This window comes from Gobio gobio, assembly GCF_949357685.1.
Source record: "Gobio gobio genome assembly, chromosome: 6".
NCBI classification, from domain to species: Eukaryota; Metazoa; Chordata; class Actinopteri; order Cypriniformes; family Gobionidae; genus Gobio; species Gobio gobio.
This window is the reverse complement of record NC_137102.1, coordinates 58,241,974-58,386,152: the sequence shown is the minus strand read 5'-3', so window position 1 is coordinate 58,386,152 and position 144,179 is coordinate 58,241,974. Positions and strand designations below refer to the sequence as shown.

Genomic DNA, 144,179 nt, shown 5'->3' with positions numbered 1-144,179 from the left:
ATAGGCGTAATGGTTTTTATACCGTACAAACCGTATTTTCTATCCCCTTACACTGCCCCTGCCCCTAAACCTAGCCCTCACACACACACACACACACACACACACACACACACTGCCCCTAAACCTAGCCCTCACAGGAGACTGTGCAGTTCAGTTTCTGTGAAAAAAAACTTGTTCTGTGTGATTTATAAGCATTTTGAAAAGTGAGGACATGGGGAACGTCCTCATATTTCACCCTCTTTTTGTATTACCCATGTCATTATACACATTTGTGTCCTGATATTTCACAAAAACATGCCCACACACACACACACACACACTGCCCCTGCCCCTAAACCTACCCATCACACACACACACACACACACACACACACACACACACACACACACACACACACACACACACACACACACACACACACACACACACACACACACACACACACACACACTGCCCCTGCCCCTAAACCTACCCACACACACACACACACACACACACTGCCCCTAAACCTACCCATCACACACACACACACACACACACACACACACACACACACACACACACACACACACACACACACACACACACACACACACACACACACACACTGCCCCTAAACCTACCCATCACAGGAAACTGCACAGTTTACTTTCTGTGAAAAAACCTCATTCTGTGATTTATAAGTATTTTGAAAAGTGAGGACATGGGGAACGTCCTCATATTTCACCCTCTCCCTGTGTCATACCCATGTCATTATACACATTTGTGTCCTGATATTTCACAAAAAAAAACATGCCCACGTACACACACACACACACACACACACACACACACACACACACACACACACACACACACACACACACACACACACACAGTATAATAATGTGAGAATATTGAGGGGAAAAGAACTAAGAGGCTCAAACTGAGCAAAAATATACAATTTGGTGCAGATGCTGATGTCCAAAATGTAAGATGTAGATTGTGATCAGTCGTCACTCTATATCTGCCAATAATGTCTTGGTAATATGATATTTAATGCTCTGTAGTTTTAAAACATACAGCGATCAGGCATAACATTATGAAGTGAATAACACTGATGATCTCTTCATCACCTGTTAGTGGGTGGGATATATTAGGCAGCAAGTGAACATTTCGTCCTCAGAGTTGTTGTGTTAGAAGCAGGAAAAATGGGCAAGCGTAAGGATTTGAGTGAGTTTGGGCCAGATTGTGACGGGTCAGAGCATCTCCAAAACTGCAGCTCTTGTGGGGTGTTCCCGGTCTGCAGTGGTCAGTCTCTATCAAAAATGCTCCAAGGAATTCTAATGTTGATATTTATAGTGTCCATTTTGTGCTAATGTTTTGAGAGCATTATTAAAGACCTGATAACTTTGAATGAGCGTCCTATAATTATTTCTTGACTTTTCTTTCCTAAGCAGGCTCATCTAAAATCACACTGTCTCACTGTTGACTGCCCTATGGCGTGTGAGCAACTCCACCGCTGTACAGTATGTGTGTTCAGATATGATGGATATGTGTCTTGCATGCTTATTTTACCCCTCTATGTGCACACACACACACACACACACACACACACACACACGTCTATATTACTAACTGGGGACTATCGCTCTACACTGACAAGGAGGGGCAGTGTTTCTGGTCATCACGAGGAAACAAAAATTACATACAAAAATTTATTTTACGGTCTTTTTTCATAATATAACTTCAAATATGCATTTATTTTTATTTTTAAAACATGCCAAGAGGGGACCTGCAACTCTGACTGATGTCTACCCAACAGGAGACCTCCATAGCAATGGAGATGTGTGTGTTATAAACACAAAGTTAACTGGCAGTATAGTCTTTTTCCATGATATGTAATATCAAAACTCATGTTGACCTGCTGCATTGAAAAAAAATTTCAGTTGGTTCACTTTAATTATGTGAACTGAATGTCTTTTAACATTGACACTTTAGATGTTGAACCAACCGAAGATTTTCAACTCAACAAACAACACACAACCTCCAAAATCATTATACATGTCATGTATTTTTTATGGCAATAACTGATGTTGTATGTTTTAAATCAAGCAGAAATTGCTCTTTAAGGAAACTATTGCAGGTCACCACTTTATACAGTGAACAGTGATTTCCTTATATTGACTTTAGTCCCCTGTTGGATGGTGAAACACTACGCATGTTTGTTTGTTTCACAATTTCTTCTCATCACTCACTTGACTCAATGAAGTTCTGTGTGTATTTACTCTAGTGCAGAGGTGGACAAAGTACACAACTCCATTACTCGAGTGAAAGTAAAAGTACTACTGGTCAAATATTACTCTGTTACAAGTGAAAGTTGTTAAAAACAATTTTTACTTAAGTAAAAGTACAGAAGTACTTGCTTTTAAAAGTACTTAAGTATCAAAAGTAAATTTCCTTTTTTATGTCAATGCATTATTTTATTATTGTTGTATCAATGCACGCTATGCCATGGTGGTTTAAGCCAGTCAGTGATGCTCCATCCGACATGCTAGCATACGACCACCTTGAACTAATTTACATACTTAAAAGTTACAAAGCTTTTTACAAAGCTGCTGTCACTTTAAGGCAGAATGCACAAATCCTACACACTGATACACATCTGATATTACCCCAACTGTTTATGTTCACTTAAGACATAATCAACTTTGTTTACATGAATACGTTCCAAAATGAACATTGACATTTTTTGTGTATTGGTCTGTTTAAGTGCGAAAAAAGGCTAAAGAAAGCTCTATTCAGTACTCGTGCTCTGGCATCTGAGAGGCACACACAAAAAAACAGACTGAACTGAGCTCTTTCATCAGGCTTTTTCAGATTCATGCCTACGTCTATGCTTCTCTTTCTCCAAGACATTTACATTTTGCACACAAAAAAAAAAAGTTTAAAGAAGAGAAAAAATCATCCACTGACTTGCAAAGCTGCTACAGAAATGACTTTTGACTTTAAGGACGTTGATAGAAATGTAGTGGAGTAAAAAGTACGATATTTGTCTTTCAAATGTAGTGAAGTTAAAGTAAAAGTTTCCCTAAAAATAATACTTCAGTAAAGTACAGATACTCAAAAAGTGTACTTAAGTACAGTACTCAAGTAAATGTACTTAGTTACTGTCCACCTCTGCTCTAGTGTGGGTTAGTTAGCTTACACAACCCCACAGGTCATTTACATGCCAATACAGGAAGCCCTTAAAGCCAGGGTCACAGGTGAAGTACAGGCCAAAAGAGCTCACAGACTGCCAATACTGAGAACACCATGTCAAAGAATCAGTCCAACTTCTCATCAAAACTAGAGAAGACGCTGGGGTTTACCTGGGAAAATGAAAGCACAATCACTAGGACACATTTCTCAAGCTCGCTTACTTCAAAACGTTTAACACAGTTCTTCTAACCAAATTTCAGCTTGGCACAGCAGTTTATTTCATGTTCGAAATGCACTAAAACTACCACAAAGGATTCTGAGGATTCAAAGGAACACTTTGTCAATCATAAAACACAGACCTAAAACACACTAACAACATTGAACGCATTTTGAGCCAAAGCAATGATAAATGATCCACAACTGATGTTGCATCACCGAGTGAAGAGTTTTGAAAAAGTGATGAGTATTGAGAAATGTGCCCTAGCGATTGTATTAAAGGGATAGTTCACCCAAAAATGAAAATTAGCCCTTGATTTACTCACCCTCAAGTCATCGTGTATATGACATTCTTCTTTCAGACTAATAAAATCTGAGTTGCATTAAAAATGTTCAGGCTAATCCAAGCATTATAACAGCAGTAATAGTTGCTCTGTTTTGTTTTTGAAGTCCATAAAAAATAGATCTGTCCATCAAATAACTGCTCCACACAGCTCTGGGGGTTAATAAAGGCCTTCTGAAGCGAATCGATGCGTTTGTGTAAGAAAAATATCCATATTTAAAAATGTATTTCATTTTTTTCTATGGCTCTGCATCAGCCGTCCCCGCGCCATCACCTCCGGCGAATAAGGTCAAAAAACATGCAAAATACCGGCGCGATCATATATATATACAGAGATTCCTCATTAGTGCCTGCGCGGATCGGTCGCTTGAGGCATCTACGTATATATATCTTTGATCGCGCTGGTATTTTGACCTTATTCGACGGAAGTTATGGCCCTGGGAAAACTAGATGACATTCGTCTGATAAGAGATAAAAAAATAACATAAATACTGTTGGGTTTCTCGCAGAAACCGATCGTTTCGTGTCTTAAGACATCAATGTGTCACCACGAGCCGCAGGGTTTAATGAGGATTCGTATGTTTTTACTCTCATACTCTAAAATATCTCCATTGACATCATTATACGACTATCACACTGCAGCGGTTGGAGTTAAAAATCTTTTTTTTTTTAATTTGTGTTCTACTGAAGAAACAAAGACACCTACATCTGGGATGCCCTGGGGGTAAGCAGATAAACATAAACATCTCGTTTTTGGGTGAACTATCCCTTTAAAAGAAAAAACTGTAAACATGTTTTAAATTGTTTTAAAATTTTAATTAAATATATTTTGTCAACTTATTAGAAGTGATATTTTCTTGGTATTTAGCCCCACAGCTTTCTGCATATCGCTTTACAGTTTATTTTTATTACAGTTTTTCTCAATTGCTTAAACACTAAACCCTATTGTCTGAACCAAATGCTCAGTTGCCTGAACCCACTGATTGAATCAATCACTCTTTTGGCAAAACCATAAGCACTTTTCACCTGTTTAGACACAACTTGCCAACACATTTTCATTGTGATGCACCCGTGCTGCAAAATGGTGAGCACAGGTGACAAAAGTCAAACACAATGAAAGCACAGATGTCACCACTTGAACACAACAACTCAAAATTGATCACACTTGTGGCTAATGATGTGAGGGAACATACAGTAAGCCAGTTCAGAGAGCACTGGTTTGTGAGGCCCTACAATGGATATAAATCTGAGAGGAAGAGTTCGTGTGAGAGGAGGTCAAGGTGGTCGAGGTGATCAGTGAAGACAAAGAACAGTAATTCCTGATGAAATCAGAGCTACTGTGATTGACCATGTTCTTGTCCATGGTATGAGCATGAGGGAGGCTGGACAAAAGGTACAACCAAACATCAGTAGATTCACTGTGTCCACCATAATCCGAAGATTTAGAGAAGAGAACAGGTAATTACCTTTTTTTGACATTATAGTACAGTATGTAAATGTTGACAGCAATTATTGTATGACATACTATATACTGTACCACAGTATACTGTAAGTAAATATATGTTTCAGTACATCACTGTACCATATACTGTAGTATTGTATTGGAGGGTTGGTCTAACTGTTCGTAGGCCAAGTATTCCATGTATATTTTTGTACTTTATTTACTTACTGTACACAAGTGGCAAACGCATAAGATTTCTGTTTTGTCTTTTTGTACAAGTGCTAAATGAACAGGTTTTTTTTTGTTTTGCAACATGCATTTAGCCTACAGTGAACAATAAACATTTATTTCTCCAGCTTCATGTCCTGAGCATTGGGTTTTCTATTTTTCTACGTAGTGTTTTTAATTTTGATTGACGCGGGGCACGATTTGACCACATAGTTCAGTTTTGAGCACAGATTGAACTGTTTTGAGGTGAAAGTTTGGTTTTGAAAGAAGAGTCTGAGGTTTTGTGAATGTAGCTTGAAAATGTGGTTTTGTGTTCACAGTTTAGAGAAAAGGAGAGCAGCTTTCAAGAAATGTGTCTTAGCAATCGAGAAAAACTGTAATACGCTTTCATTTAGAGTTGTCTTTGTTCTTTGGCCTTACTTTATTTTTATGCTGAAAATACAGAAATGCAATACTGTATTACTTACAGTACTTACAGTATGCAATATATTTGCTGTACTGAGTTGTGAATGATTTACTTTTATTTATGGCTAAATTACTTTCTATATGCAATAAAAAAAATTCTCTGTAACTACATGCCCTAGACGCTGTGTTCTCAATTTTTTGATGTCGTGTCTAATGAATGCTAATGAGTGTTTATATATTGACTGGCTGTGTTTATGTTTTGAAAGTATTGTTTGATTTTGAGCACCGATCAAAAAGGTTTTGAGGCAAGTGTTTGATTTTGCCAGAAGAGTCAGGGGTTTTGTGAATGTAGTTTAAAGACTGGGTTTTGTGTTTAAAGTTTTTAGAATATGGGTGAAGGTTTCAAGAAATGTGTTTTAGCAATTGAGAAATACTGTAATTGCCACTATAACCAATAGATGAGGGCATGCAACTACACTCTAAAAAATGCTGGGTTAAAAATAACCCAAGTTGGGTTGAAAATGGACTAACCCAGGAATTTGGTTGTTTTAACTCAGCATTTTTTAGAGTGTAACCAAACCCTACATGTAGTTAATATTACTCAGTACTGTATAATTACAATAACAAAGACACCTTAAAATAAAGGGTTACACACCATTGTTGGTGAAGTTATGTTTTTAACTAATATTCAAGTCAAGTCAAGTCAAGTCAACTTTATTTATATAGCGTTTTTAACAATGTAGATTGTTTCAAAGCAGCTTTACAGTGTTAAACAGGAAAATAATGCAGCATAATTTTATTCAACTGTATAGCCATTCTGGAAAAAACGCTGATGTCATCAGTTCATTTCAATTATCATACAGTGACAGTGTGGGCTTTAGATCAATAATTCGATCAGTAATTTAGTTGAAATGGTATTGATTAACTACATGTTATATAGGTTATGGTAGGATTAGGGGTTGGTTTATGGTTAGTTGCACGTAATTATGCATAATCTACTGTTATTACTATATAGTACCATGTAACATAATATTAATATTATGTAACATATGATTAAAAATAGAACATAAAACAATTATATTGTGAAATATTTTTACAATTTAAAATAATTGTTTCTTATGTGAATATATAGTGAAATGTAATTTATTCCTGTGATCAAAGCTGAATTTATCATCATTCCTCCAGTCTTCAGTGCCACATGATCCTTCAGAAATCATTCTTGATTTGATGCTCAAGACACATTTATGATTATTATCAATATTTCTCTCTATTACCAATGATTCTTTGATGAACAGAAAGTTCAAAACAACCACATATATTTGAAATAGAATCTTTTGTAACGTTATAAATGTGTTTACGGTCACTTTTGATCAATTTAATGCATCCTTGCTGAATAAATTATTAATTTCTTTAATAAAAAAAATCGTACTGACCCCAAACCTTTGTACGGTAGTGTATAATGTTGCAAACGCTTTATATTTCAGATAAATGCTGTTATTTTGCACTTTCTATTCATTAAAGAATCCTGAAAAAAAAATTTCAACATAAATAATAATCATAAATCGATAATAAATCATCATATCAGATTTCTGAAGGGTCATGTGACACTGAAGCCTAATGAGTAATAATGATGATGAATTCAGCTTTGACAGGAATATATTACATTTTAAAATATATTCACATAGAAAACAGTTATTTTAAATAACCATTTTTGCATTTTTAATCAAATAAATGCAGTATTGGTGAGCAGAAGAGACTTTTTAAAAAAAAAACATTAAAACTCTTAACGGTAGTGTATGGGCTGGATATGTATAAAGCCATCCTTTTTTAATTATTTAGGCTCTATCACAGAAAAAAGGGACGTGAGAAAGTGTATCAAAAACTATTTGAGCGTTTAGCATCACAATATTTAAATCTTCACGCTGAACACAAAGACTGAAGCAGTTGTTTACGTTCCGCCTGTGATTGACAGATGGGTGAATGTAAATCTCACACATTTGATTCGTGTTGGCCACGCCCCCCGCTCACTTTCACCCAATAGGCGAAGAGCACGAAAAACACACGCATTGTTTGCTATAAATGCCTCGCGCAGCTGCAGGTTCACAGTTAAATAACACGCGGACGTCCGTTGGCTCTCAGACTGACATCTATAACTTTATTTATTTGTACTGTACTGCGAAATTGAAATTATATATTGATTCTGTACTATGGGAAAAGAAACTTTCTGGCTGCTGGTATTGGGATTTTCTCTTATTGCGAGCGAACCAATTTCCAACTCCACTGAAGAAGTGTTTGCTAGTAAGTTTTTGACTTTCAAGAGACTATTTACATGCGTGTTTAATTTTCAGTTTTCATTTGTATTGTACATTTGTGCAAAATAATATATGTATGTATATATATATGTAATATATATGTATATTGCTGATTTTCTGCATAACTTGTACATACAAACACACACACTCTCTCTCTCACACACTCTCACACACTCACACACTCACACACACACACACACACACACACACACACACACACACACACACACACACACACACACACACACACACACACACACACACACACACACACACACACACACACACACACACAATTTGTCTTTATTAGCTTGACTGTGTATCGCATCAACATATGATATTAACAACATGTATTCTTATTTCTGTGCCATAGTTATTATATTGATTAATAATAGATAGTTAGCTAATCTGTGTGCTTTGTATATATGGATTTCTGAAATGCATAACATGTACAAATCAATTTAAATTGTAATGTAGATGCATTTTCTGTGAAGCTGCTTTGAAACGATATGTATCGTGAAAAGCGCTATACAAATAAATTTGAATTTAATTTAATTTAATTATATATAAATAATACAAAAAAACATATAAAATGTATATATGTACAGATCATGTCACATGTAGCATATTAAATAAATAAATCAAGTCCATCTAAACAAGTGAATAAATTAAGCAGTTAACTAGTTAACTAAGTTAATTACCTCTAACATTGTGAATGGTTAACACATATTTTGCTGCTAGTGCAGCTGCTCTCACACACACACACACACACACACACACGTTTGTTTTTGTGAAATGTGAGGACATTCCATAGGCGTAATGGTTTTTATACCGTACAAACCGTATTTTTCTATCCCCTTACACTGCCCCTGCCCCTAAACCTACCCATCACACACACACACACACACACACACACACACACACACACACACACACACACACACACACACACACACACACACACACACACACACACACACACACACACACACACACACACACACACACATTTCTTATGGTCTGCTTCATCTGGTCATTGCATATCCCCTGATTCTGGATCAGCAACTTCAGTTGTATTTGATTTCCACAATACACATTGTTCCTAAGCAGCTGCACAGAGAATAATGGCTAACAAGCAACAGTGAGCCCGGAAAAGCCAAGGGAAAACGACACCGTTTTGGTAGGATGAGGAAAAAAACCCTTTGGAGAGACCCATCCTCCTCTGCAGATATAAAGCCTATAATAAAGGCCAGCATAAACGGCAGAAGATGAATAACTGGAGGAGGATGATGATGATGATGTGCTGTTAGTTTCAGGGAACTCCACTGAGCAGACAGTGGACTACAGTGACATCCAGTCCAAGTTCTCCATCAGGACTGCAGAATTCCCGGACGAGGATCTTTGCTACCTTGTCCCGGGCCAAAGGGACTCCGTTTCCGACTGCAACTTCAAAAATGACTCCCAAACCTTCCTTATTATCCACGGATGGTCGGTGAGTCGCTGATGCCGTTTTATCATTATTTAAAGGATTAGTTCACTTTTAAATAAACTTTTGCTGATCATTTACTCACCCCCATGTCATCCAAGATGTCCATGTCTTTCTTTCTAAAGTCGAAAAGAAATTAAGTTTTTTGATGAAAACATTCCAGGTTTTTTCTCTATATAATGGACTTCAATGGGCTCCAAACGGTTCAAGGTCCAAATGACAGTTTCAGTGCAGCTTCAAAGGGCTTTAAACGACACCAGACGATGAATAAGGGTCTTATCTAGCCAAACCATCAGCTTCTGCGAGAAACCCAGCAGTATTTATGCTATTATTTTACTTCTTATCAGACGAACAGGATCATCTCTGAGCTCCGCCATAACTTCCGGCAAGTGAGGTCAAAATAGATCGTGTTTATAGATATCGATCGTAGATTTCTCATTTTACTGATCCGTGCAAGCGCTAATGAGGAATCTACGTATACATCTATGACCACGATCTATTTTGACCTCACTTGCCGGAAGTTATGGCGGAGCTCAGAGATGATCCTGTTCGTCTGATAAGAGGTAAAATAATAGCATAAATACTGCTGGGTTTCTAGCAGAAGCTGATGGTTTGGCTAGATAAGACCCTTATTCATCGTCTGGTGTCGTTTAAAGCCCTTTGAAGCTGCACTGAAACTGTCATTTGGACCTTGAACCGTTTGGAGCCCATTGAAGTCCATTATATGGAGAAAAACCCTGGACTGTTTTCATCCAAAACCTTAATTTCTTTTCGACTGCAGAAAGAAAGACATGGACATCTTGGATCACATGGGGGTGAGTAAATTATCAGCAAAAGTTGATTTAAAAATGAACTAATCCTTTAAGAACGAAATGTCCTTTTTTCCCTTTGAGTTCCATGAATTCTCACTCTCACACACACACACTCACACTCGTGTGTTGAATGCAGGTTGCAGGTCTGTTTGAGAGCTGGGTCTATAAGCTTGTGACGGCTCTGTTTGATCGTGAACCCAGTGCCAATGTCATTGTTGTAGACTGGCTGGATCGGGCCAATGAACACTACCCTAAATCAGCAGAAAACACCCGGCTGGTGGGGGCGGACGTGGCCCAGTTCATCAACTGGCTGGAGGTATGAGAGGAACACATGCTTGGCATTGCAGACAGTCAGATCAACTTTACCCCACATCACGAATGCTCTGTGGTGTTTGAGCAACTCTTACACAAAACATTCAGTTTCAAAAAAACTTAAGTGACAGATAATTAAGTCTGTCTGCCCATCCATCTGTCCATCAAATTTTCCATATGTCCATCCGTCCATCAATTTATCCATCCATCCATCCATCCATCCATATGTCCATCAAGTTATCCATCCATATGTCCATCAAGTTATCCATCCATATGTCCCTCCGTCCATCAAGTTATCCATCCATCCATATGTCCATCCGTCCATCAATTTATCCATATGTCCATCCGTCCATCAATTTATCCATATGTCCATCCGTCCATCAATTTATCCATATGTCCAGCCATCATCCATCCATCCATCCATCCATATGTCCATCAAGTTATCCATCCATCCATCCATCCATATGTCCATCAATTTATCCATCCATCCATATGTCCATCCGTCCATCAATTTATCCATCCATCCATATGTCCATCCGTCCATCTAATTTTCCATATGTCCATCGGTCCGTCAATTTATCCATATGTCCATCCGTCCATCAATTCATCCATTTGTCCAGCCATCATCCATCCATTCATATGTCCATCAAGTTATCCATCCATCCATCCATATGTCCAACAAGTTATCCATCCATATGTCCATCCATCAATCAATTTATCATATATCCATCCGTCCATCAATTTATCCATATGTCCAGCCATCATCCATCCATTCATATGTCCATCAAGTTATCCATCCATCCATCCATATGTCCAACAAGTTATCCATCCATATGTCCATCCATCAATCAATTTATCATATATCCATCCGTCCATCAATTTATCCATATGTCCATCGGTCCATCAATTTATCCATCCATCCATCCATCCATCCATCCATCCATCCATCCATATGTCCATCAAGTTATCCATCCATATGTCCATCCATCAATCAATTTATCATATATCCATCCGTCCATCAATTTATCCATATGTCCATCCGTCCATCAATTTATCCATCCATATGTCCATCCATCAATCAATTTATCATATATCCATCCGTCCATCAATTTATCCATATGTCCATCCGTCCATCAATTTATCCATCCATATGTCCATCCATCAATCAATTTATCATATATCCATCCGTCCATCAATTTATCCATATGTCCATCCATCAATCAATTTATCATATATCCATCCGTCCATCAATTTATCCATATGTCCATCGGTCCATCAATTTATCCATCCATTCATATGTCCATCAAGTTATCCATCCATCCATCCATATGTCCAACAAGTTATCCATCCATATGTCCATCCATCAATCAATTTATCATATATCCATCCGTCCATCAATTTATCCATATGTCCATCGGTCCATCAATTTATCCATCCATCCATCCATCCATCCATCCATCCATCCATCCATCCATATGTCCATCAAGTTATCCATCCATATGTCCATCCATCAATCAATTTATCATATATCCATCCGTCCATCAATTTATCCATATGTCCATCCGTCCATCAATTTATCCATCCATATGTCCATCCATCAATCAATTTATCATATATCCATCCGTCCATCAATTTATCCATATGTCCATCCGTCCATCAATTTATCCATCCATATGTCCATCCATCAATCAATTTATCATATATCCATCCGTCCATCAATTTATCCATATGTCCATCCATCAATCAATTTATCATATATCCATCCGTCCATCAATTTATCCATATGTCCATCGGTCCATCAATTTATCCATCCATCCATCCATCCATCCATCCATCCATCCATATGTCCATCAAGTTATCCTTCCATATGTCCATCCATCAATCAATTTATCATATATCCATCCGTCCATCAATATATCCATCCATCAATTTATCCATCCATCCATATGTCCATCCATCAATCAATTTATCATATATCCATCCGTCCATCAATTTATCAATATGTCCATCCATCCATCAATTTATCCATCCATCCATCCATATGTCCATCCATCCATCCATCAATTTATCCATATGTCCATCAAGTTATCCATCCATCCATATGTCCATCAATTTATCCATTCATCCATATGTCCATCCAACCATCAATTTATCCATCCATCCATATGTCCATCCGTCCATCAATTTATCAATATGTCCATCCATCCATCAATTTATCCATATGTCCATCCAACCATCAATTTATCCATCCATCCATATGTCCATCCGTCCATCAATTTATCAATATGTCCATCCATCCATCAATTTATCCATATGTCCATCCATCCATCAATTTATCAATATGTCCATCCGTCCATCAATTTATCCATATGTCCATCCATCAGTCCATCAATTCATCCATATGTCCATCAAGTTATCCATCCATCCATATGCCCATCCAACCATCAATTTATCCATCCATATGTCCATCCATTTTATCCATCCATCCATATGTCTGTCCATCCATCCTTTATCTATCCATTTTGTGAGCCACAGGTGTTGTTTACAAGCTTCATGGGATGAAATCTGATGTTTGTGTGTCGTTGTAAAGGAGCTGGACTATCCGCTGGAGAAAGTGCATCTTCTAGGCTACAGTCTCGGTGCACATGTGGCAGGCGTCGCAGGAAACCTCACCAACAACAAAGTCAACAGAATTACAGGTGGGAAGCCCTTCATTTATCACTGCATCATCTTCTGTTCCAGAAGGAGCTGTGTCAGATGTGGGTTAGGGTTAGCTTTAGGTTAAAACTAAAGCATTAAGGTGCCGTTTGGTCTCAGGTCTCGACCCAGCGGGCCCCAGCTTTGAGAATGCAGAGAGTCTGAGGCGTCTGTCGCCGGATGATGCCACCTTTGTGGACGTCCTGCACACAAACACCAGAGGCTCGCCGGACCTCAGCATCGGCATCCAGAGACCCGTGGGTCACGTCGACATCTACCCCAATGGAGGAACTTTCCAGCCCGGCTGCAGCATTCAGCACACCATGAAGCTCATCGCCACCTACGGCATATACAGTATGTTTGAGTACTGCAGTGTTCGCTTGGTATATTTATTATATATATATATATATATATATATAGAGTGAGTCATTGAATCATTTATTCTGGAGATTTGTTCAAAATGCTGATTTATCCATGAATGAAACCAGTCGTTATGAGTGAGTCATTGAATCATTCATTCAAGAGATTTGTTCAAAAATGCTGATTCATCCGTTAATGAAACAAGTCGTTATGAGTGAGTCATTGAATCATTCATTCAACCCGATAAAAAAAAACAAAATTCAAGTTCATAAGATTTTTTTTTTTTTAAACGCAGCAATTAATATTTTGTCAGAACCTCTAGTAAATTAAATTTTATTTTGTTTAATTGTCTGTCTGTTCAGAATCATGATCTTAATTTTAATAAAAAAATCGTGCACGTTCTAGTATTAATATTATAATATAAAACTAAAATATTAATTTTAGTTTACGTTTTAGTAATTTTGTAACGTGCTTTAGTTTTTTTTTATTTCGCTTCAATTTATATTTATTTCCTTTAGTTGAAAAGGCCACATTAGTTAGTTTTGTTTTTAAATTTAAGTTTTTCCATCTAATATTTACATTTTATTATAGCTTTGTTGTTATTGTTACTAAAACTATTAAAAATAATTTTCATTCATTTAAACACTGTTAGTAAAATACTAACTCACTCTATTCAAATCAGTTTCATTTGTGTAATTTTATATATATATTATATATATATATATATATAAATATATAATGTATAGCTTTGATTTGATCTAAATTTAAATGTGATTTTTTTTTCTTCCGTTTTTTATTTCTGTTTAGCTTTAATTTAGATTTATTTTAGTTTGAACATTATTTATTATTTCAACTTATTTCAGGCAACATTTCAAATTTGTGTGTAAGTTTTTCATCAAATATTTATATTTTATATTATTTCAACATTGTTTCAATTTCCGAAAATGATTTTAATAGTTTTTGTTAACATTAACAACACTTTTAGTAAAATGCTAACTCTGTGCCGATATACGTTTCTTAAATATATATTTGTTTTTAGCTTTGATTTTTATATTTATTTCAGTTTTAGTCATTTTATTTAAACTTAAACTTATTTCAGGTAGTTGCCAAAGCATTATTTCTAATTTTCATTTAAGTTTTCTAAGTTAAGTTTTTTTCATCCGATATTATATTTTATTTCATTTCATTAACGAAAATTATTTCGAATATCTTTAGTTTTAGTTAACAACACAGTTAGTAACATACTAAGTCTATTAAAATCAGTTTTATATTTCTGTATAGCTTTAATTGATATTTATATCAGTTTTAGTAATTTTACACTGTTAGTAAAAGGTCAGCCGAAAAATACCCCCTTTTTCGGCGCTAATTCTTCACTGCGTGTCTTTAGTAAATCCTGACAGCAGTTTTTTAACACCAAAAGAGGGTTTGCACTGGCGCAAGCTGATAGTAAATCTAGCCCTTAGTTTTAGTTAACAATAACAGCACTGTTAGTAAAAGGCTTACTCTAAAATCAATGCCTACAGTAAACACTGAGCCGTTAAGTAGCATCAGCCAATGTGTTTCCTCTAATCATGTGACCTGTCACCTTCCCTTTGACCTCTGTCAGACATGGACCAGATTGTCAAATGCTCCCATGAGCGCTCCATTCACCTGTTCATCGACTCGCTGGTGAACCTGGCGTACCAGAGCTGGGCGTTTCGCTGCAGCTCCAGAGACGCCTTCAACAAGGGCCTGTGTCTGAGCTGCCGCAAGAACCGCTGCAACAAACTCGGCTACAGCGTCAACAAGATCCGCAGCAGCAGGAGCGCCAAGATGTACCTCAGAACCCGCGAGATGATGCCGTTTAAGGGTGAGCAACCACCCACAACACCACAGCCATCACAATATCACTAATCTACAGCTCAAAAGTCATGTCCGGCCTAGGAAAATTTACATCTTCACCCTTTATTCAAATATTACTTTTTTTTAGATCTTATAAGCATAGTTGTGCTTAGAGTCAATTGTTATATTTGTGATAATGCAATGACAAATGCCAATTTGTGCTATTTTGGCCGGGCTGTCATACAAAGAAATTATAAATGCATGCAAAAGCAAGAGAGAACCAATGAAATATTAATAGTGGATTATGTTGTAGTCAGTGTATGCTTTTTTTCCCCCCTATGCTTTTTTTTTTTTTTTTGCATAGTAAAATAAAACCTGTAACTGTATTTTGCCTTTTTGGACAAATAATGTTGTCAGATAAACACCTTAAATGGGTCATGGACAGCATTGTTTTATAATGTTTCCTGTGGTGCACTCGATTTTTACATTAAAGGTGAACTATGTAGGATTTTTGCAGTAAAATATCCAGAAACCACTAGGCCAGTGTTATATATTTTGTTCAGTTGAGTACTTAGAATATCCCAAATGTTTCCAACTATTTGTAAATCGTGAGAAATTGCTATTTTAACCGAGGAACCGGGACGTGTGAGCTATGCGTGTGAGGGAGTCGCCTGTCGATTGCGTCATATCTGCGTCACCCTCGGTTTCCGGTTTTATTCAGTGAAACACTTTACTCTCACTGCAGTGTGAACAAGTGTCATAGCAGCCGCCGAGCGAACGTCATAACTTCATTCTCAACACACTCAGATATATCTAATACGATAAACAGAGTTGCGTTACATCATACTCATGACTGGAAAAGAGGAAGTGGCGCCGGCAACCGTGTCATAATAAAAGTCCCGCCGGCGACTATGCCATAATAACAGTCCCGCTCTTCAATCGCTTCTGCGGCCTTGCTCAGCTCCACAACACTCGGTCCTGCTCTGCTTCACAACAGTAACGTTAATAATCGCATCCATCAACATGATTTCTGCCCGAGTCCTATCCTGACTGTTTTCAACCGGCTGTGAGGAGAAGATCACATGTCCCAAGATTCTGCGCTCAAACGTGGCGTCATCAAACTACGCCTTTGTTTTGAACAGGCGACCTCTAGTGGACGGAAAAGTTACAAAGTGTAGCTTTAAAAATGGTCATAATTTAGAAATTTAGCCTCTGATCTGAACGCTCTGTTTGAAGGGGCGTGTCTGCTGTGAGACTTCAGTGTAAACGCCCACTGCTGTGATTGGCCGCAGTGAGACTTCAGTGTAAACGCCCACTGCTGTGATTGGCTGCTGTGAGACTTCAGTGTAAACGGCCACTGCTGTGATTGGCCACTGTGAGACTTCAGTGTAAACGCCCACTGCTGTGATTGGCCGCAGTGAGACTTCAGTGTAAACGCCCACTGCTGTGATTGGCCGCAGTGAGACTTCAGTGTAAACGCCCACTGCTGTGATTGGCCACTGTGAGACTTCAGTGTAAACGCCACTGCTGTGATTGGCCGCAGTGAGACTTCAGTGTAAACGCCCACTGCTGTGATTGGCCGCAGTGAGACTTCAGTGTAAACGCCCACTGCTGTGATTGGCCACTGTGAGACTTCAGTGTAAACGCCCACTGCTGTGATTGGCCGCAGTGAGACTTCAGTGTAAACGCCCACTGCTGTGATTGGCCACTGTGAGACTTCAGTGTAAACGCCCACTGCTGTGATTGGCCACTGTGAGACTTCAGTGTAAACGCCCACTGCTGTGATTGGCCACTGTGAGACTTCAGTGTAAACGCCCACTGCTGTGATTGGCCACTGTGAGACTTCAGTGTAAACGCCCACTGCTGTGATTGGCCACTGTGAGACTTCAGTGTAAACGCCCACTGCTTTATAAAGGGAGCGTTCTTTGATCGCTTTCTATATATAATTTAATCACAGTTTAAATAACAGATTATTTTCATCCTACTTATGTGGCGTTCACACCGGACGCGATTCGCGCGAAGGTGGACGCGTGTACATTTTGACGCGTGTACATCATTTACTCGCGCGAATCGCGTATGACATTCACTGCACAACAGACGCGAATTCGCGTCATGGGCGGGGCTTCCGCCAGCAGCTCGTCTCGTTGAGAAATGGCTGACATGGGCTGTGTTTACATGTCTTTTTTTTTGTTAAAATCTACTGTTAATCTGTGACAAAACGTAGTTTTAAGACTTTTTCAGTCGATAATGTAGTTGTTTAAAGCTCAAATCTGTGGTTTATTTATATAAAGAGTGCCTATTTGAACATTTTATCTGGCGTTTTCGGAGTTGTGAGCTCCAGCAGACAGCGGCGCTCAGCGCTCGTCAAAGCCGGCGAGAGCAGCCTTTCCTCGGCCAGTCCTTCTGCCGTCTACCGCTGGCTCTGATGTCTCTGTGGTGTCTCGAGCTATAATTCGTCTTGTAACGGCCGATCTTTGGTCTCATGGATCTATAATTTGTTCCCTGGCAAATCGTTTAGGCTGAGGGCAAAGATAAGTTTCATTACTTTATATTTTTAGGCTATAACTGTACGTTGCAGTGCTGTAACGTTAGCCTATTAGCACTGACTTTGAATGTTTGAATGACTGCATTGTTTGCTTTATTTCATGTATAGCTTATTATACCTTTTACTTATACTTTTGTATTATTGATCATACATAAACTTGCATTTAACAAAAAGAGACTGGGTTGTGTTTCATGTCATTTAATGTTATCACAGTGATAATCATATTGTCTGAACCAGATATCAATATACAGATTTTCTCCTCATTGTTGTCACTACTAGAGCAAGCTCCTGATTGGTTTACGCGGCGCGAAATATCCGCCAAAGTTCCGATTTTTCAACTTGAGCGAATCGCGCGTTCAAAACGCTCAATTCGCGTCCTTCGCGCTGCCTCAATCGCGCGAATCTCGCCGCCTCATTCGTGCGAATCGCGCCGCAGAATGCCATTTCATGTAAATGTAAATCACTTGCGCGAATCGCGTCCGGTGTGAACGCACCATAAGAGACACAAAATGAAGTTGAGTGTTTAGTCACTGGTTTGATTTACTGACACATAGATAAAGAACATCTGACTGTACATGAATCATATCAGAAGCCACTGGTCTCAGATCAGGCATGAGAATGAACACGGTTACTCACATGTTGTGGCATTACTGTCGAGTCCATATCGTAAAAGTCTCTTTGCAAAGCCTGAAATTGTGACTGATTTACCAAAGAATCCACAGTGAAATGCTCCGAACACAAATAAATAATGCTCAACTGAGACATTCACATTGTTGAGAATAAATGAGCACATTCCTAGCATTAGGATCCTTTGGAAGGGAATGTTGTTTTTAGTCCGTTCGTCTCTCCTCGTCATCTCACTAACACTCCAGTGGGCGGGGCCAATGATGAAGTAGGCGTTGATCTTCTTCTGCAGAGGCGGTCTTTCACCAATGAGTCGTTCTCTGGGATTGGTTACAATAAAAGCTGATTTTGGACTAACAAGGAAGTTTTCAGTTCTGGATCTTCTGGATCTTCTTATACAGTCAAAAGCTCAAGGAAAATTAGATTTCTCAGTTCATGACCCCTTTAACCAATTTTAGTAGTTTGTTCTTCCCTCATATTTCAGGGTCATTAAAACCACTACCTGTCTTTACAAGCACAGCTGCACATAATGAAATATATAAAAGCGTATGAGTCATGTGACTTGTTATATTCCTCTCTCTCGTTCTCTTGCAGTGTTTCATTACCAGATCAAGCTGCATCTTTTCAGCGACAGAAACATGAATTTGCTGGAGCAGCCAATGAAAGTGTCTCTGTTCGGGACGACCGATGAAAGGGATGAAATCTCTGTCACTGTGTGAGTTACCTTATTTAAAAATAAATTTGACTAATTCATTGGCCCCATAATTATTTGGACACTTACGCCACACATAAAAATTATCTTAAGCGATCTAAAGTGTTTGAAAGACATTTAAACGCGGCTGCTAACCAGAGACACTAAAATACGAACCCATGTGGTGTGTTTTGCACGCAGGCCCAGCCTGAGCACCAACAGCACCATCTCCTTCCTGGTGACGTCTGACAGAGACATCGGAGAGCTGCTGATGCTGAGCCTCCACTGGGAGAAGGACTCATACCTCTATGGCTTCTTCAGCACCAATCAGTTCATGATCCGCAGAATGAGGATTAAATCTGGAGAAACACAGTCCAAGTGAGTCATTTCAGCTTCGTGTGTGTGTGTGTGTGTGTGTGTGTGTGTGTCTGTTTGTTTATATGTGTGTATGTTTATGTGTGTGTGTGTGTTTATATGTGTGTGTGTTTATGTGTGTGGGCATGTTTTTGTGAAATATCAGGACACAAATGTGTATAATGACACGGGTATTACAAAAAGAGGTGAAATATGAGGACGTTCCCCATGTCCTCACTTTTCAAAATGCTTATAAATCACACAGAACAAGTTTTTTTTCACAGAAGGTAAACTGCACAGTCTCCTGTGATGGGTAGGTTTAGGGGCAGGGGCAGTGTGTGTGTGTGTGTGTGTGTGTGTGTGTGTGTGTGTGTGTGTGTGTGATGGGTAGGTTTAGGGGCAGGTGCAGTGTAAGGGGATAGAAAATATGGTTTGTACGGTATAATAACCATTAAGGTTTATGGAATGTCCCCACATTTCACAAAAACAAACGTGTGTGTGTTTGTATATGTGTGTGTGTGTGTATGTAATGTATGTGTGTGTGTGTGTGTATATGTATATGTGTGTGTGTATGTATGTGTATGTAATGTATGTGTGTAATGTATGTATGTGTGTGTGTGTGTGTGTATGTATGTATGTGTGTGTGTATGTAATGTACACTCTAAAAAATGCTGGGTTAAAAATAACCCAACTTGGGTTGAAAATGGACTAACCCAGCATTTGGGTTGTTTTAACCCAGCGGTTGGGTTAAATGTTTGCTTAAAACAAACCAATCGCTGGGTTAAAACAACCCAATTTCTGGGTTAGTCCATTTTCAACCCAACTTGGGTTATTTTTAACCCAGCATTTTTTAGAGTGTATGGATGTGTGTGTGTGTATGTATGTGTGTGTGTGTGTGTGTGTATGTATGTGTATATCTTTATGACCAATCGCTTTGTGTACCCCCAAGTTGTAAGTCGCTTTGGATAAAAGCGTCTGCTAAATGCATATATGTAAATGTGTGTATGTATGTAAACCATTACGCCTATGGAAAGTCCCCATAAAACATGAAAACCCAACGTGTGTGTGTGTGTGTGTGTGTGTGTGTATGTGTGTATGTATGGGCATGTTTTTGTGAAATATCAGGACACAAATGTGTATAATGACATGGGTATTACAAAAAGAGGGTGAAATATGAGGACGTTCCCCATGTCCTCACTTTTCAAAATGCTTATAAATCACACAGAACAAGTTTTTTTTCACAGAAAGTGAACTGCACAGTCTCCTGTGAGGGCTAGGTTTAGGGGCAGGGGCAGTGTGTGTGTGTGTGTGTGTGTGTGTGAGATGGGTAGGTTTAGGGGCAGGGGCAGTGTAAGGGGATAGAAAATACGGTTTGTACAGTATAAAAACCATTACGCCTATGGAATGTCCTCACATTTCACAAAAACAAACGTGTGTGCATGTGTGTGTGTGTGTGTATGTGTGTATGTATGTATGTGTGTATGTATGCATGTGTGTGTGTGTGTGTGTGTGTATGTATATGTATGTGTGTGAAGATGCAAAACAAACAGGGGTTACTTTAGTGAAAATATGATGACAACCTGATGATTCATAAATAAAATTAAAGCAAAAATAAAATTTGTTTTGAAGGGTAATATTCACACCCAAAGAAGGAGAGTATGGTTCCCTCATTCAGGGCGGAGATCCTGTGGTGTTCGTGAAGTCCAGGGAGACGCCGCAGAGCAGGAGAGAGGGGAGGTAAAGCGGCTGTTTTCACTGAAAATCAATAGATATCAGGCCTTCATATACACAACTGTCTGTCTCTCTCCATTTCGGGATTTCCAGGAAGCACAGACTGAAACATCACGGAAGCTTCTTCAAACAGGGCATCAATGAAGCAACCGCAGAACCAGAGTCACTTCATGACGAATCAACAGAGGTCATGACAAAACCACCACAAAACTAAACTTCACAAGGTCAACGGCGAGAGCTTAAAGTCCCCATGTAATCAAAATTGGTGTTTTTTTGTCTTTTAGTGTGAATGTTAGCCTTACTGTTATCTATAAGCTATAGTGTGCTCCAAAACAATGACAATTTCATATTTAGAAGATACAAGCATTCAAACTATATAGGGGATAGGGAACGATCAGACTGTGCACTATATAGGGGATAGGGGACGATCAGACAGTGCACTATATAGGGGATAGGGGACGATCAGACAGTGCTCTATATAGGGGATAGGGGACGATCAGACAGTGCACTATATAGGGGATAGGGGACGATCAGACAGTGCACTATATAGGGGATAGGGGACGATCAGACAGTGCACTATATAGGGGATAGGGGACGATCAGACAGTGCACTATATAGGGGATAGGGGACGATCAGACGGTGCTCTATATAGGGGATAGGGGACGATCAGACAGTGCACTATATAGGGGATAGGGGACGATCAGACAGTGCACTATATAGGGAATAGGGGACGATCAGACAGTGCACTATATAGGGAATAGGGGACGATCAGACTGTGCTCTATATAGGGGATAGGGGACGATCAGACGGTGCTCTATATAGGGGATAGGGGACGATCAGACTGTGCTCTATATAGGGTATAGGGGACGATCAGACGGTGCTCTATATAGGGGATAGGGGACGATCAGACAGTGCAATATATAGGGGATAGGGGACGATCAGACGGTGCTCTATATAGGGGATAGGGGACGATCAGACAGTGCACTATATAGGGGATAGGGGACGATCAGACAGTGCACTATATAGGGAATAGGGGACGATCAGACTGTGCTCTATATAGGGGATAGGGGACGATCAGACAGTGCACTATATAGGGGATAGGGAACGATCAGATTGTGCACTATATAGGGGATAGGGGACGATCAGACTGTGCTCTATATAGGGGATAGGGGACGATCAGACTGTGCTCTATATAGGGGATAGGGGACGATCAGACTGTCCTCTATATAGGGGATAGGGGACGATCAGACTGTGCTCTATATAGGGGATAGGGAACGATCAGACTGCACTATATAGGGGATAGAGGACGATCAGACTGTGCTCTATATAGGGGATGGGGACGATCAGACTGTGCTCTATATAGGGGATAGGGGATGATCAGACAGTGCACTATATAGGGGATGATCAGACAGTGCACTATATAGGGGATAGGGGATGATCAGACTGTGCTCTATATAGGGGATGATCAGACAGTGCACTATATAGGGGATAGGGGATGATCAGACAGTGCACTATATAGGGGATAGGGGATGATCAGACAGTGCACTATATAGGGGATAGGGGATGATCAGACAGTGCACTATATAGGGGATAGGGGATGATCAGACTGTGCTCTATATAGGGGATAGGGGATGATCAGACAGTGCACTATATAGGGGATAGGGAATGATCAGACAGTGCACTATATAGGGGACGATCAGACTGTGCTCTATATAGGGGACGATCAGACTGCACTATATAGGGGATAGGGAACGATCAGACTGTGCTCTATATAGGGGATAGGGAACGATCAGACTGTGCTCTATATAGGGGATAGGGAACGATCAGACTGTGCACTATATAGGGGATAGGGGATGATCAGACTGTGCTCTATATAGGGGATAGGGAACGATCAGACAGTGCGCTATATAAGGGATAGGGAGCGATCAGTCAGTGCACTATATAGGGGATAGGGAACGATCAGACAGTGCACTATATAGGGGATAGGGAACGATCAGACAGTGCACTATATAGGGGATAGGGAACGATCAGACAGTGCACTATATAGGGGATAGGGAACGATCAGACAGTGCACTATATAGGGGATAGGGGCCGATCAGACAGTGCACTATATAGGGGATAGGGGCCGATCAGACAGTGTACTATATAGGGGATAGGGGACGATCAGACAGTGCACTATATAGGGGATAGGGAACGATCAGACAGTGCACTATATAGGGGATAGGGAACGATCAGACAGTGCACTATATAGGGGATAGGGAACGATCAGACAGTGCACTATATAGGGGATAGGGGCCGATCAGACAGTGCACTATATAGGGGATAGGGAACGATCAGACTGTGCACTATATAGGGGATAGGGGCCGATCAGACAGTGCACTATATAGGGGATAGGGAACGATCAGACTGTGCTCTATATAGGGGATAGGGAACGATCAGACAGTGCACTATATAGGGGATAGGGAACGATCAGACTGTGCTCTATATAGGGGATAGGGAACGATCAGACTGTGCTCTATATAGGGGATAGGGAACGATCAGACAGTGCACTATATAGGGGATAGGGAACGATCAGACAGTGCACTATATAGGGGATAGGGGCCGATCAGACAGTGCACTATATAGGGGATAGGGGCCGATCAGACAGTGCACTATATAGGGGATAGGGGACGATCAGACAGTGCACTATATAGGGGATAGGGAACGATCAGACAGTGCACTATATAGGGGATAGGGAACGATCAGACAGTGCTCTATATAGGGGATAGGGAACGATCAGACAGTGCGCTATATAGGGGATAGGGAACGATCAGACTGTGCACTATATAGGGGATAGGGAACGATCAGACTGTGCACTATATAGGGGATAGGGAACGATCAGACAGTGCTCTATTTAGGGGATAGGGAATGATCAGACAGTGCACTATATAGGGGATAGGGAACGATCAGACAGTGCACTATATAGGGGATAGGGAACGATCAGACAGTGCACTATATAGGGGATAGGGAACGATCAGACAGTGCACTATATAAATCATCTGATCATAGCGATGTGGTGTCATGACGACAGATGAGGTAATTAAAATTATACTTTTATGATAGTTTGATTATAAAGTATATTTGAGACCGACTATATTTGGCTCTGTGAGACTATAGTTTGAGTTTATCCCTTTTCTTTGGATGATACATTGACATTATAGTACAAAATGGCTCTTTCGGCATTATCCTGAACATTGATTTCATGTGTCATTGAAGGGAAGAGAGGCTTTCGGGAGCGCGTAACCATCACATACTTTTGATTTTTCCAGCAAAAACGTCCCTAGGACGTCGAGGAAGGTCTCTTTTTTATGTTTTGTTACAAACTGTTCACACATTGGCAATAAAAGTGATTTTAACACATTCAAATTCTTAAATATAGCCTCTTTAAAATGTTTCGTGGTTTTATTTATGCTATTTGCACCAGATTTGATCTGAGCGTTTTAATTTGAGGAGAATGTAGGTTTCACAAATCAAGCTTCATCCCAAAATCAAAAAAGAAAATTATATGATAAAGAAAATGCTCATGACTGTAATGCATTCAGAAATGGTACTTTACCCTTAGTGATGATTCACATTACTGTTATAGAGTCCTTTTACTTTATTATCAACACAAATGAAGGAGGAAAAAATGAGAATTAAGAATTAAAAAATCCCAATGCTCTTTAGTGCAAAATACAATATCTTTTTTCTATTGATTTTGGGGGAAATTAAGATCATGTTCTTGACAGGTTTTTGTGAAATTCACCCAAACATATATGATGTTTAATTTCCGGTCTGTAGACATATTGTGTGTTAAAGAATATTTATCTTTAGAGTAAAGAATAGATTTTGTAAACCTAAAACACAAGTCAAGATAGTAATGAAGTGAAGTTGGAACACAAGGCTTGTGTATATATATATATTAACCATTAATCATCGGCTGTATATTAACAATATTAACTGTGATCAGCTACCTCGCTTTGATGAAACTCAATGAAATCAATAGAATTTAACATTCCAATCAGGTTTATCCAATTGCTGTCATCAACAAATCAATGCAATTTGTATTTTTGCTGCATTTCAGGTGAAAACCTTTGGCTATTTTTATATATTCTTTTAGTTTTGTTTCCTTTTTTTTGCTGTGCACGAATTGAACTGAAATGTCTGGGAATGTTAGTAACACACAGGTCTGTGTTTGTTCATTGGTCTACTAACAAATGACTTGCTTTAAGCATCTAGTGTATTATGTATGTCATGATCATGCCAGGCTCTCCCGTACTGAACATGGACTACATTTCCCATCATCCTCTCTGGCACGCACTCACACACACCTGACATTCGTCATGTATCACCACCACTATAAATAGAGCACACACACCATCAGTCATCGTCTGGCCTTGTCTGAAGCGACAGACCTCTTACCTGATTGATGGTCCTGTTTACCACAATTTCTAACCCACTTACCACTTCCAAGTCAACTACAAACCCGCTGTTCACCAGTCAGTGTGTGTGTGTGTGTGTGTGTGTGTGTGTGTGTGTGTGTGTGTGTGTGTGTGTGTACAATATGTGTGTGCGCTCCACCAGATCTGTATGCAAAAGACTCAAAATGTGCAATAATGTCTTTGCTTATGCTCAACGATCTGCAATATTATACCTTGTCATCGATTGTGTTCCTGTTAATAAACACCTTGTTTGAACTTGACCTTGTTTCCTGGTCATTTTAGTCATGCGATGAGTCTTCTGAAATCTGTAGGGGTGGATTATTATAAGCACTGTATCTGATTAAATTCATATTACTCTATGAAGCTCATATAAATATTCATTTTAGAACTACTAAAGCCTTTCTATAACCAGCACTGAATATTCTGTATACAATAAAACACATTTATTGTGATCTATTTTACTAAAATTCAGTTTTGCTGTTGACCTCGATAAGTATTTTGAACCGCACAAGAAACTGTAATGTTCATGTGATATAGGGCCCTATCATACACCCGGCGCTAGTGTTTTTTGCTAGTTTCAGCCCAACGCAGTTTTCATTTTCACTTTCAGTCAATCCGCCATGGTGCGAGCGCTACTGGCTTTTAAAGGGAAAGGGAGATGAGACTCTGATTGGTTTATTGCACGTTACGCCCAAAACACACCCATGACTCATTAAAGGTGTCATGAAATGGCTTTTTAAATTGTTTTATACTGTTGTCTGAGGTCAACTTATGAAGTTTGTGTGGTTTTTACATTCAGAAAGATCATAATGAATAAGTAAGAGACTATTTTCTGCCTTGGTTTTGAGGGGCGTGCCGCACTGAAGACTTGGAAGTGTGGGATTACAAATTTATACATTGTTATATATAGGTTCCAATGTAATAGAATATAACTGAAAACATTATCTATATTTGTGTTTTAAATTTTTAAGTAAACTTGAGGAAATTCTAAGGAGATTACGTCAGGTCGTGTAAGTGTTTGAGACATTAAGTCTTTTGTCTTTATGCACTTCCTGACTATTTACCATGACAAGTTTAGAGCAATACTGCCTGAGTGATTGGATTAGCATCTATGCATTTGAATGACACTGTTATGCTGATTGAATTACGGCTGATGAGACAGGAATGTTTGGGGTGTGTCCCTATTTTCTTATGTCTCCTCCCCTGCTGTTTAATCCCTCCCCCTGAAATGTAGATAAATTGCATTATTTTGTACCGTTAAATTAGACTGTTTTCGGACGACCTGCAGCACAGAGAGTTCTCATTAAAAGAACAACTTCTGTTTGATCCCGAAGTCTCCTGGTCTTCATCTTCTGAGTTTCCTACACTTTAGAAGATAAAAGTTCACAACAGAAGTAAACGCCCACGGCTAGGATTGGATAAGATTTGCATATTTAATGAGCTTCAGCTACTGTCAGTCCATATGGGTATTGTCTGGGGAAATGCTCAGAGGACTCGCAAAATATCAAACAAACACAATGATTAAAATCACACACACACACACACACACACACACACTCTCGCGGACACACACACTCACTCACTCGCGGACACACACACTCACTCACTCACTCACTCGCGGACACACACACACTCACTCACTCACTCGCGGACACACACACTCACTCACTCACTCACTCACTCACTCACTCACTCACTCACTCACTCACTCACTCACTCACTCACTCACTCACTCACTCGCGGACACACACACACACTCACTCGCTCACTCACTCACTCACTCGCGGACACACACACTCACTCACTCACTCGCGGACACACACACTCACTCACTCACTCACTCACTCACTCACTCACTCGTGGACACACACACACTCACTCACTCACTCACTCGCAGACACACACACTCACTCACTCGCGGACACACACACTCACTCACTCACTCGCGGACACACACACTCACTCACTCACTCACTCGTGGACACACACTCACTCACTCACTCACTCACTCGCAGACACACACACTCACTCACTCGCGGACACACACACTCACTCACTCACTCACTCGCGGACACACACACACACACACACACACTCACGGACACACACACACACACACACACACACTCACTCACGGACACACACACTCACTCACTCACTCGCGGACACACACACACACTCACTCACTCACTCACTCGCGGACACACATTCACGGACACACACACACACTCACTCACTAACTCACTCACTCACTCGCGGACACACACACTCACTCACACACACTCACTCACTCGCGGACACACACACACACTCACTCACTCACTCACTCGCTCACTCACTCACTCGCGGACACACACACTCTCACTCACTCGCGGATACACACACTCACTCACTCGCGGACACACACTCACTCACTCGCGGACACACACACACACACACACTCGCGGACACACACACACACACACACACACACACACACTCGCGGACACACACACACTCACTCACTCACTCGCAGACACACACACTCACTCACTCACTCGCGGACACACACACTCACTCACTCACTCGCAGACACACACACTCACTCACTCACTCGCGGACACACACACACACACTCACTCACTCGCAGACACACACACTCACTCACTCACTCGCGGACACACACACTCACTCGCGGACACACACACACACTCACTCACTCGCGGACACACACACTCACTCAATGGGTGAAATGCCAATGGGTGAGTGAAGGGAGACAGGAGAGGGGGAGACATTTTACTACACTGTTTACATGGGAATCACAGTTTTGTCTTTAAGTGTTCACCTTCTGTTACAATCAAATTTACAAGTCAAGCTTAAACTGGTTCGTAGTGTCAAAGATACTTTCCCTCAAGGAAATGGCCAAAGAGGAAATGAAGCCATTACAATACCTTTACAATTTGATTTGCTGTCGTTATTGGGGTTACATTGACAAAAGACAAATGGTAAAATAAAGCCAAAAATAGTAAAACAAAGCAATTAATTTATTCATGCCGCAATGGAAGTACACTTCCTCAGATCACAGATAGAATTGAGTTGACAAAACTTAAACGGTTTAAGTAAGAACAACTCGAGGCAACGAGTTTGCACAATTGAATGAAGTAAACTAAAACACACAAAAAAAGAAAATTGTATATACCTTTTATTTGATATAATAAATTAAAAAATAAAACAATTGATATAAACTTAACTTACTTAGTAATTTGAACTTAAATATACTATGTATAATAACTACAAAGTAATTGATATTACAAATTATTTTAAGTTAAATTAACTCAAATTTTAAAGTTCACATTACTTACACATTACCTCTTTTCTGGACAACCAGTTTCCTCAAATTTTTTAGGTAAATTCAACTGATCCGGGTTAACAGTGTACAAGATTTTTACAGTGTGGATTTTTGCTGAACCAACACAACAAAATCAGTCTTTTCAACTTTTTTCAAGTTTCAACCGCTGATCCGGTCTGAGGAAACTCATGGTCTCTGTGTGTGTGTGTGTGTGTGTGTGTGCCTGCAGAGCCTCAGGAGTTCAGTGTCTGAGGCATGAGCTGCTTCACTGAGAGTTGCCATACAGCGCCATACATGATAATGTAGGGTTTACCGGGACACGGACACACACACACATGTTTGTTTTTGTGAAATGTGAGGACATTCCATAGGCGTAATGGTCTTTATACCGTACAAACCATATTTTACACACACACACACACACACACACACACAACTTATTCTGTGTGATTTATAAGCATTTTGAAAAGTGAGGACATGGGGAACGTCCTCATATTTCACCCTCTTTTTGTCATACCCATGTCATAATACACATTTGTGTCCTGATATTTCACAAAAACCATGCCCACACACACACACACACACACACACACAAACGCTCACTCAAACAAACAAACACACACACGTTGGGTTTTCATGTTTTATGGGGACTTTCCATAGGCGTAATGGTTTTTATACCGTACATACTGTATATTCTATCCCCCTACACTGTTCCTGCCCCTAAACCTACCCATCACACACACACACACACACTGCCCCTGCCCCTAAACCTAACCCTCACAGGAGACATTCTGCATTTTTACATTTTAAAAAAACATCACTTAGTCTGATTTATAAGATGTTTTCCTCATGGGGACCTAAAAATGTCCCCACAAGGACGAGGATTTCGGATATTGCCATGTTTGTGGGGACATTTTGGACCCATAACGTGGGATTACCAGTACACACACACACACACACACACACACACACACACACACACACACACACACACACACACACACACACACACACACACACACACACACACACACACACACACACACACACACACACACACACACACACACACACACACACACACACACACACACACACACACACACACACACACACACACACACACACACACACACACACACACACACACACACACACACACACGTTCTTCCAAGTACCTTGAAGTATCATTGCGATATTTGAATATGACAATCATTCAGATTCAAAAAATTATAACCAAAGACCAAATAAGTCTTGACTACTATTTCAGAATAACATCTGTAAGCAAACTGACTGTGTGTGTGTGTGTGTGTGTGTGTGTGTGTGTGTGTGTGTACTATAATAACGCCCCTGTTACAGCAGATCTAAGTTAAAGCGCTTCTCTTCTGTGACTCCTGAGGGTTTGAGTCCTGCAGTGAAGAGTGTCGCCGCTAGAGGGCAGCTGTCAATCATCATTCCTTACCAGTTACCAAAATATGACTGAAAATGACTGTGCTATAGAGTTTCACATATTGTGTGAAGTGTCTTTTTTGAATGTAAACACTAAGAATGTAATATTTTTTGTTAGTTCATTGATAATCAAATTGTATTATTTAAACATTATAGGTTAATAAAATTAAAATGACAACAGTAGACTAAATCAAAATATTACTAAAAACTAGTAAAATTGCATCTCTATTATACTTCAATATTATGTGTATTTGCTTTATTTAAAATATGTGTATATTGCATAACTAAATTCTATAATATCACAGAATATAAAACTAGAATTAAATAGACATTTTAACATAGTTCATCCAAAAATAAAGGTCCTGTCCTCATTTACTGACCCTTAAGTTGTTTCAAAACAATCATAAGCTTTTTCTGGAGCACAAAAGAAAGTTTGGGGAGGCGTTTCTGTTAAAATTTTAAAGAGAAAAGTGAGCATGTCCTGTCCTTTTAAGAGTGTGAACTAATGCACTCATGATGCAGTTTTTAATGGTCAAATGTTCTTGATGCCAGAATTTGTATGCCGTAATATGTGGAATATGATGAAATATGGCACGGAGGAATGTCGTTTTGTTGTCCTTCAGGTCTTGTTAGGAGATTGACATTTCATCTGCCTCACATTAATAAATGCAGACTGAAACTCTATTATCTCCATTTCTTTGGCTCATTATTTAAAGAGAAGATGATCATGATATATATTTACTCACTATAATAATGTACTGTTAAATGTGTCATTTATTTGTTATTTCAATCTAATTTGAGTGTGTGAAAAAGAAATAAGTGATTAAATGTTAAATTAGCACATCATATAAAAAGTACAATTAAAATAAATTAGATTAAAATAAATTATAAAAAATATGATTAAAATACAATTTTATGAATTTAATAGATCAATTCAAACATTTTAATCAATTGTTTATTTTAAACTTTTTTATTATGCTAATTTAACATTTCATCACTGCTTTATTTAAATCTAATTTATTGATGTACTTTAATGTATGCATATATACATATATACATATACACATTATATATATTTTAATATTATCATTATTATATTCATATTTTTACAGTTTTACTTTAGGCTTTCACATTTATTTTAATCTGATTTATTTTTTAATTTTTAAAAATGTATCATATCTTAATTTAACATTCAATCATTTATTTATTTGTTTAATTAAATTGTTTTATTTAATATTTGAATTTTAATTTAATTCTCCAGACTTAAGCTAATTTTATAGTAAATTAAGCACATTTATTTATTTAAATTGTATTATTTATTTTGTATACTTCTCATCATATGTTAATTTAATATTGAATAACTTTATTTTAATCTTATTCATTTATCATTTTATTTACATTTTTACATGTTTTTCTCTAGCGGCCCCCAGTTTGAAAACCCCTGCACTAGAAGAGCTTGACCAATCACAACACACTGCTCCAGCCGACCAATCAGAGCACAGTGTGCGTTTCAGAAGGCGGGGCTTCATAGAGACAGGAACTAAACAGAGCGTTACTGACAGACTGGGAAGAGAGGAGCCGCAACAATGGAGAATATGAGGAAATAATCAACATTCAAGCCGGAAAACCTGCTCTAGTAGAGCCTGAAAACAACACCAAGACTGTAAAAGAGCATAAAGAGGTCCTCTTTAAAGTTCTGCTCTTTAAAATGATAAAGAAATTAATACAGGAGAGTAAATTTCCCCAAAAATTGGTATTTAACCCTCTGGGGGTCTTTTTTTAAAGCTACACTGTGTAACTTTTTTAGTCTATTCTTAGCTAAAAACACTTAGTTCTTTCAAAAATATATGTGCTCATTAATGTATAATTACTTCTTTCAAGTAATAAAGTATTCTCGTAAGTTTATAATATGCCATTGAAAATACATAAGGTAATGGGATCTAACGGTGGTCGCCATGTTGCCCCTCCATCTTGAAAGTACATTAGCCAAAGAGGGACATACCCGTAAATTCAAGCTTCGCCTTTCGCGTTTTAACCGGTTTTAATACTCGATGGCACTGTACAAAATTCCCTGCCTCGCGCATGTGCGCGTCAACTTGTTCAGACCAAGCCTGTAGTGCTTCAGTCAGAAATTGAAGCTTTCGCGCCTCGATCGCCCCCCGGTGGCCGGTCCCAGTATAGCTCCTAAACCCCGCCTCTCCATGTATTAGAATGGGCGCGAGACACACTAAACAATTTAATTACACTTCAAATAATTGTTTCCTAAAGATGTTTTCTGTCATTTTAGGCAGTTTTTATTACAATAATTTCATTTCAAGTGTTCGTTTTTTAAATAAGTTTAGTTTTAGTGAGTTATTTGATGCTATAAAAACGGGGGTGTGACGTCATGATTGACAGCTGAGATTGACGGGTTCTCTGAATGAACTTGTCACTGAGGCACTAACGGACTTTTTTCTGGATTTTTGGGAGGAGATTGGAGCTTTAGCTTTAATTTCTACACTTCCATAACTGTTTATTTCACACCAACATAATGAATTGTTCTGCATCTGCGAGAGTGTGGGCGGGCTTTTGATAATCGCGCCTCTACTTCCTGTTCTCTACTGCGCAACTCCGGTCCCGAGATCGCTACTGCGCAGACTCGGTCCCAAGATGTCAGCGCCGTGAGCGGGCCTATGAAAGCTTCAACTTTGGTCAGCGGAAGTCAATGAAGTCGCGTCGTCCATATTTTTTTACGGTCTATGGTTCAGACTTGTCTGGTGCATGTGCAGAGTTTTCATCTCAGCAGCTCCAGCCAGTAACAGAGTTATAGGGAGTTTTCCTGGCTTGTTTATTCCTCAAAAGTCTGTTTTTCCTTGTGTGGTATTTCTGTGCGTTAATAACTCCGTAAGTAATAATAGTTATTGTCATTGTAGATGTGTTTCAGAGTGTGTCATCGCGTAATTCAGTTGATGTCACCTCAGAAGTATTTTTGTGTCAACTTACAATAGCGTAATGCTCACCTATTTGAATAATCATTCAGTTATTTTGTTATCAACAATGTTTATTCGTTTATAGAAAAGATTTGCTTGTAATGTATGTTGATGGAAATATGTATCAGGTCTGATCGGCATATTAACAATTGTTATACAGAGCACACTGCAGTGCTAACGTTAAAGTGGCGCACACACTTTTGTAATCCGACACCGCTTGTTAGCAGCGGCAGCTCCGCTCCTTTTAATGCAGCTGCTTTTAGCGCCTATATATGGTACAATAAGCTCTGGTTTACGGTTACATTATACAAATGTAACTTATAAGTATAGTTATACAGTTCTTAACTGTGTATGTATATTTACCATCCTTATTTGTTCTCTCACAGAAACCACATTTATGTACATATCCACGCAAACCTGTTTATGCCTTGCAATTGGATGACTGAATAAACATTACTATCATCAAAGTTCACTCTGGATTAGCTGCAGTTCTTTCTAGCCGAATAATTAGGCCAGTTGAGTTCCAACCATCCCACTGCGCACAGAATATCCCACAGGCACCGTGTCGAATGTGGACGAGGTCGAACTGGAAGCCATGTTAATCTTGGACTAAATCGGCCACCGTAGGAGTTGAAACGAAATCGGAATTGAGAGGAATAGAAACTAAAATTCACTGGATGGTCATATACCTTTTCACCACTAGATGGGGGGAAATATCACACAGTGTAGCTTTAATGTTAAAAATCGTATCTTCATCGGAATGGTACGGAAAAAATTACAACCATAGGAAAGGAATGAGAAATTGCCCAAAATATGAAAATACAGAGTTTTTTTGTGCATACAATCTACAAATCAGCCAGGATGCAGAAAAAGGATTCAACAGTGAAGGGGTGAATCTCTAAAACATCAAGAGTGCAAAACAGACAAAAAAACTCTCTCTCTCACACACACACACAAAAACACAATTAGCTTTTGGAATGGCATGCGTTAATTTGTGTCTGCGTGTGTTTTTGTGTTTATAAGTGTGTGTGTGTGAGTTTTTTTGTCTGTTTTGCACTCTTGATGTTTTAGAGATTCACCCCTTCACTGTTGAGTCCTTTTTTCTGCATCCTGGCTGATTTGTAGATTGTATGCACACAAAAAACGAATTTCCCATTCATTTCCTATAGGGGTCATTTTTGACCCGAAGGTCCTGAGTGTGACCCATAAGTGAAGAACCCCAGAGGGTTAAGGCTTAAAATTGTAACACAATTGCTTCATTTTCTTATAATAACATCTCCGTCTCATACTGGTATTGTGAAACACATTCAGTTCTTTGTGCAGTGTGTGTGAGGCGTGATGTGTTTGGCTGAAGACAGGCTTCATCTGCTGCATTACTATCATATCTCATGACTTACACGGTCCAGCTCATGTAATATGAACTCATGCGCCGTTCTGAAGGAGTGACTTCATGGTCTACAATGCTCACGCTGACCTCCACTACCTCCAAAACCCCTTACAAGGGCAATGAAACACCTTTAGGTCATGACCTCTGTAAGTCATGTGAAGCAGAAGGAAGAATACAGGATTCAGATGTTCCTGGAGGAGATTTCCTCCCTGAGGTCTCGCTATAACCCTCATAAAACGGCTTGATTTAATGCCGTCTGTCTGATTTACTCTGTAGAAACTCTCAAAAACATGACCGAAGTGTCTCGAAACACCAGAGTTACTGCAGTTGCATCATAAAGATTTCTAAATCTGTCTGTCATTTTGTTACGAACAGCTCAGAGACTTTAAAAGGTTGGAGATCCAAACGCAGCTTTTATTAGGACAATCCAGACACGTAAACCAAAGTAGAGGCAATAGGTCAATAACCAGGCACGGGAGACCAAGGCTGCGTCCCAATTCGCCTACTTATACTACGTCCTAAAAGTATGTACTCTTTTTGTGAAGAAAAAGAACATACTTTTGAGTGTGTAGCAGAAGAGTATGCAAGCTTTGGGACATACTACTTCGTCATCTTTAACGGACTCTGTTACGTGCGTCCCATCACCGTTTAAACTGCCCTGTCAATCATCGTCACAGTTCAAATCCCCCACTTTCAATTAAATTTCCTACCGTATCGGAGAGAAATGTAGTCGCTCGTTGATCTGCCTTTCGTGGGTCTTTAATGCAGAGACTCCTCTCATGTGTTTGCAAAGTTAATGGCCAAACGTATCATTACAAAAGTCAGCGAGTCGAATCAGCGGTTTGAATCGCCAAATTTCAGCAGTTTGGCGGTTTGACACGCGATCCGAATCATGATTCGACTCACTGATTCATAACGCTTTGAAGCTTCATGAGGCCGTGTTTTGAAATCGTCATCACTATACAAGTCGTTATTTAGGGGTTTTTTGCGCACAAAAACTATTCTCACCGATTCATAAAGTTATTGTAGAACCACTGTAGTGAGATGGACTTTGTAACGACGTCTTTAGTACCTTTTAAGGGTCTTGAGAGTGTAAAGTGCATTGAGCCAATGGAGGCCTTTCAAAGCCATCAGATTTCAACTAAAATATCTTCATTTGTGTCTGAAGATGAACGGAGGTCTGACGGGTGTCGAACGACATGAGGGTCAGTAATTAATGACAGAATTTTCATTTTTGGGTGAACTAACCCTTTAATGACCTCTTTATTAAAACAATACATAACTACCAAGAGCAGCGCTGCTTGCATCTCCTTGTTATTGTTGCAGACAGTGTCGCGCTAAAATTATAACTGTCCGTCGCTGACTGGGAGGAGCAGTTGCGCGCAGTCCTACATCACCAGACTAATTTGCCTAATCTTCCCGGTACTTTAGACCAAGCAGATCTGGGGGGAAAAAAGTTCCTGTAAAAAACGTTCCTGGTACAAATTGTTCCGGGTAATTTCGGTGGAAACGCGGCTATTTACTCAACGCAGAACGAAAGACTTTTGAAAATGCCGGTTGAAATAAAATGCTGTGTGAGTTCAGCCAATCAGCATGTTCAGCGCACAAGCCCCACCCCCGAAAGTTCCCGAACTTTGAAAAAGTACTACCTCGCGAGCAGGGCCTTTTGGAGGGGGAAATATTTACCCCGAACTTCATTTAGACCCTGTGGTCGAAACACAACGAGTACCACCCCAAAGTTCCTATAGTTCCTGGGGAAAGTTCCTGCGGTGGAAAGAGCAGCTTAAAGGGTTAGTTCACCCAAAAATGAAAATTCTGTCATTAATTACTCACCCTCATGTCGTTGGACACCCGTCAGACCTCCGTTCATCTTCGGAACACAAATGAAGATATTTTAGTGTAAAGCTGATGCTGAGAAAGGCTTCAGATAGGCCTCCATTGGCATTCAGTACATTTACACTCACAAGACCCATAAAAGGCACTTAAAACATTGTTACAAAGTCCATCTCACCACAGTGACTCTACAATAATTTTACGACAATAGTTTTTGTGCGCAAAAATAAATAAAAATAACGACTTTATTCAACCTCTTCTTGTCTTCCGTGTGCCTCCACGACGCATGCGCGAGAATATGACGTAGCGCCGCCGATCGGGAATCCATGAAATGCACACTTTAGCCCGATTCTGAGCACTACGCCGAGACCTAAAGCACGATCAATGTAGAATTCAACAGCTTAGACACGCGCGTCTTCCTCTGCCTGTAAACAAATCGCTTCTGGAGGCCTATCTGAAGCCTTTCTCAGCCATCAGCTTTCAACAAAAATATCTTCATTTGTGTTCTGAAGATGAACGGAGGTCTGACGGGTGTCGAACGACATGAGGGGAAGTAATTAATGACAATTTTCATTTTTGGGTGAACTAACCCTTTAAGAACCGGTTTGCCTTTCCACGGGCAGGACAGTCTTATGTCACAGAATTCGTCTCATCTTTCTCAGCAACGCTAGCGAGGCAGCGGGAAACACAAACACACCAGGCTTGTTCGAGATGCATCGGCGCTGTGCAGACCGATCATTTGCACTGCGCCGATGCATCTCGAACAAGCCTTCCATAAACGATGGCGAACATTACATTACTATTGATGCAAATGGCTTTACGATCCTACATCGGCATCAAAACACAGCGAATCCAATGCATTTGTGCAGCTCGCAGTGATTTGTATAGACAGAGATTACAATCGAGCAGTTATTAGCTCAATTAGCTGGCATATAAGAGAATGGCGGTCACAAGTTTGTGTTGGTCTTGTTGGTCACGGTAACCCCAGCCCCTGACGCAGGCGGTTCTTACTTCTAGACCGGGTGAACTATCCCTTTAAGAACCACTTTTCCTGGTTCGGAGCTGGTGCTTTGGGTGTGGAAAGACAAAGAACTGATTTGAACTAGGCTCTGGCTCCGAACCAGCACCAGCACTGCCTTGGTAGCCTGACAATCATCAAGATGTTGGGTCTGGGAACTCAACATTGGCAGGGCTCAATCCGAGGGGCGGGATAAACGGTTGTCTTTCAGATTCCCTCTGCACGCGATAGGCACGCCCTGTAGTCTCAAATTAGATTTGCTGCCGCTAGGGTGCGTCTAGATTTCTAGGCTACTGCGTTGGTGGAAAAGGGGTACAAAAGAGACCAAGAGACAGGGATGGCTGACGCGAAACTTATGTTTCGGCGCTTTGTCTAGATCCCGAAGCGCAGATGTTTCGAAACACTGCTCCGAACTGTGATTCGAAACACCCATGTCCTGACTACAGCTAAATTAAGTTTCAAGTGTTTCATCAGGTGGCACCTGTCAAAACTGCATTTGATTGAAAGGGGCAGGAACTGTAACAAGGACTCCATGTGCAGTTTAATAAAATAATACAAACTCACAGTACAAGCAGGCGTGGGTCGATAAACCAGGGTAAACAGGAATATCAGAGGCAGGGCATCAATCATGGTCATAACAGGCAAATGGTCAGGGCAGGCAGCAAACAGGCGAGAATCAGAGTCCAGGCAAACACAGGGAATAACGCTCAGAAATGTAGCCGGGGCAAACAAGACTTCGCAATGAATGTGTGTGAGAGCAGAGTTTATGTAGGCATGATGATGAGGAACAGGTGTGCAGTAATCAGTCCAAGAGTGAGGGTGTATGGGAAATGAAGTCCAAAATGGAGGTTTGTACTCTGGTGAGTTCGACCTCGAGTGACAGGAACAAACCACACAAGATGAAGTTAATGCATCTTCACCTCGTGGGTTTTTGTGAGAGGAGAGAGATTAGCAGTGATTTTCCCTCGTTTGTATGTACTTGCTAAAATATATTTGTCCATGCCAGCAACAAGTGTCCCTTGTGAGAGGATTTTTTCAAAGGCTGGAGAAAGAAGTCGGCTAAGTCCTTCAACAGCAGAGTAAATCATATTTTTGATTAAAAATGTTATGTAACAAATGTGACACATTGTGGCTTTATTTATTTTTATTAAAGGGCACTTCAGGGCTGGGAAGATGAATGTGTATTTAAACTGTCATTTATGCAGTAGAAATGTGAAATTATTTTTGAATTTGGTGCCTTCTAGACTGAGAAAAGACAGTAAATGTATTTTTGTCTCATGAGGATGAAAGACAACAACTCCCAGAATGCACTTGCTTCGCTGCTCTACGAGGCCACTCCCTACACCGTCCCCAGTGTCGTTTTGATATTCATAGTAATAAAATCATTTCGTTCAGTTAGAGAATAGACACTACAATTAAAAACTGAATGCGTCTTTTCAATAAAGTGCCGAACGAAAGTCACGTCACAGTCGCAGCAGGAGTCAGATCTCATTCAGCACGAGAGAAGAGCTGCGGTAAGCGCGGCTGTCTTTCTGGCACGTTATCAGATCATGCCTATAGAAGCTAAACTTTCATAGGAATTAATTGAAAAGTTGAAACACTCACTTTGCTCCGCACCGCTCTGTTATGCTCATTTACATTCTGTGTGTGAGATCTCTCCCCTGTGGGTGGGTTGATAACATGCGGAACAGCTCCATCTAGTGGCTGTAGTCTATAGCCTCTGGCCAAAAATCCTCCGATGATGCAAAATGACAATATTTGCGTCATTCTGAGTATTTTTTCCAGAAATAAAATGCATAATTCTCTCGTCTCAGGGTGATATGAGGGGGGAAAGTACCATAATTAAAATATACTACCGGTTTCTACACTCTAAAAAAAAAGGCTCGTAATCATAGGGGAACCTTTTTTAGTGCTATATAGCACCAATTTTGGTGCTTCAGTGGTTCTTCAGCGGTTCTTCAGAGGTGCTATATAGCACCTTAGTCAAAGAACCGGTGAAGAACCGCTGAAGAACCACTGAAGCACCAAAATTGGTGCTATATAGCACTAAAAAAGGTTCCCCTATGATTACGAGCCAAGAACCATTTTTGGTGCAATATAGAACCTTTTTTTTTTTAGAGTGTACTGATACAAAGCTTAATGCTAAACCACTGAAGTTACCCTTTAATGTTCATTTTTCATGACCAAAAAAAACTATAGTTATTCACAATTAGTAGGCTACAGGTTACCAAACCAAGATCATGTAGTTGTCATTTACATTCACATTTAGTCATTAAGCAGACGCTTTTATCCAAAGCGACTTACAAATGAGGGCAATAGAAGCAACTAGAGCAGTCAAGGGCAAGAATATGCAAGTGCTGTAACAAGTCTCAGTTAATCTAGCACAGAACAGATTTTTTTTTAAATTTTTTAAAATAAATTAGACAGACACACAATGAATAGAATGGAATAGAATTTACATTTATGTGTTTGGCAGACGCTTTTATCCAAAGCGACTTACATTGCATTCAAGGTACACATTTTACATTTTGTCAGTTCTTGCTTTCCCTGGGAATCGAACCCATGACCTTTGCGTTGATAGCGCCACACTCTACTATTTGAGCTACAGGAAATCTGTCAGACAGATGTTAAAAACTATTTTTTTACATGGATCATTGTCAAGGTTATTTCAGATCAACACATGCAAGTGACCACTAGGTGTCGCTGTGAGAGACATTTGTAAACAATAAGCCTGATGAGTTCGGGAAAAGGATTATGGGTAATGTAGTCATTGATGGACAGTCCGGGGTGGAGCGCCCTCTGGTGGTAATCACGGGCACTCTCACTGGTGATTTTTATATGACAGCACTGGCCAGTACCAAATTAACAATATATTTTGGTGGAAACTACACTCAAAAAAGTGTATGCAATTGAATTAATAGCAAAATTCCATCAAATTGAATTGAATAATATATTTTAATTGAATAACGGAACAATCGATTATTCAATTAAAATACGTAAGGATTATTCAATTCAATTTGATGGAATTTTACTATTTATTCAATTGCATAAATCTTTAAAAAAAACTTTTTTTTTTGAGTGTACGGTGATCGTGCATTTTGCCTTTTTGTTGGAGGTAAATAATACAAATATATTTTCAGTCAAAAGTTTGGGGTCTTGAAAGAAGCTTTGAAAGAAGTCTCTTTAGCTCACCAAAGCTGCATTTATTATTTGATTAAAAATAAAATAAATTCACTAATATTGTGAGATATTTATACCATTTAAAATAGCTGTTTTCTATGTGAATATATTGTAAAATATAATTTATTCCTGTGATTCAAAGCTGAATTTTACGCATCAGTCTTCAGTGTCGCATGATCCTTCAGAAATCATTCTAATATGACGATTTGCTGCTCAAGAAACATTTATGATTATTATCAATGTTAAAAACAGTTGTGCTGATACATATTTTTTTCAAGATTCTTTGATGAATATAACGTTCAAAAGAACAGCATTTATGGGAAATAGAATCTTTTGTAACTTCATAAGTGTCTTTAATGTCACTTTTGATTAGTTTAATGCATCTTTACTCAATAAAACTTTCAATTTCTTTAATATATATATAATATTTATATTAAAGAAATTGAAAGTTTATTATATATATATATATATATATATATATATATATATATATATATATATATACCTCAAACTTAAAGCTTAGAAACGAGCTTCTTAATGAGCATGGAGTCTCCAGAATGCATTCTGAATATGTTGCACAAAGTAAAGGACAGTCATAAGTTGTTCCACGGCCTTGAAGCAGCGACGGAGAAGCACAACCCCTGAACTTTAAACGTGATTGTGAATGAAGGATGTTTGACGGGTCCGAGGCTCCTCTGGGTACGATGGAAGCTTGTGAGCTCAGAGATATAATAAGATGCTGTTGCATGAGCTTTAACACATTCATCTACAGTTCATACTGAGATCTTCTAGCTCAACTAATAGAGCTGGTCAAGTTTACAGCTTAAATGGATTGTAAGTTCATTTGCATTCAAGTGTCGGATGAATGAACTTGCTGTCATTGAGGTCCTAACTTATGGAGCTGATGATTCTGTTATGTGTTTTATATTATAAGTGACAGAAGTTATGTTAAGGAAAATTATTATTTGAACCGAAGCAACAGATAAATATACTGTATGTGAAAAAATTGCTGCCTTAGTACAATCAACTTGGATGTAGAAGTCATATAAACTTAACTACAATAACCCACCTTGAATAGGTATAAATGGGTTTTATTATTTTTTATTTCAGTTATAGTTATTTTAGTGAACTAAATGAAAATTATATATATATATATATATAATAATTGTGTTTAAAAACCTTGTAATATACACTATATTGCCAAAAGTATTGTGACGCCGACCTTTACATGGACATGAACTTTAAAGCCATCCCATTCTTAATCCCTAGGGTTTAATATGGATTCGGCCCACCCTTTGCAGCTCTAACAGCTTCAGCTCTTCTGGGAAGGCTTTCCTCAAGGTTTAGGAGTGTGTTTATGGGAATTTTTGACCAGAAGCACATTTGTGAGGTCAGGCACTGATGTTGGCCTGGCTCGCAGTCGCCGCTCTAATTCATCCCAAAGCTGTTCTATCGGGTTGAGGTCAGGACTCAGTCCAGTTCCTCCAAATCAAACTCGCTCATCCGTCTCTTTATGGAGCGACGCTTTGGCCACTGGTCAGTCATGCTGGGACAGGAAGGGGCCGTCCCCAAACTGTAATGGACATGAAATTGTCCAAAATGTCTTGGAGAAGCTTTAAGAGTTCATTTCACTGGAACTAAGAGGCCAAGCCCAACCCCTGAAAAACAACCCCCACACCACAATCCCCCCTCCACCAAACTTTACACTTGGCACCATGCAGTCAAACAAGTCCCGTTCTCCTGGCAACCGCCAAACCCAGACTCGTCCATGGGATTGCCAGACAGAGAAGCGTGATTGGTCACTCCAGAGAACACGTCTCACTGCTCTAGAGTCCCGTGGCGGCATGCTTTACCCCACTGCATCCCACACTTTGCATTGCACTTGGTGATGTAATGCTGCGTTCACACCAAATGTGAATAGAGCATCAAAATCTACCGTGTGTAGTTGGACGCTTGAACATTTTGAATCGATTTGCGCGTCCACAGCGAATTGGACACGCATATAAATCGAGCGTTTGAAGCGAAATAGACGCGCATTCAAGGCGCTCCGGGAGAAATATGTCATAAAACACCACTCTGCCTTTTCATTTTCATCAAAAATATATATTAAATATTAATAGCCACACAAATGTGGTCCAGTAACGCACTACCTACATTATCTTCACTGCATGTATATTTAAATATCGTAAAGAAATAAAGTTATGAAACTTCTCTTTGCCCTCAGTCAAAACGATTTGGCAGACAACAAATTATAGATTCATTATCGGCCGTTAGATCTACACAAGACAAATTCTATCTCATGTTTAACCACTACAGGACATCAGAGCCAGCGGCAGATGGCAGAAGGACTGGCCGAGGAAAGGCTGCTCTCGCCGGGGTTAATGAGCGCTGAGCGCCGCTGATCCACTGGAGCTCACAACTCTAAAAACGCAAGATAATTTGCGCTCTCTTTATAAATAAACCACAGATTTGAGCTTTAAACAACTACATTCTCACCTGAAAAAGTCTTAAAACTACATTTTGTGACACAATAGTTTTTTTTAATGATGCAGGGTTTCTCATCACGTCACTTTACCACGTGACCGCAGCGAGCAGGCTCCTGATTGGTTAACGTGGCGCAAATTGACGGCAAAGTTTGAATTTTTCAACTCTGGCGTCAGACGCGAATTTGCTTCAAACGCGTGAATGCACAAAAAGCACCGCTCGCGCGTATCGCGCAAGACGCTAAATTTGGCCAAATTCGCGTCATTCGCGCGAACTGTAACGCGCCGCAGGACCTCCAGACGCGCGTCAACGCCCCTTTCCATTGACTTGACATTGAAACATTCTCATAACATTCTTCTAGTGTCTATACGGTAATTTCTCTACTGCGCGCCGGTTGTTGCGTGGTTATGACGCAATCGTTAGCCTATTTTTTACAAAAAACACTTCTACGGGGCGATAGTGTAAGATACAAGGTAATGGAGCCTTTTATACATTGTCGTGTTTCTTTAGAAATAAACAATGGACAAATGGAGTCTTTAAACGCCTCAGATGTAAAGTTATTCGCTGTCAAAGTGACGTCAAAATGAATGGGAGTCAATGGGATGCTAACAGCAGGTGATGGCTTGATTAGCAATGGCCGCCCCTATGGAAGGTACGCTTTCCGGGTGCTGGATTACCCCCTTGTGCTTGATTTATACACCTGTGGCCATGAAGTGATTGAACACCTGAATTCAGTGATTTGGAGGGGCGTCCCAATACTTTTGGCAATATAGTGTATGCATATTATTTCAGTCAATATATATTTTATTTCAAGTAATACATTTTTTTATGGTTTTAGTTTTGTTGTTGTAAACCACAATAACCCTGAGTGTGTGCGTGTCTGTGAGTGAATGTGTGTGTGTGTGTCTCAAGAGCTGTTTACAGTCGTGGAGTGTTTGCCGTCTGTCTCAGGCTTCATTCTCAGGACCTCAGCTATGCTCTTGACTCACAGTATCAAATCGGTCTATTCCCAAGGTGCCCACATGCTTTTTGGGGTGTTTTTACCATACAAAGGCATGAGGAGAGTGGATGCACTTCCTGTGGGAGGATCTTTTTCCCTCTCTCTCTAATGCACTTTTAACACTTCTTCCTCTGAAATCAAGAAAACCTTCTGAACATGTGACCAGTTGACAATAATAGCAGGCAATAAAATATATCCTCTTCAAACTGCATGGAAGAAAATAAAGATGAAGTTAAAACTCACCTCTCCTTACCAATCAAAGGGGGTTGGTACAACGAAATGTTTTGAAGCCTCTTCTGCTCATCAAGGCTGCATTCATTTGATCAAAAATACTGTAAAAACAGTGAAATATTATTACAATTTAAAAAAGCTGTTTTATATTTAAATATGTAATTTATTCCTGTGATCAAAGCTGAATTTTCAGCATCATTACTCCAGTCTTCAGTGTCATCATTCGGAATCTTTTGTAACATTATAAATGTCTTTACTGTCACTTCTGATCTGTGTCCTTGCTGAATAAAAGTATGCATTTCTTTAAAAACAAATCGCATTGACCCAAAACTTATATTTATGAAATAGTGTATATGTTATTTATTCATGCACTGAGCTACTGATCCTCTATAGCAATACATATCCATCACTCATTCCCGCAGGATTACCACAGTTGTTGTATTTTGTGTTGCACCAGGCTTTTAAAAATGTTAGCGTTTCATTATGGGCTGTATTTTAAGCCTCAGCAGCTGTTACATCTCCTCAGACCGTCCCCTGTCTGAGCGGAGCATCTCCAGACCATCATCTTCACGAGCTGCTGAATATCACATCCCCTCGTGTGTGTTTCAAATGGATGAGATTATGACCAGCCAGTCATTATTTCTAAATAAACCCTGACAGGGTGATTGGGATTAAATGCGTCTTGTATCATTATTTTGTGATGGGAATTATATGGCGACTTACAATGTAAATAGATAGACAGACAGACAGACAGACAGACAGACAGACAGACAGACAGGATAGATAGACAGACAGACAGACAGACAGACAGACAGACAGACAGACAGGATAGATAGATAGATAGATAGATAGATAGATAGATAGATAGATAGATAGATAGATAGATAGATAGATAGATAGATAGATAGATAGATAGATAGATAGATAGATAGATAGATAGATAGATAGATAGATAGATAGATAGATAGATAGATAGATAGATAGATAGATAGATAGATAGATAGATAGATAGATAGATAGATAGATAGATAGATGACATAGAATATTGATTTGAGTTGATTATGAGAGATTTAATAATGAAAACAGCCCGTAATTTACCCTCAAGTCATCCTAGGTGTATTTGACTTTCTTCTTTCAGACAAATACAATCAGAGTTATATTAAAAATGTCCTGGCTCTTCAGAGCTTTATAATGGCAGTGAATTGTTGGGTCATTTTTGAAGTCCATAAAAGTGCATCTATCCATCATATAACTGCTCCACACGGCTCCGGGGGTTAATAAAGGCCTTCTGAAGCGAAGTGGTGTGTTTGTGTAAGAAAAATATCCATATTTAAAACTTTATAGTTGAAAATAGCTAACTTCCGGCGGTCAGCAAGATGCTTGCACTAAAAGAGTTACCCCCGATGCTATGGTTTTTTTTGTTCCTCTATCCTCTGCGCTTCTGCGTTTGTCAATACGCATGCGTCAAGGGTTCAAGGGTCAGTTAAGGGTTACTATTTCGTCGTAAATCGCTGTGTACATACGCCAATCCGCCGGAAGTTATAAAGTTTTAAATATGGATACACAAACGCATCGCTTTTAAAATATTTCTTACACAGACGCACCGCTTCGCTTCAGAAGGCCTTTATTAACCCCCGGAGCCGTGTGGAGCAGTTATATGATGGATAGATGCACTTTTATGGACTTCAAAAACAACCCATCGAGTCAAGGCCATTATAAAGCTCTGAAGAGCCAGGACATTTTTAATATAACTCTGATTGTATTTGTCTGAAAGAAGAATGTCATATACACCTAGGATGACTTGAGGGTGAGTAAATCATGGTTTTAGGGTGAACTAACCCTTTAATTCGCAACTTTGCATGTAAACATAGCTAATGTGATGGTTAGTTACCTGTATTCCAGAAGTGGTGAAATAGGGGATCTCAAACTTCACACTGATCGGGGGTTTTCCCTCCTTGTCTTCCGCCTCCACACTGGGCAGCCCGAAATGAGCCCTCATCAGGTACTCCTTCCCTCCCTAAGACAGAGACACACTCATGAGTTTCTGCTGATAATATCACTTTCACTCTTTAGCAGGTAGTAGTTATCATTAATGTATAATAGCACGACAGACTGCATGCATTTTCTTACAGGGAAAGACTTGATGGACCAAACGATCTCGCTGTTTTCGGGCACCCCACTTATATATATATAATTTTTTATAAATTAGATCATGAAAATATGGGTGTTTTTATACACACATACATATATAATTTCCATATTAAAATCACCTCATAAATTTAAGATCAGATTTTTGAGCAAATTGTATGGTTTATTATTACATAAATGATATAAATAAATAAATATATTAATAATATATAATTTACTACTAAATAAATAATACATTATATATATATATTATTTATTTATGTAATTGTGTGTGTGTGCATACAGTATAGGCCTATATACAGTATGCACACACACACACACACACACACACACACACAGATTTTAGTGCAACATTTTTGAATGAAACAGGACATGTATGTATTTCAATAATGTAAAATCCCATCAAATTGAGTAGAATAATCCTTGACATATTATCATTTTGAATTAATTAATTTTTGTATAACTCTTTAATGGAACAATTGGTATTCATGAATACATAAAATCATCAGTGTAAACATATTTCCATTGTTTTTTTTTTTATGAATGTGAATCACATTTACAAAATGTTTTATTACACTCTAGTTTTTTTTACTCATTTAAAATTATATGGGAATAATATGTAAGGATTAATCAATTCAATTTGATACAATTGAAATTCATAAATCTTAAAACAGGCTTCAATTTTTTGGGTGTGATTGGCTAAATAATGAAATTTGACTATTTATTATATTGATTAAATCATGCGTGTTAAATACCAGACTTCATGTCATCTGAAGAAGTAAGTCAGTGTGTTCTGATAGGACGAGAAGCTCTTTTGGAGCAAGCATTATTAGATGATAAGAGTGTGTTTTAAAGTTTGAGTTGTTGAATGAAGCATGAGGAGCCAGTAAACCCTCATCCAGAAGATCACGTCTCACTCCTAATATGGGAATCGGCTGACTTTGAGACGTTCTGTGGGTAAAAGGTTTGGTTGAGGAGGGTGTGTGTGTGTGTGTGTGTGTGTGTGTGTGTGTTGAGGCCACCAGGGACCTGTCTCTCAAACTCAGGTTTAAACCGTCGGCTCAGTGTTAGATTTCAGTGAGACTCTCCTCGCTCTCCGCCTCACTCCACCTCCTCATCCGCTGTGATTCCTCTCTCTTTCTCCAGCAGCTCTCAGTTTCTTCTTCCTTCTCTCTCTGGTAAGACTCCCCAAGAGCAAACGCAGCAAAATGGAGGCGATTAAGAAGAAGATGCAGATGCTGAAGCTGGATAAGGAGAACGCCATCGACCGGGCGGAGCAGTCTGAGTCTGATAAGAAATCAGCGGAGGACAAATGCAAACAGGTGAGAGGAGGACATCAGATTGAGGACCTGAGGTTTGAGTGAAGGAAGCCCCTGTGGTCCCGTTGAGCAGGAACTGTCAGGAGATTATGCTGCACTTTACTCTGATATACAACTTATTTAAAAGTTTGGAAACACGTCAATGAGATTGTGTTTTCATGATCTTAAAAACTTACGAAACTAAATATTGTATAGTGCCTTTACCTCAAGGTCGTTATTCTGTCTATCTATCTATCTATCTATCTATCTATCTATCTATCTATCTATCTATCTATCTATCTATCTATCTATCTATCTATCTATCTATCTATCTATCTATCTATCTATCTGTCTGTCTGTCTGTCTGTCTGTCTGTCTGTCTGTCTGTCTGTCTGTCTGTCTGTCTGTCTGTCTGTCCATCTATCAATATATGCATCATTCTATCTATCTATCTATCTATCTATCTATCTATCTATCTATCTATCTATCTATCTATCTATCTATCTATCTATCTATCTATCTATCTATCTATCTATCTATCTGTCTGTCTGTCTGTCTGTCTGTCTGTCTGTCTGTCTGTCCATCTATCAATATATGCATCATTCTATCTATCTATCTATCTATCTATCTGTCTGTCTGTCTGTCTGTCTGTCTGTCTGTCTGTCTGTCTGTCCATCTATCAATATATGCATCATTCTATCTATCTATCTATCTATCTATCTATCTATCTATCTATCTATCTATCTATCTATCTATGCATTGTCCTATCTTTCTATCATTCTAACTATCTATCGTTCTATCTATATATGCAACGTTCTATCTATCTATCCATCTATCATCTATCAATCTATGCATTGTTCTATCTTTCTATCATTATATCTATCCATCTGTCTGTCTGTCTGTCTGTCTGTCTGTCTATCTATCTATCTATCTATCTATCTATCTATCTATCTATCTATCTATCTATCTATCTATCTATCTATCTATCTATCTATCTATCTGTCTGTCTGTCTGTCTGTCTGTCTGTCTGTCTGTCTGTCTGTCTATCTATCTATCTATCTATCTATCTATCTATCTATCAATATATGCATCATTCTATCTATCTATGCATTGTTCTATCTATCTATGCATTGTTCTATCTATCTATCTATCTATCTATCTATCTATCTATCTATCTATCTATCTATCTATCTATCTATCTATCTATCTATCCATCTATCTATCTATCTATCTATGCATTGTTCTATCATTCTATCTATCTATCTATCTATGCATTGTTCTATCTTTCTATCATTATATCTATCTATCTATCTATCTATCTATCTATCTATCTATCTATCTATCTATCTATCTATCTATCTATCTATCTATCTATCTATCTATCTATCTATGCATTGTTCTATCTATCTATGCATTGTTCTATCTATCTATCTATCTATCTATCTATCTATCTATCTATCTATCTATCTATCTATCTATCTATCTATGCATTGTTCTATCATTCTATCTATCTATCTATGCATTGTTCTATCTTTCTATCATTATATCTATCTATCTATCTATCTATCTATCTATCTATCTATCTATCTATCTATCTATCTATCTATCTATATCTGAATTCAGCCTATGTAAAATGGATAAATGAGATATATCAGCCAAAGAAATCTCTAATTCTGAATATTTTTTCTCAATATGCTGCTTGAATAGTTTAAGGTCTGATAGTTTGGGAACTCTGGCTTCATTCCCAGACATTCCAGGCTTTCTCAGAACCCAGCGAGGGATGGTACAGGGCTATAGGGAGCAGGAGGAATAATCCATAAGCGTGCCAGCTGTTTCTCTGGGCCCGAATGTGTGTTTGGGGTTGTTTACATGTCTCTGGAGTGCAGCATCCCACAAACCTCCCGACATTCCCAAACACTCCGGAGCTATGCCTCTACTCTAAACATTCTCAGTTCACTCAAGGCCATTTTAAAGGGGCTATATATCAGTAGTAGTAGGCTATTAGTATTAGTATTACCAATGTGTGAACAGCTTTTAATGAAACATAAAAAACGAGACCTTAGTTTAAAGCCTGTAGACCTATTTTTAAGTGAAGGGCCCGGGAAAATCAAAATATGACGGTTATGCGCGCTCCCGAGACCCTCTCATAACGTCAATTACACGTTAAATGAATGTTCAGGATAATGCAAAAAGAGCCATTCTTACTGTAATGTCAATCGATGTATCATGCACAGAAAGGGGATTCATTCAAACTATAGTCTCACATATCCAGAGCTATACAGACTATAGTCTCAATATACTTTATAATCAAACAGCGTAATTTTAATTACCTCATCTGTCGACATGATGCCGGTGAACCGCAGAGCTGGTGTAAACATATCCATATCGCTATGATCAGATGATTTATTAACCGCTGTTTCTCACTGCTGTCATTTTTGTTGGTGTTTATATCGTTATTTAGAGGAAAGGCCGCAGGCGCGGCACATATTTACATATTCATAAACCTCGTGTGTTTGGGGTCTGGATGTGTGCATATCACTGCAAATGTTTTTCCAACTTATTTTACTTCTAAGTGAAGATGTACAAAAACTTCGCCGTGAGTATATCAGGGCATTGAGTCTCTTGTGCGATATGTGTGCGCGACTCGCGGGTGCGAGCATCCGAGCACGAGCAGTGAGTTTCCGGTGGCAGTTCACTTAACGGCCACAGATGTCGCTAATAACGAGGATTTCTCAATTCTACATAGATACTTTAAAGAGATTTTCTAATAGAACATTCAAATCATGGCTGACATTTTATGAATTTGCCATATCAAGCCAAAAACGTCTTAACTATTTTAATTTACTTTTATAAGCGTTTTTTTTCTTCTCCAAAATGGATGAATGTATAATGCAGGTGACAGGTCTACAACCAGGGGCCGGATTCATGAAACATTTTTAAAAATGAAATTATTCTTAACTGCCAATTACTTCTTATTTTCCAAACTTAAGAAAAAATATAAGAATATTTTGTATTCCCAAAAACTTTTCTTAAGAATGTTCTTATCTTTTTTCTTATGATTGTTCTTGAGATAAAATGTAAGAAGTATTCATATTCACCAAAAGAAGGTTCTTAAAAATCATCGTAAATACCTTCTTAAAGTTAGGATAACCTCCAACCTATCTAAAATACCAATTCTACTGTTAAAGTGTCACCAATTGTAGTTTTAAGACTTTTCAGGTGAGAATGTACTTGTTTAAAGATGAAATCTGTGATTTATTTACTAAGAGAGCGCCTATTTGACAATTTTATCTGCTGTTTTCGGAGTTGTGAGCTCCAGTGGATCAGCGGGTGTTCAGCGCTCATTAACCCGGCGAGAGCAGCCTTTCCTCGGCCAGTCCTTCTGCCGCTGGCTCTGATGTCTCTGAGATATGATTCGTCTTGTGTAGATCTAACGGACGATCTTTGGTACCCGAGCAGCGTTCTTGATAAACGGCTAGGCTCTTATAAAATAACGATTTTACCGACACGCACATTAAAAACACGTCATTGAGCGATTTACTCCCGTCAAGCCAGTCACGACGAAAATAGTCTGCACACTTATTATGATATCGCCGGTAATCTGCAGGAAGCGCAAAAGACAGGCTTTGAGGTGTTTTTCATTCAGCGAGTCTTCAGTAATACCTTTCAATAAAATAACACCAAATAACACCTTTTATTTTCATCTTAAGTAAAAACTAAAAGACGTTCTTAAGAAAATATTTGAGAACTTCTTAAGAATTTTTCAAGAATTGCACTTAGGAACACTCTTACGAACTTCTAAGAATTTATCTTAAGAATTTTCTTAACTTCTTTCTTAAGAAGATTTTCGTGAATCCGGCCCCGAAGAAAGAAGTTAAAATTATATTGCCAGATTTGCAACATTAATTTTTGCTAAAACACTGCTGGTCACTGTTGTAGGCTACCGATGCTTTCTTTTCCCAGAAAGAATGTGAAACACATACAGTAAATGGTATCATTCTCAGTTTTTAAATATTTTTTTAAATATCATTTAAATAGATTTTACACACTTAAAGCAATATCGTATCGCATATCGAATATCGCATTATTTAACAAGGTATTGCATACCGCATTATTCTTCAATATCGCACAGCCCTAATAACGGGAGTTAATCACTCAATGTCGTGTTTTTAATGTGCGTGTCTGTAAAATCTTTATTTTATGCGAGCCTAGCCGTTTATCAAGAACGCTGCTCGGATACCAAAGATCGGCTGTTAGATCTACACAAGACGAATCATATCTCAGAGATGATCCACTGGAGCTCACAACTCCGAAAACAGCAGATAAAATTGTCAAATAGGCGCTCTCTTAGTAAATAAACCACAGATTTAATCTTTAAACAAGTACATTCTCACCTGAAAAGTCTTAAAACTACAATTTGTGACATTAATAGTAGTATTTTTAAATTACGCTGGGCAGGGCCGGCCCGTGGCATAGGCGGAATAGGCAAATGCTAGGGGCGCCACTCATCCATAGGGGCGCCAAAATGTATTACTGATACTATTTTATTAATATTAATTTGAAATATTACCAAATAAAGCGCAAAAAAAACTTAACTAAGTCCCCCGCCTCTTCCCGGTCCGCCTCATCAATCTCCCCCCGCCGATCTACTTGAAGTGCGTCAGAAATACAACGCGCGATCAGTTTAACGTTGGAAATTTGTTGTGTCGCGTCGCCTCTCGCCGCATCCAACGCAGACAGGATTGCTTTCATTTTTTAGGGTGCTTGGCCGTTCGCTCCAGGTGTTGACACGGTGTAAGTTGCCTGATTATTTATGACGGATGGCCGAATTGTAGTGTCAAAAAAGACAGAAGTCCTCTGATGCAGGGAAGATAAGGGATACACTGCTCTTCTTACATAGTATTTTTGTTTTGTTTATCTAAAAATTATTAAATCAAGGTGCATTTACTAGATAAGTAAAATGACAAGATATTTTTCTTGTTTACTTGAAAATAAAAAAAGAGTTTTTGCTTAAAACAAGCAAAATTATCTGCCAATGGAGTGAGAGAAATAATCTTGTTCCTGATTGAAATCTTGTTTCTGTCCCAAACAGAAATAAGATTATTTTTCTCACCCCATTGGCAGATAATTTTGCTTGTTTTAAGCAAAAACTCACTTCATTTTGATTTTATTTTCAAGTAAACTGTCTTATGTCATTTTACTTATCTATAAAAGCACCTTGATTTAAGAATTTGTAGATATTTGGACTGTAAACAAGAAAAATATTTGTGTTTAAATAAGAAGAGCATTTTTTGCAGTGTAAAGACAGAAGTAAAGTGATGTAGGCAAATTAATGAACAGTTTATTTAATTGCATAGTAGTAAAATACTAATGTTTGCTAATTAATTCAGTTATTTTTACCTTAAACTTTATGCAAGCAGCTGTTCTGGGTTCTCCAGAGGCCACAGCCAGTGTGATTTTGTACAAAATAAATAATATTAAAATATTTTACGGATGTAATATCACTTTTTTAATAGCCTAATGTTTTAACTCTGCAGTTGTGCAGTTTTAAGGGAGTTTTAGGGGGGTGTATCAATTTTAAAATGTATTTGCCCAAATTAGTAATGATATTTATATGCAGATTTATTTAAAATAGCAACATTTTATGTAAAATTCACATTAAATATCTAAATTTCTGTTTAATTCCTGGTGAAAACATGAATGCTCATAGCTTAGTGGAATATTGCTGCCATCTACTGGAAAACAAACACTTTTGCTAGTTCTCAATGAATAGTTTGTGCATGAATGCTGAGATGGTGGAACTGACACACAGAAGGTTGCTGGTTTGATCCCAGCGGTCACCACCAGTGTGTCCTTGAGCAAGGCACTTTACTCCATGTTGCTCCAGGGGGATTGTCCCTGTAATAAGTGCACTGTAAGTCGCTTTGGATAAAAGCGTCTGTCAAATGCATAAATATAAATGAATGCTAGATGAACTCCTGCTCTTTGTGTTTAGGCTGTAATGTGGCATAGGTGCAGTTTTTGTATAGTTTGACTATCATCAGCCTTTAAAAAATAAATAGTAATAATAATAATAATATCATGAACATAATGACGGGGTAGAATGGACTGGACATCATATAAAACAACAACAATAAATATAAAAATAAAACATCAATGCATTACAAAAATAAAACAGTACGAGTGTTTCCAAAGACTGATAACGTGTAGTACTAAACCTTGACACAAGGGGCACCAAGTAAAATCTTGCCTAGGGCAGCAAATTGGTCAGGGCCGGCCCTGACGCTGGGTTTCTCATCCGCTATTGACTCTTGCTGGTTGCTGGTTTTATACTCGTCCATATGGTACTATTAGTTATAAATATTATATTTAGCTAGCTACTGTTATGTTGTAATGCTTAATATTTGAAACAACCCAATAAATTAGTTAAACATCTTACATTTGGGTATTTAAGGTTGGAGATTATCCTAACTTTAAGAAGTTATTTACTATGATTTTTAAGAACATTCTTTTCGTGAATATGAATACTTCTTACATTTTATCTTACGAACAATCATAAGAAAAAAAGATAAGAACATTCTTAAGAAAAGTTTTTGGGAATACAAAATATTCTTATATTTTTTCTTAAGTTAGAAAATAAGAAGAAATTGTCAGTTGAGAATAATTTCATTCTTAAGAATGTTTCGTGAATCCGGCCCCTGATCTGTAATAGCCTACATGTTATATATATATATATATATATATATATATATATATATATATATATATATATATATATATATATATATATATATATATATATATATATATATATATATATATATATATATATATATATATATATATATATATATATATATATATATATATATATATATATATATATATATATATATATATATATATATATATATAGCTGTTTACTGGAGGTGTTAATGGAATGTAAGTGATGATCCAGATTCCAGAATTAGAATTACACAAACAGAATTCCAGCACAGATCCGCTCTGCATACATGTGTCAGATATAATGAATCCCCTCTCAGTATGACAGCACATTAACCCAGGCGGACATCACTGGTGTTTGACTCAGCTGTGCAAACGGGAATATCAGCGTCTCTGAGGACCTGATCACAGGTTAATAATGCTGAGCTGTGTGCTTCATATTCATGGCCTGCAGAGAGTCGTGTAGTTGCATGATCTGAAAATACACTCAGCTATCAACACATATGAACTTTCTGGAAAGGGCAATGAAGGTTAAACAATGATATACGATATCACTTTCATATGCTGTCTACAGTGGTGGTCAGAATTATTGGCACCCCTGGTAATTATGATCAAAGACGGCTGTAAAAATAAATCTGCATCATTTATCCTTTTGATCAATCATTCAAAAAAAATCTTAAAAACCTACCCTTTCATTGAAGTAAAAGAATGGAAAGTCAGGGGGAAATCACATTATGAAATAAATGTTTTTCTCCGAAACACGTTGGCCACAATTATTGGCACCCAAGAATTTTTTATGTGTAACATATCTCTAAAGTACATTTTTTTAGCACACCAGGGTGACTAGGAGCATGAAATTGTCTAGCTATGACTTCTTGTTTTACAGGAGAATGAATATGAGGAAACACAAATGCCAAATTTGCAGAACAAAATAGAAAGTGGCTGTAAGAAAATAGCTAAAGCATTGAAAATTCCCATTTCCACCATCAGGGCAATACTTAAGAAGTTCCAATCAACTAAAGATGTTACGAATCTGCCTGGAAAAGGACGTGTGTCTATTTCGTCCTAATGCATGGCGAGGAGGAGAAAGGATTCTCCAATGATCACAGATGGATAATTGCAGAGATTAGTTGAGTCTTGGGGACAGAAAACCTTAAAAAAAAAAAAATCAAACAGCCCCTATATCACCCCATGTTGTTTGGGAGGGATTCAAGAAAAATCCTTCTTGCTCATCCAGACTCAAACTCCACCAAATTCAGTGTCAGACACGACTGGAAATTCAAAAGGGACCTAGTTCCGTGGTCAGATGAAACAAAGAGCTTTGTATTTAAAAGTACCCCATGTCCACGGTTAAATATTCTGCTGGATCTTTAATGTTGTGGGCCTATTTTTTTGCTGGAGGTCCTGGACATCTTGTTCAGATACATGGTATCATGGATTCTAGCAAATACCAATAGACAAAAAATAAAAACCTGATGGCCTCTGCTAGAGATCTTATAATGGGCCATGGTTGGATCTTCCATCAGGACAATGAGTCAAAACAAACATCAAAATCAACACACAAATGTGTCACTGAGCACAAAATGAAGCTTCGGCCATAGTTGTCCCAGTCCCCTGACCTGAACCCTATAGAAAATGAGTGGGGATGAGCTGGGAATCTGAAGGATCTGGAGAGATTCTGTATGGAGGAATGGTCTCTGATCTCTTGTCAGGTGTTCTCCAAAATCATCAGGCATTATAGGAGAAGACTCAGAGCTTTTATCCTGGCAAAAGGAGGTAGCAAATAGTATTTAATAAAAGGGTGCCAATAATTATGGCCAACGTGTTTTGGAGAAAAGTCTATCATCTATCACCTGTGCAATAAGTCCATTTCCTCACTACTGTTAGTGGTGTTATAACAAAGTGGAAGCAATTCACCCTTCGCCGCAAGTTTGATTGTCAGGCGATCTGACCAATCACATCACCACATCTGCCGTTTTGTCCGACAAAGCAGTCAGGACAGTTCGTAGATTAACTTTGTGGACTTGAACTTGGAAAAACGGTGTGTGCTGACGTCTTTCCGCGGTTGAAGCAACATTTCTTTTAATGTTCATTCAAGTTTATTTTGTGCTTATCAATGAACTACAAGGAATAGATAATCGGTTCACGAGCAGCTTTAACTGAGGCGCTACAGCAATCACGACACATTAAAGAGCCACAAAATGCTATTTATTGTTTACATTTCTTTAAAAAAATGACAATTTCAAAGTTGAGACTTTGTTTCATATTAAAAGTAACTTGCTCTGTCCTGTCTGTCTGCGTGTTGTCAGTGTCCTCTTTGCTCCGCGATGTGAGAACGTGTGTGGTGTGAGAGCTCCATGGCTTGTCGGACATAGCAACAGTAACTAAAGGGGGCAGGTCTTTACGAAGGGTCAATTGGGAACAACAGCAATTTAGCCAGGAAGTGGTAGGCCACATAAAATCACAGAGCGGGGTCAGCGCATGCTGAGGGTCACAGTGCGCAGAAGTCGTCAAATTTCTGCAGAGCCAACAGCTACAGACCTCTAAACTTCATGTGGCCTTCAGATGAGCTCAAGAACAGTGTGTAGAGCTTCATGGAATGGGTTTCCATGGCCGAGTAGCTCATCCAAGCCTTACATCACCAAGTGTCACAAAGCGTGGGATGCAGTGGGGTAAAGCGCGCCGCCACTGGACTCTAGAGCAGTGGAGACGTGTTCTCTGGAGTGATCAATCACGCTTCTCTGTCTGGCAATCCCATGGACGAGTCTGGGTTTGGCGGTTGACAGGAGAACGGTACTTGCCTGACTGCATTGTGCCAAGTGTAAAGTTTGGTGGTGGGGGGTTATGGTGTGGGGTTGTTTTTGAGGGGTTGGGCTTGGCCCCTTAGTTCCAGTGGAAGGAACTCTTAATGCTTCAGCATGCCAAGACATTTTGGACAATTTCATGCTCCCAATTTTGTGGGAAAAGTTTGGGGACGGCCCCTTCCTGTCCCAACATGACTGCGCACTAAAGACCAACATCAGTGCCTGACCTCACAAATGCGTTTCTATTAGAATGGTCAAGAATTCCCATAAACACACTCCTAAAAGCCTTCCCAGAAGAGCTGAAGCTGTTAGAGCTGCAAAGGGTGGGCCAACTCCATATTAAACCCTAGGGATTAAGAATGGGATGGCATTAAAGTTCATGTACATGTAAAGGCAGGCGTCCCAAAACTTTTGGCAATATAGTGTATCTATCTAACCGCCCATGTTAATCGTATGTTCTGTTGTTGGTTTTGTTTCATTAGCTCGAGGACGAGTTGCTGGGTCTACAGAAGAAACTGAAAGGAACTGAAGATGAACTGGATAAATATTCAGAGGCTCTCAAAGAGGCTGAGGAGAAGCTGGGGCTGTCCGAGAAAAAGGCGTCAGACGTGAGTATTCAAGTGTTAGGCGCCGTTTAGTTTCCTTCAATGAAATGATAATTTTCGGCTAATCATCAAAATCAAAAACACGTGATCACAATAATGATCCCTCATAGCTTTCATATGCATGTGGCAAATCTTTGCACTTGGTTGGAATGGGAAGGTTCAGACAGATTGTTCTCATTCCAGCGACAAAGGTGCTTTAATCATAGTGGGAGCTTGTCAGCAGCTCCATGTGGAAAAAACGGGAAGAAAAAGTTTCCCCACATTCCTTTTCGGCTACCGCTGACAGCCTTGGATAAATGTCTATCCCACTCATTCTGTTACCGGACGCCCCACAGACGTCAAACGTCTTCAGTGTGCAATTTTCTAGCAAGGCTTACTTGAACTCATCAGCCTTTTTTTTAACATAACAACCTCGGAATGCTGTGGAATCCGGGCTCACATGCAGAGGAAATGGATATTTAGGGCGAGAGCCACCTCTGAAATCCACAGGGAGAAAATCCAGACCGCGAAGCATGAGAGCCAGAGCTGTAAAAAACTGTCTGGACGTGACGTCCACCGTCCCAGAGCTGCATTCTTTTAAAGCACTGGGAGAGAATGTGCTACAGATGTTTTAAAGGGATAGTATAAATAATAAGCTTAACTGATACAATCAAACTACGTCAAGCTTCAAAAAGACCATAAGAGGATCATTAAGGTAGTCCTTATGACAATATTTTTTTTGCATTTACATTATGCATTTACACTCTCAGAAAAAAAGGTACAGTGGAGGTACAGTTACAACAAAGCGTATAACTGTACCTTTAAAGGTACACAATTGGTCCTTAGGGTACAATTAAACCATTGTTTTCTTAGAGCAGGGGTAGGCAAGTACGGTCCTAGTGAGCCGCTGTCCTCCAGAGTTTAGCTCCAACCCTGAAAGATATCTATAGAAGCTCATATTGAGAATTAACAGAGGTTTAGATGATGTTTTACTGAAAATGTTTGGTCGCCGTTATGGTGATCAGTGTTTCCTTTAGTTGGGCAGTTTGACGCTTGGCTTTTTATGTGAGTTTGTGGTTTTTGTGACAGTGTTAACAAAACACATAATCTGTTCAAATTAAAAGAAGCCATAAACAAAAATGATAATGAACAAAAATGTTTGACTTAACTCATCATTGACTAAAAATGTTAATACATATAATATTCACCAACGATACTTTCTTGCCACAGGTCAGATATTCTGAATTTTGATTTTTAAATACATTCTAAGGGAAAAAAAGTATAGACGCGCACAGATATCAACAATCAGCATATGAATCTCAACAATGGTGACATGCTTAATGCTGCAATGCATGCTGGGAGCCATGAGTTTTATACTGTGGTGGCTTAGTAGGGTTGGAGCTAAACTCTGCAGGACATCAGCTCTCTAGGACCGAACTTGCCGACCCCTGACTTAGAGGTACAAAAATGTACCCTTAAGGGTCCCACCCCAGTGACGGCCACTTGTACCATAAAAGGTACAATTTTGTACTTTTTTTTTGTTTTGAGAGTGTAGCAGACACTTTCATCCAAACCGACTTATTGCATTGCATGCCTTTTTTTTGGTCAGCAATCCCTGGGAATGCATAAACTTATGTTTATAGAAAATCTCAAATGCTTAATTTTTTATTAAGTGTGAATTATATTATCATCCTCTATTAAATGTGATTGTAAAGCATGAAGATATTAAGCAAATAGAAGATATAAAGCTGCTTTGAAATGACGTGTATTGTCAAAATCACTATATAAATACATTTGACGGCTTGATGCATGAATTGATATTAAATATTTTAGTCTCCTAAAGTCATAGCTTGAATGCATCGCTGTATGTTTTCATTGTGTGGAAAATGAAGAAATAAACTCTGTTCCCAAAGTTAATGATGTGAAGGAAGCAAATTCTAAGGTACCTTCTTTTAATCCCAGGATGCATTGCTTTAGATACTCTACACAGAAATACAAAACAAGTTTTGCTCAGAAATTTCTTTGGAAAGACTGAAATATCTAAGACTAATAAATATAAAGGTCCAATAATTTTTGTATCATTTACACAAAAAAAACAAAACAGTAACACTTTCTATGAAGCCTGTATTTATAATGCATTATAAGGGTTTTATTAATGCATTATAATACATGCATAATGCCTAATAGACAACAATATAATATGTTGTATCATCTGATAGATAATCATAACAACAATTACAAGACATTATAATACTTACCTATTTGTGGTTATAACTTTAAAGAGTGCAATGCATTATAACACCAGATAAATCCTGCCTTTATAATGCATCATATTCTTAATGCATTATAATGTATGCACAATACCTCATAAACAAACTGAAAAATAATAACAACACTAATTAAGAATTCCCTTATGATGCATTATAAATGCAGGCTTCATCTGATGTAATAATGCATTGCACTCTTTAAAGTTATAACCACAAATAGGAAAGTATTATAATGTATTGTTATGATTATTTATCAGATGACATATATAATAATGTTGTTTATAAGGCATTATGCATGTGTTATAATGCATTTATAAATACAGGCTTAATAGAAAATGTTACCAAAAACATTTTTACAGTGTATAAATATTATATTAAATATATATTCTATGCAAATGTATTTATAAAACAGTTGTTGTCCTACATATTTGTGTTTTTTATGCTAATTAGAATATGACATGATAAGCGTTGCATCATACTAACACACCAAACGTTTATCCACATTAATTGAAATTGAAAGTTTGGATGTTGTCTTAGAAGGAAGCTCCCTATGTAGGCAGTAGACAGAAAGGCAGCTCACTAGGTTTTGGAACTATTTCTTTTAAATGTTTCTGTTTCATTATATTGACAAATTAGATTTAACAATCCAGATGTTCCTAAATTAGATCATTGTGGCATTGTCTACAAGGCACACACACACACACACACACACACACACACACACACACACACACACACACACACACACACACACACACACACACACACACACACACACACACACACACACACACACACACACACACACACACACACACACACACACACACACACACACACACACACACACACACACACACACACACACACACTACCCCCAAACCTACCCATCACAGGAAACATTCTGCATTTTTTCATTTTTAATAAAACATTGTTTAGTATGTTTTTAAAGCTATTTTAAATGTGATATTTCATGTCTATATCGTAATACCAGTGTAATACCTGTGTCATTATACAAATTTGTGTCCTCATCACAAAAACAAACACACACACACACACACATTGTGTGTTTCATGTTTTATGGGGACTTTCCATAGGCATAATGATTTTTATACTGTACAAACTGTATATTCTCTCCCCTTACACTAACCCTTTGTCCTCACTCCGATGGTATAAAACTCAAACCGGTCCTCACAAAGATAGTGGTACAAGTACACACACACACACACACACACACACACACACACACACACACACACACACACACACACACACACACACACACACACACACAAACACACACACACACACACACACACACACACACACACACACACACACACACACACACACACACACACACACACACACACACACACACACACACACACACACACACAGAGCAGGAATGTGAGGAATTCAACTAAAGCAAACAATGAATCTTTAGCCCTTGAATCTAATGAATCCAACTCTTCTGTTGGGGGGAGAAACACACACACACACACACACACACACACTCCAGCCGTCTGCAGCTCACTAAACCATTTGCAAAAATACTCCCACACATGCTGGAATTCCCTGAATGGAATACAAATACTATTGCAATAGAGTCATGCGGTTTATTAGACAGTGAATTCTCACTCACAGGGAATTTATTTATCACTCTCTTTGATTAAGGCCATAAGCCATTCAAGACATTAAACTGATTTTACCAAACATTCTTAACCGTGGTAAAATCACCTTGGCTTATTGCTTATATAACAGTGGGTGAAGCATTCGTGTAACACATCATAGTTTAATAAATAATGGCATATATTAATAATAATTGGATTCTGGCAAGTAATGCAATGGAGCATTCATATAAAATGTGCACATGTGTATCGCATTTTACAATCTCTTCCAATGAGGCTCATGCGATCACAATGTCAGAACTACCCGTGTTATATATATCTAACTGAGTCAGACAATGGATCTATTTCTGTCTGGACTTTGTGAGAACGTGTTTCCGAGCGCATGCAGCATGTGAAATTCATCAGCAGTTCGATGGGGAGCAAGTTGTCTGATCCGCCCCATAGCGGCTGTAAGAGGGCCAATCATCACAACAGCACTTCCTGCTGAGGATACGTGTTCTGGATAACATATGGAGCTCCTTTCAGTGTGTATGAGCGACCCAGCAGAAGTATTTGAGCTGTATGTAGGCTACATGTGGATTTTCACATGTGTATTCTTGTAAATAACACATGCATGCGATTTAAAGGGGTGGTTGATTATGACTTTTTTTACTTTAGTGAGTGTGCAGTGTCGCTGTTTGAGCATAAACAACATCTGCAAAGTTACAGCGCTCAAAGTTCAAAGCAAAGGGAGATATTTTCTTTTACAGAAATCGCTTTTTTAGGACTACAACAAACGGCTGGTAGGGACTACAACGAGCTTCTTTAGTGACATCACTAACCCTAAAATGTACATAAACCCGCCCCCGGGAACACACAATAATGGCTGAGAAGAGGAAGAGTTGTTGTAGTCGAGCACATTTGGGAGGCGCTCAAGCCTTTCACATTTTTTGCAATACAGTACGAACACAAATGCAATAGCCATAAAAGCAAGATGACAACATACGGTAAGTTATAACCGTAAATTAAAATAAACTATACCTGTTCTATCTTCATGCATATTTTCTGGTTTTGTGAAAAGCTCTTTCAGCAGATAATGCGCAGCCACAAAGCACAAATGCTTCAGGAATGGTTTGAGGAGCACAACAACGAGTTTGAGTTCCAAATTCCCCAGATCTTCATCCAATCGAGCATCTGTGGGATGTGCGGAACAAACAAGTCCGATCCATGGAGGCCCCACCTCGCAACTTACAGGACTTAAAGGATCTGCTGCTAACATCTTGGTGCCAGATACCACAGCACACCTTCAGGGGTCGAGTGGAGTCCATGCCTCGACGGGTCAGGGCTGTTTTAGCAGCAAAAGGGGCACCAACACAATATTAGGTCATAATGTTATGCCTGATCGGTGTATATTTCCAACTCATCAAGCATGTTAACTTATAGTTAACTTATTTAATTTTGTTACACTCTAAAAAATGCTGGGTTAAAAATAACCCAAGTTGGGTTGAAAATGGACTAACCCAGCAATTGGGTAGTTTTAACCCAGCAGTTGGGTTAAATGTTTGTCTAAAACAAAACCCAATTGCTGGGTTAAAACAACCCAACCGCTGGGTTAAAACAATCTATTCACTGGGTTAAAACAACCCAATTACTGGGTTAGTCCATTTGCAACCCAACCTGGGTTATTTTTAACCCAGCATTTTTTAGAGAGTAATTATACAACCGTAAACAAAGCTGCTGCCTTACATTATTAAGTAATTTCAACTTAAAATTACATTAAACTGACTTTAAAAAAAACGAGTTGAATCTCATATTAACATATTTTGAGTTAAAGCAATGTAAAACATGTCATAACTTATTGATCATACACTCTAAAAAAATGCTGGGTTAAAAATAACCCAAGTTGGGTTGAAAATGGACTAACCCAGCAATTGGGTTGTTTTAACCCAGTGATTGGGTTGTTTTAAGCAAACATTTAACCCAACCTCTCGGTTAAAACAACATATTCACTGGGTTAAAACAACCCAATTGCCGGGTTAGTCCATTTTCAACCCAACTTGGGTTGTTTTAACCCAGCATTTGTTAGAGTGTATAGTTTAAATCGTTTATTCATTTACAATGTCTTTTTTTTAAGTCTTGCACGTGTTATATTGAGTTAATGTGGTGGAAATCCCAAAAATTAAAATATATGGCTCAATTGTACAATACACTCTAAAAAATGCTGGGTTAAAAATAACCCAAGTTGGGTTAAAAATAGACTAACCCAGCAATTGGGTTGTTTTAACCTAGTGATTGGGTTATTTTAAGCAAACATTTAACCCAACCGCTGGGTTAAAACAACCTATTCACTGGGTTAAAACAACCCAATTACGGGGTTAGTCCATTTTCAACCCAAATTGGGTTGTTTTTAACCCAAGTGTAGTGTGGGGGGGGGGGGGGAAATCAGCGCATTTAATATTTTACTGATGTAATCACACGTCGTCATTCATAAGAAACACCAAATATGTCCAGAAGTCAGCACATAATAGTATCAGAAGTCAAACAGGAACACCACCCCCAATGTCATCCGAAACCCGCATCTTCTTCCTGGGATTGGACTCTTTTTTTTTGGGCGCATTCCTGCCCTTTTTTCCAGGATTCCTCATTCTGCAGCGCCGCGCGCCGATGGAAAGTTTGGATCCGCATCTGCGCTCTTTATATATGAAGTTCTTCACCTAGACGTTTTGCGCTTGACGTTCGCGGATCGCTCGGCGGTTTGTATGCCGGTTTGGGGATGTCTGTGAAGTCTTTAGACGCCGTGAAGAGGAAGATCCAGAGTCTGCAGCTGCAGGCGGACGAGGCGCAGGACAGAGCGCAGTTCCTGCAGGCGCAGCTGGACGAGGAGCGGGACCTGCGGGAGAAAGTGAGGGATCCGTCATCTTACCTCCTCTTTCTGTCTCTGCTGCTGCTGCTGTCTGGGGCTTTCCAGCGCTCGCGGAGTAAATATAGCGGAGACCGGGGCTAGTTGTCACACTTCAGTGAACGTTTCTCAGGGTGTGTGTTGCTGCAGCGGGGCATGTTGTCACGGGATATTTGAACAAATTACCAGTGTTGTGGAAAGTTACTTTGAAAAGTAATGCATTACATTATTGCGTTACTCCCTTAAAAAGTAACTAATTGAGTTACTTAGTTACTTTTTAAGAAAAGTAATGCGTTACGTTACTTTTGCGTTACTTTTTCTCACCTGGGCTGGGCTTGTTTTAGTTTTAGTTTTGTTTTATAACAAATAAGTTATATTTTCGTGCAACGGTAAAGACCTCTTCACACCAAAATTGAAATAATAAGCCGCAGGCTGAGGTAAAAATGCAAATTCCCGCATGAACAGTAGAGGGCGCAGCTCTGGATAATGGGAGAATAGGACGCAGGAGAAAAAAGTTTTACCAATAAAAACAAAAAATCTAGTAATTTTCATCATCAAAGGTCAGCAGCAAGACATTGGTAAATTAAATATAAAGGTAGATTATGCATAAAAATAGTTGTTTTATTTAACATTTAATTATTGGAGGTTTGCATAGTACTCTGATTTTGCATTTGACTGATTTTATTCATTTTGAGGAGAACAGAATCTTTATTGTGCAAGTGAGACAGGGCCGGCCCTGACCAATTTGCTGCCCTAGGCAAGATTTTACTTGGTGCCCCTTGTATCAAGGTTTAGCACCACATGTTTTCATTCTAAGTTGCGGAAACACTGGTACTGTTTTATTTTTTTAATGCATTGATGTTTTTTAATTTTTATTGTTGTTGTTTTATATGATGTCCAGTCCATTCTACCCCGTCATTATGTTCATGATATTATTATTATTTAATTTCTTTAAAAGGCTGATGATAGTTAAACTATACAAAAATAGCACCTACGCCACATTACAGCCTAAACACAAATAACAAGTAATTGCATCTAGCATTCATGCACAGACTATTGAGAACTAGCAAAAGTGTTTGTTTTCCGGTAGATGGCAGCAAACTTCCACTAATATGCACATTCATGTTTTCACCATGAATTAAACTGAGAAATTTAGATATTTAATGTGAAATTTACATAAAATTTTGCTATTTTAAATACACCTGTATATAAATATCATTACTAATTTCGGCAAAAACATTTTAAAATGTCCATATGTCCCCTTAAAACTGCAGAACTGTAGAGTAAAAAAATTAAAGAAACAAAAATTATATTATATTCATAGTACATATCCACCTGTAAATTCTGTTTATAGTAATAACCATCTGTATATTATTCACTGTACATTCACCTGTAAATTCTGTTTATAGGAATAACCATCTTTCTATTTATAGATATATTTAAATATATTCAGTACATATCCATGTCCTGCACTTATGCAAACGTTGTATATCCTGCACTTGCTGCTATTGCACTTCTGGTTAGACCTAAACTGCATTTCGTTGCCTTGTACTTGTTCTTGTGTAATGACAATAAAGTTGAATCAAATCTAATCTAATCTAAAAACATTAGGTTATTAAAAAAGTGATATTACATGCGTTGAAAAAAAACAGATATGATTGTTTTTTTTTGACAAAATACACTATCTGTGGCCACTGGAGAACCCAGAATAGCTGCTTGCATATAGTTTAAGGTAAAACTGGAATTAATTAGCGTACATTCGTATTTCACTACTATGCAGTTAAATAAACTCATTCATTACATCACTTTACCTCTGTCTTAACACTGCAAAAAATGCTCTTCTTATTTACTAATTTTTTCTTGTGTCCAGTCCAAACATCAAAAAATTCTTAAATCAAGATGTATTTACTAGTAAAATGACATTAGATAATTTTTTTTCTTGTTTTCTGGGGAAAAAAAATCTAAATTAAGTGAGTTTTAGCTTAAAACTAGCACAATTATCTGCCAAATGGGGTGAGAAAAATGATCTTATTTCTGTTTGGGACAGAAACAATTAACAAGATTTCAATCAGAAACAAGATTATTTTTCTCACCCCATTGGCAGATAATTTAGCTTGTTTTAAGCATATATTCACTTAAGAAAAAATATAATTTTACTTATCTAGTAAATGCATCTTGTTTTAAGAATTTTTAGATATTTAGACTAGAAAGACAAATAAGAAGAGCATTTTTGCAGTGTTTCCCTTATCTTGCCTGCATCAGAGGGCTTCTGTTTTTTATGACACTACATTTCGGCCATCCGTCATAAATTATCAGGCAACTTTCACCGTGTCTACACCAGGAGCGAGCCAAGCACCCTAAAAAATGAAAGCAATCCTGTCTACATTAGATGCGGCGAGAGGCGACGCGACACAACAAATTCCATAACTGATCAGAAATATAAACTGATCGCGCGTTATATTTCTGACGCACTTCATGTAGCTCGGCGGGGGAGATTGATGAGGCGGACCGGGAAGATGCGGGGGACTTGGTTAAGTTTGTTTGCGCTTTATTTGGTAATATTTCAAATTAATATGAATAAAATAGTATCAGTAATACATTTTGGCGCCCCTATGGATGAGTGGCGCCCCTAGCATTTGCCTATTCCGTCTATGCCACGGGCCGGCCCTGAAGTGAGATAAATAAATGCTCACATTTAGTCTTGAACTACAATAACCATCATGTTCACACACACACCTCTGCACTTATTCTTCTCAACATGGGGGCAGGAGAGCTGTCAGTCAGATTAATGTGAAAAAGTAACTCAGATATTTTGTTATAAATTTGAAAATTAGCATTACTTTACTAGTTACTTGGAAAAAGTAATATTATTACGTAACTCAAGTTACTTGTAATGCGTTACCCCCAACACTGCAAATTACCACGTCTCTGCATCGCTTCTTTTTACTGTCGTTTCAATCTGAGCATGTCATTTTTGTACATTTTATCCTCAAAAATCCCAATAGGGGCTAGTTGTCACATTGTTTAGTCCTGTCAATATTAGGCTATTCAGCTTAGCTTGGCACTAGCGGGGCATGTTGTCACACTCTGTGGAATAGGCCTACATATACTACGACTTTTGCCCTAATAAACTCCTAATTACTGCTTATTAATAGTTAGTAAGGTAGTTGTTAAGTTTAGGTATTGGGTGATTAATATGATCATGCAGAATAAGGAATTAATATGTGCTTTATAAGTACTAATAAACAGACAATATCCTAATATGCATGATAATAATAAGCAACTAGTTAATAGTGAGAATTGGACCCTAAAATAAAGTGTTACCGTGTAAATACATTTCAGTGAAAATCTGTATTTTAATAGTTTTTATTATCATACAAGGTTACACTTCATTTTAAGGTGTCATTGTTACAGTGTAATTATAAATTTAAGTACTGCATTATTATTAATAATTAACAACATGTACTTACTATAGGGTTAGGGTTTGGTTTAGTTGCATGTAATTATGCATTGTATGGTAACATATGTAACAAGGACATTGTACACTGTAATTATACACTAAAGTAATATTAAGTAACTACATGTATTTGATATAGGGTTAGGATTAGGATTAGCACTTGTGTAATGAGGGCTAAATGTCACGTGTGTTTTAAATTGTGTAATTTTATCCTCTTCTTCTTCAGTTACTTTTGGCCACAACGATTGTTTTGTTTTATAGTTGCTTTATTGTTCATCAGTGCCAATAAACAGCAGGTTTCCACTGTGACAACTTGCCCCATCATGTGACCACATGCCCATATACAGTCAACTTGGGCAATAATGGTGAAAAAGTTCAATAGCTTAGCTTTTTTTGTAGTCAAGACTTTAAGGTTTGTGTCTCTGCAGAAATGGACTTTCTTTAAATGAACATTTCTTGAGAAAGAGCATCAGTAGCATTGCATCCTGGAGTGATTTAAAAGGCTTAACTTGATGGGTTTTAAATCAGCTTTAAATCAGGTTAAAGTCCCCATGAAATCAAAATGGAAGTTTTTTTGTTGTTTAGTATGAATATGTTAGTCTTACTGTTATCTATAAGCTATAGTGTGCTCCAAAACAATGACAAAATTCACATTTAGAAGATATAAGCGTTCAAAACTCTCACTTCTGCCAATAAGATGACATCACTCTGCACTTCAGATTTTCTGTCCAATCAAATGCTCTGTAGAATCTGAAGCCCCGCCCCCTACATTATAAACAGAGGCTGATGCTGGGGCTCACTTTTAACAAATTTACCATTTTCTCCATGGTGAATGGCACATAGTGCACTATATAGGGGATAGGGAATGATCAGACAGTGCACTATATAGGGTATAGGGAACGATCAGACAGTGCACTATATAGGGGATAGGGAACGATTCAGACAGTGCACTATATAGGGGATAGGGAACGATCAGACAGTGCACTACATAAGGGATACGGAATGATCAGACAGTGCACTATATAGGGTATAGGGAACGATCAGACAGTGCACTATATAGGGTATAGGGAACGATTCAGACAGTGCACTATATAGGGTATAGGGAACGATCAGACAGTGCGCTATATAGGGGATAGGGAACGATCAGACAATGTGCTATATAGGGGATAGGGAACGATCAGACAGTGCACTTTATAGGGGATAGGGAACGATCAGACAGTGCACTATATAGGGGATAGGGAACGATCAGACAGTGCGCTATATAGGGGATAGGGAACGATCTGACTGTCTGCTATATAGGGGATAGGGGGTGATCAGACAGTGCACTTTATAGGGGATAGGGAACGATCAGACAGTGCACTATATAGGGGATAGGGAACGATCAGACAGTGCTCTATATAGGGGATAGGGAACGATCAGACAGTGCTCTATATAGGGGATAGGGAACGATCAGGCAGTGCACTATATAGGGGATAGGGAATGATCAGACAGTGCACTATATAGGGGATAGGGAATGATCAGACAGTGCACTATATAGGGGATAGGGAACGATCAGACAGTGCTCTATATAAGGGATAGGGGATGATCAGACAGTGCACTATATAGGGGATAGGGAACGATCAGACAGTGCACTATATAGGGGATAGGGAATGATCAGACAGTGCTCTATATAGGGGATAGGGAACGATCAGACAGTGCTCTATATAAGGGATAGGGGATGATCAGACAGTGCACTATATAGGGGATAGGGAATGATCAGACAGTGCACTATATAGGGGATAGGGAATGATCAGACAGTGCTCTATATAGGGGATAGGGAACGATCAGACAGTGCTCTATATAAGGGATAGGGGATGATCAGACAGTGCACTATATAGGGGATAGGGAACGATCAGACAGTGCACTATATAGGGGATAGAGAACGATCAGACAGTGTGCAGACCAGAAAACTTATCGGACTGTTTGTATTCTGTATTTTAAAGTGATATGGAGGAGATCAGGAGGAGAAACGGTTAGAGATTAGGAGGAAACTGCGGCTTTTCCGAGATCAATGGCTCTGGCCGAGCTGTGATATAAACTAAACGCTATTGGCTATTTATAAAGGGGAGGAGCTGATCGATATGCCCCGCCCTGTCTTCCTGTTTCAGTGGAAATTACATCAACTCATTGAATAATGCTGCCTCAGTGGGCCTTTATAATGTTATTTTTGAAGTAGGCATGGATGACTGAATCTGGAATAAACTCCAAACCGTTTTCCACATCAAACATCAAACCTGTTACCTCATCAGCATTTCTGCTCGCTTAGACTCGTTTTATAGGGTTTTACATTAAACCCATAACAGAAACTTATGATGGGAACCCCTAAAAGGCTCTGAAGCGCCTGACGGAACCCTTTAAGGTTCCATTTAGAATCTTTTCTTCTAAGAGTGGAACTCAGCAGTTCTTTACATCCTCACTTCTTGTCTTTATTTGCAGCTTGCTTTGAAAATCTTGACTCAATGTCTTTTCGTCACTTACTAAATACATGCAGCAGATGCAATGGTCTGAAATGATTTATACGGCATGATCTGAATGATTTATGCTCTCCAGTGGAGCATCAGCACTAGATGATTTACTTTTGAATGGTTTAGTGGACCAACCTCCTTCTGTCTCAAATGACCTGAGCTGTTGTCTACATTCATTTTATAGTTTTACACTCTTACTGTATGACAACATTTGAGCCATTTGTGTCTAGGAGAAACATCTGAGACAAAGTTAACCCTGTATAAAGCCTGGATATTAATCAGAATAAAAACAAAATGGAATAGTTTATTGAACCCTTTGATGAAATATAAATAAAGTTTGCCTGTGTTTTATGTATTGTATCATATTTGACCCATCAGGCTTTTATGCCTTATATATAGTGAGAATCAGTAAATAATTCACAGCAATTGAGATATTTGTGCATTGAAGACCAAAAGCATTTGAGATTTTCCTTGTAGCTGTTTTGCTTTGTGACTTTTAAGGAGGCATAATGGTATGATAATGAGATGCGTGTTTAAGCACCTTATAAGGCGTGAGGCCCGCTGTGATCTGTGCAGGAGGAAGGGGGCGTGGCCAGAGGACAAACTCTCATTCAAACTCAAAGAATGAGCTTTCACTCTTTTAACTGGGTTAAAACGACTGATTTATCAGGGTTTAACGGTTAGTTCATCATAAGAAGTAATGTTGTTAACCCCATTGGAAGCATTCATGTTTTGCAACATTTAGCCACAGAGGAATTAATTAGTGTGTTTTTTGGACACTGATTTACAGTTAAATAATCTTTCATGTCAGCACACATTGCACATCTGTTCGCAGGTTAACATGGAGATTGTGTGTGAATAGCATTTTCTAAGTTCGCTTCCCCTCTCTGGAAGTAATGATGGGTGGAGCTTGACTCCCAGCTCCACTTCTCTGGTCGTAATGGGTGGAGCGTGACTCCCAGCTCCACCTCTCTGGTCATAATGGGTGGAGCTTGACTCCCAGCTCCACTTCTCTGGTCGTAATGGGTGGAGCGTGACTCCCAGCTCCACCTCTCTGGTCATAATGGGTGGAGCTTGACTCCCAGCTCCACTTCTCTGGTCGTAATGGGTGGAGCTTGACTCCCAGCTCCACTTCTCTGGTCGTAATGGGTGGAGCTTGACTCCCAGCTCCACCTCTCTGGTCATAATGGGTGGAGCTTGACTCCCAGCTCCACCTCTCTGGTCGTAATGGGTGGAGCTTGACTCCCAGCTCCACTTCTCTGGTAGTAATGGGTGGAGCTTGACTCCCAGCTCCACCTCTCTGGATGTAATAATGGGTGGCGCTTGACTCCCAGCTACACCTCTCTGGATGTAATAATGGGTGGCGCTTGACTCCCAGCCCCATCTCCCTGGATGTAATAAGGGGTGGAGCTTGACCTCCAGCCCCCTCTCTCTGGTCGTAATGTGTGGAGCTTGACTCCCAGCTCCATCTCTCTGGATGTAATAATGGGTGGAGCTTGACCTCCAGCCCCACCTCTCTGGTCATAATGGGTGGAGCTTGACCTCCAGCCTCCTCTCTCTGGTCGTAATGTGTGGAGCTTGACTCCCAGCTCCATCTCTCTGGATGTAATAATGGGTGGAGCTTGACTCCCAGCTCCACCTCTCTGGTCTTAATGGGTGGAGCGTGACTCCCAGCTCCACCTCTCTGGTCGTAATGCGTGGAGCGTGACTCCCAGCTCCACCTCTCTGGTCGTAATGGGTGGAGCTTGACTCCCAGCTCCACCTCTCTGGTCGTAATGGGTGGAGCTTGACTCCCAGCTCCACCTCTCTGGTCGTAATGGGTGGAGCGTGACTCCCAGCTACACCTCTCTGGATGTAATAATGGGTGGCGCTTGACTCCCAGCTCCATCTCTCTGGATGTAATAAGGGGTGGAGCTTGACTCCCAGCCCCACCTCTCTGGTCATAATGGGTGGAGCTTGACCTCCAGCCCCCTCTCTCTGGTCGTAATGTGTGGAGCTTGACTCCCAGCTCCATCTCTCTGGATGTAATAATGGGTGGAGCTTGACCTCCAGCCCCACCTCTCTGGTCATAATGGGTGGAGCTTGACCTCCTGCCCCCTCTCTCTGGTCATAATGGGTGGAGCTTGACCTCCTGCCCCCTCTCTCTGGTCGTAATGTGTGGAGCTTGACCTCCAGCCCCACCTCTCTGGTCGTAATGTGTGGAGCTTGACTCCCAGCTCCATCTCTCTGGATGTAATAATGGGTGGAGCTTGACCTCCAGCCCCACCTCTCTGGTCATAATGGGTGGAGCTTGACCTCAAGCCCCCTCTCTCTGGATGTAATAATGGGTGGAGCTTGACCTCCAGCTTCCAATCTCTGATTGCAATGGGTGGAGCTTGAAGATCCAGCCACACCCTAACCCTACCAATAACCCCTAAAACCTAAATAAGGTGAAGCTCCATCCTTCCATTAGGTCAACAAAGCTGGAGCTGGATTATTTGGCTCTGCAGCGAGCACCACTTGTTCCTTTAGGGTCTTTGATCCTGCCTCATATCGACTGCTTCTCTGTGTGTGCAGGCGGAAGGTGATGTAGCCGCTCTGAACCGCAGGATCCAGCTGGTGGAAGAGGAACTGGACCGGGCTCAGGAGAGACTGGCCACTGCGCTCCAGAAACTAGAGGAGGCAGAGAAGGCGGTGGATGAGAGCGAGAGGTCAGTATACAAACACACACTCGTGCATCTGTGCACACAGGGTCAGGTAAAGTCACCTTTATACAGTACAGGAGGTTTCAAAACAGCTTTACAGGGATGAACAGGAAAATAATGGTGCAATAATTCAATGGTGCAAACAGAATTCAGTTCTGCTGTAAAGCAGCTCTAAAAAGACTATAGTAAACAGTCATTATTCAGCTGAATTCAACTCAGTGTTGATACAGTTTGGTTCAATAACTGCGATATATATTAAGTAAGTCATAACATCAATCAAATGCATAACAAAACATGTGTGTGATCTGTGTATCTGTGTGTTTTGCATCCAGAGGCATAAAGGTGATTGAAAACCGTGCGATGAAAGACGAGGAGAAAATGGAAATTCAGGAAATACAGCTCAAAGAAGCCAAACAAATCGCTGAGGAGGCCGACCGCAAATACGAGGAGGTCAGACACACACACACTTATAATACAGTTTACAGATACTTAATTTGAGTCAGGACTGCTTCTGTAAATATCCTGTGTTAAAGAGAGATATGTGTGTGTGTGTGTTTGCAGGTCGCTCGTAAGCTGGTGATTTTGGAGGGTGAATTGGAAAGGGCAGAAGAGAGAGCAGAGATTGCAGAACTGTTAGTACACATCTTTAACTGAGCCACGAAGTTCAACGCAGATTTTATGCTTTTTTACGTGTTCATCTCTCTTTAGTGTGTGATGTTGCTGTTTGAGTTCTTCTCTATATCAGTGTCATAATCGTCCCGGAGTGAACTAACCTTAAGGTGGCTTCTCATTGAAGTGTGTTTCTGCTATAAAATGTGACTTTTTATTCCTGAGAATTGAGAATTCTGAGTTTATATCTTGCAATTCAGACTTTAACTTGTAGTTGCACGTTTATTTCTCACAATTCTGAGTTTTTTTGCTCTAAATTCTATAAAATCAAAATTGAGAGATATAAATTTAGAATTGCGAGAAACAAATTCTGAATTGTGAGATAAAAATTTTGTATTCCGTGGCAAAAAACAGCTTTTATAGTGTCCTGCTGATCCAAGCTGCTTCAAAAACGTAATACAGTACATATTTGAAAGTTTATGGATTATCACATAATGATTAATATGCGGAAAACTAGCTGCAAGCGAACTCTTGATATTATTAAAATACTTGTTCAGGAACTCCCGTTCAAGCTGTGAGAAGGTGAAGAATACTAACATTTTGTATTCATTTTTACAGTAAAGGTGGAGATCTGGAGGAAGAACTGAAAAATGTAACCAACACCCTCAAGTCCTTAGAAGCTCAATCAGATAAGGCAAGTCAGCTGAATAATGACCCACAATTCCATGGGGCAGAACGGATTTCTGTGTAAATTCTTCATAAATGCATTCTGATATAAGTTGATACATTAGGCCCATAGTATTGAACAATAATCAAATGCTCTCATAGAATGGACTTCTGGGAAATCTGATTCATCTTATAGTGAATTGGTACATTTCGGATGGTTTGTTGAGTCATTTCTCAACAGTGTTCCCAGAAGCCCTTGTGCATCTTCTTCTTTGGTTTGCTAAATACTATTGTTAATTCAATTATATATATTAAGGTGTTTTAGGATGATTTTAAAACAAATTCCCAGTAGTTTGAATGACTTCCCAACTAAAAGAACATTTCCATTAAGTTATAAAAACATTATTTCTGAATGTTCAAAATGCCCACAAACACAATGCAACGTTACTTTTAAATGTTCTCTGAACATACAAGTAACTATTTAATCATGCATAATTATGACAATGGACTAAATTATCTAATAAACTTTTCAAAGTAAGAATAAAGTGCATCTCATATTTGTTGTTGAAGATCCAATCAAACTGCAAAAAATCTTTCCGCCACTGTATTATGGCTAATGCTAAATCAATATTTCAATAATGAGTTTGTTCAATGGTCACACTTGTGCTATTGTTTATTTATGTACAAAATTGTGAATGTTCGTATTCGGTTTATGTCATGGTAGTAATTTTTATATATTGTCGGGCCTATGCATTTCATGATATCGATACGTTTAATTTACATTATATACATTTTTGCGACTTGCCAGAGGAGAACAAAGCAATTCATCAGCGAGTCATTTTTATTTCTTGTCAATTGAATTAACCTTTGCACAATAAACATGTCTGGTATAATGTTGCTCTAAATCTAAGGTCTAAATAACCCTTTGCTTGTTTTCTCTCGTAGTATTCGGAGAAAGAGGACAAGTATGAAGACGAGGTCAAAGTTCTCACTGATAAACTGAAAGAGGTGGGAAAGTTTAACCTAAATCAACTGTTTATTCTAATAGTTTTGCATGCCAGTCTTTCTTTCTTATTCCAGGAGCATGCTTTACACAAGTACACAATGTAGAATCCACTGCCAACCCACAGCAAGCGTGCAATCTCATTATAAATACTCAACATGTGTTTTTGTGTTACTGTGGCATACTGTCATACTCAAGTGGGCGATAGAGTTTCCTTCAAATGCAAATTGCATTACACCAGATGTGTCATTATACAGGTCCAACTTAAACGGTGCAGTAAGCGATTTCTGATAAACGCTGTTGATATTTGAAAGCCTCCGCCCCCCATTCACGTACAGGCTATGCGAGGAACAAACACATCTACTCCATTAGCCCTCTTAACCGGAAGTCACACGCTATGCAACACAGGCAACGACTATGGCCAAATCTGCTGTGCCTGCCGCCCAAGGGTATTATGACATCAATAAGTGAAAGCAATTTGTGTTACTATGATAATTCAGGTCGAATGTCTAGTTGTTATTTAGCTCCTGTACTCCTTCGATGGCAAAGTCATCCCTTCCATCACAAAAAAAACAATGAAGAGTTTTCATGAACAGCTCCCTACATAACACGATAGTCCAAGTAACTAATATATTATAAATGTGACCAGATTAAGAGGTTATAGTGATCACTAAAAGGGACACGCCTCTTCCTGCTGATTGGCTCACTCTCTCTTCTCCCCCATCATGAATGGACACGCCTCTTCCTGCTGATTGGCTCACTCTCACTCCTCCCCCATCACGCCCCCTCTGCTGATTGGCTCACTCTCTCCTCCCCCATCATGCCCCCTCTGCTGATTGGCTCACTCTCTCTCCTCCCCCATCATTAGTGGATACGCCTCTTCCTGCTGATTGGCTCACTCTCTCTTCTCCCCCATCATGAGTGGACACGCCTCTTCCTGCTGATTGGCTCACTCTCACTCCTCCCCCATCACGCCCCCTCTGCTGATTGGCTCACTCTCTCCTCCCCCATCATGCCCCCTCTGCTGATTGGCTCACTCTTTCTTCTCCCCCATCACGCCCCCTCTGCTGATTGTCTCACTCTCTCTCCTCCCCCTCATGAGTGGACACGCCCCTACTGCTGATTGGCTCACTCTCTCTTCTTCCCCATCATGAGTGGACACGCCTCTTCCTGCTGATTGGCTCACTCTCTCTCCTCCCCCATCACACCCCCTCTGCTGATTGGCTCACTCTCTCTTCTCCCCCATCACGCCCCCTCTGCTGATTGGCTCACTCTCTCTCCTCCCCCATCATGAGTGGACACGCCCCTACTGCTGATTGGCTCACTCTCTCTTCTTCCCCATCATGAGTGGACACACAACTACAACAGCAGAAGACCCCACCGGGTACCACTCATCTCCACTACAAATAGGAAAAAGAGGCTACAATTTGCACAAGCTCACCAAAATTGGACAGTTGAAGACTGGAAAAATGTTGCCTGGTCTGATGAGTCTCGATTTCTGTTGAGACATTCAGATGGTAGAGTCAGAATTTGGCGTAAACAAAATGAGAACATGGATCCGTCATGCCTTGTTACCACTGTGCAGGCTGGTGGTGGTGGTGTAATGGTGTGGGGGATGTTTTCTTGGCACACTTTAGGCCCCTTAGTGCAAATTGGGCATCGTTTAAATGCCACGGCCTACCTGAGCATTGTTTCTGACCATGTCCATCCCTTTATGACCACCATGTCCCCATCCTCTGATGGCTACTTCCAGCAGGATAATGCACCGTCACAAAGCTCCAATCATTTCAAATTGGTTTCTTGAACATGACAATGAGTTCACTGAACTAAAATGGCCCCCACAGTCACCAGATCTCAACCCAATAGAGCATCTTTGGGATGTGGTGGAACGGGAGCTTCGTGCCCTGGATGTGCATCCCACAAATCTCCATCAACTGCAAGATGCTCTCCTATCAATATGGGCCAACATTTCTAAAGAATGCTTTCAGCACCTTGTTGAATCAATGCCACGTAGAATTAAGGCAGTTCTGAAGGCGAAAGGGGGTCAAACACAGTATTAGTATGTGTTCCTAATAATCCTTTAGGTGAGTGTATATATATGAGTGCAACGGCTTCTGGAACAAGAACAAATGTAGGGTGTGGCTTGATTTTGTCTGTGGGGAATTAATTGGATGGTTGTGTTTTGCTATTGGTCGATCTCATGTGAGTGACAGGTTGCCCCGCCCTCTTCATCAGAGAACAGAAAGTCGTTGCAAGAGGGAGGGGAAGTTATTCTGATCAACGATTAAAAGGCACATGAATAAAAATAAAAAAATCATGTGCACGGATATTTATAATATGCAATATTCCATAAAAAAAATTGTCTTCTCAAGAAGATTCTTTTTAAAATAAATGAAATGTATAATGGATTTACATGCATTCGCATTTTGTGTAGAGTATATTTCAGACCATCACTCTCCCCCTCATTCTGTGCCTCTGTGTTTCCCCCACAGGTCGAGACTCGTGCAGAGTTTGCTGAAAGGTCGGTGGCCAAACTGGAAAAGGCCATCGATGACCTGGAGGGTAAGTTCTGTGGCTGTGATTCCCCGTTCCTCCCTCAGCGAATAACGTCACTAATACCGTCAGCTGGAATGTAACCTTTGTCCCCTTTGACTGCGTGCGGCAGCCAGTCGAGCTTTATTTGTCTGTTCATTGTAGTAAAAGAAAGAAGAGCGGTAATAGTGCTAGCATGTTTGACCTGTTTAACTTAACTTTTTAAAGTCCCCCCAATAATTGTATCCATTTAAACTCATCTTTGATCACCAAAATTACATATTTAAAAAAGATTGCCTGTGAAAATAATTTCACATTTTAATGCGTTAAAGGTGCACTATGTAAAACATTTTCAGTAAAATATCCAAAAGCCACTAGGCCAGTGTTATATATTTTGTTCAGTTGAGTACTTACAATATCCCAAATGTTTCCAACTCTTTGTAAATCGTGAGATATTGCTATTTTAACCAATGAACCATGACTGTGAGGGCGTGGCCTGTCGATGACATCATATCTGAACACACAGAGTAACGTCATAACATCATCAACACACTCAGATGTGTGTAATATGATCATCAGAGCTGCGTTTCCTCACACTCATGAGCGGAAATGGCGCTGGCGACTGTGTCATAATAAAAGTCCCGCTGCTCGTGAGGCGTGTGTTGCGTTCATCTTATTAACAATCGCTCCAGCGGTTCCTCAGCTCCTCAACACTCGCTCCTGCTCTGCTTCAGACTACAGTAACGTTAATAATCACATCCATCAACATGATTTCTGCCCGAGTCCTGTCCAGATTCTGTCCCACTGTCTGTGGGGTGAAGACCACATGTCCCGAGATTCTGCGCTCAAACATGGCGTCATCAAACTACGCCTTTGTTTTGAACAGGTTACATAGTGCACCTTTAAAAGTATACGTGGATCCATGAATATGTAAATTAGCCCCGCCTTTATTCACTCACACCAGCTCAGAAACTCACTCACTCAACTTTACTGTAGTAAACGCTGCACAATGGCAAGTGGAAATACTGGTGTTGACTGATGAATTTGCTCATGGTTTGTCTTTAAAGCAAATTCAAAAACACCACATAGACATATACAACATTAAACACTTGATTTTCACCATAGGCGGTCTTTAAATAGTTTTAGCAAACAACTAGAGAAGATGTTCAAATTAAAATTGACCATTAGCCTCACATAATGAGCTGGATAATGTCACGATTGTCTTCTGTGGAGCTGCTTTACAGCTCTTTCTGAACTCCCTGAAACGCCTCCATTGTAGTCTTGAGTTTTCTTCCGGGAACAAACACGTCACAATATTCCTCATTTAAATAATTAATACGCTGAATAAAGGGGGCGGGGCCTGATTGAGTTAATTAGTAGTGTGTTGAAACTGGCGGTTATTGTAGGGGGCGGGGCTTTCCCCAAACATGCTGGAAGCGCTTGACCAATCTCAACACACTGCTCCAGCCGACCAATCAGAGCACAGTGTGCTTTTCAGAAGGCGGTGCTTCATAGAGACAGGAACTAAACAGAGCGTTACTGACAGACTGGGAAGAGAGGAGCCAAAACAATGGACATTATGGGGAAAATAATGTGTTTTTTTAACGTTCAAGCAAGAAAACAAAATCCAGGCTTCATACGAAATTGCTTACTTCCCTACTATATAGTAGGCGAAAAACAGTATGTGACAGAAGACTATGTCTGAATATAATAAAGTATAGGCAAAAAGTAAGCCACTGGAGAGGATTTATGAATGACAGTGAAGTAGGGGTGTAACGATTCGTTTTAACAACGATTCGATTCGTATCACGATTTGAGGTTGTCGATACGATTCAAGGACGATATTGGTTCATTTAGAACGATACGATCCGAAACGATTCAGTGACTTGAAATCGATTCAGTAACTTTTTAGCCAAAAATTGTGTGACTGAAATAAATATCTGGATACTGCTCAATGCAGGTGAAGTTTCCTAGATTCCTGTTGTTTCTTGTAAGGGAATCAGGTATCAATTAATTATGGATATAAACAAACAAGTAAACAACAATTAATGGCAAATGCATTCAAATTTTATTTGAATAAAGTGCAACCAACAGTTTAGGTTGAATTAAAAGGAAGTTAACCTTTTCTGCTCTCATTTTCAATTTTCAATACATTTTCAATAAAAGCACAGTAAGTGCAACCAACATTTCAACAGTAGGTTAACCTGCTACTTCTGCTTTTGTTTTCCAACATAAAAATATTACAATATTAGTATAAAAAATAAAGTGCAACTAACTACTCTTCAGGTTTAATTAATAGTAGGTTTACCTGCTATTTTTGCTGTTGTTTTACAACATTAAAATAATACAAATACAATATTAATATCAAAAATAAAGTGCAACCAACATTTCTTCAGGTTGAATAAACTGGCTGAACCTGCTACTACTCTCCGTTTAATAAACAAACAATATTTAACAAAGATAAAATGTAACCAACTACTCTTCAATGACTCTACAGATTTCTTTTTCAAAAATATCAACATGATCTGACCGCAGAACACTTCTCTGTGCGTTCACGATGTCGCCAGCAGTACTAAAAACTCGGTCTGCTGGCACACTGGTGTCAGGAATGCACAGGTAACATTTAGCAAGGGTTGAAAGTACAGGTAAAACGTTACTAACTTAGCTCTTTCTCCTGGTGGCTTGATAATTTCTCGCCCGTTGGCTTCTCTGTCATCCGCCATCCTATGTTTTGTTTTCTTAGCGCTGCTGCTGGTGCGTGCGTTGCGATGATGTCACAGATAGGCAGACTTAATCGAGTAACGTTTAACGGCTTTATCATTAAAAGTGCTAAGAAAAAATATCCATTTAAAGTCTGACGTGCTTAAATCCAATGCGTTATTTCCCATGATCGATACAATCGATTGATTACCTTTTAAAACGATGTTAGATCGATATATGTCGTCCGGAAGGCCATCTTGCCGAGCACAGATCGATGTAGTTAGATCATAGGAAAATAAATCGATACATCGATGTAGTAGATGAATCGTTACACCCCTACAGTGAAGCGATGTCGCTTATAGGTCACATGGTGAATGTAGTATGTCCAGATTACATCTAAAGTATGTACTTTAAGTCGTGATGTAATTACTTATTCAAAATAAGTACCTGTGATTTCAAACTCTCTCTCAAAGACTTGATGCACTGTGTCTTGTGAACTTATTGTTTCCTTTCTTTTTCTTTCTATAATTTCCTGCTCCTGTTTCCTGCTTCCTCCATCCTCGGCCAAAACGCCTCTCCTTTCTGCTCTTGACCTTTGACCTCCAGATGAAGTCTATACTCAGAAGCAGAATTACAAGGCCATTAGTGAAGAGCTGGATCTTGCCCTCAATGATATGACCTCCTTATAGAAGGTGTTATGTGTCAGCAGTGCTTGAGCTGAATATCATAAGATGGATGCACCATTATTCTGTGATTGACAGCCTTCTCGTTCAATCAAGCAGTGCTGCTCTGCATAAATTACCCTGTGGCTTCCTGATTGGCTGTGCCTCTTTCTCTGTTTCTCTGCTCACCCTGTGCCTTACATATTTCCAGTCTTTTAAAGTTTGGTTATTCCTCTAAAATGTAATAAACCTTTTCTGCTCTTTCTTGTTTCATTTTCTTGCTTTTACAAATATAACACATTTCCTGCCTCTCTGATCCTGAGTCGTCTTAATCTTTCTCCTTTCAGTCATCTTTGTAGCTCTTTCATAATAAAATCATAATAAATAATGCAATAAATTTATACTATACAAGGTTTATGAGACACCTAGATTAGGTAGCAGGATAAAGAAGACGAGATATAATATTGCATACTGTAGTACTGCTGTCTAATATTTAGTAAGAATTCAGGAGACTTTCTAAATATTTTTTAGATATTTCTAAAAATGTTTTACTGCCAAATATTCGGATATGTGCAATATATTAGTGGTTTAAGGTTGACTGGGAGACTTGGTTACGTAATTTCTGCTTTTGTTTCCATTTTCATGAGAACAAATTTTATTAAAAATAGCTCCTAAAGAAGCATATAGTATAATTTATCTCAGAGCACATTGTATTACTGTAATTAAAGGGGTAATGAACTGCATTGTTTTATTGTTTGATGTTTCCTGTGATGCACTTATAATGTTAGTATGATTTTACATAAAAAATTATTTAAAAACGCCCAGAATTTAGCCCTCTGAACGCTCTGTTTGAAGGGGCGTGTCTGCCGTGAGACTTCAGTGTAAACGCCCACTGCTGTGATTGGCCACTGTGAGACTTCAGTGTAAACGCCCACTGCTGTGATTGGCTAACATCTTTGCATTTGAAATAGCTAGTATTACATGTGGGACTCTAGAAAACGTTTAGCATGTTTTTAATAAAAAACAAAATTGCGACTGATTTACCAAAGAATCCACAGTGAAATGTTCCAAACACAAATAAATAATGCTCAACTGAGACATTGACATTGTTGAGAATAAATGAGCACATTCCTAGCATTAGGATCCTTTGGAAGGTAATGTTATTTTTAGTCCGTTCGTCTCTCCTCGTCATCTCACTAACACTCCAGTGGGCGGGGCCAAAGTTGCAATGATGAAGTTGATCTTCTGCAGAGGCGGTCTTTCACCAATGAGTCGTTCTCTGGGATTGGTTACAATAAAAGCTGTTTTTGGACTAACAAGGAAGTTTTCAGTTCTGAAACTTACAGAATATTCTTATGGTATGATGACCTCTTATACAGTCAAAATCTCAGTTATATATAAAATCTCTTATACAGTATGTCAATGAATTCTCAGTTCATGACCCCTTTAAAAAAGGTTTGTGCGTTCAATTTCAATCAATTTCTCTGTGGAGACTAAATGAATGGGATTTAACTTCCGTAACCCAGCTGTGGGTTAAAGTGTAATGGTATGGAAGGACGTTTGTTATGAAATCAACACTTTTAAGAGTTGTGTTTACAAAAATTGCACAGATATTTGCAATCAGTGATGTTTACTGTATATGTGCTAATGAATCGGTAAATTCTTGTCAGTCATGTCTTGTAATGCTGGTTTGTTTCAGAGAGTCTGGCTGAGGCAAAACAGCAGAACCTGGAGATGCATCAAGTCCTGGATCAAACGCTCCAAGAGCTCAACAGCTTGTGAGCAAACCAGAGAAGAAATCCATGAAGAATCCACATTCCAGACTGTCGGCTGTCAACAGTTCCCGCAGTGTTTTATTTGTTTTTTGGTTTTGTATGTTGTAAGTTATGTTATTTCCATCCATTATTTTATGTATTTTGTTCAGGGGCCTCATTTATAACCGATGCGTATGCACAAAACAGACCCTGGAAGAGGCGTACGCCACTTCCTACGCATAAGTTGTCAAAACTCGACAGGAAAATGTGCGCATCCGTATGCAAACTCGAACATTTTGGAGACAGAGCAGTTTGGCGACACCGATGGTGAGCAGAGAGACTGACAGAGATGAAGGAAATCCACTTTAAATCCTCATTATGTATATCCTTAGTATATGAGTCCTAATTATAAATACAGTGCATGTTCACAAACCGATTAATCGCGATTAATCGCATCCAAAATAAACATTTGTGTGTACATAATATATGTTTGTGTACTGTATATAATTATTATGCATATATATATATATATATATATATATATATATATATATATATATATATATATATATATATATATATATATATATATATATATATATATATATATATATATATATATATATACTCAGACACACATGTATTATTTACACACAAACTTTTATTTTGGATGCGATTAATCACAATTAATCGGTTTGACAGCAATAGTATTTAAACTCTGTTTTACATCTGATATGCACATTCAAATTAAATATGCAATTCTCATTAATGGAGTTAAATTACATGAAATGGTTATCCTAACGATTAGTTAAACCTTTTTTATATTCTAATAAATAGAAATATTTGTAGTGGATGCGATGCTTTTGAACACTTTTCCCGCGGCATGCAGATTTTTTATGTTTTAATACACATGATAATAACAGAGCTCATGGTCTGAGAAAATATTTTCATGCGAATTATGATCAATAATGCCTATCTGTTTCCATTCCAAATATAAAGCAATTAAAAATGCTATTTGGCCAGTGGAAAATATTGAGAAAAACTTTATCTTAAATGTTTTTTTATACTATTTTGATTTATTTATTCAATGATCATTTAATGTGTAATGCGACAGCACATCCATATCTCATATTTTCCTAATGTCTTGTACCGTTATACATGGTATCACGTGGATGAATATGCATATGCAAATGACATGCAAATGAGGACATGTATAGTAAAACTAGGTGTTGGAAGCTCCATATATGGATATTTCGGGGCGGAGACGCATGTACACACAATCTTCAGATGACTGGGTTTTATAAAGGGAATTTTTCGAGTTTCTGCCGTAAAATCTAGCTTTTGTGTGTACGCACGCTTTTAGGATGAAATCTACGGAAAGGTTTATAAATGAGGCCCCTCATTAATGCACCTATAGTCCATTAAAAAATAATAACTAATGTCTTGCTGCCATTTGTGCAGATTAAATGCAACTGTCTAAACCCCCAAAAATGCCAGTTTAACAGTACTTTATGTTTTTTGGATTTAAAGATAACGACCCATTATTGCATGTGAGGTTTCCCATTTTTATAATTATTTTTCCATATTTTTCTAACCTGGCTTAAGGTCAGTACTGTTTTATTTATTTCTTTTGAATGAACATAAAGAGGGATATTATACTTAAAACAGTAAAATTAATAAATCACTTGTTAGGGAAATGTATGGGAATGTAATAAAAAAGTATAATTGGACAATACTTGGACTGTTTTTTGGCAATAACAAGTAGTAAATAGACATTTAGTGGGACCATTTTTGATACAAGGTTTATTTTCATTGTGGTTTGAAGATTTGTTTTTATATGATAAACTAAATAAATGTTTACTTCTTTGCACACCGTTTTCCAGAGAAGTACATTGAATTATTTCAATCAATATTTTGCAAAGAAAAATTTAGGATCAAAAATATTTTTTGTATCATGGGCTGTCAAACGATTAATCGCGATTAATCACTTCCAAAATAAAAGTTTGTGTTTACGTGTGTGTGTACTGTGTATACTTATTATGTGTGTAGGCCTATATAAATACACACATGCATGTATATATTTAAGATTTTTTTATATTTATATATAAAATATTCATATTTACAAATAATATATGCAAAATTTCTTAAATTTATACATGTGTGTGTATTCAAATATACATAATAATTATATAGTACACACACATATATTATATAAACACCAACTTTTATTGTCGTTGCGATTAATCAGTTGACAGCACTAATTTTTACATAATTTTCATGACATTTTTGCTTTTTGGGGAATAACAAGTCTTAGTTTGTTATTTAGTGGGACCATTTTTGAAACAAGGTTTATTTTCACTGTGGTTCGATGTTAAACTAAATAAATGTTTACTTATTTGCACACCATTTTCGAGTCTATGAGAAGTACACTGAATTAATTAATATTTTGCAAAGGAAAATTAAGCCTGTTTAAGATCAATAAGATAATGTTTGGCCATTTTTACATTATTTTCATGACATTTACCCTCAAATTCTCTTTATTGCAATGCAAAATATATGTATGATTTATATTATGTGCAGGGCTATATTAATTTTTACATTAATACAATGGGAGAGAGAGAGAGCTTGGTTGTAAGGAAATTTAATCCAGGCCCGAAGCCAAATCATATAAAGGAATTTGACCTGCCACACACACTAATTAATGACCTTGAGGCACAGACTTATGCAAGTAATTGCTGTGAAGGTATGAGGTCTTGTATTAGTTCAGGAAGCACATTTTAAGAATCATACTATGGCGAAGCCTTATCTTATAAATATTAACTTTGTACTCTGACGTTTGACGTGGCCGGGCGAATGAACAAAATGCTACTATGACAAAGGCGTACCTTATGAATATTAATGAGGAGACGTGCCCGCACGCTCATGCAAGCCTTTGAAGTACGTCCGTTCAACCTCATGAATATTTAAATTCGACGCCTTCGGCATAGTATGATTGGTCAGTTCCTCGCCGCTTTGCGGATTCTGCGCTGTCTGCTAAAGTACCGGGCGGGATTTCCGCAATACATTCAGTATGGCGAAGACCTACGATTATTTGTTTAAACTGCTGTTAATCGGGGATTCCGGTGTCGGGAAGACCTGTGTGCTGTTCAGATTCTCGGAGGATGCCTTTAACTCGACGTTTATTTCGACGATAGGTATTTCTATCATATGTTTATATCGGATTGTTTATGAAACGTCAGGCTGTGCTAGCGGCTAAGCTAATGGACTAGAAACTGTGTTAGCTCTTCCTGAGTTTGTGTCTTGTTTTGTTTCTAAACTTCGCTGGTGGTTTGTAATTAATTATTTTGTGTGGTGATATAGTGTGTATTTAATGAGTATTTCTTCAGCTTTGTTAGTTAGCATCTAGCTTCTCTGACAGAGTGACTCGTCATAGGTTTACATTCGTTTTAACTCTAATTTTAGAAACTTTTAAATATCAAATAGATATAGGATTATATAAACGGTTGGATATCTAATTAATTATACATGTGGTTAGAATCAGTTAGCCAACTGTCACCTGTTTCACATTCACCATAAGACGTATAAGACTCAATATTGTGTATAGTAATATAATATTTCTGTCCATGTTCAGTTAAATAGTGTTTCAGAAAACTTTACTGTGACTGTGGTAACTTACTACTTTGATATACAGTATAGATACCACGATACTGAATTATTATTGTACACTTTTAATACTAATTATGGGAATGCAATTTACTTTATAGAATGGTATTACCAAAACAGTGGTATTGACATCTACTTGTTCAACAATGTATAATGTTATGTCAGAAAAAACAAGGCTTCTATTATCATGTCTTGTTTTAGTGTAATGATCTAAATGGGACATTGTATTAATATTATTTTTGCCATGTTAAAATTAAAGGGTTAAGAATATTAAAGGGATAGTTCACCCAAAAATTCTGTCATTAATTACTCACCCTCATGTCGTTCCAAACCCGTAAGACATCCTCGGAACACAAATTAAGATCCTTTTAATGAAATCGGAGTGTTTTCTATCGCTCAATTTACTCTACGCAACTGACAATTTAACGCTTTAAAAATGTCATAAACCGATTGTGATGCGTAACACCAGAATGAACCTCATTGGCTCTTGCTGAAGCTCAAACATGACGCGTAACACCAGAATGAACCTCATTGGCTCTTGCTGAAGCTCAAACGTGATGCGTAACACCAGAATGAACCTCATTGGTTCTTGCTGAAGCTCAAACGTGATGCGTAACACCAGAATGAACCTCATTGGCTCTTGCTGAAGCTCAAACGTGATGCGTAACACCAGAATGAACCTCATTGGTTCTTGCTGAAGCTCAAACGTGATGCGTAACACCAGAATGAACCTCATTGGTTCTTGAGAAGCTCAAACTAGGGGTTGCACTTTAATGCTCTGCCATGACGCTTTAAGCTTGACGTCGACTAGTCGCCTGGCCTATAGAGGGCGCGACAGGATAAGCCATCAGGATAAGCCAACATGGGCATCTTAATTGTTAAGAAAATTAAACGAAATAAGTGAATAAATCAAGCCTTTATTACATAACACTAGGCTATATTATACAGCATTCAGAAAAAGAACAGTTTGCGCTCCTAAGGGCTTTCACACTTTTCCAAAAGTGGGTCTTCTCTCAGTTGACCTGCTGATGAATTCTTCAAGCAGGGTCGAAACATAAACATCGCGTTCATCAATAATATGCATCTAGACAGCTGAAATGGAAAATGATGGGCCGCCTCAAGAACTGCCTGCTTTCGCCGCTGCACCTCTGAGCACACCACGCCAGGGCCTGAAACATTTTCTCATACCCCTTTTCCACCAAGGCAGTGCTAGAGCTAATTCAGAGCCAGAGCTAGTCCGAGTTCATAGTTGGTTCGACTAAGGAGCCTTCTAAGAACCGTTTGCTTTTCCACATGCTGAGAGCCACAACAGAGCCAGGTCTTACGTCACTGTATACGTCTCATCTTTTCTCAGCAACGCTAGCGAGGCAGCGGCAGTGTTGCCAAGTCCGTGGTTTTTCCGCGGGCTGTTTTTTCATGTTTTTTTACGGACATGAATGAAGTTTACATGAATGAAGTTAGTCCGTAAATGCGCGCTCTGTGAGGCCATGAATGAAGTTCATCCGTAAATGCGCGCTCTGTGAGGCCATGACTGAAGTTAGTCCGTAAATGCGCGCTCTGTGAGGCCATGAATGAAGTTCGTCCGTAAATGCGCGCTCTGTGAGGCCATGACTGAAGTTCGTCCGTAAATGCGCGCTCTGTGAGGCCATGAATGAAGTTCGTCCGTAAATGCGCGCTCTGTGAGGCCATGACTGAAGTTCGTCCGTAAATGCGCGCTCTGTGAGGCCATGAATGAAGTCCGTCCGTAAATGCGCGCTCTGTGAGGCCATGAATGAAGTTCGTCCGTAAATGCGCGCTCTGTGAGGCCATGAATGAAGTTCGTCCGTAAATGCGCGCTCTGTGAGGCCATGAATGAAGTTCATCCGTAAATGCGCGCTCTGTGAGGCCATGAAAGAAGTTCGTCCGTAAATGCGCGCTCTGTGAGGCCATGAATGAAGTTCATTCGTAAATGCGCGCTCTGTGAGGCCATGAATGAAGTTCATCCGTAAATGCGCGCTCTGTGAGGCCATGAATGAAGTTCATCCGTAAATGCGCGCTCTGTGAGGCCATGAAAGAAGTTCGTCCGTAAATGCGCGCTCTGTGAGGCCATGAATGAAGTTCATCCGTAAATGCGCGCTCTGTGAGGCCATGAATGAAGTTCATCCGTAAATGCGCGCTCTGTGAGGCCATGAATGAAGTTCATCCGTAAATGCGCGCTCTGTGAGGCCATGGGTGCGTCTCAACAGTTCCCTAGTAGTCAGGGCACTGATCAGGCATTGATCGGTCTATGTGTGAGACGCACGCCATGAATGAATGACAATTCGTCCGTGAACACTTGTTTATACTTGACGCGTCCGCACCATGGTCCGAACAAACGAGCGCGAGGGTGCGCGCGGCAAAAATTGCGTCATCTCAGAGTGTCGGACTCAAAGGAAACAATGCACGCTCTGTGCGGCCGTGCACATTTTACTTTCGGTTTTGAATTAGCGCCAATTTAGTGGCGGGTTGCTTGAATTGTGGGTTCATTAGCCTATTATTTTATATGAAAAACACAACAACAAAACAAATGACAAACTCCCTTAAATAGGCGCTTTTACGTTTCGCTTAAAAACCAAATCTTCCGCGGTAATCTCAGTCAGCTCCTCACTCTATGATGAATGAAATCTGATGAATGACTCCTGCCGAGACTCACGGTCGGGTCATGCTTTATTAAGCAGACACGTTCAGTTTTAATTTGTATTGTCTGTTCTCTAACTGAACTAAATTATTATATTAGGATAAAAAAAAAAAAAAAAACGACGGTGGGGCGGTGCCATGGTGGGCAAGTGATGTAAGCGGTGTTGAGTCTGAACACCGGTAACACCGGCAACACCGACTATCGTAGCAAGCCTACTATACAATCTCTTTATGAACTTTTTGAAGCGTCAAAGTGTCAGTTGCGTAGCTGTTAATGGAGGTACAGAAATCGCTCAGATTTCATCAAAATGATATTCATTTGTGTTCCGAAGATGAACGAAAGTCTCACTGGTTTGAAACGACATGAGAGTGAGTTTAATATATCTTCACCAGTCATAACTCATGTTTTTATTAATTTGCGTAATGAAATGGTGATGAATGAAGTGTCTAGGTGGTTTGATGCCTGGCTTTGTCATGCACCATATGTTCATAGATCATGTGTTCTATGCATCCTATGGACATCTGTTATGTGCGTTGCTTTTAACACCTAAAAATAGTCTTGTTTGACTTTTTTGAAAGAGACACTGTGTTGGGTTTGTTTGTCAGCCGATGATGACAGTTGTGCTGTTACGTCTTTTCTCTTCCAGGTATCGATTTCAAGATCAGGACAATAGAACTAGATGGCAAGAAGATAAAGTTACAGATATGGTGAGTTTCTAGTCGTCTTTCCTTCTAGTCAATGCTAGTTGAAGTTTAGCAGATTGCTGCCATAGTGACTTTGTGTTTGGAAGTACATGAGTTTTCTGAAGGAGCTGCTGTTCGACTAGTGAAACCATGATTCATTTCTCCTTTATACTGAGGGTGTCTTTTGTCATTGCCCTGGTGAGGAGGAAGTCATCTTCCACCAGACCTGCAAACCCCCTTTCAACAGGGCCACAGTTATAATACTAATATTGTGTGATGTTTACAGGGACACGGCAGGACAGGAACGATTCCGAACGATCACAACGGCATATTACAGAGGTGCAATGGTAAGATGATGCTAAAGTATGATGAGCTTCAGGAATTTCCACAGTCTTGTCTGTTCATGCTATAATTATACTAATAGTGTTGCAAAGAGGCGGAAAATCTCTGGTAAAATTGGGTAATTTTGAAACTTAATAGGAATTTATTGGAAAATTGATATAAACTGTATCATATACAAACATAAATATAAACATTTGATTGGTCATAAGCGGACATGCATGCAAAACAATATTAATATATATACTTTTTTTGAACCTGTGATACTTTTTTCAGGATTCATTGATGAATAAAAAGTTTTAAAGTATTTTTTTTCTAATAATATAAGTCTTTATGGTCACTTTTTTATCAATTTAAAGGGTTAGTTCACCCATTAATGAAAATTCTGTCATTAATTACTCACCCTCATGTCGTTGGACACCCGTCAGACCTCCGTTCATCTTCGGAACAGAAATGAAGATATTTTAGTTGAAATCTGATGGCTCTGAAAGGCCTCCATTGGCACAATGGCACTTTACACTCTCAAGACCCTTAAAAGGTACTAAAGACGTCGTTACAAAGTCCATCTCACTACAGTGGTTCTAAAATAACTTTATGAATCGGTGAGAATAGTTTTTGTGCGCAAAAAAACCCCTAAATAACAACTAATAGTGATGACGATTTCAAAACACGGCCTCATGAAGCTTCGAAGCGTTATGAATCAGCGAGTCGATTCAGCAGTTTGAATCGCCAAATTTCAGCAGTTTGGTGGTTTGACACGCGATCCGAATCATCATTCGACTCACTGATTCATAACGCTTCGAAGCTTCATGAGGCCGTGTTTTGAAATCGTCATCACTATAAGTCGTTATTTAGGGTTTTTTTGCGCACAAAAACTATTCTCGCCGATTCATAAAGTTATTGTAGAACCACTGTAGTGAGATGGACTTTGTAACGACGTCTTTAGTGCCTTTTAAGGGTCTTGAGAGTGTAACGTGCCATTGAGCCAATGGAGGCCTTTCAGAGCCATCAGATTTACACTAAAATATCTTCATTTGTGTTCTGAAGATGAACGGAGGTCTGACGGGTGTCGAACGACATGAGGGTAAGTAATTAATGACATAATTTCATTTTTGGGTGAACTAACCCTTTAACACATCCTTGCTGAATGAAAGTATTCATTTCTTTCAAAAAAAGAAAGAAAAAATGACTGACCCCAAACTTTTAGTGTATATGTTACGAAAGATTTCTATTTGGAATAAATGCTGTTCTTTTTACAACTTTATATTCATCAATGAATCCTGAAAAAAGTATCACAGGTTATAAAAAATATTAAGCAGCACAACTGTATCCAACATTGATAATAAATCATCATAATATTAACAATCATCAAAATAAAAATCATCATAATAATCATCATATTAGAATGATTTCTGAAGGATCATGTAACATTGAAGACTGGGGTTGGGAACTGAAACCCGGTGCCATACCTATATAACTGGTACGTAATCGGACAGAATCAGAACGCAGATTTCGGTGCCACTTAAATTGAAACGTGCTTTAACGACGGACGGACGCCCTCAGCGCTCGTCACATATCACAACTATTCAATGTTTTCAACCACATCATGTTTATTTTAGGTTACAGATATTTAAATCCACATATGTACTAGCAAAAAATACACACTTATGTCTATGGAAGCGCCAATAACAATCCTTTCAGTTATAATAATTTGACTACGTGTTTTCTTTATATCAGATACACAGTATATAGTAGCTATACAGTTTACTCTATTCTTCTCCCAGCTCAGCGGTCACTTACTTTTATGTATTTTTCATGAGACTTAGATTAATTTACGTGTTGTAAATCCGACAGATCCGATTCTCTGAGGTGCAAACTGATATAGTGGCGCCCATCGCGCATTATAGATCCACTAACACACATATTTGAAAATCTGAATATCAGATAGTTCATGACTAGGCATGTGCCGGTATCAAATTTTCGTGTTGCAATTAATTGCCGAAGCTTTTATCGTGGTATACGGTATTATCACGATATTTAAATTCATTGCAAAAAAAAGTGTTGTCATACTATAACAGGTTTAATAACTTTATTATAACAAAAATAACCAAACATTTAAATACATTAAAGCAATACACAAAAATGTATAAAGTAAACAAATATTTAAAAGAGCTAAAGAATTATAAAGAACAATAGGTAACACTTAACAATAAGGTCTCACTAGTTAATGCATTAACATCAACAAATAGCTACATTTTTACAGTTATTATTCTTTGATAATGTTAGTTTAAATAGCAGCTGTTAGTTAGTTAACTCAGGTCCATTAAATAATACAGTTACAACTTTTGATATTAATAATGTGTTATTAAATGCTGAAATTTACATTTAACTAAGATTAATACACATTTAATACATATTTTAGAAGTATTTTTCATTGTCAGTTTGTTAATGAATGAACTAATGTTAAATAATGGAGCCTTACTGTAAAGTGTGCGACTGAATAACAATCAGAACATATTCAAACAATATCTAGGGCATGTAATTTAGTCCAGATTAAAATAAAAAATGTTTAAGTTTGAAAATTAATAGCCTTAAGTTTTTAAGTATTTGGTTATGTGATGAGATTTGTTTGCGAGAATTACCGGGGAAACGCTGCTGTTGATGGGTAAAGTATTCTTAAAATGCATTCTAAAAATCTAAATAATTCGTAAGAAATAATTATTCACTGTATTTTGTAGTGCCCAAGATAACATTATTGTGCATGTTCATTATTGCGGTATATCGTATTACCGTTAACCGGCACATGTCTAGATTTCACATTTATCGTGATAATTATCGATATCGACTGATATGGAAAATGATATTGTGATAATTTTTTTGGGCCATATCGCCTAGCCCTACCAGAGAATATGGTCATATTTCAAAATAAAGCTGAACCTTGAAGCTGGTTTGTAGCAGACCAAGAATACAGACGACTGCTGGTATTAGTCCTGCAACTGTTATTTAATGTTAAATTAGGCCTATTGTAGTTGGGTTAGGTGGCTTAGGTTTTACTGTGAATTTAAGTAAATTGTGCTTTGTATTTATATATTTAAGTATACTTTAAACTTTTAATAAATTGTTCAATTTAAATAATAATAATAAAAAAATCAATAAAAAAACATTCTTTAATCTCATCCACCGTCGCATTTGGCTCTTTTTTTTTTTTTTTAAGTATCGGGTCAGGCACCATTTAGGCACCGGTACCGTTTTAAAAGTATCGGTTTGGCACCGGTATCGTAAAAAAACAAAACGATACCCAACCCTACTGAAGACTGGAGTAATGATGCTGAAAATTCAACTTTGATCACATAAATAAATTATATTTTAAGGTTTATTTCATTATTTTAAATTGTATTTCACACTATTAGTTTTCTGTATTTGTGATCAAATAAAAACAGGCTTGATGAGCATAAGAGACATTTCAAAAATATAAAAAATAGTAATGTGTCCAAACTTTTGACTGGTGCTGTAATTCTGTACAATAACAGAAATGCACTGCATTCATCCATAACATGCACAGATCATTTCTTGAATCCTGCACACAAAATGTCTGTCTTGGCGAGTATTCACGTAAATTACATACATTTATGTTTAAAACTTCCTTGTGCTGTGTTAATGATTATTTAACACACAAATTATACCATTGTGTAAACAAATACACTGACTGGGCAAACATTTAGGTGAGATAATTCAAAAAATCATGTCTAAAAATGACCCTCCCCAACACACACAAGTCTAAATCTGTTTTTTTTTTTTACCAAGATTATTTTTCCCCTATATGAGGCTAACCTGCAATTTTGCAAATGCCCAGTTTACTCATATGAATTCCCATATATTCCCTTTCATTTCCATGGAAATTCCCAGAATTTTGCAACCCTAAATACTAATGCTCATTTGCTGTCATCTTTATAATTGCAGCGTTTTGCACAGTAGTAATTTGTCTTGTGCTCTGATCGCAGGGTATCATGCTGGTTTATGATATTACCAATGAGAAATCATTTGACAACATCAAAAACTGGATCCGAAACATAGAGGAGGTGAGTGTCTCAACAGTATACTTCAGATGATGTGCAATGTTTCCATAATATGCACTATCTGCAGGTTTTTATTTTATATTCAAACAGTAACTCCATGGGTTCAATTCCCGTGAGAATGCATGAACTGATAAAAGTTTAAATGCATTGCAATTTGCTTAGGATCAAAAGTGTCTGCTAATTGCATTAATGAAAATTGTACATATTTCACCTATTTGTTAAATATGCACATTGAAGTATGCCATCTTTAGTCATTGCACCTCACTTCTCTCTTGCATCTTGTGCCCTTAGCGTAATGCTTTTAATAAGACTTGTATTAGATATATGTATTATTTTGCTTATTGTTGTCTGGTGGACATGACCCTAAACTACCGGTGGCCTAATTACTAGTCATTCAATTGTGAAAAATGTAGCATATCCTGTTTGTATATTTACAGCTAATGATTTCAGTGCATGTTCTTGTATGTGTTCAACCCAGCATGCATCGGCAGATGTAGAAAAAATGATTTTGGGGAACAAATGTGACATTAATGAGAAGAGGCAGGTGTCCAAAGACAGAGGCGAGAAGGTGAGCAGACCATGCTCTTTTTTTCCACTTACACCATTAAAAAAAACTGCTTGTATAATATTATTAAACTTTTGTTGTATAAGACGCTACAGCAATGATGGAAGCACCTGTATTTAATGATCCTCCTGCATCATCCAGCTAAATCATACTAGTATTTTGAATCAAATCTGCCTGTACCCGTTTAGCTGGCGTTAGAGTACGGCATCAAGTTCATGGAGACGAGTGCGAAGGCTAATATCAACGTTGAGAACGTAAGTGTAAATGGGTTTTATGATGAATCCTCATTTCATTTCCTGATCATATCTGAGCATTTAAACATTTTAATGTTGTTTTCTGCTCTACTCACAGGCATTCTTAACGCTTGCCAGAGACATAAAATCAAAGATGGACACGAAATTGGTAAGATTTTCCCTTTCTGTGCTTTAGGTTTATGCACAAATGAATTTAGATCAGGCATCATTACTTAACAAGAGCAATAGTTCTACAGCATTTATTAAAGGTGCAGTAAGCGATTTCTGAGAAACACTATTAATACTTGAAATCACACACCTCCCTTCATTGCGCCGCCCCTAAAAGGCATGAACATGCAATGCAAGAGTAGATATCTCAGCTAAAGCAAAGCAAAATAATGGTTAATAATGGATAACGGACAAACCACAAGGAAGAACAAAAAAAGAACATACAGCACACAAGAGTATATACAAGCAAGAGTTGATTGTTAGACGCCAGCAGGTCCAGACAAACAATGACACTCAACTGTCCTGTTACTACAGCTAACATTACAGCAACAGCATATCTTGGTTCTGTAGAACATAGAAAAACCAATGTTACTCCCCCATCATGAGTGGACACGCCCCCTGCTGCTGATTGACTCTCTCTCCTCCATCATGAGTGGACACGCCCCCTACTGCTGATGGACTCTCTCTCCTCCATCATGAGTGGACACGCCCCCTGCTGCTCATTGACTCTCTCTCCCATCATGAGTGGACACGCCCCCTGCTGCTCATTGACTCTCTCTCCCATCATGAGTGGACACGCCCCCTACTGCTGATTGACTCTCTCTCCTCCATCATGAGTGGACACGCCCCCTACTGCTGATTGACTCTCTCTCCTCCATCATGAGTGGACACGCCCCCTACTGCTGATGGACTCTCTCTCCTCCATCATGAGTGGACACGCCCCCTACTGCTGATGGACTCTCTCTCCTCCATCATGAGTGGACACGCCCCCTGCTGCTCATTGACTCTCTCCTCCATCATGAGTGGACACGCCCCCTGCTGCTGATTGACTCTCTCCTCCATCATGAGTGGACACGCCCCCTGCTGCTGATTGACTCTCTCTCCTCCATCATGAGTGGACACGCCCCCTGCTGCTCATTGACTCTCTCCTCCATCATGAGTGGACACGCCCCCTGCTGCTGATTGACTCTCTCCTCCATCATGAGTGGACACGCCCCCTGCTGCTGATTGACTCTCTCCTCCATCATGAGTGGACACGCCCCCTGCTGCTGATTGACTCTCTCCTCCATCATGAGTGGACACGCCCCCTACTGCTGATGGACTCTCTCTCCTCCATCATGAGTGGACACGCCCCCTGCTGCTCATTGACTCTCTCCTCCATCATGAGTGGACACGCCCCCTGCTGCTGATTGACTCTCTCTCCTCCATCATGAGTGGACACGCCCCCTGCTGCTCATTGACTCTCTCCTCCATCATGAGTGGACACGCCCCCTGCTGCTGATTGACTCTCTCCTCCATCATGAGTGGACACGCCCCCTGCTGCTGATTGGCTCTCTCTCCTCCATCATGAGTGGACACGCCCCCTGCTGCTGATTGACTCTCTCCCCCATCATGAGTGGACACGCCCCCTGCTGCTGATTGACTCTCTCCTCCATCATGAGTGGACACGCCCCCTGCTGCTGATTGACTCTCTCCTCCATCATGAGTGGACACGCCCCCTGCTGCTGATTGACTCTCTCCCCCATCATGAGTGGACACGCCCCCTGCTGCTGATTGACTCTCTCTCCCCCATCATGAGTGGACACGCCCCCTGCTGCTGATTGACTCTCTCTCCCCCATCATGAGTGGACACGCCCCCTGCTGCTGATTGACTCTCTCTCCCCCATCATGAGTGGACACGCCCCCTGCTGCTGATTGACTCTCTCTCCTCCATCATGAGTGGACACGCCCCCTGCTGCTGATTGACTCTCTCTCCCCCATCATGAGTGGACACGCCCCCTGCTGCTGATTGACTCTCTCTCCCCCATCATGAGTGGACACGCCCCCTGCTGCTGATTGACTCTCTCTCCTCCATCATGAGTGGACACGCCCCCTGCTGCTGATTGACTCTCTCTCCCCCATCATGAGTGGACACGCCCCCTGCTGCTGATTGACTCTCTCTCCCCCATCATGAGTGGACACGCCCCTGCTGCTGATTTGCTCTCTCCCCCATCATGAGTTGACACGCCCCCTGCTGCTGATTTGCTCTCTCCCCCATCATGAGTGGACACGCCCCCTGCTGCTGATTGACTCTCTCTCCCCCATCATGAGTGGACACGCCCCCTGCTGCTGATTGACTCTCTCTCCCCCATCATGAGTGAACACGCCCCCTGCTGCTGATTGACTCTCTCTCCCCCATCATGAGTGAACACGCCCCCTGCTGCTGATTGGCTGTCTCCCCCATCATGAGTGGATACGCCCCCTACTGCTGATTGGCTGTCTCTCCCCCATCATGAGTGGACACGCCCCCTGCTGCTGATTTGCTCTCTCCCCCATCATGAGTGGACACGCCCCTGCTGCTGATTTGCTCTCTCCCCATCATGAGTTGACACGCCCCTGCTGCTGATTGGCTCTCTCTCACCCATTATGAGTTGACACGCCCCCTGCTGCTGATTTGCTCTCTCCCCCATCATGAGTGGACACGCCCCTGCTGCTGATTGGCTCTCTCTCACCCATTATGAGTTGACACGCCCCCTGCTGCTGATTTGCTCTCTCCCCATCATGAGTTGACACGCCCCCTACTGCTGATTTGCTCTCTCCCCCATCATGAGTGGACACGCCCCCTACTGCTGATTGGCTCTCTCACCCATTATGAGTTGACACGCCCCCTGCTGCTGATTGGCTCTATCTCCCCCATCATGAGTGGACACGCCCCCTACAGCTGATTGACTCTCTCACCCATTATGAGTTGACACGCCCCCTGCTGCTGATTTGCTCTCTCCCCCATCATGAGTGGACACGCCCCCTACTGCTGATTGGCTCTCTCACCCATTATGAGTTGACACGCCCCCTACTGCTGATTGACTCTCTCTCCCCCATCATGAGTGGACACGCCCCCTACTGCTGATTGGCTCTCTCACCTATCATGAGTGGACACGCCCCCTACTGCTGATTGGCTCTCTCACCTATCATGAGTGGACACGCCCCCTGCTGCTGATTAGCTAAAAGTTTTGCGCTGCTTGGCCTGATCCACTTTACAGTGTTTTTCAGAAATCGCTTACTGCACCTTTAATCTTAGCTAATGCTAATCTCAGCATTTAATAATACATTTCTAAGATGAAAACATTAGTAAATGCACTGTGAACTTACACAATTTTTTTTATTAAAGATTATGTTCATACATTAACTTCTGAAAAACAGTAATATTGTGAATTGTTCCATTTTATTTTGTAATGTTTTCAAAATATAATTTGATGATAACTGAGCTTGACATTGACACTGAAGCTGAAAATTCAGCTTTGATCACAGAAATAAATCACATTTTAAGATAATATTTCACAATATTACTGCAAATCAAATAAATGCAGCCTTGGTGAGCAGAAGAGATTCTTTCAAAAACATTAAAGGGTTAGTTCACCCAAAAATGAAAATTCTGTCATTAATGACTTCCCCTCATGTCGTTCGACACCCGTCAGACCTCCGTTCATCTTCAGAACACAAATGAAGATATTTTAGTTGAAATCTGATGGCTCAGAAAGGCCTCCATTGGCTCAATGGCACGGTTCACTCTCAAGACCCTTAAAAGCTACTAAAGACGTCGTTACAAAGTCCATCTCACTACAGTGGCTCTACAATAACTTTATGAATCGGCGAGAATAGTTTTTGTGCGCAAAAACCCCTAAATAACGACTTGTATAGTGATGACGATTTCAAAACACGACATCATGAAGCTTCGAAGCGTTATGAATCAGTGAGTCGAATCAGCGGTTTGAATCGCCAAATTTCAGCAGTTTGGCGGTTTGACACGCGATCCGAATCATGAATCGACTCACTGATTCATAACGCTTCGAAGCTTCATGATGTCGTGTTTTGAAATCGTCATCACTATACAAGTCGTTATTTAGGGGTTTTTGCGCACAAAAACTATTCTCGTCACTCCATAAAGTTATTGTAGAGCCACTGTAGTGAGATGGACTTTGTAACGACGTCTTTAGTACCTTTTAAGGGTCTTGAGAGTGAACCGTGCCATTGAGCCAATGGAGGCCTTTCAGAGCCATCAGATTTCAACTAAAATATCTTCATTTCTGTTCTGAAGATGAACGGAGGTCTGACGGGTGTCGAACGACATGAGGGTCAGTAATTAATGACAGAATTTCATTTTTGGGTGAACTAACCCTTTAAACTTTAAATGCTTTCCTATAGCTCAAACAGTAGAGCATGGCGCTAGCAACGCCAAGGTCATGGGTTCGATTCCCAGGGAAAGCAAGAATTGACAAAAATGTAAAATGTGTACCTTGAATGCAATGTAAGTCGCTTTGGATAAAAGCGTCTGCCAAATGCATAAATGTAAATGTAAATGTAAACTTGACCACTGTAGGTACATAATTGGTAAATAATAGGGACATGATACCATTTTCCCTTTCGGGTGAATGAATCCTTCAGTATCTCTGTCTAGCTTAAGTTCTTGAGTGTAAAGGAGTTTGTTTCTTTGCTCACACAGGAGGGCAACAATCCTCAGGGCAGCAACCACGGAGTGAAAATTACCCCTGAACAGCAGAAAAAGAGCAGCTTCTTTCGCTGTGTGCTACTGTGAAGACCAAGGCCTTACTGTCCGCCGCCAATGGGCTGGACATGACTGGACTATGCTCTCCCTCTTAGCACTCCTCCTCCTTCCTCTTTACCCCATCTCTCCTTCTCTGTCGCGCTCTTCTTCCAGTCAGCGTTCCTGGCTCTTATCTTCTTCCATTGACAGATTAGCGATGCCGCTCATGACCCTTCCCTGCCGAAGGCCTGCATTGGTTCAACAAGCCAAGGTGAAGAGCTGGTTGCTGATGCATCGCCGTAAACGTGCACCTAAAGAAGAATCCCGTACCTCCATCTTTGTTTCAAACGCTCGTTTTGAGCGCTCAACTGCCAAAATCGATCCATTCCTTCACGCCGACCTGGAAGTAGTTGTGTTTCAGGGTCAGGCCGCAGAGCGTGATCTAACATTGAGCCAATTTGAGAGTACAGTGGGGCGTAAATCGTAATCATTCCATTTTATTTTCGGCGCATTCTTCGACAATCACATGACCTTATTATAAGTAGAGGACTATTATAACCCGCCTCTTATATGCTTTTTTTCCTCTCCCCTCGTTCATTTTTTTAACCTTCGACCTTGAGTCAAGGCTTCACAGACATGGCTAAAAGATATTTTCATATTAAACAAATGAAGATCCTGCGTTTTATTCATCAAGACTCCTTTTTTTTAAACATGCACATGAAGCTATTTCCAAATAGTTCAGCCTTTTATGCAGTAGCGCTACCTTTTTTTTTTTTTTATCCTTTGCATACATCCAAAACTCAGGTCTTTTGCTTTTATTACGACCTGAAAACGCCCCCCCCCCCCAAGCGTTCTTTGATTTAAGAACACTTGAATTGAATCTACTAGAGTATGATCGAATGAAACTGACTGATGAGGAAATCCTGAGTTTGTAGTATTAATTATGCGTAACCAAAAGCAATTAGAAAGGGTGACTATGAAACCTGAAAAAAGCAGAGCTATACTTGAGAAAAGCAGACGTCCATGCACTTTATCAGTATCCTTTGTGTTGTGTGTAGTTTGTGCCAAGTGATAGTTTTGCGGCATAAAGACCCGTGAGCCGAATTCATGCTAGTTTTAAGAGCAAGGCGTTTTCATTTCCCCCAGTCATCCATTTCTACACCAGTTAGCCGAAGCTAGTGTTATCCATTGGCTTCTATTGATGCAGTTTGTTCAGCTTTGAATAACTAGTCTTCTGTTGATTTGTTCACATGTCTGATGTATTATGAATGGACTGGACCCTACAGCATATTAGTTAGCGTGGCACGTGCATGAGCTGTACAGCCCTTCAAAGACAAACTGCACTTGTTTTCAATTGGTTTGATACGAGTTCTCACCGTTTTCTCTCAATCCGATCGTCTTTCATTTTGACACGTCGTGCAGTTTTGCCTTTGTACTGCAGTATACTCAAATGTGTGTTTTGTGGGTTAATGTACACCAGCAATAGGTCAGGAATCTTTAACGCGCGTTAGCTTTGAGTGAAAGAACAAACTCTCCGTCGATTATATCCACAAGTGTCAATCTCTCAAGAACATTCACGTCAAATTTCATCCCAAAAATGACGTTATTAATGACGAGCACATTCTCATTAATGCAATGCACATGAATCTTATGATGATTACTGTATTGCAAAAATGTATTCAATTCTTATATATAATACATAGATATTAATCATTTACATATCATGGTACCTTCTTAGTCAGAGTAAAATATGGATGCATTGCAGGAATTTGCAGAGAATTTTGTGAATTGCCATGTTATTTATGCAATATATATATTTCCCATTGGATTTGGGGTGTAATGTAAAGAAGCTTGTCTCCGCCACAGAATAAAACTTTGTAATATTTGCGACTTTTTTATCTCACAACTGCGATTTTACATAAACTCTCAATTGCTTGAAATTAACTCAACAATTCTGACTTTTTCTTGCAATTGAGTTTCTCATAATTCAGACATTTTATCTCAGAATTGAGATATAAACTCACAATTGCTTGAAAAACTCAAACGCAACAATTTTGACTTTTTGTCCCAGAAATGCAAGTTTATATCTCACAATTCTGACTTCATAACACGCAATTGCAACTTTATATCATGCAATTCAGACTTTTTTTCTCAGAATTGTGAGATACAAACTCACAATTGCTTGAAATAAACTCAACAATTCTGACTTTCTCGGAAATCGTGAGTTTTTCACGATTCAGACTTTTTTTAAATCTCAGAATGGCAAGTTAAAAAGTCCAATTCTGAGGAAAAAGACATGTCAGAATTGTGTTTATATCTCCCAATTCTGACTTTATAACACGCAATTGCAACTTTATATCATGCGATTTTGACTTTATTTCAGAATTGCATAATTTAAAGTCACAATTTCATGTTATAAAGTTGCAATTGCTTGAAATAAACTCAAACTCAACAATTCTGACTTTTTATCTCACAATTGTGATCTAAAGTTGCAACTGCAAGTTAGTCCAATTCTGAGGGAAAAAATACTTTTATCTCAGAATTGCGAGTTTATATCTCACAATTAACACGCAATTACAACTTTATATCATGCAATTCAGACTTTGTACCTCAGAATTGCGTGATTTTAAAGTCACAATTGCGTGTTATAAAGTCAGAATTGGGAGATATAAACCCACAATTTCTTGAAATAATCTCAAACTCAACAATTCTGACTTTTTATCTCACAATTGTGTGATTTATAAAGTTACAACTGCAAGTTATAAAGTCAAATTCTGAGGAAAAAGACTTAAAGTCAGAATTCTGAGATATAACACGACATTGCAACTTTTATATCATGCAATTCAGATTTTTTACCTTAGAATTGTGAGATATAAACCCACAATTGCTTGAAATAAACTCAAACGCAACAATTTTGACCTTTTATCTCAGAATTGCTTGATATAAAGTTGCAATTGTGTGTGATAAAACATATGTATACTTGCAATTGCAATTCTGAGGGAAAAAAGACATCTCAGAATTGCGAGTTTATATCTCACAATTAACACGCAATTACAACTTTATCATGCAATTCAGACTTTTTTTCTCAGAATTGCGAGATCTAAACCCACAATAGCTTGAAATAAACTCAAACTCAACAATTCTGACATTTTATCTCACAAAGTCTGACCTTTTACCTCATAATTGAGTGATTTTAAAGTCACAATTGCAAGATATAAACTCCCAATTGCTTGAAATAAACTCAAACGCAACAATTTTGACTTTTTATCTCAGAAATGTGATATAAAGTGGCAAAGTTATAAAGTCCAACTCTGAGGAAAAAGACTTGTATGTCAGAATTGCATTTATATCTCCCAATTCTGACTCTATAACACGCAATTGCAACTTTATATCATGCAATTCAGACTTTTTTTCTCAGAATTGCGAGATCTATACCCACAATAGCTTGAAATAAACTCAAACTCAACAATTCTGATATTTTATCTCACAAAGTCTGACCTTTTACCTCCAGAATTGCTTGATTTTTTAAAGTCACAATTGTGAGATATAACCCCACAATTGCTTGAAATAAACTCAAACGCAACAATTTTGACTTTTTATCTCAGAAATGTGATATAAAGTTGCAAAGTTATAAAGTCCAACTCTGAGCAAAAAATACTTCTCACAATTCTGACTTTAAATCACGCAATTCTGAGGTAAAGAGTCAAAATTGTGATCTAAAATGTCAGAAGAGTTTGAGTTTATTTCAAGCAATTGTGAGATAAAAAGTCGCAATTACCTTTTTTATTTTTTTGTGGCGGAAACGAGCTTCCATAAGTCATGTGACCTGGATGAGTTGTAAAGAGATTAGGAAAGCACAATGTTTGACTGTTTTTCCTGCGAGGCAGAGTGTATGAAATTCTCTTCTTGCTGCAATAAGGCACATTTACTTTTCCTTTTTCCCAGCTTAAATATTGACCAACTTGAAATGACTTCCTGTTTGCACCTTGTTCTGTTTCCACCTCAAGGCGATGATGTTTTGGGCTCATATATTAGGAGAGGTCCGCACCCATGGCTTCTCTCGTCTCTCCCTGTCCAATAATGTCCCCCAACTTGCCGTTTGTCTTAATAACTAATACTTGATCTTTCATTTTGGATCTATGCATCATGAAGGTGATACTGTTGACCTCCTGTATGTTTTGTCTGTGTGTGTATATTTTTTCTATAGATGTTCTGCACATTGAAGCGTCTGTCTGCAGTTAGAGGACAGTCTACTGTTTAAAATGTGTAATAATGGACCTTTTTGGGGTGTTTTAAAGAGATAAAATAAAATGCAAAAACAACTAGAAACAGAAAAAAAAGCATTTTTATTCGATTTGCAGACAAACCAAGTGGAAAAGAGCATTAGCAAACAGGTACCGCTTTCTGTCTTAAACGCTTTGCAGTCGTGTAGTGTTTATTGAGCAGTGATGCGTATGTCTGTCAATCTGCGGTGTAGTTTTGTCTTCTCTTGTACTTCTCGATCCATATCATTTACAGATTCTTTTATATGACCATGTTTTCATTTGTCCATTGTGAGGTAACTGGGGAGATTGGTTAATTACATTTTGGTAAGAAAAAAACAATTGTAAATAACTAAAAAAAAAAAAAAAGAGAGAGAGATCTACTTAAATTGTACTGTACTTTCTAAAACATTGAAAAAAAAAACTGATCTACAGTTTTTGTAGATATCTGTACTTTTGATTTATTAAAACAAGATTCTTTTAAGAGATGGCTCTATGTGTGTCTATGTTGACAGTAGCTGTATTCAGGCACATTATTGGCTTGTTTTTATGTTCAAGATAAGAATTACTATCGTATTAAAGTGTAACCTGTTAAGTGTCACCGGTGGGCCCACATCCATTACATTTTTAAAACGCTAATATCCTATACTAAACCTAAACTAATCTTGACAAACTATGTATCATTTGAAAGCTTACAATCTGTCGTCTTCATATTTGGTGACTGTTTTTCAAACTATATTAGAGGGGAGTAGTAATTTATCAATTTGCAACAAGAATATATACTCATAAGGCATGTTCAGACCTTTATTTTGAAATGGCGATGACCAGGGGCCTGTACCATGATGCTAGTTTAACAAACTCAGGGTTACAGGATTAGTTTCGAGTTGACAAAACCAAACCAATCTTTTCAGGTTTTGTTGGTCCCATGATGCTGATCATCAGCTTTCTTTGTCAACTCAGGCTTTGATCCTGAGTTTAGCTGTGACATCAGTCGTGAACAGCCAATCACACGCTGTGAAACTGAGATTCACTTCCCTCTTCTGCAGAATATTACATGAGTGAAACATGTTAAGAATTTAAACAAATTTACACAGCAAGAAGAAAAGAGCTGTCTATGAAAGTGGACAACTTTAAGAAAAATCGTATACGTCAACGCAAGTAAAAGTTCTGAAGTTAGTTTAGTTGATATATAGAGAGAATTAAACATTTAAGCTCACATGTAGTCATTTTTATAGCTTTATTCATTTTAAAGCTTATTTGTATGACCTTTATATAGGTTATTTATATTAATTTTAACTAAGCGCCTTAATTGATTAACTAAAATGATACATGTGTAATTGATTAAGGGTATAATTATTACATAAATGATATCTAACTCATTCAAAATTATTATTGTTATAAATAAGCATAACTAAAAGCCAGACGCTTTAGTCTTTAATAGCCATTTGCTATGTCGTGACCTTTAATTTGGAGTAGAAAAAGGGGGAGTGACTTCATTGCATTAGAGGTGTGTCACTTTGCTCGCAGCTGATTGGTCCAATTTCAGTTTGAGGTCTCTTATCCAGAACATAACCTGCCCTGGGGCCTGTACCATGATGGTAGTTTAACAAACTCAGGGTAACAGGATTAGTTTAGAGTTGACAAAACCAAACCAATCTATTCAGGCTTTGTTGGTCCCATGATGCTGATCATCAGCTTTCTCTGTCAACTCAGGCTTTGATCCTGAGTTTAGGAGTTTAGCTGTGACATCAGTAGTGAACAGCCAATCACACGCTGTGGATCAGTAAAACTGAGATTAACTTCTCGCGAGAGAAGCAGCGAGATTCATTTCTCTCTTCTGCAGAATATACATGATTGAAAAATATTAAGAATTTAAACAAATTTACACAGCAAGAAGAAAAGCGCTGTCTATAAAAGAGTACAACTTAAAGAAAATATTCACTACGTCAATGCAAGTAAAAGTTATGAAGTTAGTTTAGTTGATATATAGAGAATTGAACATTTAAGCTCACATGTAGTCATTTGTATAGCTTTATTTATTGATTTTAAAGCTTATTTGTAAGACCTTTGTATAGGCTATATGAATTTCAACTAAGTGCCTATTAATGATTGATTAACTAAAATTATACATATGTAGTTGATTAAGGGTATAGTAATTACATAAATGATATCTAAATCATTCAAAATTATTATTATTATAAATAAGCATTGTTAAAAGCCAGACACTTTAGTCTTTAATAGCCATTTGCTATGTCGTGACCTTTAATTTGGAGTAGAAACAGGGGGAGTGACTTCATTGCATCAGAGATGTGTCACTTTGCTCACAGCTGATTGGTCCAATTTCAGTTTGATCTCTTATCCAGAACATAACCTGCCCTGGAGCAGGTTAGCCGTGGAGCGTAAGTTACTATGGAGATGAACACAGCTAAAAGCCCAACCATTTTAATGGTACCCAAAACCCAGGATTAGCACAAACTAAGCTTAAACATATCTGGCTATCCAGCTAAACCGGCTTCATGGTATAGGCCCCAGGGGTCCGTTCTTCATACGTCGCTAACTCAGTTAGCCGGATTTGATTGTTGACGATTGGATTATTTGGTTCTTCGACGCTCATCCTGGACTTGCTGTCATAGCAACAGGTCCGTAAGCTTCTCGCGAGCGGCTTATTTCATGTAAACAGGATTAGATTGCATCTTGAGGTGATACTTAAAATCTGTCCCAGAAACTGCTACTTTATTACAAGAGTTCATTACTGAAAACGAATCATTTTAAATAATAATACTATAAAAATGTATTTGAAAATATTATAATGTTGTGTATAATACTATAGACACAGCCACTTGATTGAGCGAATTATTTGTGATGGAATAAGTACTTTATAATTTTGTTGGAGGTTTACACACACATGTTGTAGTTACTCTGAGCCGTGCATTAATTTTAGTGATGACGGATATTATGGGATGGCTTGATGCAGCGCAAGACCCTTAAGAAACTTTAATACTGTCACGTTACAAATCTGTTTCAAATTGACTTAAATTAAATTACAACATTGAAATAAAAATGTAAAGGGTGTACAAATAATATAAAATTGTGAATATAATTAATTGGGAATCATGTTCATCAAACCGTTTATGTTGGTTTGGTCTAGGGAAGTCACAAGTACCGGTACTTCCGTACCAAGTCGGTACTGAAATAAAAAAAATGTGACGATACCAGCATTTCTGTAGGGCTCCAGACTGTAATTCAGTCAGGTCTTCACGGCAACCCGTCAAAATAAAAGTTTGGTTTTAAAAAATTTAAATTGGCAATATATTAGGCTACTGTTGTAGCCTACCCTTCAGTATATTTAGCAACTTCTCTATGTAATAATAATACGTCTCTAATAATAATTATTATGCCTGTATGGTTGATTTATTTATCACTTGATATTTTTTTATAAACAATGTTTACTTTTAAACAGCATGTAGCCTTTAAATCTTTATGTATTATTTACTTATAATGATTATCATCATAAATAATAAACTTAATACATTTAATTATTCTTTTTAAAAAAGTTAAATGAAAAAAAAATGTTTTAGCTGTGGTAACAAAATTGGTACCGAGTACCGTAAAATGTTGATGGTATTGGTACCGACTACTGGAATTTTGGTACTGTGACATCCCTAGTTTGGTCGTTTCCTTATAAAGGTCCAGAAATTTGTGTTTTTTAATTTGTCAATTTTTTTGCCTGGTGGCTTTTTTAATTATATGATGTCATTATGTTGCTGTCTTGCCGCCAGCCAATCGCTGCATTGCTGATCGTGGTTTCGAGTATCGATGCATCTGCCCTCTTCAGGGAAAACAAGAACGTGCAGTGATCTTAGATCATTTAATCCAGATATTTAAATCCAATCCGCAAATTCGTTTGAAGAACCAAATTAGCCAGAGATCAGTTATCATGATTAAAAGATCTGGGATCTGTCAAATCATCTCAGATGTATTAAGCGAGGTACGAAGAACTGACCCCAGAAAAAATTTATGAAAGATTGGTAGAAACTTGTTTGTTTTCATGCCAAGAGTTCAAAAGAAAACATCCATAACATTTTTTGAGGAAAAAAAGGTCTGAAAATGTTTTAAATATAAAGAAAAAATGATAGATTCTCCATTTGTGATGTGGCGGCGCGATATAATGCACATACGTGTTCTTTTTATTTGTTTATTAGAGGTTCAATTCATATCAAACTTCCCATGCTACTTCTGAATAGGATGTCTACTTCATAAATTGTATGGAAATATATGGTTCAGATTTTACTCAATCCATATATGGAAATGGAGGCGCCATTTATATGGTCAGTAATGGAGCTTGGACGTCATCCGGTGGAAGCGTTTGGTACTGCGCCAAAACAAAATCTCACTGAAAGCTCATTTTTTGAGATATCAACCTAAAATTTGGAACAAAACTTGTTCAGATTTTTGGCTTTGATTTTCTTGCAGTGGGTGACAGTTAACAGGTTAAACATTAATATTCTTCTTAGTATTAAATTTGACGTGTGCGACACCATCTGTTCCTGACTTCTGAATCTGCAGAGAAAGTTCTTACATTGTCTTTTGAATGTAAATGTCCTGCTGGTCAGTGTCCAGATGATCTTCATATCCTGATGTGAAAGGTGCTAGAAGAGAGAAGATTAAGATCTTATTAACAGCAAGTTATAATACACACACATATATATATACACACACACACACACACACACAGTATATACACCGATCAGGCATAACATTATGACCGGTGAAGTGAATAACACTGATGATCTCTTCATCACCTGTTAGTGGGTGGGATATATTAGGCAGCAAGTGAACATTTTGTCCTCAAAGTTGATGTGTTAGAAGCAGGAAAAATGGGCAAGCGCAAGGATTTGAGTGAGTTTGTTGCTCTCCGTGTGTTTTTCCGTAGTCTCCGGTCGTGTTCATATGTAAATTGCGTGAGCTTATTTTGTTCATTAGATCGAAAGATCTGAAAAAACCCATTCATTAACCCACCCATAGACCCTCCACTCGAAGAAATCTGGACAGAAGTGGTTGAAAGTGGACAAAAGAGACGGATTTAAACACCAGGTGTAAACGGTATTTCTCCCTCGTCCACTTGTGATCCGATTGACCAAAACGCATCTCAAAACCAGCTGTAAACAACTTTGCTGCTGCAATGTACAAATAGTGTACACTGAATCCTGAAAAGTTATTTTTTCTTGAGTGTTTTGGTGTGCTTACATTTATGAATTATATGGACTCCTTATATAAATTGGTTATTTGGTGTCCTTTTGGAGCCTCCAAGTGTCCTTTTTTGGAAATACTTAAATTTACCATAAAAAAAGCTTGCAGAAAATATTTATGTGAGAATCCCCCTTCAATCTAATGGCTTACTTTACTGGATACAGCAAATAATGACAAAATTAACAAGATAAATGGAGTGTGTATATGTATATGTATATTATATATATATATATATATATATATATATATATATATATATATATATATATATATATATATATATATATATACACACACATACACATATATATATATACAACACATTTGGGATTTTCCTTAGTTGTCAGTTATAATCATCAAAATTAAAAGAAATAAACAGTTGAAATATATCAGTCTGTGGGTAATGAATGAATATAATATACAAGTTTCACTTTTTGATTGGAATTAGTGAAATAAATCCCCAAAATGAATAGATTTTTTAGCTTAAAACAAACAAAATGTTTGGGACAGAAACAAGATAGCAAACAGAAACAATATTACTTTTCTTACCCCATTGGCAGATCATTTAGCTTGTTTTAAGCAAAAACTCACTTCAATTTTATTTTATTTTCCAGAAAACAAGAAAAAATATCTTATGTTATTTTACTTACCTTGTAAATGCTTCTTGATTTAAGAACTTCTAGATATATTTAGACTAGAAACAAGACAAAAAATACTAAATAAGAGCATTTTTTTTGCAGCGCACACATATAAATACAAATGCACAAAACTGCAAGTTTAGGACTAAGATAGTCTGTAATTCGGCCTTTATTACTCATTTAATAAATGTCTACATTAAAAATGAAATAAAATTAGATATTAACCTACATTTTTGACAAATTATCACGGTTACAGGTAGTGTTACCACAGTAAACCCATGATAAATGTTGGTGAAGTGTTGGTTGAAAAGTATTTTAACTGACTTGGCTCAGTGTTTCTCCTGATTTGCATGTTAGTATTTTTAAAGCTACACTGTGTAACTTTTTTAGTTTATTCTTAGCTAAAAACACTTAGTTCTTTCAAAAATATATGTGCTCATTAATGTATATTTACTTCTTTCAAGTAATAAAGTATTCTCGTAAGTTTATAATATGCCATAGAAAATACATACGGGTAAGGGGTTCGAATGCGGGTCGCCATGTTGCTCCTCCATCTTGAAAGTACATTAGCCAAAGAGGGACATACCCGTAAATTCAAGCTTCGCCTTTCGCGTTTTAACACTCGATGGCACCGTGTCGAATGTGGACGAGGTCGAACTGAAAGTTAATCTTGGACTAAATTGGCCACCGTAGGAGTTAAAACGAAATCGGAATTGAGAGGAACAGAAACTAATATTCACTGGATGGTCATATACCTTTTCACCACTAGATGGGGGAAAATATCACACAGTGTAGCTTTAAGTCAGTGCAGTTTCAACTGGCTTTAAAGTAAATTAAATCACCGAGAGATTTGCAGCTTGTACCAGAGACCTCTACGCCAACCTTGAACGCTTCTCACGGGTTGTTTAGTGGTCATGTGATCGAAACACTTGCGAGTTGCGCTGTGCACAAGTAGCTCTTTCATTCCGTTTTCGGCGCGTTAAAGTTTCCCTAGCCTAAAATCTTGTACTGCCACCTTGTGTTGACATTGGGAAACTGCACAATTTGTAAATTATGCGGCGGGCCACATATAATATATTTTAATAGACACACTGCGGGCCGTTTGAAATTCATCCCCGGGCCGCATTTGCCCCGCGGGCTGGACTTTGGACACCCCTGCACTAAAGAGTATGTAACTCGTGGTTTTAGGGTTAATGAAAAAGTGCAGGTCATGTGAAAGTTACCTGATTTTATCTTACCATGAGATTAAAGACAACTTTGCACAGAGTGGGTTAAGTAATAGTATCACAGCAGTTTCATGCTAACACACATCATGATTGATTATGATTATAATGCTTAGAAACACTGACCCATAGACAACCACTGGGAACAGGTCAACATATTCAGACCACAGATGCTCTAAAAACAGAGCTTATTTAAGCCTCAATGTTCCTTTAAAATCAAAAAAAGAAAAGTGTGTGTAACTGTTACCTGAGGAAATCAGGCGCTCTCACGATCATGTGCTGGAAATCCTCCAGAGATAATCGCCCGTCGTTGTCCAGATCCGCTTCATCGATGACCTTCTCGCACACCATCCGCACCTCATCCTCGGTCAGCTCGTTGCGGGTCAGTCTGTTTAAGGTTTTCTCCAGATCGGATTTACAGATGAAGTCATCGTTGTTGAAATCTGGAGGGAAAAACGAGACGAGGACGAGTTCTGTTAGCACTTCTGCAATCACGAATAAATGTGAACATTGTTTATTATGAAAATGACGTAATTTCAGTTTAAAATGTAGTTTAAGTTACAAATAAAATAAATTTAAATTGCATGTAAAATGCATTGATCAATAGCGCAACTTTCATGTAGAAAAAAGTTATTTTTAAAGCTACACTGTGTGATATTTTCCCCCATCTAGTGGTGAACTTGTTTATGACCATCCAGTGAATTTTAGTTTCTCTTCCTCTCAATTCCGATTTCGTTTTAACTCCTACGGTGGCCGATTTAGTCCAAGATTAACATGGCTTCCAGTTCGACCTCGTCCACATTCGACACGGTGCCATTGAGTGTTAAAACGCGAAAGGCGAAGCTTGAATTTACGGGTATGTCCCTCTTTGGCTAATGTACTTTCAAGATGGAGGAGCAACATGGCGACCCGCATTCGAACCCATTACCCGTATGTATTTTCAATGGCATATTATAAACTTACGAGAATACTTTATTACTTGAAAGAAGTAAATATACATTAATGAGCACATATATTTTTGAAAGAACTAAGTGTTTTAGCTAAGAATAAACTAAAAAAGTTACACAGTGTAGCTTTAATGCACCTTTCAAAGACATTTAGCAATTCATTACCAAAATAAATCATTATCCAGATTGTAACCTTTAACTTTTTATACATAAATTAACCCATTTTAAATGTGTATTTATTTATTAATACATAAAGGTGCACTATGTAACATTTTTGCAGTAAAATACCCAAAAGCCACTAGGCCAGTGTTATATATTTTGTTCAGTTGAGTACTTACAATATCCCAAATTTTGGGATTTTGCTATTTTAACCAATGAACTGGGACGTATGAGGGCGTGGCCTGTCGATGACATCATAATTTTTAACTTATATGTTTCATATAATAGAACCGAAGCTATAGGTTGTGAATTTAAACATTTCTCGTTTACCAGCGGCAAAAGTCAGGAGGACTAGCCGAGGTAAGGCTGTTCCAGGCGGTTTACATGAGCGCGAGGGGATCGCCAGGTCCAGGATCTCACAACATTTTTAAATAGGCGCTATCTTTATAAATAAACCACAGATTTGAACTTTAAACAACTACATTCTCAACTGAACAACTCTTAAAATGACAATTCGTGACACAATAACAGTAGTATTTTTCTATTTCGCGGCCGCACACAACCTCTATGAAAAGCGCAAAAGGACGCGCGTAAATTCCGCTTCAAACGCTTGCTTTATACGCGTGTCCATCTCGCTTTGGACGCTGCAACACCCTTAAGTTATTCTCTTAGGTAAGGGGAAATCGCCCTTTAAGTATCATACTTGAGGGAAAAACTTAAGGTGCTTTATGCAACCGGGCACTGGGGCATGTTCAAGCTCAAACCGGTGCGCAACGTTTCGCTACATAGTTAATTAATTAGTTAATTAATAATCAGAATTGGACCTTAAACTATGTGATCATTTAATTATTAATTAAATGAATTAAAATGATTTTACCTTCATGTTGTTTCAAATGGTTTTCTAATGGAAGCTTGTTTCCGCCACCAAATACATATATTTTTAAATATAATTGGGACTTTTTATCTCGCAATAAAATGTTTCTTGCAATTCTGACTTTATAATTTGCAATTGCAACATTTTATCACACATTTCTGACTTTATAACTCGCAATTAATTTATATCTCGCAATTCTGACTTTATATCTTGCAATTCTGACGTTATAACTCAATGCTGACTTTATATCGCGCAATTCTGACTTTACATCTCCCAATTCTGACGTTATAACACAATTCTGACTTTATATCTCGCAATTCTGACTTTATAATTCGCAATTGCAACATTTTATCACACATTTCTGACTATAACACAATTCTGACTTTATATCTCATAATTACAACTTTATATCACACAATTCTGACTTTATAACTCGCAATTATATAAAATAAAAATAAAAAAATTGCCTTATTTTTTATTCCACAACGGAAACAAATTTCCATATTTTCACACAAAAAGGATATTTTCTTCATAATGTCGATGAAAGATTGAGACGGACTGGTGATTTACTTATACTTGCAACTACACTGGACAAACAATTTTCTGAAGTCATGCGTTGGCTTTGTTTTTGGGGTCTGTTTCTCACACACAGCTATTATATGGCTTTGTAGCATAATATATATATATATATATATATATATATATATATATATATATATATATATATATATATATATATATATATATATATATATATATATATATATATATATATATATATATATATATATATATTATGCTACAAAGCCATATAATAGCTGTATATATATATATACACAACTAAAAGCACATGATTAAATAAAGACCATTTGGCCCTTTGTTCAAATATTATATTTGGAGCATATTGCATGACGCGTAGATGTGCTTGGACTCAATTAATTTACTTTGAGATAATGCATTGATACATGCGGACATAAAATGATTTTTTTTGGTGAACTATCCATTTAAAACAATTCAAAAACAACTCAAATGATTTCTTTACTAGTTTGGAAGTGATATCTACCGTTTTTCTCTTTTCTAGAATAAGATATATTGTTTTATTTATGTCATGTATAATTTATTACAAGACACCCATAGTCTATATGCTTTGAACATTCTCAACAATGCATCCTTCTGTATGTCCAGTCAGAATAATTTCAACATGCTCTCTTGTTCAAAGCATTGATCTCTATTGTTTGAGAGCGTGATCATTTACCCCGTGTTAATGTTGCATGAGAACAGAGTCTTTTCTGATGACAGCAGCCGATCAGGTTCCCTGAGATCTTTTAATTAGACATCCGCATCAACACAGATATGAACAGAGCTTTTCATAGGTAGTTCCCTCTTGAATTATTGATGTTCATGTGTCAGTTAAGGTTCTGCGGGTTCATCTCTACATGAATAGGAACAGAAGATTGAGGTCAGGTCATAGTATCAAATGATTTCATACACACTGACTTACACTCCCAGTCAAAGGTTTGGAAACTGTACTATTTTGGTTGTTTTTGAAAGAAGTCTCTTCTGCTCACCAAGGCTGCAGCAAAAACAGTATTATTGTGAAATATTTTTGCAATTTAAAATAACTTTTTAAATATATTTTAAAGTGCAATTTATTTATTTATTATATTCATTACTCTCATTAACACCATTATTTGCTGCTCAAGAAACATTTATTATTATTATCAACGTTGAAAACAGTTGTGTACAATATTTTTCAGGATTATTTAATGAATAGAAAGTTCATTTATCTGAAAAATAAAGCTTTTGCAATGTTATAAATGTCTATACTGTCACTTGATCAATTTAAGGCATCCTTGCTTAATAAATGTATTAATGTTTTTAAGTTAAATTAATAAAATTATTACCGACCCAAAACTTTTGAACGGTAGTAGGCCTACAATGTTGCAAAATCTTTCTAGTTCAGATAAATGCTGTTCTTTTGAACTTTCTATTCATCAAATAATCCTAAAAAATCTTTTACACAACTGTTTTCATCATTGATAATAATCATAAATGTTTCTTGAGCATCAAATCATCATATCAGAATAATTTCTGAAGGGTCATGTGACACTGAAGACTGGAGTAATGATGATAAATTCAGCTTTGATCACAGGAATACATTACACTTTATTGTTCACATAGAAAACAGCTATTTTACATTTTAATAATATTTCACAATATCTCAGCTTTTTATTATTTTTTATAACGTAAATGTAAAAAAGACTTATTTCAAAAACAATCAAAATAGTACAGTTTCCAAACTTTTGACTGGGGGTGTATATCTACGTCCTTTGAGGGTTATTATTGTTAACTCAGACTAATAAAAACATTTTTGTTCATTAGAATAGCTTTTTATTTCCAATGTGTGAACAGCTTGAAACGAAATTTGAAAGAAAAAAAAAAAAAAAAAAACGAGACCTTCCCAGGTTGTCATGAGCATTTGGAATTTTAAATACAATTTTTAATATATTTTCTTGATATAGTATTTTATTTTAATTTCGGGATAAAATGTGCTTTATGAAATTCACATGCCTATTCTGATCTAATTAGAACTTTCAGATAAATCTGGTGCAATACATACAATCATTAAACATTTTAAAGAGGCTATAAGAATTGTAATGTATTAATCACTTTTTATTGGCAATGTGTGAACAACTTGTAACAAATCTTAAAAAACGAGGCCTTCCGCGACATCCTAGGTTTGTCTATGAAAGCCTGTAACTGATTTTTATGCGAAGGACTCGGGTCGTTTTTGCCGCGAAATTCAAAAGAGTGTGACGGTTAGGCGCACTCCCGCGAGCCTCTCTTCCGTTCAGTGACACATAAATTAATTATATTATATGCAGGAAAATGTCGAAAGAGCCTATCTGTAGCTACTGTACTGTCAAAGTGCCATGCAAAGAAAACGAATTCATTCAAACCAGTCTCACAGAGCCATAGTCGGTCTCAAATATACTTAAATAACAGTAATTTTAATTACCTCATCTGTCGACACTATGCCGGTGAATGGCACAGCTGGTGTAACCATATCCACATCGCTATGATCAGATGATTTATTAACTGCTGTTTCTCACCGCTGTCACTTTTGTTGTGTTTATTTTGTTAATGAGACGAAAATGGGCATTACATTTACATATTCATCTAAACGTCGACGGATAAGGAACTTCGTCGTGTCGTGTGTATCAGTTGAATCACTTTCAACCTTGTAAGTCACGTGTCCGCGAGCACTGAATTCTTCATTAAGCCCCTTTAAAAACTTCAACTTATTTAATTCAGTTGACAAGGTAACATTTCTATCTTTGTTTAGTTAAAGTTGAAGCATGAAAATTAAAATTACTAACTGGAAATAAATAAAAACTAAAACTGGGGGCACATAACAAAATGACTAAAATGAAACCAAATTTAAAATGAAAACTGTAAATATGAATTTAAAACATGAAAACAAATTAATAAAAACTATATAAATAATTGTTACAGAACATCAGTCAGAACATCAAGTGATTATTATTCAATTAAATCCTACTCATCATTCTATGATGATTGTAATTAATGGTTGAATGAGTATATATTTATACTATACCCTATATAACTATACCTATATAATATATATAACTATATAATATATATACTATACCTATATTTAACTAACCCTAGAAAGGATTGCTTGTTCTGCGTCAAAATGTTGATTGACGGTGCGGTCACATTTACCGTTGACCGGCGAAATTTTGCGGGTGAAATCCAGTAGTTTTGCGTAAGGGCGAAAGATTTTCGCACACAGATTTCGCTTGTGTGTAAGTTGGTCACATGAATTCACCGCGCTGAACAACACAAAACTGCTTGGTTTAAAAGTTACTTGTGAGTTTATATGCTATGACAATAGATTATGGACTTTTTTGCCCGCAAAATTTCCTGACCGCACCTTAAGACTGACCGTAGATCTTAAAAGCGTAATACGCCTTCAGGTCCCGCGGGGCCATTTCACTGAGCACTGAAAACATGTCCAGAAAGTCGTCCAAAGTCATGTTTCCTTCTCCGTCCTCTGAGAAGACCTCAGCGATCCTCTGCCTGAATGGGTTATCCTAAATAGAAGATGACATTTTATTCTTAAAAGTATAGCAGCAGTTCGTAAGTACGGCCTATTTTATGTACGCTTACTTTTTACTTAAACAAAAATCATACGATTTACATCGTAGGTATTCATATGAAATTGCCACCTTTAACATTAAAATGATCATTAAAGGGATAGTTCACCCAAAACATTAAATTCTGTCATCATTTACTCACCCTCATGTCGTTCCAAACCCATAAAACGTTCGTTCATCTTCACAACACAAATGAATATCGTTTAAAAATCTGAGAGATTTCTGTCCCTCGGTTGACAGCTATGCAACTTCCACTTTGACTCTTCTAAAAGTTCATAAAGAGATTGTAAAACTAATCCAAATGAATTTTTGGTCCAAATTTTCGGAAGAGACTCGATCGCTTTATATGATGAACAGATTTAATTTAGGCTTTTATTCACATAAACATTCATCAACTTACACATCAGTTATGGTAAACAGAAACTCAAGCATTATCGCTTGACGTGTGAGAACCAATGAGATTCATTCTAGTGTTACGCGTCACGTTTGAGCTTCTCAAGAACCAATGAGGTTCATTATGTTACGCGTCACGTTTGAGCTTCTCAAGAACCAATGAGATTCATTCTCGTGTTATGCATCACGTTTGAGCTTCAGCAAGAACCAATGAGGTTCATTCTGGTGTTACGCATCACGTTTGAGCTTCTGCAAGAACCAATGAGGTTCATTCTGGTGTTACGCATCACGTTTGAGCTTCTCAAGAACCAATGAGGTTCATTCTCGTGTTACGTGTCACATTTGAACTTCTCAAGAACCAATGAGGTTCATTCTCGTGTTACGTGTCACGTTTGAACTTCTCAAGAACCAATGAGGTTCATTCTGGTGTTACACAGCACGTTTGAGCTTCTCAAGAACCAATGAGGTTCATTCTCATGTTACGTGTCACGTTTGAACTTCTCGAGAACCAATGAGGTTCATTCTCATGTTACGTGTCACGTTTGAGCTTCAGCAAGAACCAATGAGGTTCATTCTCGTGTTATGCATCACGTTTGAGCTTCAGCAAGAACCAATGAGGTTAATTCTCATGTTACGCATCACGTTTGAGCTTCTCAAGAACCAATAAGGTTCATTCTCGTGTTACACGTCACGTTTGAGCTTCTCAAGAACCAATGAGGTTAATTCTGGTGTTACACATCACGTTTGAGCTTCTCAAGAACCAATGAGGTTCATTCTCATGTTACACGTCACGTTTGAGCTTCTCAAGAACCAATAAGGTTTATTCTCATGTTACGCATCACGTTTGAGCTTCTCAAGAACCAATAAGGTTCATTCTCGTGTTACACGTCACGTTTGAGCTTCTCAAGAACCAATAAGGTTTATTCTCATGTTACGCATCACGTTTGAGCTTCTCAAGAACCAATAAGGTTCATTCTCATGTTACACGTCACGTTTGAGCTTCTCAAGAACCAATAAGGTTTATTCTCATGTTACGCATCACGTTTGAGCTTCTCAAGAACCAATGAGGTTAATTCTCGTGTTACACGTCACGTTTGAGCTTCTCAAGAACCAATAAGGTTCATTCTCATGCTACACGTCACGTTTGAGCTTCTCAAGAACCAATGAGGTTCATTCTCATGTTACGCATCACGTTTGAGCTTCTCAAGAACCAATGAGGTTCATCCTGGTGTTACACATCACATTTGAGCTTCTCAAGAACCAATGAGATTAATTCTAGTGTTACGCGTCACGTTTGAGCTTCAGTAAGAACCAATGAGGTTCATTCTAGTGTTACGCGTCACATTTGAGCTTCTCAAGAACCAATGAGATTCATTCTGGTGTTACACATTACGTTTGAGCTTCTGTAAGAACCAATGAGGTTCATTCTGGTGTTGCATGTTTAATGAATGAAAGTCTTATGGGTTTGGAACGACATGAGTGTGAGTAACTGCGTCTCTCAAATGCTACAGGATATTTTCTCTTCACAAACACTTCACAAACACTTGATTAAAGAAGTCAGGAGGATCTGATGACGCTTAACCCCACCAAGACTGCGATCAATTAGTAGGAGTTTCATAATTGATGAGGAACACAGCAGTGAGACGCGCCGTACCTTCAGCTCCGGCATGCTGCCAATCAGCTCGTACGGCAGACGCACGTCCGGTCGGCCGGTGTAGTCCAGCGGCACGAGCTGTGGAGCTAAATCATGGTATCGATGAAACAATCTGAGGAAAGCCAACATGCATTCATAACTCTTTTGAACGCTTCTTCTATTACGCAAGTCTATAACAAGTTTTTAGCCACATTAAACAAACAAAAAAACTGGGTATCTCACCTCAGAATCTCTTTTCTGGTGAAATAGGTGCAGTCCTTCAAAATTAAGCAAAAACAGGCAATGATTTACAATTTGTATAATTGTGTGAGTTAAATTATAATGAGGTGCATACATTTAATATCAATCTTAAGTATTATCTTGACCATTTTAACGACCTTGCTATAGAGACTATATCACAAAAGTGCACTAATTTGTACAGTTTTCGAATGTAATTGCATTTTTAAGATGCAGGTGAGAAATACACAGTTCAAATGTTTGGGGTTGTGTGTGCAAAATAATTGAATGCCTTTTAGCAAGTCAGTAAAGACATTTATAATGTTGCAAAATATTCTATTTCAAATAAACACTGTTCTTTTGGAGCTCTCAGTTCATCAAAGAATTCTGAAAACAAGAAAATATTAATCAGCACAACTGTTTTCAACACTTATAATAATCATAAATGTTTCTCGAGCAGTAAATCCTCATATCAGAATGATTTCTGAAGGATCATGTGACACTGAAGACTGGAGTAATGATACTGAAAATTCAGCTTTGATCACAGGAATAAATTACATATTCAAATATATTCAAATAGAAAATGGCTATGTTAGATTTTAATAATATTTCACTGTTTTTAATGTATTTTTGATTGAATAAATGCAGCCGAAAAAGCATGAAAGATTCTTACCGCCCCCAGAGTGTGCTGTAATATCCAGAATAATGGTCTGAAATGACTGACCTGATATGCGTCCAGTTGCTGGGATGTGAAGATGGTCTGTTTGTTCCCCATCCTCGCAGTGCCATGGCAAACTCCCTGCCGTCTGCAGGCGTATGCCAGCAGATATTTCAGATATGAAATACTGGCACAAAGGCCGCAGTGAGACAGGGCAGATCAGGTGTCGGCCTTTAGTTCTTTTATAATGGCAGTATTTCATCATTTAGCTGCCATGAATGGCGGTCTCTCTTGGACGTGAATGCGTCCTGTCGGTCAAGTGGGGAGCAGGGCTCACAGCGTCAGATTACTGACCCATTCACACACTGCAGGAAGTGGCAACCTGCAATTGTTTTATAGAAGAGCTGTTTTTTTTACTTAACAGTTAAAAAGTTCAGCAATATTAAATAATATTTTTGACTTGAATAAAACAAGTTATTTTAGATTAATGATTATGATTAAGGTATACAGTATATATTGTATACAGTAAATGTAATTATTTACTCGTTAGACTATAATATGATGAAATTTAGTATAAAAATAACAATTCAATTCAATAATTGTGTATATGTGTGTGTGTGTGTGTGTGTGTGTGTGTGTGTGTAAGTGAGGTGTGTGTGTCTGTGGGCATGTTTTTGTGAAATATCAGGACACAAATGTGTATAATGACATGGGTATTACAAAAAGAGGGTGAAATATGAGGACGTTCCCCATGTCCTCACTTTTCAAAATGCTTATAAATCACAGAATGAGTTTTTTTTCACAGAAAGTGAACTACACAGTCTCCTGTGATGGGTAGGGGCAGTGTGTGTGTGTGTGTGTGTGTGTGGGCATGATTTTGTGAAATATCAGGACACAAATGTGTATAATGATATGGGTATGACATAGGTATTACAAAAAGAGGGTGAAATATGAGGATGTTCCCCATGTCCTCACTTTTCAAAATGCTTATAAATCACTGAATGAGGTTTTTCACAAAAAGTAAACTGTGCAATTTCCTGTGATGGGTAGGTTTAGGGGTAGGGGCAGTGTGTGTGTGTGTGTGTGTGTGTGTGTGTGTGTGTGTGTGTGTGTGTGTGTGTGTGTGTGTGTGTGTGTGTGTGTGTGTGTGTGTGTGTGTGTGTGTGTGTGTGTGTGTGTGTGTGTGTGTGTGTGTGTGTGTGTGTGTGTGTGTGTGTGTGTGTGTGTGTGTGTGTGTGTGTGTGTGTGTGTGTGTGTGTGTGTGTGTGTGTGTGTGTGTGTGTGTGTGTGTGTGTGTGTGTGACGGGTAGGTGCAGGGGCAGTGTAAAGGGATAGAAAATACGGTTTGTACGGTATAAAAACCATTGCGCCTATGGAATGTCCTCATATTTCACAAAAACAAACATGTGTGTGTGTGTGTGTGAGAGAGAGTGTTGTGAGTGTGTGTGTGAGAGTGTTGTGAGTGTGAGTGAGTGAGAGTGAGTGAGTGAGTGAGCGAGTGTGTGTACTGTGACAGTTAAGCAATATAATCTAAGCCCATTAAGTTTGTATTTGACTTCTGTCCTCGTTATTCTCTCTGGTCTGTTGTTGTTGTTTTGAGTGAAATCTGACCGAGGCATGAGATTCAACTCTTTTTTTCCTGATTTCATTCATTTTCCTGTGTGTTTTGACTCCAGATCTTGTTAAAAGAAGTCTGGTGTATTGTGTTAATATCGGCACATGCATCTCAATTATGGCATTAAATATGCAAGCATTGGTGCACTCGTTGACCATTGTGAGTTTAATTGGTTGGCAGAGGCTGAGCAGTATCAGTTCATCCTGTGGAAGCCCTGCAGCTGTTTTACCTCTTACCCCTTCTCTCTCTCTCTCTCTCTCTCTCTCTCTCTCTCTCTCTCTCTCTCTCTCTCTCTCTCTCTCTCTCTCTCTCCCCCTCTATAGGAGGAGATCAGCTATACCTGTCACCTGTTGCTTTTGTTGGCACTTTTCCTATATGACCCCATGGGAAGGCACACGGACAGTCTGGAGGGATTCAGATCAGATGCCGTATATAACAGAGCAGAGAGACTACATGTGTTGAGTTTGACAGGTGTGTTTGTGCTTGTGCTTTTTTCCTCACTGATGATGTTTGGATCTGAATCTCACTAATGGGCAGATTGATGCAGACAGAGGATGGAGGGAGGAGGAAGATGGGAGAAGGAATGGGGGAAAAGATAAAATGGGAGAAGAAAAGAAAGTGGGGAAAGGTGGAAGAAAATGGGGGAAAATAGGGGAAAAGAAAAAGTGGAAAAGATAAAATGGGAGAAGAAAAGAAAGGGGGAAAGGTGGAAGAAAATGGGGGGAAATAAAAGGGGAGGGGAAAATGAAAAAAGAATACAGGGAAATAAACAGTGGGGGAGAAAATGGGAAAAGAAAATGAAAAGGAAAAAAGAAATGGGAAGAACAAAAAGAAAAAGAATGAAAAAGGGGGAAAAGAAATAAAGGCGAAGAAAAAAGGATACAGGGAAAAAGGGAGAAAAAAGAAAAAGTGTAAAATGAGGGGAAAAGATAAAAGGAGAAGGGAAAAGAAAGGGAGGAAGAAAAAATGCAAAAAGAATACAAGGAATTAAAGAGGAAAATAAACAGAAGGGGAGAAGAGGGGGAAGAAAAAAATGGGAAAAGAAAAAGAGGGGAAATTAAAACATAATGGTTGAGGAAGAAGAGGAGGAGAAAAAGGGGAAGATAAAATGGGAATAAGAAAATTGGGAAATTCTGAGGAAAAAAGAGGATAAAATGACAATGAAAGATGGGGAGAAAAAAGGAAAAGGAAATAAAGAGTGAAATGAAAAGAGAGGAAAGGGGGAAACAATTGGAAAGAAAAGAGGGTAGATAAAAGGACATGGGGGAAAGAAAAAATGGAAAAAGAATACAGGAAATAAAGGGGAAAATAGATATAGTGAAATAGTGAGGGAGAAAAAAGAAAAATAGGATAATAAATGAGGAAAAGGAAAAGGGAGGAAGGAAGGAAAAGGGGAAAATAGTGAAACATGAGGGGAAATGAAAGGGGAAAGATAACAGGACATGGGGAATGAAATGGAAAAAGAAAAGATGGGGAGAAAATGGAAAGAATTGAAAGGGGGAAATGGGGAAGAAAAGGGGGTAAAAGGACAAGGGGGGGGTGGAAAATAATACTTTATTTACTTGTTTTTTTTTTTCATTTACTAATTACAATTTTTTTCATAACATTTGTCGACTGATCCCAAAACTCCCTGTTTATTTACATGCAATAATTCATGCATTTTGGCGATGAAAAATGTAATATCTCTACTCTTCATAACTAAGGTAAGCTCGAGCGGAACCCGTTCAAGGATTTATCGATTTTGTGAAAAAGAAAAATGTTTGGAAAGTAATTTTTGTGTAAGAATTTATTTAGACTTTATAATAGTTCACAACATGCAATATACAAATGTACATCTTTTACAAGTGACCGACTCAAGCTCCTCTATATATTAAAATTTGATGTCTATTTACATATTTTACAGTTTGATCCCAGTCCCGATTCCCGGGCTCAGTGGCAGCCGCAGCTTCCCGCCACCATGTCGTCGTACTGCTTCAGAACCACGTTCTCGTCGTCGTCGAAGTACAGCAGGTTAATGCTGAAGAGTTTGTCCGGGACGCAGCAGGGCGTCTCGATGCCTTTGGTCAGCTTGAGGGCGTTGATGATGGACTGGACCGTGGCGTGGTTGGTCGGCCTCATGTTCTGACCCAGGGGGAACGGACAGGAGCCTTTGCAGTGGTAGGCGTTGTATCCGCGCGGAGACACGATCCAGCCCGACCAGCCGATCTCCTCGAAGTCCACGTACAGAGGCTGCCGCTGACAGGGCATCTTCTCTCCGCTGTCGTCGTAGTCCGCGGAGCGAGCGGTGCGTCGGGCCGCTGCGGGGAGAGGGAGGCTGGGGAACGGGAGACTCGGACCAACCGGAGAATCGACTGAAGCGGAAGAGAAAGAGGAGCAGGTTAGAACGAGCCCAATATCATCATCCTGCTGTGAGGAACACATAACTTAAACATTTCATTTCATTCTTTTTTATACTAAATTTTCTATATTACTATATTAAAAGTAGCCTACCCAATTCATACAAAAAAAAATATGTGTAAAATCATCATTGAGAGTGTATTTCTCACATATTTTTTTTTTTTAACTTAAAATAGTTATTTTTTTATATTTTTACTATATTAAAAGTATGTAGGCCTACCCAATTAAAATATAATATTATTATAAACGTGTAAAATCATTTCTAGTCAGTTATTTGTGCATCATTGAGAGTGTATTTCTCACGTATTTTTTTTTTTAACTTAAAATAGTTATTTTTTTATATTTTTACTATATTAAAAGTATGTAGGCCTACCCAATTAAAATATAATATTATTATAAACGTGTAAAATAATTTCTAGTCAGTTATTTGAGCATCACTGAGTGTATTTTTCACGTATTTATTTATTTTTTACTTAAAATAGTTATTTTTTTATATTTTTACTATATTAAAAGTATGTACCCAATTAAAATATAATATTATTATAAACGTGTAAAATCATTTATAGTCAGTTATTTGAGCATCATTGAGATACTATTTTGTGTATTTTTCACGTATATTTTTTTTAAATAGTTATGTTTTTAAATATTTTTACTATATTAAAAGTGTACCCAATTCATACAAAAAAAAATGTGTAAAATCATTTCTAGTCAGTTATTTGAGCATCATTGAGAGTGTATTTCTCACGTATTTATTTTTTTTACTTAAAATAGTTATTTTTTTATATTTTTACTATATTAAAAGTAGGCTATGTAGGCCTACCCAATTAAAATATAATATTATTATAAACGTGTAAAATAATTTCTAGTCAGTTATTTGAGCATCACTGAGTGTATTTTTTACGTATTTATTTATTTTTTTACTTAAAATAGTTATTTTTTATATTTTTACTATATTAAAAGTATGTACCCAATTAAAATATAATATTATTATAAACGTGTAAAATCATTTATAGTCAGTTATTTGAGCATCACTGAGTGTATTTTTCACGTAGGCCTATTTATTTATTTTTTTACTTAAAATAGTTATTTTTTTTATATTTTTACTATATTAAAAGTATGTACCCAATTAAAATATAATATTATTATAAACGTGTAAAATCATTTCTAGTCAGTTATTTGAGCATCATTGAGCTACTAATATTTTGCTAATAAAAGTGTATTTTATTTTATTGTACTATATTTTTACTATATTGAAATACATACTAATATTTTGTGTAACAGTGCATTCATTTTTAGTTAACTAGTTATATTGATCATGTAACTGATACTATTTATACTGTTTTGTGTATTTTTCACGTAGGCTATACATTTTTTGTTAAAAAAGCTATTTTTTTATATTTTTACTATATTAAAATTATGTACCCAATTCATACAATTTTTTATTATTATTAACATGTAAAATAATTTATTTTCAGTGTTATTTTAGCATGATTGAGCTACTAATATTTTGCTAATAAAAGTGTATTTTATCATGTATTTATTTTTATGTAGGCCTACTATATTTTTACTATATTGAAATACATACTAATATTTTGTGTAACAGTGTATTTATTTTTTAGTTAACTAGTTATATTAATCATGTATTTGTTTCTATATTACTATATTAAAAATATGTACCCAATTCATACTAAAAAACATTTATTTACATTATAAATGTGTAAAATCTGTTATTTTAGCAGCATTTTCTGTAAAAGAGTATTTTAAGAGTTTTTATGTATTTATTTATTTAGTTAAATAGTTATAGATTTTATCTTGTATTTATTTTTTATATACTATATTTTTACTGTTTTATTTTGCGATTATAAAAGTATGTACCCAATTCATACTAAACAATTACATTATAAATGTGTAAAATAATTTCTATTCAGTGCTATTTTAGCATCATTGACATACTAATATGTTATATCAATATATTGAATTCGTTTTAGATTTATATTTTAACTTTAGTTAAAGCTTCAGCAATTTTGTTTTGTATTTTGTAATTTTTATTAATTTTTTATTTGTCTATAAAATATGTTTTAAAAAATCTAGCTGAAATATGTTCATTTAATATTTGATTTCAGCTAATGCTTATTGTATTTCAAGTAAAGGGTAACTTTTTTGCGCTCTAGCGGTTAATAAACAGAACTGCATGCGTCTTGTGGAAGAACATTGCAGCCGGAGCTACTTCTCTCTGTTTATGTCTATGGCGAGTCACGCAGGGACTGTGCTCCTCCGCCGCAGTACCGGTAACCGGTCTGAAATAGTCCCAATATAAACAATCATTATAAGTGTACCATAATGATTCAGGGTAAGACAAAAACACGGTTTGGATAATTAATTCATGTTGTACATTTTCATAATATAACTTTTGTAAATCTTGAACACAGAAAAAGTCACTGACAGCAGCTTTGAGTATAATAACGCTGTTTCTATTACATTCCTATGTGCTTTTATACTCGCTATAGTACTGTACTGCATTATTTTATTTATTTAAGTGCTTTTATACCCGCTATAGTACTGTACTGCATTGTTTTATTTATTTAAGCATTATTTATTTATTTAATTTATTTTTTAATTTCATATATACTGTATTTTATTTACTACTATCACTATTTTTTTTTTTTTTTTTTTTACTCCCTGGTTTGAATAAGCCCTGGTTTAGAGCAAGATGTCTGAAATTTATTTATTTGAATATACACGTTTTGAGACACTCTAAGAAAATTGAGATATTAAAGAGATGCATACACTCAAAAAAATGAACTTTCACTGTTGTTAGTTGCACTCAAATCATCCTTGTTCACATTACTTAAAAAACTCATGTAACTAAATTTCCTGAGTTGTTTCTACTAAAAATAAGTATTGTCAGCTTTACTTAATAAGTGTTTGTTCGGTCAACTTAACATTGCTGAGTGAAACGAATAAACTGGGCAGTGGATCTGTAGTTCCCAGCATGCTTTGCAAGGGACTGCATTAGGAGAGAAAATGTAGGGATTGAAGTGTTATTTTATCTTTTTCGGTAAAGGGAAAGATGTTTTTAGTTTATGTTATGTGCAGTTATGTTGGACATTTAGAGGAGTTTCTGTCATTTTGTGGTTACCATTATGCAGAAGAGTGGCTGTGTTTAGGCTGCGGCCACTCATTTATTGGATGGGCTTCCTGTTCCCAATTAAGTTATTTTTGAATTTTGTTTCTAAAAATAAGCTTTTTGTTATATTTAATAGTTTTCCACTTACACTTGTAGAGCAAGTAGTTAATTTAATAAGGTAAATTAAATCAATAAATGTTTTCACCTAACATAATAAATTTAACATAACATTATTTAGTAAACTGAACATAAATATTATGTAACAGTGACAAATTCAACTGGTTTGTATTTACTTAAAGAAATTTTGTCAGCTTTACTTAACTTTCTTTTGTTCATATAACTCATGGGCGTCGGAAGCAAAAAAATGTGGGTGGGTCCTCAGAATTTTTTTTGAGTAGATGCCAATTACATTAAATACAAATATACTGCTTTACTTGCTAAACGTATAGCTCGGAAAGACAAAATTACGGAAATCGCCTTATTATTTAGAGAGGCAGTAGTGTAGGGGTAAAACTCACGGCATCTAGTTTTGACACAAATCGACCCACGGTTCGAGTCCAGCTTCCGCCGAACTCAATCTTTTCCGTTTTCCCATCACATATCAAATCGGAAAGGCATTTATTTTCAATACAAATTAAGAAAATATTAGAAAAGTGGAAATAAAGCGTCTAATATGTGTTTAATAATAAGTGTTTATCGATTAGGGGTAGGTAAACAGACATGTGCTGAATGTGAGAGACGATAAAAGTGAGTGGGTCCAATATCATTGATCGTAAAAAGTGGGTGGGACTTGTCAATGGTTACTTACAATGGTTCCGACGCCCATGATATAACTAAATTGTCATTTGTAAAAATGACTCAATATAGTTGTGTGGAACCACTTGACGCAGCTTTTTTAAGTGTAGGTATATGTCCTACCTTTAGGAGGGGTGTCCAGAGAAGCGGCCCGTCTGCCGTCGTCGGTGAAGAGCACCAGCATGGGCTGTTTGCTGTGATGGTGATGACGGCCTGATGCGAAGCGCACGGTTTTCAGGTCCATCTGAAGACCTGCAAGAGTCCTCACCGTGACCAGCAGACCCAGATTACTGCGCTCATCTGACATCCAAGAGCGCACCTTTGAGATCAACACAAACTGAGTTAGCACAAGCAACTAAAACAGCTCCAAAGATAGCTCTAAATCTTTCGTTGAGACGTACGGCTTGAGTGATGGTAAAAACCTCCCAGCCGGTGGAATGGACTGGGACCAGCCTGGACGAAAGAAGCTTCTTCCCTTGTGAGACGTTCTTTTTGCTGCTATCGAGAACCTGATAGACACTGACCTGTGTAAAAACACCACTTACATGATTAGCCTGAAGAACCAGAAGTGCGTCATGTGCTTTTCCGCGGGTGGGTAAAGAAGCAGCGTACCTGACAGAAGTGATGTCTGTTGAAGGTGAGGGATGCTTGAGGTCTGAGCTTGAACAGATGCAGCTCGGCCGTCAGGATCTTCTCACTCTTGGCCACCGTGGACATGTTGAAGAGAAACTCCACGTGCTCACTGTGCACTGAAGAGAGATGACAAGAGAGAGAGTTCATGATGTGAAATGACACGTACTTTATCCATACACCTTATCTCAGGGCTGGAACCATCATCCTAACCTTCATATTCAGATTAGCAGCTGATCGAGCCATTCTCAAAACCTCACATTTAAATATTCTGATACATGCTTGACTAAAGTTACATTTAACACTAAAACATACACTTTCTTATGCAATTCTACATTTCATAGTTCTAATTTTGTTTATAAAGTTATGTTTAGTTTTGTAGACAAATATATTCAGTCCTAATTACAAATTGTAATCCGTTACTAATTCCAAATTACATGGCACATATTCTAGTAACGTATTCGATTTCATTACACATTTAAGGTAATGTAATCAGATTACTTTTAGATTACTTTGGACCTAACTCGTTTATCACATTGATTTGAATAGGATAATCATGTACCGTATTTATATAAGAAGAAAATATTTTTCATTCTTTGTTATCAACAACATGAAGTGCATTAAATATTATGTCAGGGTTTCTCAGACAGGGTCAGTGAGTTTAATGAAAAGCCATTAAGTAATTAAATCATACAAATAATTATTTTATCATTAAACATTTTAAAATGAAAACCAAATTGATTTACCTCCTTGTAGTAGTGTGAATAAATGAATTATGAATAATGTACTGCCATTGTGAGAATAACATGTAATCAATAAAAAGTAACTGCTTACAAGTATTTTAAAATGTAATATAATCTAATTACAAATACATCATTTTTGCAATCTGACTACATAATCTAGATTAGCACTTACTATATTTAATTTTGATTATTTTACATGAGAAAAAAACAACAACATCAAAATCTATGTGAACCCCTTCAATACAGATGAAAAAACATGTTAAGCTGGTTGTTGAGAAAATGGAGTCTGTATTGTTTTGTACAGTTGCACTTTTGTATTTGTGCACTCTAAAAAAAGATGGGTTGTTTCAACTCATGTTTGGGTCACATATGGACAAACTCAACCGTTAGTTTAACATTGTTTTAAATTTGAAACCCAATGGTTAGTTTATATATATATATATATATATATATATATATATATATATATATATATATATATATATATATATATATATATATATATATATAAATGTAAACCCAACAGTTGGTTTAATTTTTAAAATTTTAAAACCAACGGTTGATTTATATTTTTAACCCCAATGATTGGTTTCATTTTTTCAATTTTAAACCCAACGGTTGTTTTAATTTTTAAAACCCAACGGTTATTTAATTTTTTTTAAAATTTGAAACCCAACGGTTGTTGTTGTTTTTTTGTTTTTTTTAAAAACAACCGTTGGTTAAGGTTTACATTTTTTACATTTTGAAACCCAACGGTTAGGTTTGTCCATGTGACCCAAACGTGATTTGAAACGTCCCATCATTTTTTGGGAGTGTGAGCATTGAGTGAAGACGACAACTGCTTTCCAACACTTTTCCATTCCAATTGTTCCTTTTTGCTTCCACTGTCCCACTTCAATTGAATAAAGAAATCAGTCTTACGTCTATCGAAGAAACTGCGGACCGTGTTTCCCTCCAGGAGCGTCGGGTCTTTGGTGACTCCGTCCACATCCGCGATGGTGTTGTACAGGTCCAGCATGTACTGAGGAGGCTGTTTGTGTCCCCGAGCCAGCGCGGCGGGAGGATCCTCCATCCCAAACACCTCCAACAGCCTCTTGATCGCCTCGGAGCGCACTTCTTCAGACTCGTTCTGCACCGTAAAGTGGTTTTCCAGGTGATTCTGAGCCGGTCTGCTGATGGCGAGCCCCACCAGAGAGATCCAGATCACTGCGGGCAACATGATGGGAAAATCCTCAGAGATGGTCTTTGGTAGCTGGAGCTGGAGCTGGATTGAATGAAGCTCCACCGGATTGCCACCGTTTTATATGATGTTGGCAAAGTCTTCGGTCAACAGCCATAAAGAGCTGCTATTTAGTCGCAAATGTAAATCAACAATCAGTGAATGTAAAGCAAATCTAATGGCGGTGTTAACGAGGTGCGAACAGGACTGGTGGTCCTCTGGCGAGATCCTGGAGGAAATTAGTGTTTATCGAATGCGCATTGCTGTAAATACGCCTTATATATTTAGACAGAAGATAAAACTATAGGTAAGATATTTTATCACGCTACATTTCGCTCGTCTATGTGGCTTTGAGGAGTGTTTTGTACGCAGTTTGCGCGCGGCGGGTGGTTAACTTCCTTCTGAATGGATCCATTAATTGAGACAAAACGAGGATAATGTGATACAGGAACAATTATTTCGACAGCATGCGCCCTGTGTTTTCATGTTAATGGCACACACACCTGCTCAAACAGAGATTTGAGTCTGAGCAAATGAAAAATCGCCTCATCTCGCATGGCTCGCATGTTAATGAGAACATTAATGAACATTTGCATGAATGAGCTCAAGCCTCGTCGAGTTTGAATCAATAGATAGTTAATGTAAGTGTGCGCGAGTAATTTTGCTGGGTGGTTTAGACTTCTTTAATTTCTCATCGGATGTGTTTGTTTTCATTAGGGGCTCATTATAGTGTGTCTGAATCCCCTGATCCGTCTGGCACTGTGGGGAGATTTCTTCATTCTAACGGATCCAACAAGTTTAATGGATGGCAGGAGCTCTTCTTATATTATGCCATAGGTGCTTGATGCTTGAAATTTGATTCAAATCCTGTTAATATTGAAGAAAGTCAAACATAAATAGTGATGAAAGCCAAAATATTGAGTGCAATGGGAGTATATTGACTGAGTAATCCACTATTTTGTAGAGGGGGGTCAACTTGACAACGTTCACATGAGATTTGGAGCCAAATTACAGAGGGGTAAAAATGACTTTAAAAAGATGGCAGCATCATTATTTTATTTTTACACAGAGATTGGTTAGTCTTTTAGTGAAATATGTTGACTTTAGCAATCTTTGTTGCATTATATGCCAACGGCGACAGTTCAAAAATGGAAAAAAAGCACTTCTTGTGTTTTTTGCCCCAAGTTTGCACGCCTGTAACTCAAGAAGTATTAAAGATATCTTAAAATCCTTTTAGATTCTGGTTCTTAACAAACTTTTCTTTTGGTATGTGCCTTTTAAAGGTCCTATATGGTTCAATCTCAGAGATATGGAGATCATAATGCGGCTCCATGAGTAAATTGGTAACACATTTTCAGTGACCACTTTGCAAAGACTGATACTTTTTTCTTTAAAAGAGGAACATCTGAACAACCGATAATGTTGAATCTAGAAATGTACCTTGTTTTGTTTTTTTCTACCGACACAATTGCATGGATAGAACATACCTGAGTGCCATAAAAATGCATTTTTCCAAAATTTGCATTCCTGTTACTCAAAAAGTATTAAAGATATCTCAATATGATTATAGATTCTGGTTCTTAACAAAGTGTTCTTCTGAAATCTTCATTTCCAAGGCCCTATGTGGTTCAGTCCCATAGATATGGTCATCCCAATGCAGCTCCAAGTTCAATTTGTTTACCATTTTCAGTGGACAAAAAACAGATGTGGTTCATTTTGCACACAGCTGATATGTATTGCATTTAAAAGGGAATGTTTGAACTGAAGGATAAATAAAATTGAAACTAGAAATGGATCTTGTTTCCCACTTTGAAAAGTTACCCACGTTTGGTTTTATACCATTGAAAATATGTAAAAATCCAACCATTTGAACATGGAGTCGCACTGGGAACCCCATAGCTATGCGATTGAACCATATAGGGCCTTGAAAAATACGATTTCAAAAGAAAAATGTATTAAGAATAAGAATCTAGAAGGATATTACTGTAAGATATCTTTAATACTTCTTGAGTTGAAGGCATGCAAAACTGGGAAAAATAATATTTGTGGCACTCAGACTCAGGTATATTCTAATTGTGTTGATAGAAAAACATTTATTTCTCCATTATTGGTTGTTCAAATATTCCTCTTTAAAAGAAAAAAAAAGTATCATCTGTATGCAAAGTTACCCACATGTGGTTTTTGGCCACTAAAAATATGTACAATTTACCAATTTACTCATGGAGCCGCATTATGATCTCCATATCTCTGGGATTGAACCATATCGGACCTTTAAAATGAAGATACCAAAAGAAAAGTTAGTTAAGAACCAGAATCTAAAGGAATTTTAAGATATCTTTAATACTTCTTGAGTTACAGGCATGCAAACTTGAGTAAAAAAACACAAGAAGTGCTTTCCCCCCATTTTTGAACTGTCGCCGTTGGCATATAATGCAACAAAGATTGCTAAAGTCAACATATTTCACTAATAGACTAACCAATCTCTGTGTAAAAATAAAATAATGATGCTGCCATCTTTCTAAAGTCATTTTTACCCCTCTGTAATTTGGCTACAAATCTAATGTGAACGTTGTCATTTTGACCCCCCTCTATCCATCAAATCATCCATCCATCCAATCATCCATCCATCAATCCAATCATCCATCCATCCATCCATCCAATCATCCATCCATCCATCCATCCAATCATCCATCCATCCATCCAATCATCCATCCATCCATCAAATCATCCATCCATCCATCCAATCATCCATCAATCCAATCATCCATCCATCCAATCATCCATCCATCAATCCAATCATCCATCCATCCAATCATCCATCCAATCATCCATCCATCCATCCAATCCTCCATCCATCTATCGGTATGTATTGTGAATTGAACAGTTAATAGATAAAATTTCCAAAAATGTAAGAAAATATCTTTCTTATTATTTGCCAAAGTGGCTTATTTTTTATTATTATTAACTTTTCAATAACTTTTAATTGCCTCTCTATAAATATTGATTTGGATTACAGTATTTTGTAGGCTATTTTGCATAAGCGACGCCTCTTTGTCATTTGCATGTCTTGCTAATGCCTTAATTATTGGTTGATTTGTAACGTGATTTAAAGCTGAGACGTGATTTGCATGTGTAACACTCTTTAGTGCTTCATGTCATGTAGTCCAAAGACGGTAGACTGAGAGACCTTTTCAAATTTCTCACATAGATTTTATTTACAAAATACTTTTTACATAATTTACATATATTACAACGGCATCATTGCATCATGCCTTTAAATTGCCGTTCGTCAATGCACAATCTGACACGAGGGTTGTGCAAATGATCCAGCTCATGTTCTCACTGCAGTCGCTGTCGTCTTCCTGTAGGCGGCGCTGTGTTTAAGACTGGCACAGACAGGAAGTGATGGCCAGAACGGTGCGGATTTGGCCGTGTTGACTGAGGAAAGTGTGGCTCTCGTAGTCTTGAGGAACACACGCGTTGCCCTGTCCTTCCGCCCACAGCAAACACTCCCCGAGATCCGACGCACTCCTGCAGAAACACCAATCCACAGGAGAGAGTGTGTTAGTGAACATCTACAAAACACTCAAATCATCAGAGCCAAAGCCCCTAAAACAATGAGCAATACTGTTAGCACATCTGTTAAAGTGCTGTTCTATACTGATCAGCTGCTGATGAATCCACACTGATATAATCCGTATGAAATCCAAAACCAGGCAACCAATAAAAAGCCCATGTGATCCAGATGTAATATTATGTAATATAGCGGCACAGCATTACTTGCCAAATGAAAATCCTTAATAAAACTTTCACTTATTAGCTAGATCTGTTGAAACTTGTGTGGTCGAAACTATGTTTCCCTATACAAGTTATGAACAAAAGCACACATTATAATGACCGAAAGCATTATTTCTCATTATGTCGACCGGTTTTTAATTAACGTTTGCAGAAACTGTTTCAAATGTTAATAGAAACCTCACACTAAACTTTCATTTCGGACAGAAACAACTACAACAGAAAGATTCTACAAATTATACATCTAGAAATCCTATTTACATATACACTACTGATCAAAAGTTTGGAATTATTAAGATTTGTTATGATTTTTGAAGTATGCTCATTAAGGTCAGAGATACAGTTCAAAATGTTTCTTGAGCAGCAATCAGAATGATTTCTGAAGGATCATGTGACACTGAAGACTGGAGTAGTGATGCTGAAAATAAAAACAAATAAATTACACTTTAATATATGTTGACATTTTGACTGTTTTTACAGTATTTTGATTTAAATCCAGCATCGAGTTCAAAAACATTAAAACTTTAAACTAATGATATATATATATACTATTATGTACTAACACTTTACAGTTATTCATTTACAGTATAACAACTTTCTGTGTAACTACTGTCAGTCTGTGTAGAATTATTATATTTTATACTATATCATATTATATATTAATAGTATATTCTTTGTCAGCCGTAGTATATTATATTACTTTATGCTGCTATATATATATACAGTTGCAAGAAAAAGTGTGAGCCGCTTGCAGAATCTGTGAAAAAATGAGTAATTTTAACAAACTAAAGAGAGATCATACTAAATGCATGTTGTTTTATTTAGTGCTGTCCTGAATAAGATATTTCACATATTTTTTTTTTTTTACATATAGTCCACAAGACAAAAAAAAAGCAGAATTTATTTAAATGACCCCGTTCAAAAGTTTATGAACCATTAATTCTCAATACTGTGTGTCGTTCCCTGATGATCCACGGCTGTGTGTGTGTGTGTGTGTGTGTCGTTCCCTGATGATCCATGGCAGTGTGTGTGTGTGTCGTTCCCTGATGATCCATGGCAGTGTGTGTGTGTGTGTCGTTCCCTGATGATCCACGGCTGTGTGTGTGTGTGTCGTTCCCTGATGATCCACGGCTGTGTGTGTGTGTGTGTGTGTTTTTCCCTGATGATCCACGGCTGTGTGTGTGTGTGTGTCGTTCCCTGATGATCCACGGCTGTGTGTGTGTGTGTGTGTGTGTTTTTCCCTGATGATCCACGGCTGTGTGTGTGTGTGTGTGTGTCGTTCCCTGATGATCCACGGCTGTGTGTGTGTGTGTGTGTCGTTCCCTGATGATCCACGGCTGTGTGTGTGTGTGTGTCGTTCCCTGATGATCCACGGCTGTGTGTGTGTGTGTGTGTGTGTTTTTCCCTGATGATCCACGGCTGTGTGTGTGTGTGTGTCGTTCCCTGATGATCCACGGCTGTGTGTGTGTGTGTGTCGTTCCCTGGTGATCCACGGCTGTGTGTGTGTGTGTGTCGTTCCCTGATGATCCACGGCTGTGTGTGTGTGTCGTTCCCTGATGATCCACGGCTGATTGTGTGTGTGTGTGTGTGTGTCGTTCCCTGGTGATCCACGGCTGTGTGTGTGTGTGTGTGTGTTGTTCCCTGGTGATCCACGGCTGTGTGTGTGTGTGTGTGTGTCGTTCCCTGGATGAACCACGGCTGTGTGTGTGTGTGTCGTTCCCTGGATGATCCACGGCTGTGTGTGTGTGTTTGTGTGTGTCGTTCCCTGATGATCCATGGCTGATTGTGTGTGTGTGTGTGTGTGTCGTTCCCTGGTGATCCACGGCTGTGTGTGTGTGTGTGTGTGTCGTTCCCTGGATGATCCACGGCTGTGTGTGTGTGTGTGTGTGTCGTTCCCTGGATGATCCACGGCTGTGTGTGTGTGTGTGTCGTTCCCTGGATGAACCACGGCTGTGTGTGTGTGTGTGTCGTTCCCTGGATGAACCACGGCTGTGTGTGTGTGTGTGTGTCGTTCCCTGGATGAACCACGGCTGTGTGTGTGTGTGTGTGTGTCGTTCCCTGGTGATCCACGGCTGTGTGTGTGTGTGTGTGTGTGTGTCGTTCCCTGGATGATCCACGGCTGTGTGTGTGTGTGTGTCGTTCCCTGGATGAACCACGGCTGTGTGTGTGTGTGTGTGTGTGTGTCGTTCCCTGGTGATCCACGGCTGTGTGTGTGTGTGTGTGTGTCGTTCCCTGGATGATCCACGGCTGTGTGTGTGTGTGTGTGTGTCGTTCCCTGGATGAACCACGGCTGTGTGTGTGTGTGTCGTTCCCTGGATGATCCACGGCTGTGTGTGTGTGTGTGTGTGTGTGTGTGTCGTTCCCTGGATGATCCACGGCTGTGTGTGTGTGTCGTTCCCTGGATGAACCACGGCTGTGTGTGTGTGTGTGTGTGTGTGTGTGTCGTTCCCTGGATGATCCACGGCTGTGTGTGTGTGTGTGTGTGTGTGTGTGTCTTTCCCTGGATGATCCACGGCTGTGTGTGTGTGTGTGTCGTTCCCTGGATGATCCACGGCTGTGTGTGTGTGTGTGTGTGTGTCTTTCCCTGGATGATCCACGGCTGTGTGTGTGTGTGTGTCGTTTCCTGGATGATCCACGGCTGTGTGTGTGTGTTTGTGTGTCGTTCCCTGGATGATCCACGGCTGTGTGTGTGTGTGTGTGTGTGTGTGTCTTTCCCTGGATGATCCACGGCTGTGTGTGTGTGTGTCGTTTCCTGGATGATCCACGGCTGTGTGTGTGTGTTTGTGTGTCGTTCCCTGGATGAACCATGGCTGTGTGTGTGTGTGTGTTTGTGTGTCGTTCCCTGGATGATCCACGGCTGTGTGTGTGTGTTTGTGTGTCGTTCCCTGGATGAACCATGGCTGTGTGTGTGTGTGTGTTTGTGTGTCGTTCCCTGGATGAACCATGGCTGTGTGTGTGTGTGTGTTTGTGTGTCGTTCCCTGGATGAACCATGGCTGTGTGTGTGTGTGTGTTTGTGTGTCGTTCCCTGGATGATCCACGGCTGTGTGTGTGTGTGTGTTTGTGTGTCGTTCCCTGGATGAACCATGGCTGTGTGTGTGTGTGTGTTTGTGTGTCGTTCCCTGGATGAACCATGGCTGTGTGTGTGTGTGTGTGTCTTTCCCTGGATGATCCACGGCTGTGTGTGTGTGTGTCGTTTCCTGGATGATCCACGGCTGTGTGTGTGTGTTTGTGTGTCGTTCCCTGGATGAACCATGGCTTTGTGTGTGTGTGTTTGTGTGTCGTTCCCTGGATGATCCACGGCTGTGTGTGTGTGTGTGTTTGTGTGTCGTTCCCTGGATGAACCATGGCTGTGTGTGTGTGTGTGTTTGTGTGTCGTTCCCTGGATGAACCATGGCTGTGTGTGTGTGTGTGTTTGTGTGTCGTTCCCTGGATGATCCACGGCTGTGTGTGTGTGTCGTTTCCGGCATCTTCTGCATATTTGAAGCCTCTCCAGCAGTGAGTGTGTGATTCTGAGATCTGAGGACGATTGAGGGACTCACACACAACTATTAAAAAAGCTTCACACATTCACTGACGCTCAGAAGAAAACATGACGCATTAAGAGCCGGGGGTGAACACTTATTCATTTTGAAGATCAAAGTAAATTCGACTTCATTTGTCTTCTGGGAAACATGCGAGTATCTTCTGTAGCTTCTGAAGGGCAGCACTAAATGAAAAAAAAAGATATTTATTGATATTCATCCTGTTCAAAAGTTTTCACCCCCCGTGGCGTCATTGAATGTGTGAAGCTTTTTTAATAGTTGTGTGTGAGTCCCTCAATCGTCCTCAGATCTCAGAATCACACACTCACTGCTGGAGAGGCTTCAAATATGCAGAAGATGCCGGAAAACTGAAGAATGTGCAGAACGTTGGTCAGTTTAACTGCTCAAGACAAACAAGAGACTCAAGAACAACCATCACAAAACACACACAGCCGTCGATCATCCAGGGAACGACACACACACACACACACTGCTGTGGATCATCAGGGAATGACACACACACACACACACAGCCGTGGATCATCCAGGGAACGACACACACACACACACACACACACAGCTGTGGATCATCCAGGGAACGACACACACACACACACACACACACTGCTGTGGATCATCAGGGAATGACACACACACACACACACAGCCGTGGATCACCAGAGAACGACACACACACACACACACACACACACAGCTGTGGATCATCCAAGGAACGACACACACACACACACACACACACAGCCGTGGATCATCCAGGGAACGACACACACACACACACACACACAGCCGTGGATCATCCAAGGAACGACACACACACACACACAGCCATGGATCATCCAAGAAACGACACACACACACACACACACACACACACACACACACACACACACACACACACACACACACACAGCCGTGGATCATCAGGGAACGACACACACACACACACACAGCCGTGGATCATCAGGGAAAGACACACACACACACACACACACACACAGCCGTGGATCATCAGGCAAAGACACACACACACACACACACACAGCCGTGGATCATCAGGGAACGACACACACACACACACACACACACACACACACACACACAGCCATGGATCATCAGGGAACGACACACAGTATTGAGAATTAAGGGTTCATATACCTTTGAACGGGGTTATTTTAATAAATTCAGCTTTTTTTTGTCTTGTGGACTATATGTAAAATATTCTTTATGTAAAATATCTTATTCAGGACAGCACTAAATAAAAAACAACATGCATTTTGTATGATCTCTCTTTAGTTCGTTAAAATGACTCACATTTTCACAGATTCTACGAGCGGCTCACACACTTTTTCTTGCAACTGTATAGATCCATATATATGTTATATGGAGTTATGATGGTACTTTTGATAATGCATTAGAAAACTAAGGCAATTTCACTTATATAACTGACTAAAATACAAACGTTTTGGATTAAAGACTGACTAAAGTAAACAGTGTTGTGTTTTAGTGTAACATTTAGACAACATCCAACATCCTTTTTGAGGAAAACAGCTTATAAATCACGCTAAGTGATGTTTTTTGAAAATGTAAAAATGCAGAACGTTAGAAAGGAGATACAATATATATTATGTCTATGGAAAGTCCCCCTGAAACGTGTGTGTGTGTGTGTGTGTTTGCTCAGCTGTGTGTAAGGTGGGATACTCCGGCGTGTACCTGAGAAGACAGCGGCTCCCTGAGGTGCAGCTTCCCAAACATCTGCCAACATCTATTTCCTGTGGGAGAATTAGCAACACAAGAGAGAAGCAATCAGTCCAGCGCCTGCTGTTGGTGCGGGACGGCCTGTTAGCATGCTAAGTGCTTTGATTTGGCACCTGCGGGGACCATTTGTGGCCTCCTCGCACCTTTTACGAGCGGCGACAGACACAGAACATCTGACACAGACGTGTTCAATAAACACACGCTCGACTTTAAACTTTAGAATGTGGAGATTTAACATCCTCCAGTAGAAATCTTTGACTTAATACGACATTAGGAACTGCTTTTCTGGAGCAAAATGTGCTGGGAAATGTCAAATATGATGAAAAACAGGATCTTTTTTCACTTTTCATGGCACTTTGCATTAGAAATAACCAGAAAGCCGTGTTAAAGTCAAGCTTCTGCATTAAATGGTGTTCTTGGGCATTTCTTATGACACTGCAGCATGGCCATTCTCAGCACTAAGTAGTTATTTAGTGTGTAACGTCTCCATGCATATCCACACTTGAGCTCATTGTTGTCCAGGCGGGGAAATGTGAATTGGAAATGTTTGTAGGGGAGGGAAATGGATCAGGATCCTGATCTTTTAGGCTAACAAATGGAAACACAAGCAGGGGATCACTTGGAAACGACTAATTTCCTCTCTGACTGGAAGCATTAACTGGTGTGAGATCCTTCAGTCAATCTCAGATCAGTAAAGACTGAAAAGATCATATGTTACTTTAACTCATCAGAATAAGTTAAGCAATGTTCTACTTTAAAGTCAGTTCAATATAATTTAAGTTGAAATGGCTTATAAATCCAAGTTGATTGAACTTAAAAGTAATAGTTTTTCAACTACATCTGGCCATGTCTTGGATTCAAACACAACCAGAGAGATTTACATTTGATGGTTGAAATGTTCTAACATTTTAAAAACTTCAAGTTCTCTGGAATTTTAAAACGGCAAAAGTCTTGTCATGGAACGTTCTATTTTAGAATTGTGTAAACAACTGAATGTTACTTTTAAATGTTCTCTGAACATTCTGAAACATTACATAACTCTCACACTCTAAAAAATGCTGTAACATCCCTCCATCAGTTTGCATTGAGCCACCGTTTGGATCAGCTCCACTTTGACTTTTGTCTCCACACACTCTAAAAAATGCTGTGTTAAAAATAACCCAAGTTGGGTTGAAAATGGAGTAACCCAGCGATTGGGTTGTATTAACCCAGCGATTGGGCTGTTTTAACCCAGCAATTGGGTTGTTTTAACTCAGCGATTGGGTTGTATTAACCCAGCGATTGGGCTGTTTTAACCCAGCAATTGGGTTGTTTTTAGTCAGCGGTTGGGTTGTTTTAACCCAGCGATCGGGTTGTTTTAAGCCAGCGATTGGGCTGTTTTAACCCAGCAATTGGGTTGTTTTTAGTCAGCGGTTGGGTTGTTTTAACCCAGCGATCGGGTTGTTTTAAGCCAGCGATTGGGTTGTTTTAACCCACCAATTGGGTTGTTTTAAGTCAGCGATTGGGTTGTTTTAACCCAGCAATTGGACTGTTTTAACTCAGCGATTGGGCTGTTTTAACCCAGCGATTGGGCTGTTTTAACCCAGCGATCGGGTTGTTTTAACCCAGCGGTCGTGCTGTTTTAACCCAGCGATCGGGTTGTTTTAACCCAGCGATTGGGTTGTTTTAACTCAGCGATTGGGTTGTATTAACCCAGCGATTGGGTTGTTTTAACTCAGCGATTGTGTTGTTTTAACCCAGCAATTGGGTTGTTTTAACCCAGCGATTGGGTTGTTTTAACCCAGCGATCAGGTCGTTTTAACTCAGCGATCGGGTTGTTTTTTAACCCAGCGATTGGGTTGTTTTAACTCAGCGATTGGGTTGTTTTAACTCAGCGATTGGGTTGTTTTAACCCAGCGATTGGGTTGTTTTAACCCAGCGATCGGGCTGTTTTAACCCAGCGATCGGGCTGTTTTAACCCAGCGATCGGATTGTTTTAACCCAGCGATCGGGTCGTTTTAACCCAGCGATCGGGTTGTTTTTTAACCCAGCGATTGGGTTGTTTTAACCCAGCGATTGGGTTGTTTTAACCCAGCGATTGGGTTGTTTTAACTCAGTGATTGGGTTGTTTTAACTCAGCGATTGGGTTGTTTTAACCCAGCGATTGGGTTGTTTTAACTCAGCGATTGGGTTGTTTTAACCCAGCGATTGGGTTGTTTTAACTCAGTGATTGGGTTGTTTTAACTCAGCGATTGAGTTGTTTTAACTCAGCGATTGGGTTGTTTTAACCCAGCGATTGGGCTGTTTTAACCCAGCGATTGGGTTGTTTTAACTCAGCGATTGGGTTGTTTTAACCCAGCGATTGGGCTGTTTTAACTCAGCGATTGGGTTGTTTTAACCCAGCGATTGGGTTGTTTTAACTCAGTGATTGGGTTGTTTTAACTCAGCGATTGGGTTGTTTTAACTCAGTGATTGGGTTGTTTTAACTCAGCGATTGGGTTGTTTTAACCCAGCGATTGGGTTGTTTTAACCCAATGATTGGGCTGTTTTAAGCAAACATTTAACCCAATCGCTGAACGTTAATGTTACTGGAAGAACTTTTGTTTCATAACGTTGAGAGAACCTTTCTAAAACGTTCTGAGAACGTTCGTGAGAAGCAGCCAAATCAGACAGAGATGAAATATGAAGTTGGTTTTACTCACCCTCAGACTCTCCACCTGGACTCCATCATCGCTGTATGTGATCTCGTAGTGAAACTCCACGTATGGGATGCGGTAACATCCCTCCATCAGTTTGCATTGAGCCACCGTTTGGATCAGCTCCACTTTGTTTGGCGTTTCAATGAGGGTGGAGTCAAACTTAGTGGGAACGCATGAAAATCCCTCTGTGAAGACGGGGGTTACAGTTAGCACAGTCATCATCTACTTTCCTTTATTGGGGATTTCTTCTAAAGCACGGTGATTATAGAGCGGGTTTTTTTACCTGGTGCCCCTTTGGACCCCACACATTTGCCTGCGTCTATGACGGTCTCATACGGGGTCTCAGAGTAGTATGTTTTCAGGGATGGCGCTCGGACACACTGGCTCATTTTGGCTTCGCAGTGACAGTCCTCGATGATCTCCACCTCCCGCAGACCTTCATACAGCATCACCCGGTCCACACGCACCCCGGCCGGCTCACAGCTGGAGCTCGACCCGCAGGACGGGGAGCCGCTGACCGGCTCTGAGGAGGAGGAGAGATCCACACGTCTCATCTATAATCCATAGGGGACAAACATTAAGTTGGGCTATTAGGATATTTAAAGGATTAGTTCACTTTTAAATAAACTTTTGCTGATAATTTACTCACCCCCATGTCAT

At 38.6% G+C, this 144,179-nt stretch overlaps 6 protein-coding genes across 11 annotated transcripts in view; 3 read left to right on the top strand and 3 right to left on the bottom strand.

Moving 5' to 3' along the window:
* Positions 1-8,021: 8,021 nt before the first annotated feature.
* LOC307128600 (lipoprotein lipase) lies at positions 8,022-21,802 on the top strand (the record flags this gene model as incomplete). The annotated part of the gene is given in 11 exon segments (XM_079820514.1): positions 8,022-8,112; positions 9,443-9,618; positions 10,561-10,740; positions 13,327-13,435; positions 13,554-13,787; positions 15,400-15,642; positions 19,378-19,498; positions 19,676-19,852; positions 21,458-21,565; positions 21,653-21,753; positions 21,756-21,802. Coding segments are annotated over 11 exon segments (1,587 nt in total).
* Positions 21,803-47,900: 26,098 nt separating this feature from the next.
* Positions 47,901-84,247, top strand: tpm4b (tropomyosin 4b). Of its 5 annotated transcripts, none has more exons than XM_079819840.1 (10): positions 47,901-47,999; positions 48,196-48,368; positions 58,354-58,479; positions 73,749-73,882; positions 74,209-74,326; positions 74,438-74,508; positions 75,104-75,179; positions 76,097-76,159; positions 78,647-78,716; positions 81,993-82,363. In XM_079819840.1, exons 1-10 carry the CDS (start codon positions 47,915-47,917, stop codon positions 82,073-82,075), a joined length of 999 nt encoding a protein of 332 aa, XP_079675966.1. In that variant the 5' UTR covers positions 47,901-47,914; the 3' UTR covers positions 82,076-82,363. The 5 variants fall into 5 exon arrangements, with proteins under 5 accessions (XP_079675966.1, XP_079675967.1, XP_079675968.1 ...); XM_079819841.1 differs by having other exon boundaries at positions 47,992-48,092; positions 48,193-48,368; XM_079819842.1 differs by lacking the exons at positions 47,901-47,999; positions 81,993-82,363 and adding an exon at positions 83,748-84,247 and having other exon boundaries at positions 48,232-48,368.
* A 2,593-nt stretch (positions 84,248-86,840) lies between these two features.
* On the top strand, positions 86,841-105,511 carry rab8a (RAB8A, member RAS oncogene family). The gene is made up of 8 exons (XM_079819700.1): positions 86,841-86,996; positions 90,768-90,828; positions 91,091-91,151; positions 95,145-95,222; positions 95,698-95,787; positions 95,973-96,038; positions 96,136-96,186; positions 100,726-105,511. The coding sequence occupies exons 1-8, from the start codon at positions 86,873-86,875 to the stop codon at positions 100,816-100,818; spliced, it is 624 nt and encodes a 207-aa protein (XP_079675826.1). The 5' UTR covers positions 86,841-86,872; the 3' UTR covers positions 100,819-105,511.
* Positions 105,512-109,656: 4,145 nt separating this feature from the next.
* Positions 109,657-121,339, bottom strand: cib3 (calcium and integrin binding family member 3; the record flags this gene model as incomplete). 2 transcript variants are annotated; one of them, XM_079819083.1, is made up of 6 exons in its annotated part: positions 109,657-109,678; positions 112,388-112,583; positions 118,091-118,238; positions 120,349-120,460; positions 120,571-120,605; positions 121,289-121,339. In XM_079819083.1, the coding sequence occupies 6 exons, from the start codon at positions 121,337-121,339 to the stop codon at positions 109,657-109,659; spliced, it is 564 nt and encodes a 187-aa protein (XP_079675209.1). The 2 variants fall into 2 exon arrangements, with proteins under 2 accessions (XP_079675209.1, XP_079675210.1); XM_079819084.1 differs by lacking the exons at positions 120,349-120,460; positions 120,571-120,605.
* A 3,427-nt stretch (positions 121,340-124,766) lies between these two features.
* admp (anti-dorsalizing morphogenic protein) lies at positions 124,767-131,748 on the bottom strand (the record flags this gene model as incomplete). Its single annotated transcript, XM_079819404.1, has 5 exons — positions 124,767-125,188; positions 129,280-129,475; positions 129,558-129,680; positions 129,769-129,905; positions 131,451-131,748. The coding sequence occupies 5 exons, from the start codon at positions 131,746-131,748 to the stop codon at positions 124,767-124,769; spliced, it is 1,176 nt and encodes a 391-aa protein (XP_079675530.1).
* Positions 131,749-134,940: 3,192 nt separating this feature from the next.
* pnhd (pinhead) overlaps positions 134,941-144,179 on the bottom strand; it is a 13,950-nt gene continuing 4,711 nt past the window's right edge. The window contains exons 4-7 of the mRNA XM_079819214.1: positions 143,803-144,073; positions 143,523-143,704; positions 140,797-140,855; positions 134,941-135,279 (exon numbers count right to left, since the gene is read on the bottom strand). Coding sequence (XP_079675340.1) covers positions 135,129-135,279; positions 140,797-140,855; positions 143,523-143,704; positions 143,803-144,073 — 663 coding nt within the window. The 3' untranslated portion in view covers positions 134,941-135,128. The remainder of the gene's footprint in view (positions 135,280-140,796; positions 140,856-143,522; positions 143,705-143,802; positions 144,074-144,179) is intronic.

Excerpts from the sequence above, each read along its gene's own strand:
- tpm4b (XM_079819840.1), top strand. The coding sequence starts at position 47,915 with ATGAAGCATGAGGAGCCAGTAAACCCTCATCCAGAAGATCACGTCTCA. Across the intron at positions 74,509-75,103 it reads AGAGCAGAGATTGCAGAACT|TAAAGGTGGAGATCTGGAGG; the intron begins GTTAGTACACAT and ends TCATTTTTACAG. Across the intron at positions 76,160-78,646 it reads TCACTGATAAACTGAAAGAG|GTCGAGACTCGTGCAGAGTT; the intron begins GTGGGAAAGTTT and ends TTTCCCCCACAG.
- rab8a (XM_079819700.1), top strand. The coding sequence starts at position 86,873 with ATGGCGAAGACCTACGATTATTTGTTTAAACTGCTGTTAATCGGGGAT. Across the intron at positions 86,997-90,767 it reads GACGTTTATTTCGACGATAG|GTATCGATTTCAAGATCAGG; the intron begins GTATTTCTATCA and ends TTTCTCTTCCAG. Across the intron at positions 96,187-100,725 it reads CAAAGATGGACACGAAATTG|GAGGGCAACAATCCTCAGGG; the intron begins GTAAGATTTTCC and ends TTGCTCACACAG.